The sequence below is a fragment of the Podarcis muralis genome, chromosome 4 (assembly GCF_964188315.1).
Source record: "Podarcis muralis chromosome 4, rPodMur119.hap1.1, whole genome shotgun sequence".
In the NCBI taxonomy this organism is placed as follows: Eukaryota; Metazoa; Chordata; class Lepidosauria; order Squamata; family Lacertidae; genus Podarcis; species Podarcis muralis.
Window position 1 is genome coordinate 97,407,053 of NC_135658.1, and position 144,179 is coordinate 97,551,231.

The window sequence follows — 144,179 nt, forward strand, 5'->3', positions numbered from 1 at the left end:
CTGGCCAGCTAATCCCCACCTGCCTGCTTTCAGTTGTCCTCAGACAACTCAGCACGGAGACCAAAACTAGAAATAATTGACACTGGCTCTGCGGTTCCAATGGGCACCAGCCACCACTGCGCCTCAGACGATTCATGTTCTGGCCTTGGGCGCAAGCATGACACACCAGGCAGAGCTCAATAGAAATTCTTACGCCCTGAACATGACCTGCTCCAAGATCCTCCTAAGTGGGCTTGTTTCATACGTAAGTCCCTCTGACTTCAGCATACCGGGTCATCATTCTTTCTTAGCAGCACCTCCACAGGGCCTGGGACCCCCGTCCAGAGGAAATCAGAGCAGGATTTGCCGGAAGGCGGCATACACAACCATCTCAGGGATGGATGTAAGGTTTACTCTTTAATCTCTGTGGAAAAATTCGGCAAGGCAGCGGAGGTTTAGGGTCAGGGTTTTTCTTCTCCCAGATGGGCAACCTTCCCAGGTTGACGAGCCCCATCTGCCCCTCACTTCCCTCTACACCATGTGCAGAAACCATCTTTTCCACCCTTGGACCTGCTATGGGTCTCATCTGCTCAATCCATTGAAGCTTATCTTCACATGCAGGGAAAGTCCCTAACTCAAGGGTTTGAGACCCATCGGCTACCCTCACCCACAGATCACAACTTCATTTATTTTTAATATTGAATCTTGGGTGTTTTTCTTTCACCTCAAAGCCCCTCAGGGAGTAATATCCAGCAATGCTCATTGCATTACGACAGGGCTGGGAATTATGCCCCTTGTGGCGTTATGGTGGCTTATGTCACAATAAATCCCTCAGTCCATCAGCTCCCCCCGCCCTTTGTTTCCTCTCCCTTTCGCCCCCCCCCCCGCCTAAGTAAGTTAGAGCCTTGACGCGTAAGTTGCGCTGGTTCGACGGCGGCGACTACCAAGCAAGAAGGCAGGCGCGCAACCCGGGCGCAAAAGACGCCACTGAAGCCCGCGCTTCAACTTCCAAGTTAACCCGCTCAGGATCGCGCTTGCGACGCCTCTGCCGGATCTTGCCGCTAGATCCGCCCTGCGGCAGCCAGCGGACGGCGAAGGGTGCGTGCATGAAGCCGCCGACGCCGCTCCTTCCTCCCCTTCTGCTGCTGGGCATGTGCGGCCCGACGCGCACACATGCGCGCCGGGCGCGGAGGATGCGCAGACGGCGAGAGGACTGTCGCTTCGCCTAGGCTGGCTGGAGCGCGGATCGGCTTCTGCAGCCGCGTCGAGGCGGGGACGGGGAGCCTCCGGGAGCGAGGCGCGTCTCGTTTTGTTTTGGCCGTCGGGAAACGACGCGGCGAGTCTCCTTTGCGGGCAAACTGCAGGGGAGGGCGGGCCGAGCCGTCCAGCCCGCCTCCCAGGCGCGTCGCCTTTCCGTGCGCCACCCCTCGCTCCGAGGAGGCGGGAGGAGGCAGCCCTCGCGGCCGCCTCACTGGCGCTGCCCGGCGGGGTGGGCGGGCGCAGGAGGCGGGCGCGGACGGCCGTCGCGCAGCTCCAGGCGGGTGCTGGGAGAGGGTCGCGCCCCGGAGCCCTGCAGCACCTCCGAGGGATCGCGGCACCGGGATCCATGCGCGAAGAGTCCGCCGCCCCGACGTGCTGCCTCGCTGCTTGCGGCAGGGCATGAGATGTCCCCTGGCGGCCCGTTTCCTCGCCCGGGAGCCGCGCTGAGCTGCAGGTGACCTGCTTTCCGAGGGCCGCGCAAGGCTGCGCTCCTTCTTGGGACGCCGCAAAGGAAAGCGAGGACGCCTTTGGCGGGGGCTCCTGCCGGCCTCATGGAGAAGGCGAGCTCGGACGGGGCGATCTCTCACCCCCTGGAGCCCCCCGCCGACCCGCTGCAAGGCGTCGGCAAGGCGCCGTCGGGGGAGAAGCGCTTCAGGCTGTGGTACGTGGGCTGGTCGTGCCTGGACCGGCGCACCACGCTGCCCATGCTGCCTTGGCTGGTGGCCGAGATCCGTCGGCGCAGCCAGAAGCAGGAGCCCAGCGCGGTGCCGGCCCGCGAAGTGCTGCTGCTGCTGGGCTCGCCCAACCTGCGCTGCATCCCGTCGGCCAGCAGCGCCGCCAACCCGGCCGTCTTCATCTTCGAGCACAAGGCGCAGCACATCGCGCGCTTCATCCACAACAGCCACGACCTCACCTACTTCGCCTACCTGATCAAGGCGCAGCCCGACGACCCCGAGTCCCCCATGGCTTGCCACGTCTTCAAGGCCACCGACCCCAGCCAGGCAAGTCCAGGGGCGGGGGGGGGGGAAGGGCTGGGGTCGAGCCATGGGCAGCGCCGCTTCCGCGCTTTGGCCGCGGGCGCGCAAGGGATGAAGAAGCGGCCCGCGCCATGCGGCGCAGCGGCTCCCTCGGCCCGCCTCTGCAATGTGGCGCGCGCCTCTTCCTCCTCCTCCTCCTCCGCCCTCCCCCGAAGGAAGGCCACGCGCGGGGTGTTGCCAGTCCGAGTGTGCAAACAAACCGCATTTGTATCCTTGTAATGGTCCAGGCTAGGGCCGCCGGAAAGGTCTGTAACTCAAAGTGGGATTTGAACCCAGCTCCAAGGGTTCTTGCACCAGACATGTGGGGAAAACACCCGGGTTACCCCAAAGTGGAATGAATTCACAGAATGACAGAATGTGCTTTGGTCTAGTCTCCTAAAGCAGACTAGCATTCTGGTGAAAATGATCTGAAGGCTACGGCAAGGTGCACGGTAGCTTGAGAAAAAGCATCACTGGACTCACTTGAGCTTCAGAGGAAACTTGCTTAGAATTGGGCAAATGTAATGCTCAAAGGCTGTGATGGATAGCTGTGATGCACACCTTTCTGAAGCTGTGAACACCTAGCTAGTAATCCAGGAGAGTAGCATTGTGTCCAAGGTGGTTCTTTGCAGAGTCTGCTCTGCCCTGTGGTTACATGCAGAAGGGAAAGTAACTTTCTGGTGAATCATGGTGGGTTTCTAGATTTGCAGAGGTGTATATTCCTGTTAATGTATAGCCAGGTGACATATTTCACTTACATGAGTGTGGTGCTGGGGATGGCAGTGGAACTGTGGAAAAAGCAGTGTGAGAACGGCAGCCTGTACTTCCCTTGAGTTCTGTCTCCTATACAGAACGAGTCCCACAAGTGACTGCATTCATGAAGGAGACTCTAACCAGGCTGTTCTCTGAGCCAAGAGTCAATATAGGGCAGTAGCGGGTGCAGGTCCTGATCTGTTTCTAATTAAACCCTAAAAATATGCCATCTGAATTCAAAACACACTGTGCTTTCATTGCGCCTAAATAAAAAACAAATTCTGGTGCAGCAGCAGCTGTAAGGGGGAAATAATATGATTTGATTTTCTGAGTATTGCACAATGCATGTTTACTTAGAAGAAAATCCCCGCCCCTGAGAATAAATGTATATGTAAGAGCCTCAGTACTTATGCTGGGTAACTGTCACTTAAATGCTAATAGCAGGAGTATCCATCTTTGCCACTAAACCTTCCCTTCCAAATCGTTCTATTTCAATAGGACACATTTTGGCCTTGCTGTTCTTAATCTTGGTTCATTCCTTCTGCTACCCAAATATTGTTGGGTATTTTCAGTTACCTTTCCCTAGAGCTCTCCCCATGTTACATCCCACCATGCTCTCATTGCATTAGCTTTAGACAACTCCAGCTAGGGGGATTTTTTAAAAAACAACTATGCATAGATACGGAGAATTAGTATCTTTGAAATCAGGACCCAAATCTAGCTCAGATGTTCCTTTTGAATAATGAAACCTCCGTAACCACTGCTTCAGGTGAATGGAGAGGAGGAGGGAAACACAGAGGAGATGTGAGATACCAAGTTGTGTTTGCTATGCAGAAGTATGCTAATTCTTAAGACAAATGCATTCAGATGCAATGAAGGAGATAGGTCCATGGTTTGGAGACTATGAGGTCTCCCCTGTTTATCACAGGCATCCAGCTGCCCATTGTGACAACAGGATGCTGGTCTACTGTAGATGGTTTGATCTTCCGGGGCTCTCTCTATGACCTTGTATCTTGGACATGCATTTTCCTCATTTTTAATGGAAAAAAACCCCATCATGCCCAAATCTCCAGCTATGGCGGTTGCTTCAAGGTGCAACCAGGTGGGCAGTTTCTTGGCTTGGCGCTTGCAGTTACAGGACGACGACAAAGAACAGCAACATTTGTGTTGATGGCTCATAGTGCTGCTGCTTGCCAATATGTGCTATCCCAGCAATGTGCAATCTGTCCAGATTGCTTCTGTGCCGTAATAAAACACCAGTTGCACCTTATCTGGAATACCCTGAAGGCTGAAGCTGAGCACCTGGTCTTGGCTTGCTCTGGCCTCACCGTATATACGAGATTATCTGGGAACCAGGTGTAAGATACTCTGAGCTTCTTGAAAGAAGTGCGGGTCTGGGGTATCAGATACTCAGGAGCCACTAAAAGCTTGGCTCTGGTGACTTTTACCGGGGTTGCTTTTGAGGTCACATCGGTTGCCTAGAAAACTTGGTTGGCTCTATAAAGTTCTGGAGATCTTTACAAGCTTTTATTAATGCCTCTCAGTTCATGTGGCCTGCAGCAGTTTTGCAATCGCAGCTGCCTGCAATCTGTTCTGTTTAGGGCAGGCAGGGACAGAAACATGGAATGAAATGGTAAGTTCTCTTGGTATAGATGCTCTATTTCAGTTAAGTTTTCTGCAGAATATCTTGGAGCACAAATCTATCCCAAGTTTAACACCTTTAAGCAAGTTAAAGGGCTCAGATTCTAAGATATCTGCTGTTATAATGAGCTGAGTTGTCTGAGGCACAATGTAATCAAAATGGGATGAATTTCAAACTTTTTTCTGGTTCTGATTCACTGTGACCCACAATTACCCTTACTCAGCTAAATAGTTGAAATGCCAAAACAACCCACTTCAGACAAAGCTTAAAGGGAAATAATGCAAAGGAAGCAGGATATATATATATTTTTTAAAAAATGGTTTTCTAAGAATGGCTGGGTGCTTTGTTTTGCTTCACAAGGATTGAGAGCCAACTTGTTTGAAAAGTCTTGCTGCACAGCTAGTTGACCATTCCTGTGTGGAACGCTCAAGAGAGCACAGGTAGCACAGTCTTCATCACTGTGCTAAACTATGGGATGGAAAGCTGAGGATCAAGCCGCACGTTAGTTTTGAAGTGATATACAGTGGTGCCCCGCAAGACGAATGCCTCGCAAGATGGAAAACCCGCTAGACGAAAGGGTTTTCCGTTTTGGAGGTGCTTCGCAAAACGAATTTCCTATGGGCTTGCTTCGCAAGACGAAAATGTCTTGCGAGTTCCTGCAGGGTTTTTTTCCTCCCCCCCCTTTTCCCAAGCCGCTAAGCCGCTTATCAGCTGATCCGCTAAGCCGCTTAACAGCTGAGCCGCTAAGCCGCTTATCAGCTGATCGCTAAGCCGCTTAACAGCTGAGCCGCTAAGCCACTTATCAGCTGATCCGCTAAGCCGCTTAACAGCTGATCGCTAAGCCGCTTATCAGCTGATCCGCTAAGCCGCTAATAGCGCTAAGCCGCTAATGGGCTTGCTTCGCAAGACGAAAAAACCGCAAGACAAAGAGAATCGCGGAACGGATTCTTTTCGTCTTGCGAGGCATCACTGTACGCCTCTTACAGAGCTTCTCGCTTTAGCCATATAGTAGATGCACAATGGATAGGTTTATCTAGAAGTCTGCCCTATTCATGCATGGGGTCTCTGTTTCACAGATCTGGGAAGTGAGTCTCAAGCTTGTGCTAAAGCAAGTGCATTCTACAGGTTCAGCTTCACCAGAAATGGTTTAAAGAGATCACTGTGACTGAGGATTTGCTATGAGTTAGCTCATTCATTTGGATTTATTCCATCACAGAACTACTTAAGCCGAAGCTCCTCTTTCTTCATTGTGACTTCCAGGAAGTATGAAATAAATGTCCTTGTGCAGAATATTAACTTGCCCAGCATGCAGCATCACATCTACACATTTCTCCCGTGAAGGACGTTTTGTGTCAAGCAAACATTCTTGCCACCTGCCTGACCCATTAAGATGCAGGACTGGACTATAAATAGGTAACTCATTGTAGCTACGGGCAGGTCTGTCAAAAGTTGGCTTTTTAAATAGTAAGTTAACCTGGGAGATCTTAGTGCGTAGTTTGTGATCAGTCACCAAAACAGTTCTTAGTAGAATTATTCACTGTACTGGTGTAGTAAGAGAAGATGTGTATGTGTTTGTGTGCGCACATAAAAGTGATGATAAATGTTTGCCTGCAGAAGCTATTACTTTAAAACTGCCCCTTCTATTTTCAGGAATTATATAGTGTCTTCCTGTGGCCAAAATATACATTATGGTTGCCATGTTTATTTTCCCCCCTGCTGCGCTGCCTCATGTATCAGCTGATTTGCATGTCTTTTGGTGCTTCGCTGCTGCACAAATCAGCTGATCTGCAGAGTAGCGCATTTTAGTTCATGCTTTTCAAAAAGTATAAAGTGTTGCTCAGTATATGCGTGCAACTATACACTTTGTTTTGGCACTCACAACCCAGGAGCCTTGTGGCAAATAGCTTTTCTATCGCAGTTTCTAACACTGCCCTGGCCGTCTTAAAATTAAGGGAGGTTTCCAACATTTAACGTAGCAACATATAAAAACATTAACTCAAAGTGCCATTGTGAAACAAATTTTCAGAAAAGGCAGCTAAATATTCCAGGACATTAGGAGATTTCTGAAAACGTTTTCAGAAATACATGCATAGAAATTGCCTGATATGTTAAAGGAACAAAGTACTTTATAGATGCGCCCTAGGCTTTGCTGTGTTCCAGCTCATTTCCCCATGTAGCTACCCCTAAATGACAAAAAATGCAGCATGTTCCGAAAGAACAAAACATTATGAACAACTTGTGTTTCCCTGCTGCATGACCTGAGAGTCAAAAGCACATTTAGAAAACTTCAGCCTGAGCACTTGTGATGGAGGCTAAGAGACTTCTGCAAGGTTCTGCTGGAATAAATCAGCTTGATGGCAGAAAGGCTTGGTGTAGGACTGAGATCTGCCAGACTGCGCATCACATCAGTTTCCTGGAACTCTGCCAGGAGCCTGGGAGGGAACTGTGTTCTGAATGCTTCTTTATTAGGATGTACTGGGTACGAGTTTTGACCTCTTGTTTCAGGCATGTCATAGGAGGAATGGGAGCAACAACTTTCGGTAGTTGTTCAGAATTAACTAGCAATACAGACACAGAATTTTGTGTGTGTGTGTGTGTGTGTGTGTGTGTGTGTGTGTGTGTGTAAAAGCAGATGAACTTTGCTTTTCCGGATATAGTTCCGGGTAGCTACTGGAAGCGTCACTTCCAAATCAAAGCCCAAAGTAGCAATGGACTTCCTGCGTCTCAACATTTGAGTCCATGAGTGTCGCTCTGTGCTAGAACACTACTTTATTCTGAGATGATTTTTGCAGCCCACATTTTGATGGGTAGGTGCAGAAATGCCTCGTTCCCGGCCAGGGTGGATTTGATTTAAATCAAATCGTTTAAAATCATGATTTAAATCACTAGTCAGTAAGACTTGGTTTAAATCATTTTTTTACCAAAAGACTCATTCTTGCTGCTATAATCTTAATATTTGCAACCAGATGAAGGTTTCATTTTTGAAACAATAAATTTTCAGAGTAGTTTTTACAACTCTTATCCAAAAATTCTGATTTGGTTAGACTATTAGAAATACATAGATCGATAATTATGAAATTATTGTGAGGTTTACTAAGTTAACTGTTTATATTTGGACAACTTTTGTGCTGTACTTTATTGGAAGGAGAAAAATAACCATTTCCTTACTAACAATTTAAACCATTTGTTTAAAATAACATTATAGCATGTGTATCCATGTTTGTTAACTGATGTGGTTAAACAATTTTTTTTAAAAAAAAAAAACTTAGACTGAGTTTTAGCACACATGAAAAACTTAAAACAAATCCTTCTTTCCTGATGGGCTATAATGTAACTTAAATAGAAAATTATCTTTAGAAAGATTTCCCCTCCAAAATCATTTTATTTTAAAAATCCAATTTAAATCAAAAAAATCCATTAAAAAAAATAAATCATTGATTTTTATCCACTCTGTTCTCGGCCCATGTCCCATTTTGGCACCGAAGGTCCTCAAATGCACGTCTTCAGCCAGGGAAGACACAGGTGAGGGTAGCTGTCTCTCCCCTCTCCAGAGTCTGAGATTATTTGGAAAATAGCAAGAAATGTTGCTGTTTCTGAGAGATTTGAAAGCTCAGCACGATGCCAGGCGATACCCTGAGTCAGAGGAAACACAGGGCTGGCTGATGATAACCATAGATTTGGTCTCAGCGCAAAGGGCATCCCCAAAATGTGGATCCCCACAGTAGCTCAGGGATGGGGAAGATGTAGCCCAGCCAGCATGAAGGATGATGGGAGTTGTAGTCCAAGAACATCTGGAGGGCCAGATTCCCCTCCTCTGTGTGTTCCTAAATTGTACATACACTCAGATTGAGGCATTCTGGATGTTACGGAGGGTACCTTAACAATTTTGGGTTACATTTTATTATATATCCTATCCTTGAGGCAGAGAAGAGCAATTGCCCTGTTTTTGAAGTTTCTCAAGCAACTGGACTGCTTTGGATTATATGTGATACCTAATAAATTTCCACGCGTCTGTTTGTGGGGCCTGAAACGTCTTTATATTAGCAAGCGGGAAACTTCAAAGTGAGCGTAATTTTAGCTTGGCAATGCTTGGTTTAATTTATGGCTTCAGAATAGCTTTCCTTATAGAGGTTATGATTTGTAAGTGGAAAGAGTTTCTCCTTTTAACCACACATTAAAAAGCACTCACAAAACTGTAATTTCCATTTTTTATTTTTCTGACTGAAGAAGACTGCAAAGAGAGCGAGTTAAAATTTTTGTGTAAGACTTCACAATAAAGAGACGTGTGATCTTGTATTTCACTTTTTTCCCCTTTGAGGGTGAACATTATTTCTGATTTTGTTGTGTTAGTTGTACTAGTAATTTTCTTCCTTCGGAAAAATCAGCATTAAGGGGACAAAATAGATAGTTCTGGCCCAGGGTATCTTCTTGTCTTTTCAAACAAAAATATTTGGGTAGAGTTGCATTTTCCTCATTTAGAGTTGCAGCATCCTCATTTTCTGCAGTGGGCTATGGAGAGGCTGACGGATCGCCTGTGCATGGCACTGTGACTCAGGGTGGAAACAGGGGCAGTTAATTCTCAGAAGAGTTGTACATTAAGGATTTAGCGGGTCATTCCACGTCATTTCAACGAGGTCAGGTCACCCTCCGTCTCGGATGTTGATGAAATTTGGTGTACACTTTCCCCTTATGGTTGAAAGAAACCCCCTTAAATTCCCCCCTCTATCTCAAACGGTTTTAATTTTATAGCACTTGGAAGTTTCGTTAAATCTGCGTTGTCTGTCCTTCTTGAGACCCTCAGCACAAGATACCCTTGTGTACATTTTATTTTTTTCCTCCATAACCAATGATCAGATCTCTTTGAAATTTTACACAGAGCTCAATAAAATGATGAAGATTTCAGAAAAAAAATACACCAGCACTCAAAAGATTTTATAAATGCCTAATTTTTGTTATAAATGCACTTGTAGCCTAGGTTTTTTGGTGGAAAAACTAGGCTTAGAAAACCTGAATTTACAGCGTGTGGGCATGATGTAACCAAAAGTTTTTGATGTTGAAAATTATTGCAAAGACATGCTCTTTCTCGACAAAGAATGGAATTTATGCTTTTATTATTCCTTGTAATGAAAATTTTACTTATTTTGGACATCGTGGGAGGGAAATGGCTACTGGGTAGCCATTTTGTACAATTTTCCTATAAGATGATTCCTGGAATACTGTAGGAGGAAGTTGGAATAAAAATTGGGACAAGTTCTAATACAAGCCATTGTAGGATGCTACCATAAAAAGCATAAAAAAATTCAAATGGCAAGCTATAATCTAAAATTTAAATATTAAATAACAGTTTTCTAAAGATTATTTTTCTGTCGTTCCTGATCTGCACTGAGGGAGAGAAATGTCTTTGGGCTCTGGCCACCCAAAGTGGACTGCTAGCAAGCTCCATTTATCAGGGATACCATTACTTCCACACGCCCCTCTTGTTTGTGAAATTGCAACAGAGGAGCCAGGAGGTAATCAGATTTGGCCATGGGGCCTGCAGTAGCTACCGTATTTTTCGCCCTATAGGACGCACTTTTTCCCCTCCAAAAATGAAGGGGAAATGTGTGTGCGTCATATGGGGCGAATGCAGGCTTTCGCTGAAGCCTGGAGAGCGAGAGGGGTCGGTGCGCACTGACCCCTCTCGCTCTCCAGGCTTCAGGAGAGCCGCAGCGCCAGCCCCACAAGGTCGGGGGACAGCGGGGAGGCGGAACGCCGCCATCCCGCTGTCTCCCGATGTGGTTTGGAGGCTGACGGCGGGGAGACGCGTGCTTCTCCCCGCCACCAGCCCCGCAAGCTCCGGGGACAGCTGGGAGGCGCAGCGCGTCTTCCCGCTGTCCCCGGACCTGGTCTGCAGGCAGGTGGCGGGGAGAAGAGCGCTTCTCCCCACTGCCTGCCCCACAAGCGCCTGGGGGGGAAATAATTTTTTTTTCTTTATTTCCCCCCCAAAAAACTTGGTGCGTCCTATGGGCCAGTGCGTCCTATGGGGCGAAAAATACGGTAATCCATATTTTTCTGGTTCCCGGCTTATATTTTCTGTAAGAGTCTAAAGCTGAAAGTATATGGTAAGCAGATTTAGCAATATATCTTAATTGAATGTGAATTGCAGAATCGCCTTCCTTAGGGTTGCCGATGTTTGTCAATATGTGTGTAGGGCATTGTTTATCAAAGATGATGATTTTAATTTTCAGTCTTTGTGGATCTGAATGTACAGAGTGTGTATCAAACATAGGATAGTTTGTCCAAATGAAACAAATAAATTGAGAAGGAAAAAAAACAGATTGGCTCTGAAAAATTGGGGACTCGCTCAGAAAGGAAGCAGTTCATTTTTGCGAACTAACTTTTTTTAGTACCAATCACATGTTATGGATTCTGGACATAACCAGCCAGTCTTGCAAGTAGCCTGTCTAGAAGGTTCTGAGTTCAAAAGTGCCCTCAGCACTAGGCCTCTGTTTCCTCAGGAGTATATGAAAAGAAACAACCCAAAGAATCTTAGTTGTGAAACTGTGCAGTAGCTTCTTCTATCTAGTTTTTCATCTTCCTCTTGGACGACTGCACCTTTGCATATATTTTAGGCACCTTGCGTCGGTGAGTCAGCATAACCTACTTAATACTACAAAGAAAGATAGCTGGCTGCTAACGTCATAGGATTTTAAAGGACACTGTACTTGCCTGATATGCATGCATTTTAAAAAAAATAGTAATCCTGGAATTCTATATAAAAATAGCAAACTCTGAGTGTGGATCTTTTTGTAGCCAAAAACAGTACCATCTAAGCCCATGAAAGTGGTATCCGCAAGCTTAAAGGTACCCCTGACAGTTAAGTCCAGTCGCGGACGACTCTGGAGTTATGCACTCACCTTCTTGCTCTATATGCCGAGGGAGTTGGCGTTTGTCCGCAGACAGCTTCCGGGTCATGTGGCCAGCATGACTAAGCCGCTTCTGGCGAAACCAGAACAGCACATGGAAACGCTGTTTACCTTACCTATTTATCTACTTGCACTGGTGTGCTTTCGAACTGCTAGGTTGGCAGGAGCAGGGACCGAGCAACGGGAGCTCCCCCTGTCAAGGGGATTCAAACCGCCGACCTCCTGAACGGCAAGCCCTAGGCTCTGTGGTTTAACCCACAGCGCCACCCACATCCTGCCAGACATATCAACAGTCAGCTGGGTTGAAAGGGTTGAGTTGTTTTCTATGCTTGAATATTTGTACTAAAAACTTGGGTGACCACTTACCAGCTCAGAGTCTGTCTGTTTCCAGGCGAGTTCCTAGTTCAAATGATATTGTTGGAGATCCAAGTCTTTGATAGACGCATCCCGTAAGGGGCCTTGTTGACTCATAGTTGGAGAGGAAGGTGGTTGGAATCAGAGAGAAGAGGTGCGTCCTGGGAAGTCAGTCTTGGGCAATGACTTCACTTGCATGAGCAAAGCTGCACTACAAGGATAACTTGAGTCATAGGGCAGTGGGCCTTTGCCATAAGCCATTATAGTGGTACCTTGGTTCTCAAACTTAATCCGTTCCAGAAGTCCATTCCAAAACCAAGGAGCGCTTTCCCATAGAAAGTAATGTGAAATGGATCAATCCATTCCAGACTTTTAAAAACAACCCCTAAAACAGCAATTTAACATGAATTTTACTATCTAACGAGACATTGATCCATAAAATGAAAGCAATAATCAATGTGCTGTACTGTAAAATAAATAAGACAGTTTTGTAGATGATAGAAATTAAAATTATTATTTTTTTCTTACCTGCACTGATGATAGTCATTGTTTGGATGCGGGGGGCGGCTTTTATCCATTTCCGCAGTCACACCATCAATCAATCAGTAGCTGAACTGGGTTCCACACAGTCACAAAAACAAATGAACCAAAAAAAGCCTCAAAAACAAATACGCAAAATAAATAGCGAAAACATAAGCGGCAAACTTAAATCTGTTCCGGAAGTCCGTCTGACTTCCGAAATGTTCGAAAACCAAGGTGCAGCTTCTGATTGGTGCAGGTGCCTCTGAAACAATAAACGACAGCCGCATAGGACGTTTGGCTTCTGAAAAACGTTTGGAAACCGGAACACTTACTTCTGGGTTTTCGGTGTTTGAGAACTAAGGCGTTTGAGAACCAAGGTGCCACTGTATTTGCAAGCTAAGCTATGTCCAAGGCGACCCTAAAGAGAAGACCAGTGAGGACAGACCGACTTCCTTGAACAAGGACTTGTCCGCCATTACTATCCTTCTCCCCCACTATGCTCAGCTCCCAGCAGGGTGTTGGGTGCTTGCTGGATGCAGACAACTGCATTTTCCGCACAAGTGCAACCCGCCCAAGCTGACGACTGCCTTGTGTGAGCTGAGTGGAGGCTGTGCGGATGTTGGTGGGACCAGAGAGTTCTCATCCTCTCTGGTCATGAGCCATGATGGCTGGCTCTGATGGGAATTGTGGTCCAAGCAGGTCTGGAGGGTCACATTGGGGGTCCTGCTCTACAGACCAGTCGCTGTCAAAAGGGCCGGCTCAAGGTGCGAGAGAAGAGGGAGGCCGCAGCGAAATAATTACGGGGGGGTTGGTGAAAAGAAAGGAAGAATCAGGTGATATAAAACAGTAACTTTCTTTAATAAAAAAGCAACCCACACATTTTAATCATAGATCTGTTAGAAGATCTGCGATATCTCCTCTTCCCAGGAGAAACTGGCCACTCTCCAGGCACCCGGCATGATCTCCTGGTGACCTCCCTGTCTGCATTCACCAGCAGATGCAAGCAAGGTCTCGATCGGCGATCCTCCTCAAATGTGAGAAGAACACACCACTCTTCCCTGCCCTCCCCCAGGCAGGGGAAAGAGAGAGACAGAAATGTATTTACATGCCTTTATTTCTGTCTTTGCAGCATTACAGAGAAACACGTCCTCTCTCATCAGAGTCCATCAGAAGAGAGAGAGAAACTCCTCCTCCTGTACTTCCTGTACAGGTCACTCTGAGCTATTTCCGGTGCTTTGCACTGAAATAAGACTCTCCCTCTGTTCCCACGGAACAGTTCCAACATTCCCATTATGTTTTGCTTTCAAGCCACCTGCTGCTCGCGGTCGCATTGCATCCATATCGTAACAAGATCTGCCTAAGAGACACTAAAAAAGATGAAAACTTGTGTTGTCTTCCCATTATTATTATTATTAGTAGTAGTAGTATTAGTATTAATATTAATATTAATATTAATAGGATGGGGTTGTTATTATTATTATTGGGGTGGGGGTGGTCCTACTTGTGTCTCTAGCACCTGTTAGAGAAAGCTTTTTTTGGGGGGGGGATAGTTTTATAATCTACCTTTTACCACTGTTTTTATGTTATGCTTCTCTCTACTTATTGTTGCTATTTTGCTTTGAAATTGTGATATTAACTATTGTAAGCTTTCCAGAGTAATATTTGCATGATAGAAGGGCAGGATTAAAGTTCTTGTATAAATAACCCTAGCGTAGAAAGCCTCTGGCCAGTAGTAAGTTGTCGCTTCTGCTGTAAGTAACACAGGGATAAGCCAGCTGGGTAAAAGCAGGACATTGCTTTCCAGATATCCTCATGCCCCTTTTCCCTGACTTGCATTAAAAAAACCTCTTTGAACGATCCCTTGATTGATTATCAAAGTACTTGTGCTAAGTGTTTTTCAAGCTAATTTAACATGATTTCAACGAGAACACCAGCCATATGGACCTTCTAAGCTGGCATATTGAATCACATGCTGTGTCCTGTTTTTCTGAAGTGTTAAGTTAAACTTGATTGTTGTAAAGTCAATATTATCCCAGTTAGATAAGAAAAGCCTTTTATTCCTCCAAAATGGACTCTGGTGTAACGAAGCAAAAGCTCAGCGATGATGGCTTTCTTTTTGTTGACATAGCTGAGAACGTACTGTACTTGTAAGATTTAAAATTACTCCCATTCAGCGGAATAGAACAATGGAGCAACAGGGTTGTTTTTTTGCAGGTGGTAAATATGGATGTTCTGTTAATAGTGAACTCCGTGTGCTTTGGGCTTGTTAAAGGGCTCGTTTTAAACACCCTCCTCTAGTTTTCTTCTAGTTCTGCAGTGTTGCAGACAAATTGGACTTCTTTGGAAAGTTTAATTGATTTAGCTATAATTGATTTAGCTACATAGGCTGAAGGCAACATGATTCAGCTGCCCAAATTTGACTGCCAACGAGCGCCATTTTCTGATATCCCTAATGTCAGTGTTTGAGATAAAATGCCACCAATAATAATTCTTGTCCGGTGCACTTGAAATGTGCCCTTGAAAAATGTCCTAAATCGCTCAGAAATTCTCCTTGGTGTCATTAAATAGCAATCAGTCTACAGCAGAGTGGTGATCTTTATCCTTCACAATATTATTTCTAGTGCAGCCAAGGATAGATTGCACAGCACCGTATGAAACATGAAATTTATTACGGTCAGAGACCAGCTTGAGAAACACAAATGGAACTAAAATCCCAATAGCAAAACAAACATTTAAAATAATATACAACAATAGATTTTTAAGTTTGAAAGTGCAATAGGCATAGGTAAAGGGACCCCTGACTATTAGGTCCAGTCGTGGCCGGCTCTGGGGTTGTGGCGCTCATCTCGCTTTATTGGCCGAGGGAGCCGGCGTACAGCTTCCAGGTCATGTGGCCAGCATGACTGAGCCGCTTCTGGCGAACCAGAGCAGCGCACGGAAACACCGTTTACCTTCCTGCCAGAGCGGTACCTATTTATCTACTTGCACTTGACGTGCTTTCGAACTGCTAGGTTGGCAGGAGCAGGGACCGAACAACGGGAGCTCACCCCATCACAGGGATTTGAACCGCCGACCTTCTGATCGGCAAGTCCTATGCTCTATGGTTTAACCCACAGTGCCACCTGCGTCTCTGCAATAGGCATGTAAACACATAAAAACTTTAAAGTAGACTACCTTACAGAAGTGACCCATGGGTCCGGGTTTGGGAATTTTCTTAACAAACTAGATTGAATTGGGGGATGGTCTGCGCCTACAGATCTATGCACAGAATCTGGTGACAATGCGGGTCGTCTTGTGGTCTTTGCCTAAGAGAAGATCAAATTTTTGCTTTACCGGGCGGTCAGCAAGCCTCACCAGCAGGGGGTCAATGGTTTCTCTACGTGCCTCATCGTAAAAGGGACATCTAAAAAATATGTGTTCAGGGCTTCCTATATCCCCCAATGGACAGGCGCAAATTCTCTGGTCATATGAAATATATCAGTGTTTCCCAACCGGTGTTCCGCGGCACACTAGTGTGCCGCGGAACGTTGCCTTGTGTTCCGTGGGAGGGAGGCGGGTGACTCGGGCGGCGAGAGGCGGGGCGGCGGTGGCGAGCACACGCGGGGCGGCGAGCTCCCTCCCTCCCACATCCCATCGCCGCTCGCTTCGGCTGGCCTACTGGAGGAAGGCGCGAAAACCTCGCGCATGCGCAGGCCTTCCGCCTGCGACAGCCCAGTAGGCCGGCCGAAGCGAGCGGCGATGGGATGTGGGAGGGAGCTCGCTCGCCGCCCCGCGTGTGCTCGCCGCCCGACTCGCCCGCCTCCCTCCCACGGCACACCAGCCTACCTCCGTGTGCCTTTGCCCAAAAAAGGTTGGGAAACACTGAAATATATGTTTCAAGCTGACTGTAAGAGAACTTTATTCTTCGTGGTTTCCGAAATCCATGGTGTAGCTCTACTTTCTGAGAAATGTGATTGGGAGACTCTCACAACTCTGGGTCCAATCCAACTCTTATGATTCTGTGTCCAGTTACACTGCATGGCTGTATAGTTTAGCATGGGGGAAGGAAACAAGTGGCTCATACATAGGATAGAACTAGCGCATGGGTAGGCAAACTAAGGCCCGGGGGTCAGATCCTGCCCAATTGCCTTCTCAATCTGGCCCACGGACAGTCCGGGAATCAGCGTGTTTTTACATGAGTAGAATGTGTCCTTTATTTAAAATGCATCTCTGGGTTATTTGTGGGGCATAGGAATTCGTTCAGTTTTCCCCCTTCAAAATATAGTCCGGCCCCCCACAAGGTCTGAGGGACGGTGGACCAGCCCCCTGCTGAAAAAGTTTGCTGTCCCCTGAACTAGCCCTTGCAGTCTTTCCACCAAGCCTCAACCCCTCTCAAAGGTCCTGCCCACTGCAGTTAGTCCACTCATTATGAATTATTATTATTATTATTATTATTATTATTATTATTATTATTATTATTTGAACCGCACCCATCTGTCTGGGTTGCCTCAGCCACTCTGGGCAGCTTCCGACAAACGTGAACACGTAATAAAACATCAAACATACAGGGCTGCCTTCAGATGTTGTCTAAAGGTTGTAAACCTTGGTTCTCAAACGCCTTGGTACCCAAACAACTTGGAACCCAAACACTGCAAACCTGGAAGTAAGTGTTCTGGTTTGCGAAATTTTTCGAAGTCAAATCTGCTCCGATTTGAGTGTTACATTGAGGTCTGTCTGTCTTTGCTATTTACGTATTTTGCATTTTTGGTTTTGCAGCTCTTTTTTGTTTTTGTCACTGACTGTGTGGAACCCAGTTCAGCTACTGATTAATTGATTGTGTGACTGCAGTCCATTGTTTATCGCTTTCATTTTATGGATCAATGGTCTAGTTAGATAGAAAAAATCATGTTAACTTGCTGTTTTAGGGGTTGTTTTTATAAGTCTGGAACGGATTGATCCATTTTGCATTACTTTCTATGGGAAAGCGCACCTTAGTTTTGGAATGCTTTGGTTTTGGAATGGACTTCCAGCACAGATTAAGTTTGAGAACCAAGGTACCACTGTACTTATCTCCTTGACATCTGATGGGAGGGCGTTCCACAGCGAGGGTGCCACCACCAAGAAGGCCCTCTCCCTAGTTCCCTGTAACTTAACTTCCTGCAGTGAAGGAACCACCAGAAGGCCTTCGGAGCAGAAATCATCACTTTCTATATTTTGTAGGTATGTATGTAGCGCTCTGTTTTTCAGACAGTAATCTGGGAGTCCGTGCAGTTGGGACTCCACCCTCCAAACTCCACACACACACGAGTAATTTCTTTTAATATAGTTGGCATTACCAGACAGGAAGGGCTTTTCAAAAGGATAATTTTGGACTAGAGGACAATTACGTCACTTTTGGTAGTACCAAATGCTAGGTAAAAATAAGCAGGGTGAGGTGTGGTTTTTTCCCCTTCCCCTTTGCAACTTTGCTATGCCAAAAATATCATTTGATTGAATTAAAGCATGGGCGCAATTGCAGCCTTGAAACAGCAGCTGTTCTCTGTGTGTTGCTGTTTGTCACGGGAGTTCCCGCAAGGTCAGTCAAAGACTCTTTTCTCTCAGAAATGGCAGGGATTTCTCTCAGAAATGGCCACGTGGCAAAGTGTAACCTTGCTGTTTTTGAGACTTGAAAAAGCATCATGGCCAATCCAATGCCCTTTTAAAACGTGGTTTTTTTGGGGGGGGGGATAATGGGTTACTCTTGCTTTTATTATGTATTTTGTGATTTTTATATTGTGATTTTTATGTTGCAAACGGCCCCGAGACCTGTGGTTATCGGGCTGTATAAAAATTTAATAAGTAATAATAATATTAAGGTCCGTATAGTTAAAGCCATGGTTTTCCCAGTAGTGATGTATGGAAGTGAGAGCTGGACCATAAAGAAGGCTGATCGCCGAAGAATTGGTGCTTTTGAATTCTGGTGCTGGAGAAGACTCTTGAAGGTCCCATGGACTGCAAGAAGATCAAACCTCTCCATTCTGAAGGAAATCAGCCCTGAGTGCTCACTGGAAGGACAGATCCTGAAGTTGAGGCTCCAAGACTTTGGCCACCTCATGAGAAGAGAAGACTCTCTGGAAAAGACCCTGATGTTGAGAAAGATGGAGGGCACAAGAAGAAGGGGACGGCAGAGGACGAGATGGTTGGATAGTGTTCTCGAAGCTACAAACATGAGCCTGACCAAACTGCGGGAGGCGGTGGAAGACAGGAGTGCCTGGTGTGCTCTGGTCCAGGGGGTCACGAAGAGTCGGACATGACTGAACGACTAAACAACAACAAATAATATTAATAATACTTTATGTAGTGGATATTGCTTCCCCACAGGCACTGGTTAGGGAGCCTATATTTGTGGAAAACAGAGGCCACCTTATTGCCCAACTGGACCATTAATCCAGCAGTTAGCATCACCAAGGGGTCCTGTGCTATTTTGCTTGCCTATTTCTGGTCCACACTTTACCATGGGAAGAGAGAGCTCTTTACTGCCGACAGCACAGCATTGAAAGTAAAGAGAAGCCACGGTAGTAGGATTGCCACATTTCAAAAAGTGAAAATCTGGACAAAAAAAAGTTGCTGAGCTTTTTTGGGCAAAGCTGTAGGGATTTCATTGCAAAATCTCTTTTAAAAATGTAAGTTTTTGAGCTATTTTTAAGGAAATTTGCCCAAAACCTGCACTTCTAACATGGGTTGCCCTACATCCGGATTTTCCTGGACACTTCAGCAAATTCTAGCCAGACACTGTTTGCGACGGCCGAATCCCAGCTACGTCCAGGAAATTTTAATCATAGATCTGCCTAAGAGACACTAAAACCGATGAAAACTTGTGTTGTCTTCCCATTATTAGTATTAGTATTATTAGGATGGGATTATTATTATTATTAGGGTGGCGGTGGTCCTACTTGTGTCTCGAGCACCAGTTAGAGAAAGCTTTGGGGGGAGATTTATACTCTACCTTTTACCCACTGTTTTTATGTTATGCTTGTCTCTACTTATTGTTGCGGGACAAGAAGCTACAGTTAGAACTGGATATGGAACAACTGATTGGTTCAAAATTGGGAAAGGAGTACGACAAGGCTGTATATTGTCTCCCTGCTTATTTAATTTATATGCAGAATACATCATGCGAAAGGCTGGGCTGGATGAATCCCAAGCTGGAATTAAGATTGCTGGAAGAAATATCAACAACCTCAGATATGCAGATGACACAACCTTGATGGCAGAAAGTGAGGAGGAATTAAAGAACCTTTTAATGAGGGTGAAAGAGGAGAGCGCAAAATATGGTCTGAAGCTCAACATCAAAAAAACGAAGATCATGGCCACTGGTCCCATCACCTCCTGGCAAATAGAAGGGGAAGAAATGGAGGCAGTGAGAGATTTTACTTTCTTGGGCGCCATGATCACTGCAGATGGTGACAGCAGCCACGAAATTAAAAGACGCCTGCTTCTTGGGAGAAGGGCAATGACAGGCCTAGACAGCATCTTGAGAAGTAGAGATGTCACCTTGCCAACAAAGGTCCGTATAGTTAAAGCCATGGTCTTCCCAGTAGTGATGTATGGAAGTGAGAGCTGGACCATAAAGAAGGCTGATCGCCGAAGAATTGATGCTTTTGAATTCTGGTGCTGGAGAAGACTCTTGAGAGTCCCATGGACGGCAAGAAGATCAAATGCATCCATTCTTAAGGAAATCAGACCTGAGTGCTCACTGGAAGGACAGATCGTGAAGCTGAGGCTCCAGTACTTTGGCCACCTCATGAGAAGAGAAGACTCCCTGGAGAAGACACTGATGCTGGGAAAGATGGAGGGCACAAGGAGAAGGGGGCGACAGAGGACGAGATGGTTGGATAGCGTTTTTGAGGTTACCAGCATGAGTTTGACCAAACTGCGGGAGGTAGTGGAGGACAGAGGTGCCTGGCGTGCTCTGGTCCATGGGGTCACGAAGAGTCGGACACGACTAAACGACTAAACAACAACACTTATTGTTGCTGTTTTGCTTTGAAATTGTGATCTTAACTATTGTAAGCTTCCCAGAGTAATATTTGCATGATAGAAGGGCAGGATTAAAGTTCTTGTATAAATAACCCTAGCATAGAAAGCCTCTGGCCAGTAGCAAGTTGTCACTTCTGCTGTAAGTAACACAGGGATAACACACCTGGGTAAAAGCAGGACATTGCTTTCCAGATATCCTCATGTCCCTTTTCCCTGACTTGAAGCAAACGTAACATGAGGTATGACTGTACATGCGCAGAAGCCGTTTGACTTCTGAGGTGCGTTTGAAAACGGAAGCATTTACTTCCGGGTTTTTGGCATTCAGAAACTGAAACATTCAGCTTCCAAGATGTTCAAAAACTGAGGTACCACTGTAACAAGAAGAAGAAGAAGAAGAAGAAGAAGAAGAAGAAGAAGAAGAAGAAGAAGTTGTTTAATTAGTGTTTAACATTGGAATACAGTGGTACTTCAGGTTACATACGCTTCAGATTGCATATGCTTCAGGTTACAGACTCCGCCAACCCAGAAATAGTGCTTCACGTTAAGAACTTTGCTTCAGGATGAGAACAGAAATCGTGCTCTGGCGGCGTGGCAGCAGCAGGAGGCCCCATTAGCTAAAGTGGTGCTTCAGGTTAAGAACAGTTTCAGGTTAAGAACGGACCTCTGGAATGAATTAAGTACTTAACCCGAGGTACCACTGTAGTCCATCATTTTATAGCTCTCCACCTTCAAGGAGCCATTCCCACAGTGTCTCGTCTTATGAAAAACCTCTGTGTGCTTATGAAAAACCTCCAGGACTCTGCACATTTCAGAATATTCTGGTCCATGTTTTCAGGGTGTGCTCTTTGCTCATGGAGAGCATTGCCCAAGCCTGTTTCTCAGCACTCGCCTGGGGCTTTATGTTGCAAAGTGAGATCAGGAACTGTGGCCAAGATGCCTTTCAGCATTGCTCCGCTGCCACTATTGATCTCATGGAGGAATCCCAGATTTCCTTGGCACACGGTACGAGAGCCAGAGGCAAAAAACAAACACCGTTGATAATCAAAATAGCTTTTTAATTATTCCAAATTTCTGAATGATCTCTCAAACCCTCATGTTAAATATTTTCCACTACTCGGCTTTTTATATTAGGAAATCAGTAGGGTTGCTAGCTTGTTACAGAAGAGGTGCAGCGCAATCCTATGGGTGTCTACTTGGAAGTAAACTCCATTGATTTAATTAATATTGTGCAAATTTTAGTGCATTAATTGGTCAGTTTGAATACATATAAATAGAAACAGAATTTTTGCAGCAAGAAAAAACATCTTTATTTTTATGTGCACGTTGCTATAACAGGCATTATCAGAAAAAAAATTCCTTCTGTGTGGAGGATAACCAGTTGCAATGGAGGAAAAAGCTCCTGCAGCTTTAATAATGGTGTAGAAGCAAGAATTTGGGCAGGTGAGGTTGTCAAGCAGCTATGAAAAGTGCGCATATGCTTTCTCCCTTTGCATCTGACTAACCTTTTGTGTGGAAGGAGAGAGGAAACAGTTTTTAAGATGGCACTTGCCACCTTCAGTTTATATAAGCAGAATGATTTATTTATATAGAAATCAGCAACTCAAATAATCAGGACAATTGGGTTTTTGTCAAGTAGCAGCCTTACGAATATATTTATTCCAAAATCCAAGAGGGCTTACTCCTAGATAAATGTGCATTGGATCGAAGCCTTAATTGATTAACCAGCGAATCAAGTGAATGCTACGCTCCTAAGCGTAAATGTCGGAGTGACCTGAATTTTCTTTTCCAAAACAACTCTTGCATCAACAAGTTCGCCCCAGCCTGCAAGATGACTCTGGTAAAATAATTCCATTGATGATATTTATACTGCAACTGTGGCTATATTTAGTTGCTGCTGCTGCTTAAAGTCCTATTTAGAGCCACAAGATGAGATGACACTCGACACCCCAGCTCCATCACCCTAATACTTGTTCTCTAAAAAAAAAAGTAGGCCAGAAATGAATACTTCCAAGTAGCCTATTTGCTTTAATTAGAAATGGGCATGCATGAGTTCGCTTGCTGAAAACAGAGTCCGCAGCTCAGCACTAGAAGTTATTCCATTTGTGTGTCCCTTTTACAGTGGTACCTCGGGTTACATACGCTTCAGGTTACATACGCTTCAGGTTACAGACTCTACTAACCCAGAAATAGTGCTTCAGGTTAAGAACTTTGCTTCAGGATGAGGACAGAAATTGTGCTCCGGCGGCACAGCAGCAGCAGGAGGCCCCATTAGCTAAAGTGGTGCTTCAGGTTAAGAACAGTTTCAGGTTAAGAACGGACCTCTGGAACGAATTAAGTACTTAACCTGAGGTACTACTGTATTAAGTGTCTGTATCCCTTTCCATACCACTTAAAGGTACAGTTTCCTCCATGTCTGTAGGGAGCCTAATATATAAAGGTAAAGGTACCCCTGCCCGTACGGGCCAGTCTTGACAGACTCTAGGGTTGTGCGCCCATCTCACTCAAGAGGCTGGGGGCCAGCGCTGTCCGGAGACACTTCTGGGTCACGTGGCCAGCGTGACATCGCTGCTCTGGCGAGCCAAAGCCGCACATGGAAACGCCGTTTACCTTCCCGCTAGTAAGCGGTCCCTATTTATCTACTTGCACCTGGGGGTGCTTTCGAACTGCTAGGTTGGCAGGTGCTGGGACCGAGCAATGGGAGCGCACCCCGCCGCGGGGATTTGAACCGCCGACCTTTCGGTCGGCAAGCCCTAGGCGCTGAGGCTTTTACCCACAGCGCCACCCGCGTCCTAATATATAGTGTCTGGTTAAAAGAAGGAAAACGGGCCCCTCATACCTTTGGCAGTGTGGAAAAGAGGGAATTTCAGCAAGGGTACATCTCATGACAATTGCATCTTGCCCTCTTTTCCGTGTGGCCAGCCTAGATTCCCCCTCTCCCTGTAGATCAGATGTGGGGAACCAACCCTTGGCTCTCTTGATGTTGCTGAAATACAAACTCTATCATTCCTAGCCATTGGCCATGCTTGTTGGGGCTGTTGGGAGTTGTAGTTCAGCATCTGGAGGGTCAAAGATCCCCTGACCACTGGTCCTGCCAGCTAGGGATGATGGGAGTTGTAGTCCAACAACAGCTGGAGACCCAAGTTTGGGAAACCCTGGTCTAGGTCCAGTGTTTGTAAAATCCATTGGTTGGCCTATCTGCTTCCCTGATCGCTTGACCCAGATCTTTGCTATTGGGATTCCTTCTTGGTAGTCCTTGCGAAATGTTTGAAATGGTACTCCCCTCCGCGATTGAATTATGTGCCTCTGATGACATCTCTGTACATAAATCAGCTTCCATTACACTCTTCCACCTGGTCTTTCTCAAGTGACTTACATACTAGAGTACGAATTACGTACGCCTGCTACTTCTGAGCTTTTTGAAAAGAGCCACGCCGTTGCAAAATAAAGCAGGATGTCAATAAAAATGTCCATATCATGAGACTACGTGGAAGACATGTCCACACATGGAACAATCTGAAATGCTCTTGGACAAAGTATGCACGTCTTTTGATGACATTGCCTGATGTAGCTGTTCATGTATATCTAGTGTATTGTTATTTGTTTTGTAAACAAAAATGTTCGCAATAAAAAAGCGTTTTCTAAGAGGCACGCCCTTCGCTCTGCATGCAGGTGCCCTCCTGTTTCAGAAACGGGATTTCTTCCAACCTTAACTTGAGTGAGTAAGGATTTGAACATATGTCCCTATAATTTAGTCTTTTGTTCTGAGCTAGTTTGGTGGTGGTGGTTGTTTATAGATTTAATAATAATAATCAAAATAATTTATTATTTATACTCCACCCATCTGGCTGGGTTTCCCTAGCCACTCTTGGCAGTTTCCAACAAAATATTAAAATACAATAGTCTATTAAACATTATGGAGCAGGAACCGGCAAGCCACTCCAATATCCCTGCCAAGAAAACTCCATGGACAAAGACAACAGGCATATAAAAGAGTGCCTGGCATGCTCTGGTCCATGGGGTCACGAAGAGTGGGACACGACTAAACAACAACAATTAAACATTAAAGGCTTCCCTAAACAGGGCTACCTTCAGATGTCTTCTAAATGTCATATAGTTGTTTATTTCCTTGACGTCTGATAGGAGGGCATTTCACAGGGTGGGCGCCACCACCAAGAAGGCCCTCTGCCAGGTTCTATGCAATCTCACTTCTTGCAGTGAGGGAACCACCAGAATTTCTTTCTCAGGGTCCCTATGAACGATGGGGGTGGAGATGCTCCTTCAGGTATCCTGGACCGAGGCTGTTTAGGGCTTTAAAGGTCAGCACCAACACTTTGAATTGTGCTCGGAAACGTACTGGGAGCCAATGTAGGTCTTTCAAGACCGGTGTTATGTAAAAGATACTTCTAGTGGTGAACGATACCCCACAATTCGGAGTGGCACATTTTGAACTGATAAAGCAAGTGGCTACGCAGTGGTGCAAAAACAGGGAGGAAACCTGTGATAGCTTGCAGACTGTGTAGGATCAACCTTGCTTTGAGGGACAACTGAAAGTCATGGTGATGTAATGGGATTTAATGGGCCCATTGGGATTAAGAATTAACTTTCTCTTGGCAGTACTAATTAAGTCAATGATTGGCATGTAGAAACAATAGTGTGAAGAACAGAGGGCTTCTGTATTTCAAGGATCCAGGCAGGATACTATATGCAGTGTTGTAGCCCTGGATATACTGTGTATTTTAGGGGGAAATCAATGTGGGATCTGTTTTTAAAAGGTGGAAACACGCTGTCCAACTTTATAGCAGAGCTTCTCTGCCATATATTTGAAGCCAAAAAATAAAATGGTGATTAATTGTGGAACATCTGCAAGTCAAGTTATGAATCAGTGGTTTTTGTTAGTGTTTGGTTCTGTTTAGGATGTAGTCAACTTAATTTGCTGAAAAAGAAAATGCAGTCCTCTGCATACATACTTGCGAGTAAATCCTGCTGAACTCATTTGGGGTTTCTTTTGATTCAACATGCATAAGGCTGAGCTGCCAGAGTGGGAGCGGGTTAATAGAATTAGCTGATTCTTTCCGTTATTTGTGGCTGTGCCTTCAACAACAGCTTGATGTGCAGAAATTATTTGGTGATGATGTTTCATTCCGTACAGAGAAAACGTTGACCTGCTGATTTCTGGACATCTCATTGCTTGCAGAAGCACTTGAACAGCTGGGCCTTGTTTACTGAATCATTTGGCCACCCCTGTATGTAGGGTAGCTTAATTGCTTCAGTCATATTGCTGCTTAAGAGCTGAACTAGAAAACTTCCCATATGGTTTAAATACTTTTTTTCTGTTTGTAGTCTACATCCCATAGTAGTATCCTTAAAATAGCAACTCTGAAATGTGTTCTGCCTTACTCTCCTTCGGATACAACATCCTTTGCTTTCTGGCTTTTTTTACCATGGAAGCTTGTGCTGCATTTGAGTTTGTAACCAGATACAGAATAAAACGTTTAGCTAAAGTAAGTATTCATTGCTCTGGTTCTTTTTCTGCAGCCTTGGAATGATTTATCATAAATAAATCTAAATAAGTCTAACTGAGGGCACATTTAAAGAGGCAAATGCAATTTTTCACATTTCTGGAAACTTGTAGTTAGATATCCTTGTTTGTAATAAATATAGAAAAGGGGCCTTGTACGTTTTCTTTTATGTGATTGGGAGTAATGTCAAGGTTTGGGTCTCAATTCTGGCAATATTTAACTAGTACTGGCTTTTCAGGAAGTAACATTAGTATGAACAAACCTGAAAGGGAATAAAATAAACCTAAGCTTTTCTGTTTTCCTTGAGTAAATGGGTGAAATCAAAGCAAGTTTTGCAATGACTAGTTTCTTCCTTTTTAGTGATAGAAATATAGCTGCTTCAATGGCAACTCTTTCTCACTCTGAGAGTACATAACTGCATCTTTCTTAGTTTGGAGTTTGTGTCATTGCAAGTGCCATGTTTAATGCTGTTACAGCCCCTGCCAATGGCAGGTAAAGGAAAAACATTTAAATTTAGCCATCCCTTTTATATGGTGCTCTTCTTTTGGAGTGGTGCCAGCTTCGGAAACTTTTGGGGAACCCTTCGTATATAAACTTGTCTCACGAGGAACTTGGCCCCAGTGACCAAGCTTCCACATCTTGCTTTGGATTCTAGGAAGTGTTTGAAGTCAGGTTACCAGATTTTTTCCAAAGAATCTGGGAACACTTAAAAAAAAAAAGAGGAAAAAGTTATTAAAAAAAGAAGTAGTAATATCTTCTCTTCTGTGGTTTCCTCTGTTGCGTGGCCTCCTGGCTTGCTCTCTTGGAGCACTAGCTGCCGTGGAGTAGGCTTGGGTCAGACCTGGGCTCAGCGACGTGTCCATGCCCTCCCGGTGCTCTCCTACCTCTCCTCCTCAGTGGCGGTGACACGACAAGTTCGGGGCTCCCCTCTTTTTTCTCCTTCCTCTTTCTCTCTCTTCCTTCTCCTTCTCCACCCCTCCTTCTCCCTGCGTTGGCTCCAGGGTTTTCCTGGCGCTGGAGCACCGCTGGGCAGTTGGCCGGGCGCTCTCACTCCTGGCTCGATTTGGGTCACGGGGTGTGTGTGTGTCAGCGGTTCCCCCAGTTGACGCACCAGGCACCCCCGGTTTCCCCTCAGCAGTGGTGGTGGCAGTGCCAGCAGTCTCAGCAGCCCGGAATCAGCCTGGTAGCGCAGTTGTCTCTAGCTAGCTTCAGGAGCGGCTCGCTGCCGTGGCGCCCGCCATTTTGCCTCGCTGGAAGTCCCCATATGATGTGCCTTGTGCTGTTCACACAACATTCATTCCCTACTAATAAATCTACATCTACACTTAAAATATAAATCCAGGGACATTCCAGGGATTGGTTTTGTCTGGGGACAGATTTGTAAATCTGGGGACGTCTGCTAACCATAGTTTGAAGTGCACACTCAGTTTATTCAGTGCATTGCCCTGGCTTGTTGGGGCTGTCTATCACATTGCATGACCTGTGGGAGGGACGCGTTGTAGGGGGAAGATCTGTAACAAAGCTGTGCCTTGCAGAACTTTATCTGGTCTCTTGGTCCTATCCGAGGCTTCTCAGTGAAAATCTTCCTCTGAATATGCCTTGAGCTGTTCTAAACTTCAATCTTCAAACATTTACTAATATGGTAAACAAGATTTTGCGAGCCACCAAGTCTCCAAACACCAGAGATCTAGGATTTATCAAAGCATGCAGTAGCTGTTCATCATTCTTCTCCCTGTTTAGTTACTGGGGAAGGGAAGAAATGTGAATACAGGCAGCTTAATGGGCTTCTGCTGACACTTTCATGTCAGTAGCATTACTCTAGGGTAACGTGCAAGTGTTAATGGATTTTATGCCTTATCGTTGCAGGCAGCATGTTCAAGTCTGCGGTGTAGCCCAGTGTTTGTTCTATAGCTGTAGCACTAATTGGAATCTGTATGCCACCTTGATGGGCATTCCTTCAATTACGTGTTCTGTACCCTGGCAATAACCCCTTCATGCAAAAGGTCTAAGTTTTGTAAGTAGCTAAAGCCTGCAGACCTCTTGAGTTCAATGGAATTCTGTGCGTATACTAAGTTTTATGTTGATGCTTCAGCCAAGGACCAAGCTGAAATTGATAAGGGGTGTGTAGATGGAGGAAATAAACCTAGTGTGTAGCTGCAAGTAGGTAAATCAGTGGTGAGATTGTGTATTGTGTAATTACTGTCATGGCACCCTTGGTTCCATCTGGATCTATGACCAGACATGGTTTAGCAGCCACAGTTGGAAGAGGAGGAGAAGCAGGTTTGGAAGACTTGAAGCAGATGGGAAGACTTTGGTAGAAGCGGATTGGCACCATACGCACCAACTCTGTGGGACTGAGGGCAGCTTATACCCCCCCAAAGTATGTGAGGAAGGGGCAGAGTCCCCCCCCCCCAATCTTGAGGAGGCTCGCCTTAAGAAACTTTAGTATAATCAGTCGGGTGGCTTCAGACAGAGCAGACTGGATATTTTTCCCCCTAACAAAAACAGATTTGAGGTCAAAGCTTAACAAATATACCATGGCATAAATCAGGCACTGAAAATATTTGAAAGCAGTAGGGGAGCATTTCAGTATCCCAGGCCACTTCTGTAGCAGACTTTAAAATTGCCAAAAGTTTCTAAAGTTACTAAGTCGGACTTCCTCAGCGGATAGGCCCTGTGTTTCTTGGTTTGAACAGAGACTAGAAATGGCCTCTACTGAAAGTAATCGTGACTCTTAAAGCATATTAAACCATTGACTTTGCTATACTTATTTCCCACTAGTGGATCTGGAATGGGTCACCCACGCTGACCGAATCTTGGATACATCTTGGTTTGAACCTGTTTTTGTTTGTGTTTAGTAGTAGGCATGTCACATTACGATACGATATGTTGAATTGCTTGGCCTTGCTGGTTTCTTTATTTCACAAATGTGATTTCTTTAAAATAAAAAAATCTGCAATCAATATGAATACTCTCTGTCCCATCAATGTGAGAGGACTGACCCATCTAAGCCAACGCCCCTACAGTCTTGAAGATCCATCAAAACTGTTCTAGAAATAAAGAAGCTGATGTTCTTCTTGGCACGCACCTAAGGCAGTGGATCGCAGCCCATAATACACTTGCTTAGTCTTGAGCTGCTGCAACACTTTGTTATTCCTGGCATGGGCAAATGCCAGGATCCAAGGAGTGTGCCAAGGAACTCTGCCTGCCTCGGGATGTTTTGGATGACTTCTTCTCAAGCAACCTCCTGTTCTCCACCCCTACCCCACTCCCAATCCTATGCAGCATGGACCACTTATGGGACTCGAGAGAATTAATAGAAGCACTTCCCTCTGTAAACTGGGGAACCATCTATTCAAAATGGCGGACGTTAGGTAAAGCTGAGGGGTGTCGCAAGTAGCTCTTCGATCAAGACCAAAGTACTGACAAAAAGTTTTGCTTGCTTAATTCTGTACACCAGGCTGCTGTTAAAGACCAATGATGTTCACAAATTTGAGCAAGGTGTTAACACAAGCCCTGTGTACCTGATAGAGCATCCATTCTCTGTGAGGACCAATTTTCTTGAAAATAAATAGTTCACCCCGTCTCAACTAAATAATACAGTGGTGCCCCGCAAGACGAATGCCTCGCAAGACGGAAAACCCGCTAGACGAAAGGGTTTTCCGTTTGCGATGCGCTTCGCAAGACGAATTTCCCTATGGGCTTGCTTCGCAAGACGAAAACGTCTTGCGAGTCTCACCATTTTTTTTCGCTCCCCCCCCCCTTTTCTAAGCCGCTAATAGCCTTTTAGCAGCCAAGCCGCTAAGCCTTTCATAGCCGCTAAACCGCTAATAGCGCTAAGCCGCTTAGCCGCTAATGGGCTTGCTTCGCAAGACGAAAAAACCGCTAGACGAAAAGAATCGCAGAACGGATTCTTTTCGTCTTGCGAGGCACCACTGTACTACTTTGATGCAGATGAGAATGTTCTGAAATAAACGTTGACACTTTGCTGTAGCCGCAGTCCAAAGCTGGTCAGATCGGTTTTATCCTCGTCTTCTCCTCTTCCATTTTACTGCCATATATGAAAATATACGTTCAGTTATTATGTAAACCTGAGTGTTTTATTGCTTGTGGTCCAGATGAGGAAGGAAAGTAGACCGCATAACTGCAAAACGCTGTTGGTTTATTAAGCCTCGTAACTTTACTTGGGAAGGAACCCTTTTCTTCAGGGAATGAACGGACTTCAGTGTTTACAGTGCAGTTTCTTGCAATATGTTAATTTCCAAGAATAACTCGTTTTGGCGTGTGGCAAAATAGCGGCTCCTCAGCACTGACATTGGAGTGACCTTAAGGAAAGGTACTAATAAGCTCTTAAGCTTTACTGAAAATAAGGTAAAGGTAAAGGTACCCCTGCCCGTACGGGCCAGTCTTGCCAGACTCTAGGGTTGTGCGCCCATCTCACTTAAGAGGCCGGGGGCTAGCGCTATCCGGAGACACTTCCGGGTCACGTGGCCAGCGTGACAAAGCTGCATCTGGCGAGCCAGCACAGCACACGGAAACGCCGTTTACCTTCCCGCCAGTAAGCGGTCCCTATTTATCTACTTGCACCCGGGGGTGCTTTCGAACTGCTAGGTTGGCAGGCGTTGGGACCGAGCAGCGGGAGCGCACCCCGCCGCGGGGATTCAAACTGCTGACCTTTCGATCGGCAAGCCCTAGGCGCTGAGGCTTTTACCCACAGCGCCACCCGCGTCCCGTTTACTGAAAATGGTGGGATATAATTATCAAAGCATCTCTTTTGTACAAGGGTGAGGAAGCCACAACCCGCAGGCGTAAGTTGGCCCAGCAGGCGTCCCCGTTTGACCTGTGAGTCTGTTTCTTCCCAACCGTGGCTCCATACCGCATCCTTGACATCGCATAAGACATCAGGTGGGAGGCAGGTATAGGTGCAGCCTTCACTTTGAAGAGCATTTCCTAGTGGTTTCAAGAGAAACTTCCTGGAAGTGCATTTCAAAGGCGATGTCTCTCAGCCACTGCTAGAAATTCCCCAGGCATTAGGCCTGGTCCAGTTTCAACCACATGGAGATCTCTGGATGCCAAGATTGCAATGAGATCTCTACCTGGCTGGCCCCTCCAGCTTTCTTAAGCAGAAGAGCTCATTTTTTTGCATTTAAATTCCTCCAAGAACTACATGGTTCATCCCCTCCTCAGTTTCTCCCTACAATGACCCTGTCAGGGAGGTCAAGAGGCTGTGACTGACTCCATCTGAAATATTTTCCTTGAAGCTTGAATTTGTTTTATTCTGGATTGTTTTACTTGATGTTTAAATGTGTTGTAAAACACGGAGAGATCCCCCCCCCCTAAAATATAAAGTGGTATAGGAATGAAAATAATAATAATACAGTGGTACCTTGGTTTTTGAACGTAATCCGTTCCAGAAGACCGTTTGAATTCCGAAACGTTTGAAAACCGAGGTGCAAAGGGCGGCCTGCAGAAAACTGGAAAAAATAACAGGTACATGCAGCAAAAGCCATTCGACTTCCAAGGCACATTGGAAAATGGAAGCATTTACTTCTGGGTTTTTGGTGTTTGAAAACCAAAACATCCAGCTTCCAAGATGTTCGAAAACCAAGGTACCACTGTAATAAGAATAAATTTCATGATTACAACAATGGCACCTAGACATTCCTTTGTGGCAACCGTAAGCAAAGTTTAAGGTGCCATTTGGCGATTAGCTTCTATATCTGAGTTTCTAACGCTGCTTTGAAGTGTGTTTTCAAGTAGTTTCTCTTGAAACTGCTTTGAAACACACTTCAGAATGAAGGCCAAGTTTAGTATTAGATTGTTAATGCAGGAATTACGGAGAAGACATTGTCGTTTTAAGGACTTCATGATGACAAAGTACTGTATATGACAATAGATGTGTCTTTTTATAGCTTGACGTTTTTCTGACTTACTAGATTTATCCTTTTGGTAAGTTTTTTTGGTGGCGTTAACAGCTTATTTTGCTTATGTTTAATATATTCCTTGTTAATTTCGTTGTCCCCGAGAGGGGGCAATGACAATAAAGAATTATTATTATTATTATTATTATTATTATTATTATTATTATTAATGCTGTAACGATGTGTGAAAGAAAGAAATAACTGGTGTGTGTTTTTATATTCCTTGCTAAGGAAAGGAACATTTTGATCTTCCCTTTCCCTTTCGCTCAATTGACTTCATTCGCCTCCGTGATGTAATCCATGTAAATTTAATTATACATTTGTGTGATCCCCGTTTGGCTGAAATCACTCTGTGATTAATTCAGCACTTTGTGTTGAAAACTCATGATATCATATCTACCACCAGTAGAAGCAATGGCACCAACCAGGACTGGAAAAAAGCTGTGCTTAAGGAAATAGTTCTATCAAGTGCTATTTTTCTAGAAAAAAGAGGGGCCGGAACAAACCCTTGTTCTCTTATAATGGTAATGGCGCCCACCTGAGAGGAAATGAAGATCCCCTCAGTGGAGTTAGTTATATGGAGGAGAGTTTTGATTTATTGGATATCCCTATGGCATAAACTCCCGAACCACTATCTCATTCAATGCATGTGGCGAGATGACTTCACGAATTTGTGGTCAGGAAAAATCCATGCCAAATTGCTGTCCTATGAGATCTCGCCCACGGAATTGCTCAAGCTGGATCTAAATGTGGCAAAAAGGTGTATAAATCAAAGGCTGGATGATGCGGAGCTATTCCAAAATTTCGTAGCTGGTGGTGGAGTCTGCTCGCCGCTAAATTTCGGCATAACCCCTATCTACCGCGCTCCGTCCTACTTAACATCGCTTACGGCCGCGTCTCACCAATATGCCTTCATTAGAGCTAGGTTTAATGTCTTTCCAACAAACGTGCTGAGACATAGATTCACTAAGGGCCAAGTCCCTTCAATGTGTGCATGTGAAATGAAAACATCTAAATCTCTACATCATGTTATGTTTATCTGCCCTTTGTAGAGTTCAGCCCGTGCTAGTATACTAAACCCCATAATCCAGCCTATGGCTGACAAACCAGTAGACCTACAGCTTGCCTGGGTTCTTCAAGATGTGGATCCTTATATTACCCTACAGGTTGCTAAATTCCTAACAGCCGTCCTCTCGTACAAGAGACGGAATGGAATGTTAGCTGATTATTGATAGTTATAAGAATTTTCTATAATGACATCAGATATTGATTTTAGTGTAGTGCCTAAAATTTTTAATCTTAATCTTAAACTTTTCTTATGAATGGCTAATATCTGTCCTTGTGAGTTGTGAACTGTGTTGTACTACTTGTGGTTTGTACAAGTCCGCTGTTTTATTTTATTTGTTTTGTTGTGTTGTGTTTTATGATGGGCGTAAAGCCGAATAAACATTTTGATGATGACCTGAGAGGTGCCAAAACTGAGTCCCGGTCAGAAAAAAAGCCCCGGTTCTACCCTATCAGATTGCTATTGAATAAAATTGAAACTAGATGTCATTGGTTTTTTGTAGAGCCCTGGTTGAGAGCAGGATGTTTCAAAAGCAAAATCTGGGTGATTGTTTAAGCACAGCAGCTCGTGTTGAAGTGGGGTGTGTTATTATGAAATGTTGTGCACAAGCAACAAAACTTAGATCCTGGTTTCTGTTCTGACAAAGAAAATACTTGAGGAATATTTGGCCTTCAGAGTTTAACGGTCAGTTTTCCGCTTGGTCATTCAAAAATGTCAGGATTCCATTGCCTTTTGCCCTAGAAATTGTTGTCTTTTACAGTTCTTTTCCCAGAAGTGATGTGGCTTAAAAAAAAGGGGGGGGGGAGTGATTGATGAAAGTTAAAAGGCTGTTGATGGGAAAACTAATTAACCTTATATAGTTCAGTTCTTGTTAGTAGGAGAAAATGTTAAGACTCCGAAGAGCAATAAATCAGATTAATTATCCTGCTGGATGCAGGCATTTGAGGCCAAGAACCAAATCATCTTGATGTGGGAATTGTATGAGTAACTTGGTTGAAAGTTGGCTTCATAAGTTATGAAGCTGGGTGCTTTGTATATTTGCAAGATGGATTAAATGTAATGGCTGGGATCCAAACAGTTGCATTAGGCGTGCCCAAGAGCTTTGACATGCGCGGTAGGATTTTGCATTGTTTTTCCCCAGTAACCTGCAATCCCATTTTGCAAATGCCTTCAAAACTTGCCTTGGTTCCTAAAGCAGTTTGTTCAGTGGCAAAGAGGACCAAAAAAAATGGGCCAAATTCCAGCCTTGAGTCCTATTAGGCACTCAGAATAGTTCTCTTGCTTTCAGACAGTATTAGGCAGCGGAGCAATAGTCGGAGCTGGTCGTTTTAGTCAGTTCCATCTTCCGATTTAGGTTCTTTCCTCTTCAAGCCTCACAAAGCTTGAAAACCTTAACTTATTAAATGCGCAACACGTGTTACATGGATGCAAAAAGGAGGAGGTTTCACTGTTCCATAAATGTGCAAAGGATAATTGACAAGAGAAAATGAGCAGCAGAAAAACACACACCTCTGATTCACTGCTCACTAATGCTTGAATTAGACCTTTTGGGATGTACAGTGGTCCCTTGGTTCTCAAACGCCTTGGTACTCAAACAACTTGGAACCCAAACACTGCAAACCTGGAAGTAAGTGTTCCAGTTTGCGAACTTTTTTCAGAAGCTGAACATGCTCCGTTTTGAGTCTTACGCTTCTGTTTTGAGTGCCACACTTCCGTTTTGAGTGCTACACTGAGGTCTGTCTGTCTTTGCTATTTATTTTTTGTTTTTGCGGCTCTTCTTGTTGTTTTTGTGACTGTGTGGAACCCAGTTCAGCTACTGATTGATTGATTGTGTGACTGCAGTCCATTGTTTATTGCTTTCATTTTATGGATCAATGGTCTCGTCAGATAGTAAAATTCATATTAAATTGGTGTTTTAGGGGTTGTTTTTAAAAGTCTGGAATGCATTAATCCATTTTGCATTACTTTATATGGGAAAGTGCACCTTGGTTTTGGAACGCTTTAGTTTTGGAACGGACTTCTGGAACGGATTACGTTTGAGAACCAAGGTGCCACTGTATAGCTGCATCAGAAAACAGCAGCTTTATGTCTCTCTTGTTCTGTCTTACTCTAATAATAAAAGGGACGTGGGTGGCACTGTGGGTTAAACACAGAGCCTAGGACTTGCCGATCAGAAGGTCGGTGGTTCGAATCCCCATGACGGGGTGAGCTCCCGTTGTTCGGTCCCTGCTCCTGCCAACCTAGCAGTTCGAAAGCATGAAGTGCAAGTAGATAAATAGGTACCGCTCTGGTGGGAAGGTAAACGGCGTTTCCGTGCGCTGCTCTGGTTCGCCAGAAGCGGCTTAGTCATGCTGGCCACATGACCCGGAAGCTGTATGCCGGCTCCCTCAGCCAATAAAGCGAGATGAGCGCTGCAACCCCAGAGTCGGTCACAACTGGACCTAATGGTCAGGGGTCCCTTTACCTTTACTCTAATAATATGTCTTGACTAGTTTCCTGTTCTTATAAGTGATGAGCAGTGACACCTTGCAGCATGGAGATGTCTCTCTCTCTCTCTCTCTCTCTCTCTCTCTCTCTCTCTCTCTCTCTCACACACACACACACACACACAGAGAGAGAGAGAGAGAGAGAGAGAGAGAGAGAGAGAGAGAGAGATGCTGTTCTGCTGTGGTGTTTGGTTCTGACTTAAATTGCAGCATGCAGCTGTGATAATGATTTCTTCATAATACCTTCTGTAAGTGCTACACGGGCTGTTGGTAAAATGCATTTTTTCACTTGCAGAATTATCTTTTTTATTTTCTTAAGGACCCTCCTGTTCCTTTGGGAGCACTCAGTTCACTAAAGTTCTTAGTGAGGCTTTGGATCAGGCCCAATCCTGCAAATGGAAGAGAGTACCCATCTCTGATCCAGGTAGTGCAGAGAGCAAGTACTTGGCCTAATTTTCCCCATGATAATAAACCCATGCCCAGTGTGTACCACTTCTGACTTCAAGCCCTGCTTGGAGTCCCTTTAATAATTTAATAATAATATTAAATTAATATTTTTTTTTTATTTGTACCTTGCCCATCTGACTGGGTTGCCCGAGCCACTCCCAATTTCTCAATCTTAAAATCAGTTCTAAGCATTACTACAGGAAATCTGCCTTAAAAAATTAAAAACCTGATGCAAACTCGTGCCTTTCAGTGTGAATTTCTCCTGACGAACACATTATTTGTTGTTTTTCTTAATAGAGTCATTTTTAGAATGCTGTTTTCCTAATATAATGCATTTTCTTGTGATTTTTCACATTTCACCAATATATGCAATCTTATGTACACTCATACAATGGTACCGGACGTGGTGGCTGTCGTGGACTACAACTCCTATCACCCCCAGCCAGCTTGACCACTGATTGGGGATGATGGGATTTGTAGTCCCATACATCTGGAGGGCACTGCCCAAGTATATGCCTTTTCGTACATATTACGCGACTGGAGAACTGCATTGCAAAATTCAGAGAAGTGCATATTTATAAAGATGTGACTGTGCTTCAGTTCACAATTTTTTTTTGGAAAGTGCAAATCTGCTAGGTTTGTCTTTAAATGTGAACTTACTATCCCCAGTCCCTACATGCTAGTTTCTCTGCAAAACCTTTTCTACTTTTCCTGAAAATGCATCTCTGTAGAACTGAATGGGCCTCAGTTATGCTCTGGTGGGGCTTAAATGTATGAGATCCCTGATCATTCTTCAGCTGGGAAGTGATTGTTCCATATAGTTAGTAAACCTTCTTCAATTGGTCAGTGGCCGTATCTCACAATTGAATTGCTTGAGGCGGCAGTTGGTGGAAAAATTTGGGGTTCACTGAAGGACACCAGGAGCTGCCAGGGGGTTTATGCAGGAAAAACCTTTTGGAGGCAGGAACCTCTTGGAACTGGAAACAACCTGTATTCCTGTAGTATCCATTAACTGAAGCTCCACTGCACATACCTGTATTTTTTTTTTAAATCTGGAGACGAGCCAGAACAGCCAGTCTTTCAAAGCCACAGATAAAATCACCTTGATTAAAATGTGTGCAAGACAAGTTCTTGCAGACCTAACTCTGTAGACGGCTATGCCCACATTCCTACTTTGGGTTATGCAGAGGGCAGCGTTTTAAAGTACGTCAGACACAAATTGCTAGGTAAACAGAAATGCTTTGCACAACGGTTCAAGAGCAGTTTTCATATTGCTAGGACTGGGTTCGGAAATAAAGCTGAAATAAACAGGAAACTGTACCAGGGACTGCGCTCGCCTGGAGCGCTTGTGTGTGTGTCTTAACTCTGGTCTGCTTGTTTATTGAACTTACGATGAAGAAATCTACCTTTACTTCTTTTAGGCTCAGAATTAAAATGCACCAGTTGTGTTTTGTGGAGTCCTCTTTAAAAATGAGTGAACAGTATGACAATATCAGGGGTTGGTGTGGAAGCAAAAGAAGTTATATGCCCATAAAGGAAGCAAATGTGTTGGCTATGAGAATTATGCTTTGTTCACTCAGTTATATTTTGGGCATGGAGTTCTTCTGCCTTTACTTCTTACGTCTTGTCTTCAATAATTGCTGCCAACACAAGTATAATTTTAATGGGTTTCTAGCAGGTGTTCAGGGTTGTGTGTTGTAATATAGCAGCCTCTTCGAAAGATCATTACGAGGGAGGAAGTCTGTGTTGATGTGGTAGTGGAACATGAAGTTTTCAAATATAGATGCAGAGCTCAGAAAATGAGAAGTAATATTGATTGCAAAAGCTGAAGCTGGCCTGTTTTCCTCCTAAACAGAAGCAGAAATGTTTTCAGCATAGACATTCTGGAATGTGGTTTTGTGGAGAATAACGGCTGATAGAGAATCTGTGCTAGAGGTGTGTAGTTCATTTGTTAATGATGAAGGATAAACTTGCTATTTATCAGGATAAGGCTACATGGGGACGGGACATTTGCACATTGGGCCACAAACATTCACACTTCAAGAAAGATCTGGAGGTTGGGGGTGATATCCTTATGTAATTGTATATACTTGTGCTGTTATGAGTTTGTGGGTGTTTGTGTGTTTCACATGATTCCAGATATTTATTGAAGCTTAACTGAGTAAATACAGGCATGGCAATTCTTATCTCTGACCTAGATTCCTGCTCTGGAGATATTTCACTTCCCAGTATATGTTGCTCACCTGTTCTGACATATCTTGAAAACAGCCTGCTTGCCTGGAGGTGCAGTCTGAGGCACCTGGGAGAGTTACCGTATTTTTCGCCCTATAGGACGCACTTTTTACCCTCCAAAAATGAAGGGGAAATGTGTGTGCGTCCTATGGGGCGAATGCAGGCTTTCGCTGAAGCCTGGAGAGCGAGAGGGGTCGGTGCGCACCGACCCCTCTCGCTCTCCAGGCTTCAGGAGAGCCGCACCGCCAGCCCCACAAGCTCGGGGGACAGCGGGGAGGCGCAGCGCGACTTGGTTAGAAGGCTGGCGGGGGGGAGAAGCCTGCTCCTCCCTGTCACCAGCCCCGCAAACTCGAGGGACAGCGGATGGCGCAGCGCGCCTTTCCTGCTCTCCCCCGACTTGGTTAGAAGGCTGGCAGGGGGCTTCCCCCTCCTCCAGCCCCGCAAGCTCCCAGAGCGATGCCAAAGCTGCACGCAGCTTCGGCATGGCTCTGGGTCCCGTTCTGGGGGCTGGGGGAGGGGGAAGCTCCGCTTTCCCCGCCCCCAGCCCCACAAGCTCCCAGAGCGATGCCAAAGCTGCACGCAGCTTCGGCATCGCTCTGGGTCCTGTTCTGGGGGCTGGCGTCGGGGGAATTAGCCATAATTTCCCCCCCTTTATTCCCCCCCCCCCAAAAAAGTCTAGGTGCGTCCTATGGGCCGGTGCTTCCTATAGGGCGAAAAATACGGTACATGCAAGTTAATATTATTCTTATTATCCACAATATATCCACCCCACTAAAACCACACTGCGCCCCATAAAACTACCTCTGGAGAAATTCCCTGCACGTGGTTATTAAGCATGTCAGGAGGAAGGCTAGGCTAAATCCCTTTTCCCTGACACTGAAATAGTATGCACAGGGAATTTTTTATTTTTTTTAAGTACTCAGCCGCTGTCATATGTGGTCCATCCTGGAGTGGTTTAGTACTTCATCGAGAGTTGGGGCTTTATGTTGCCGAAGTAAACTTGAAAATACTTGTCACAGGTGCAGTAAATAAATAAAAAAGCTAGGATTTGTTTTGGTGCAAGAAATACATGCGAGGATGGTTATTATGGCAGTATCGGACAGCAAGATTTAGTTGGTTGCAATGATCTCATTCCTTCAGGCTGGCATAGTATTGTGCTTCAGCATTGCAGTTGGAGTTACAAAGATGCCATATTGATAGTCATTTCCATCTGGATTCCATCCTTTGATGGGAAGAATGAAGGGTGGAAATCCATCAAAGCCGCAACAAGTCCCAGACTGGCTATAAGAGTTATATTATCTGCTTCACTTGTAATGTTGGCAGACAAGTTAGAATAAAATTGCAGGAGAGTTTTGTAATATTGCCCCCTTTCCACCTTCTCCTCCCTTTTAATGTTTGATTATATTTCTCTCCTTTTTTTCTTCCATGTTTATGTGTATCATTCCTTTCATATATATATTTTGGATGAGCACTTTAGGTCCTCTTTCACTGCTCTTTTTTATTTGGTTTTAAGGGGTATTTTGCTGTTGTTGTTCCTGGTTCTGTTACGTAAATTGCTTCGAAACACCGGTGTGAAAAGGGACTGACAGAATAAAGTTGTTGAGTGTTTTGTACACAGATCAGGACAAACCTCAGTGCTCATGTAATGGGAGAGGAAGGTTCAACACAAGATGCTGTAAGCAAGACAATTGTGATTTACTCTAGCTAAAGCTGATGAGAGATTAAGGAGAGCCAATGGAGAATAATTGTTTGCCGCCACCCCAACCCCTATAAATAGGAATGGATGTGATTGGAAATTTGGCATAAATTGATGGAACTTGCACTCTCTGCACTGAACATACAAGGTCAAGAATGTATGTGCTCTGGGTCATGAATGTATGTTCAGAACGCTTCTGCCATGTTTGAGCGTTGCTTCTGTGTTCACAGTTTGCATTTGGTCTGCATGTGTCTGTTGTACCGTATTTTTCGCCCTATAGGACGCACTTTTTCCCCTCCAAAAATGAAGGGGAAATGTGTGTGCGTCCTATGGGGTGAATGCAGGCTTTCACTGAAGCCTGGAGAGCAAGAGGGGTCGGTGCGCACCGACCCCTCTCGCTCTCCAGGCTTCAGGAGAGCCCCAGCGCCAGTCCCACAAGGTCGGGGGACAGAGGGAGGCGGAACGCCGCCATCCCGCTGTTTCCCGAAGTGGTTTGGAGGCTGACGGCGGAGAGACCCTGCCGCCAGCCCCGCAAGCTCCGGGGACAGTTGGGAGACGCAGCGCGTCTTCCTGCTGTCCCCAGACCTGATCTCAAGGCGGGCGGCGGGGAGAAGAGCGCTTCTCCCCACTGCCTGCCCCGCAAGCTCCGGGGACAGCTGGGAGGCGCAGCGCGTCTTCCCGCTGTCCCCGGACCTGGTCTGAAGGCGGACTGTGGGGAGAAGAGCGCTTCTCCCCGCTGCTGGCCCCACAAGCGCCTGGGGGGGGAAATAAATTTTTTTCCCTTTATTTCCCCCCAAAAAAACTTGATGCGTCCTATGGGCCAGTGCGTCCTATGGGGCGAAAAATACGGTAATTCCTGCATCTTGGTTCGCCTCCCTCCAGCAACCGCCCCTCTTTTTTGAGATCAGCTTGGCCAAGGAGACTGCTGGGAAGCCAGTGGAAAGATCCCCCTCATGTCTACATCATCAGTCAAGTTTGCCCTAGCAAAAGGAAGAGCCTTTATCTATGGATCTTTCTTGCTCTTTCTTCCCCAGTCTCCTAAGCAAAGCTGATGTCGTACCAAAAATCCATTTGGTCCAAACCTGATGCATCAATACCATTGATTTTTTGCTTCTCTCTCTCTCTCTCTCTCTCTCTCTCTCTCTCTCTCTCTCTCTCTCTCTCTCTCTCCAGCCTGCTATCTCCTACAGGTTGTGCTCTCAATAAATAGAGGCTGCTAAAGAAGCTCGGTGCCCCAATAGCTTTGAATTCAAAATCTTCTAAATTGCACCTGTCTCTTCATAGAGCAAAGTAATCCATCCCTTGGCAACTGCAGTCTTGAGCAATCAATAAACCTGCTCCTTTAGATACAAAGCTTGTTTATGCTTGCTCACAGAAATAAGAATATGCTTTACCTACTTTATATGCATCTTTATGATCAATATAATAACACTTAATGAGTAGATGGCAGACTTTCCACTTTGATCTTGGAAGCAGAGTCACGGTTGGATAATGCTTTTAAGCTGAAGTTGGAGTTAATGTTTATAAAATCATGTAATCCGAAGTGAGGGCTCTTTGCATCAGTTAGCACCATTCTCCAGTGTTTACTTGAGTGTAAACAAAAATAAAGTAATAACACTTGGGTTTATGTATTTCAGAGATGCTCACATGTGAACAATTTAAGGAGAATTTTAAACATCTGTGTGCATGATACAATATATTACCCATAGTTTACAATCCATCCATGTTTATACCTGCAAAATACTTAAACTTTAGACTGCTTATGTGAGTCAGACGCCTTTAGTTTAGTTTTAATTATATAGTTTTAAGAATGCAACTAAAAGGGCCTGTAGATAGTTAAATGCTTGACAGCATATGTACTTCCTGTGTTTTAAATATCAGGAAACATTCTGCTTTTGAATCTGTAATGACTGTTCCTTGAAAAACCATGCAACTGTTGCTGTGAACAGAGTGTCTAAGGAAATGCCGTGAAATAGCTGCCAATTCTGTAGCAAGAGAGACTTTTTTTCCTTGCAGAGGAAGAAAGTCTTTCTAAATAAAGTCCTCTTTCTGTTTCTGGAGTTCTGTAGAACTTTGAGAATGCCTTCACTGTTCTGCTGAAATGCCAATAACAAGGTACCACTTTGTTACATATGGAATAGGAGAAGCTTACTAAATCTTAAGCGCTTACCTAAAAAATTCATAAAGAAAATATTCATGCAGCTAGTGTGTTATGTGTATAGCATTTCATCTTTCGGGGGAAATTTACTAGCAGAATAGCTTCAGCTTTTTATATGTGAGATGTGTGGCAGAACTAATACTATTCACAGGCTTCTTCACTTGAAGTATTGTATTGCTATGCATTTCCCATTTTCCGTATCCAAAATGGATATGGTGGTGAACATAAGCTTGCATCCAGTGGTGGTTTTGTGCTACTGTAAAGCGTCTCCCATCAAATGAAAATTGGCTGCCCTCCCTTGTCCATTCCCACCACCACCTACCATGGTCGCTTGAATTCTCCAAAAATTGTATGTATTCAAACCCCAAATGGATAACTTTTATACTATGGGAGCATGCCATATTTTCCTTTGATAGGTCAACGCTCAAACTAAATAAATGAACTATTGGGTTGTATCTTTTCTAAACCTGTGAGATCAAGCTGATGTTGAAGTTCAAGTAGAAAGTCGCCTTTATAATGAACAAATTTCTTATCCATACTCGAGTCTTTGAAATTTGAAATTGTTGCACAAATTCTACTGTCGTAAGAAAGGATGCTTTTTATGCTTAATAGTCATGATGGAGAATGTGGTTTCTGAGGATTCTAGGACTTGAACACATTTGATTAGAAGTGTTGGTAGAATTGCTTAAACCAGTTAGGCATTTTTCTGCCTGTTGTAGCAATTGTAATGTGGTCTGCTAAGGTGCTGTATGGTTTTTAATTATATTTTATTACTTCTTTCATTTCTTTTACTGTAGTTTATTGTATTTCAGTTTGCATTCCATCGAATTCAAATTGCAAATCAATAAAATGTAATATAAGAACTAAAAGAAGCAGTCAAATACAACTGTAATCAATGTAAACATGCTGCAGACTACCAGAATGAAGTTTGTGGAGTTCTAGTGGTCCATGGACCACAGTTAGACAATTTGTCCTCTTCACCCTCTTCTCCAAGCTTGCAGTACTGGCAAATACTTCTCTAGTAGATGTCATTGTCCCCTGCCCAAACTGAAGTGTGTGCCTTTGTGGGGGGAGAGGTGATAACAGAGATGCACTCCCTGTCTTGGTTATGCTTAGATTTTTCAGTGTGTCCTGTTCATGAATGCATGGAGCAATTGATAATTACAGAGGCATATCTGAATTCTATTTAGAATCAATGTAGAAACAGAGAGAGCCTACAGTCCCTAATCCTCACGCTCTCCAGTCCAGGTAATCAGGTCATTTTATAGGTAATTGTTTGAATCTTCCATAAGATCTTCCTTCTGTGTAAGGACTGGGTTATCCCTTTTTCTGGACGCCCATTCAAGGCAAGCGTAAGGCAAACCTCCACTCCGGAGACAGCGCCCTTCTCCTAAAGGAAGCGCCTCTCTTTTTGTTAAAAAGTTTTCTGTTTTCATTTTGTTAATGATGTTTCTCGTTCTCCTTTTCTAAAGGTTCCAGATGTCATCAGCAGCATAAGACAGGTTTGCAAAGCAGCCCTGAAAGAGGACGCCAAGCCTAACAAAGACAGCGAAGATGCCTTCTACAACTCTCAAAAATTTGAGGTTCTGTACTGTGGCAAAGTGACGGTGGCACACAAAAAGGCGCCTTCCAGCCTGATTGACGACTGCATCGAGAAGTTCAACCTGCACGAGCGTCAGCGCCTGAAGCTCTTGAGCGAGCAGAAGAATGCGGAATCGATCACGGATCTTATGGAGTGCGATGGGGAGCTTCCCTCTTCTCCCTTGGATAGTCCGTTTGAGGAGGTGGACGGCCTAAACGGTGGTAGCCCCGGGATGTTCATAGTTGGAAGCCAGCCCAACCTGGCCAGCTTGGCCAGCTCCCGCGTCTCTTTCCCCGAGCGCATTTTGGAGGATTCAGGGTTTGATGAGCAGCAGGAGTTCCGATCCCGGTGCAGCAGTGTTACGGGTGTCATGCAAAGGAAGGTTCATGACAATAGTTTGAAAACACAATCCCGGAGACGTCACGCAAGTGCCCCTAGCCACGTCCAGCCTTCTGACTCCGAAAAGAACAGGACAATGCTGTTTCAGGTATGCCCTGTGTGTAATCCAGAATATTCGCAGCCAGGAGGGTGGAGTGAATGGGAATGGATTGAGGTAGACAAATTCACGTACTATTGTATCTTTACTTCATATCTTTAAGCTGGAGTCCTTTTGTACAAACATGCTTGGAATCTGATCACTAACAACAATAACAACAATAATAATAATTTATTATTTATACCCCGCCCATCTGGCGGGGTTTCCCCAGCCACTCTAGGCGGCTTCCAACAGAACACTAAAATACAATAACCTATTAAACATTAAAAGCTTCCCTAAACAGGGCTGCCTTCAGGTGTCCTCTAAAAGTCTGGTAGTTATTTTTCTCTTTGGCATCTGGTGGGAGGGCGTTCCACAGGGCGGGTGCCACTACCGAGAAGGCCCTCTGCCTGGTTCCCTGTAACTTGGCTTCTCGCAGCGAGGGAACCGCCAGAAAGCGCTCGACACTGGACCTCAGTGTCTGGGCAGAACTATGGGGTTGGAGATGCTCCTTCAGATATACTGGACCGAGGCCATTTAGGGCTTTAAAGGTCAGCACCAACACTTTGAATTGTGCTCAGAAACGTACTGGGAGCCAATGTAGGTCTTTCAAGACTGGTGTTATATGGTCTCGGCGGCCACTCCCAGTCACCAGTCTAGCTGCCGCATTCTGGATTAGTTGCAGTTTCCGGGTCACCTTCAAAGGTAGCCCCACATAGTGCTCATTGCAGTAGTCCAAGCGAGAGATAACTAAAGCATGTACCACTCTGGCGAGACAGTCCGCGGGCAGGTAGGGTCACAGACTGCATACCAAATGGAGCTGATAAACAGCTGCCCTGGACACAGAATTGACCTGCGCCTCCATAGACAGGTGTGAGTCCAGAATGACTCCCAGGCTGTGCACCTGGTTCTTCAGGGGCACAGTTACCCCATTCAGGACCAGGGAGTCCTCCACACCCGCCCGCATCCTGTCCCCCTAAAACAGTACTTCTCTATTGTCAGGATTCAACCTCAATCAGTTAGCCGCCATCCATCCTCCAACTGCATCCAGACACTCACACAGGACCTTCACCGTCTTCACTGGTTCTGATTTGAAAGAGAGGTAGAGCTGGGTATCATCTGCATATTGATGGACACCCAGCCCAAACCCCCTGATGATCTCTCCCAGCAGCTGCATGTAGATGTTGAAAAGCATGGGGGAGAGGACTGAACAACACAAGTTAGCAGGGGAAGATCCTTACACAGATCCCTTATTAGTCCAAACAGACTCCCAGTCAACGCATCAGAGTTGGAGAGGTACTGTTGGTCGCGAAGCACCAGCGATAGCTGCTCTAAACTTCTTGCAAGCTGCAGCGTGAACTTGCTCTCAGACAATAAGCACTCTTATCAAAATTGTGTTTGCACCTAAAGCTTCCTCAGTAAAACAAAATGAATCTTAACATCAGTGTTTAGTGGTACAACCATGGTTTTCAGTCATAAGGCGAACAGAATAAGAGGCTGAAATTGTGCAATAGGTTGAAAGACAAGGTTCCCAACTTCTGATTAGTGGTCAATGCTATGTTAAGAGTTCTTCTGCTTTCATTTTATGTTATTTGTCTCCCTGTGCACTTGTCTCCATTCTGCAGCAGAACAGTGAATATAACAATGGTTTCTCAAGTCAGACATCATGCCAAACTACGGTTTGCTAACCTACTTCAGAACGTATTTTTCTCAGTCTGATTTGCTGGCCAGTAATCAACCATAGTTTATAGCTTGGACATTGCACCAAGCCATAGTTAAGCTACTGCAATTGTGCATTTGAACAGAGCTGAAAGGTAATGCAAGATAATGTACCATGGCAATCGAATACCTATTGTGTGTGTGTGTGTGTGTGTGTGTGTGTGTATGTTGCATTCCCAAAGCAAATCCTGAACAAGCAAATGTCCTATCTGCCTTAGAATTTATGCCTAAAATAACCTAAAATAACCCAAAAATGCAGGAGCCAAGATAAGGCTGTCATGCCAGTTCTAAGCATTGCTACACTGCATTGGGGAGAGTTCAGTCACCCAACAGCTTGCCAGGCGCTCATTGTTGAACGCACAGTTAGCTATGTATAGTTTTCATTTCCTAATAATACAACATTATCTTTTACAGTCTGTGGTGATGCCACACCTCTGTATACCTTTCCTGTAGAGGCCTTAAAGGCTGTGCCATCACTACTAAGTTTAGCAGGCAGGGTAAAACTATTCTTTTTCCACAGGACTATTAAATTTTCTGCTGGCCAGGTAGATTACCCTTTAGGTTTTGATGCAGTTGTTGCCAGTATCTGGTGCAGGAACTTTGCAGAAGTTAAGCAGGTCTGGATCTGTTTAGTGCACGGATGGGAGACTGTCAGGGAACTCGAATGACACAGCTTTGAGTTCCATGATGGAAGTTAAGGCGGTACCTATAAAACAAACACAGCTTTGTTTACAGTATAGCCCTGTTCATATTTACTCAGAAACAAATTTCCAATGTGACTTCCCCCCCAGTTTATGTTTAGGGCTGTAGCCTTTCATTGTTCTTTTAATGAAACAATATTTTTACATATCTATATCTGCACGTGTACAAACACAGAGATATTAAACAGCCCTGGCAACTATTTTTGGCAGGCAGATCTGTTAAGAGATTTTAAAATTAAAAATTACACTTAACGTTGCAGACTGTAGTCTACAAAAACATGTGCCATCAGTTCACAATCTTCAGATGCAGCAAGGCTCCTTGTTTTTATTACGAAACAGTGCAGTGCCTTACAGAAGTGAGCCCGGTTGAGTTAAATGGAACTTTCCCCTAACAAGTGTGTATAGAACTATGGCCAACATGAATGCTATTCCAGAATTTGCAGGCAATAGTTTATATCAGGGGTTGGCAAAGTTTTTGTGGCTTGGGCCAGTTCACGGTGCTGCAGTGGGCCAGAGTGTATGTGCGCACACGCACGCACAAACACTATTTCTGGTGCTTCTTCCAGCGCAGAGGAGGCGTACGCAGCTTCCCATTGGCTATAGGAGCTTCCTGCAGCCAATGCGAATCCAGCCAGTGTCGCAGAAGGCGGTCCCCGCTCTGCTCCACGCCAGTTTAGCACAGGAGCCGACCAAGCTGGCAGCAGTGGTCCATGGACCAGTTAAACGACCCCCCCGGGCCGCTTGTGGCCCATGGGCCTTAGGTTGCCGACCCCTGGTTTATATGCTTACTATGAATACCCCATTGATTCTCACTCGTGAGATTGTCGGGAACTTGGGGTTTTATACCTGAAACTCAATTTTACTACAGGTAACGAGGAGACCCAGGACAGGGTTGGGCATTCACATGCATTAGAGAGCGCGGAGACTGTAGTCATCCATGCTGCTCAAAGCCATTTCAGCCCTTCCTTTACTGCTTCTGTTCTTCCCCTAGATATTTTTTCATCTTTCCTTACAAATAACTTGCTCCTTCATTTTACTCTCAGGCCTCTCCCCTCTCCCTTTTGTTACCTTATTACTAAGGATTCATCTACAGTGGTCAGTTAAAACGTTAAAAATGTGTTATAAACCTGTGACATCAGAGGGCGCTATAGCGCAGTGATCCATTGCCAATGGAAAATTGCATTGAGAGTTATATTACTTTTTTTAAAAAACGTTTTTACAGGTCACTGTAGATCTAGCCTTGGTCTGGGGTTAGCATTGCCATAGGCTTCTGCAAATCAGAGAGCTGTCTTTAACTTATGCTGTATAGGTTCCCCTGGCCCAGTATGCAGTTTATAAATGGTAAAAAAAAAGGAATAATATGTTCAGCAAATGGAGTGAGAGGAGAAAACTTCACAAAATGAAATATAAATTTTGATAGGAATATGTGATGGTTGGTGGGTTTTAACTTGTGAGGCCAGAATTGTAGTTTGGAGCACTGAGGAAGCAATGGCTCTAAATAATGGAGCAGGGTCTCTAAATTATGTTTTCGTTTGGTTGACCACCACCTTAAAAGCAGACCAAAGCTAATTATATACTGAAAAAGATACTGTACATGTGCATGTTTAGCTGATAAAACAGCCAGGAATTTGACGTACAGTACTGCTGATAAAATTCCTTGTCCTGTTCACACTTATTTTCTGCTTTTGGTGTTCGTTAAATCTGTAAACTTGTGAGATTAGCTTCTGGGTGACTGGTTAAGATGATCTTCAAGATCCCTTAAATTGAAAATATTTGCAGGCAAGGTTATTACTGTAGCATTTAGAGCAAATTCATCAGTGTCTATTCTTAAACTGCATGCTGATGCTCTTCCTGGTTCCTCTTGACTATTTTTCTGTATCTCGTAATTCCCATTATTCATCTTCTGTCACCTAGTTTTATTCTGAATATTTCCAGTTGCCTTGACTTTTTGGAACATTTGAGAGGCTTGTTGTTACTGAGACTTCAAGCCTGTGGGAGCTTGCATGACTGACTACTCATCCCTCCCTCCCTCTCTTTCTTTTTTCTTTTCCTTCTCCTCCTGTAATGAGGCTACATTTTAATATTTTAATGTTCCATTATTTTAATGTTGTATTTTATTTTTGTTTTTAAGTTGTAATCATTCATCTTGTTTTTATTATTGCTTGTAAGCCGCTCTGAGCCCGGCCTTGGCTGGGGAGGGCGGGGTATAAATAAAAAATTATTATTATTATTATTATTATCCCATAGATCAGGGGTGTCAAACTCAAATTTATCGGGGGCCGCATCAGCAGTTTGGTCACCCTCAAAGGGCCGGTTGTATCTGTAGGACTTTACATGAATGCATGTAAAGTGGAGGTTTCCTGTGTAGAACGGCTGGCGCCGCTAGAGGGCAGACGTTCTCTGGCTTGTAGGCTGCCGCGCATGCGCCGAAGAGGCGGCTTTCTTGTGTCCAAAAAAAAAAAAGTGAGAATAAAAGGTGAAGGCTGGCGGCTGGCGGCGGCTACACGGGCCACATGACGAGGTCTGGCGGGCCGGATTCGGCCCGCGGACCTTGTGTTTGACACCCGTGCCATAGATAAAGTGGAATCCTGAATAAAACAAAAGCAAATATATTATATGCCTGTTCCTCTTTCTCTATTCCGATGGCTTTCAGGTGGCTTAGCAGAACTGTCACCCTGTCCTTAATCATTACTGTTGGCACAACATCAGGTTTTGATACGCTTCCCTTTGATAAACAGGCACGAGTAAAAATTTCTGGCGCCTCAAGTCTCAAGGATACCTCTTTGTCCATGATGTCCTGATTGCCTTAACATGTTGTTGTTGTTTTCTCTCTTTTCAAGGTTGGTCGATTTGAAATTAACCTCATCAGTCCAGATACGAAATCGGTTGTGTTTGAGAAGAACTTTAAAGATATCTCCTCGTGTTCTCAGGTGGGTATCCAAGCTAGGTTAATAGTGTTTGGATAAAACAAGCTGGGCATCTTCAGAATAAAAACAGGTTTGGAAAATTAAGTGTAAGCAGAAGGACTGAGGTGGGAGGAACTATTTGTTAACATCTGCTTAGTTGTTCCTGCTTTTCACTGTAGAATTAAGGGAATGCCAGAGAATTATCCTGCAGTATCAACAACAGAGACATCTGTTAAGTTTCATGCTGTTTGCTGCTGATTTCTCATTTCCACTCCTCCTTGTGGTAATCACTTTTTCTTAGGTTATCATTTAGAACAACAATTTGAAATTAAAAACAAAATAAAATTGAATGATCAGTGGGTACTTTTAACATGCTTTGCCTACTTATTGAAAGAGAAGTTTCAGTTCATTCTCTTTATTAAGGTAATTGCAGGTGAAAATCTTAACTGTCCTTCATATCTAAAATTAAAAGTATCAAAGAGACAAATGATGAAATAGTGTGCTGGGTATTTCTTGATCATTCCCCTGCCCCCCCAAAATGGGGTCTCGTCGTGACAGCTAATCCTGTTACATGTGCAAAACAGATGGACTTGACCATTGAATGTGCTTTGCGATAGAGATAGTGAGATACATGCTTCTGTGGGCTTTGTGTGTGGAAGGCAGTTTCTGCTTGCAATTCTCTATTGCTCGGTTGCAGCCACTATTTTCTAACCAGACTTGCAGGCAAATACCTTCATCACGTCATCATCTTTCGAGGCGGTTGCTGCATTCTTAGTTTCCTCATCACCGGTTTTAGAGACTAAAATAGCAACGCCACTTCCAGCCGGCTGTTTTCTAGTGACTGACACTTTTGCAGGAAGGTTGCATGCGTTGAACTTGTACAAGCAGATCACTAATATAATAGAATCATAGAGTTGGAAGAGACCACCAGGGCCATCGACTCCAACCCCCTGCCAAGCAGGAAACACCATCAGAGCACTCCTGAGATATGGTTGTCAAGCCTCTGCTTAAAGACCTCCAAAGAAGGAGACTCCACCACACTCCTTGGCAGCAAATTCCACTGTCGAACAGCTCTTACTGTCAGGAAATTCTTCCTAATGTTTAGGCGGAATCTTCTTTCTTGTAGTTTGGATCCATTGCTCCGTGTCTGCTTCTCTGGAGCAGCAGAAAACAACCTTTCTCCCTCCTCTATGTGGCACCCTTTTATATATTTGAACATGGCTATCATATCAACCCTTAACCTCCTCTTCTCCAGGCTAAACATGCCCAGCTCCCTTAGCCGTTCCTCATAAGGCATCGTTTCCAGGCCTTTGACCATTTTGGTTGCCCTCCTCTGGACACGTTCCAGTTTGTCAGTGTCCTTCTTGAACTGTGGTGCCCAGAACTGGACACAGTACTCCAGGTGAGGTCTGACCAGAGCAGAATACAGTGGCACTATTACTTCCCTTGATCTAGATGCTATACTCCTATTGATGCAGCCCAGAATTGCATTGGCTTTTTTAGCTGCCGCGTCACACTGTTGGCTCATGTCAAGTTTGTGGTCAACCATATCAGTATGGTGTTGCGTGTCAGAAGCAGCTATGAGAGTTTCCCTACACTGAAAACAATAAAACAAACTCACCTGTTGTTCTTCGGATGTTGAAAAACCTTCCCAGGGAAGAACTAAGAGTAAATAACCTAACTGACAGGTACACCAGTTTTAAGTTTTAGGGTTTCCCCCCTTACACACAGTTGTCTCACTTACTGTGTTGTGGTAAGAAGCAGCCCTGTGGTTACTTTCGCTCCCTTAGTGCTGGTGAAGGAAAGAGAATCGTCTGCTTGCTTTTGATTCAGTACGAATTTCTGCTCCATTTCTGTTGATGTCTGAAGTCCTTGCACTTCTCTTCTGCAAGGACTTTATGATATAACCAAGGGGGATCCACGAGATGGTGTTGGACTACAACTCCCATCTGCTCTGGTCAGCATGACCCGTGATAATGTATGGGGAGAGCTATACACCAGCATCACGTGGAGGGTTGTAAACTGCTGGGAAAAACCTATGCATGTTTACTCAGCCATAACCCTCACTGAGTTCAGTAGGACTTAACTCACAGATAGGCATGTATAGGATTGCAGAATGAATCCCTTCCTCCTTTAAACTGTTTAGTGTGGTCAGTGCTGTTCTTGGCTTCTTAAAATCCCTTTATTTTTCATGTTTTCCATTTTACTACAAAACTACTTCAAACATAATCATCATTATTTTATTATTTATACCCTGCCCATCTGGCTGGGTTTCCCACAGCCACTCTGGGCAGCTTACACCATATATAAAACATAGTAAAACATCGAACATTAAAAACTTTGTGATACAGAGCTGCCTTCAGATGTCTTCTAAAAGTTATGTAGTTCTTTATCTCCTTGACATCCGATGGGAGGGCATTGCACAGGCTACCAAGAAGGCCCCTCTGCCTGGTTTCCTGTAACCTCACTTCTCGCAGTGAGGGAACCACCAGAAGACCCTCAGAGGAGGATCTCAGTGTCCGGGCTGAACGATGGGGATGGAAATGCTCCTTCAGGTATACAGGGCCAAGGCCGTTTAGAGCAGGCATCCCCAACCTTTGGCCTCCAGATGTTTTGGACTACAAATCCCATCATCCCTGACCCCTGGCCCTGTTAGCTAGGGATCACGGGAGTTGTAGGCCAAAACACCTGGAGGGCCAAAGGTTGGGGGTGCCTGGTTTAGAGCTTTAAAGGTCAGTACCAACACTGGCCCATAAAGAAGGCTGACCATTCTGAAGGAATATCAGATCTGAGTGCTCACTGGAAGGACAGATCGTGAAGCTGAGGCTCCAATACTTTGGCCACTTCATGAGAAGAGAAGACTCCCTGGAAAAGACCCTGATGTTGGGAAAGATGGAGGGCACAAGGAGAAGGGGACGACAGAGGACGAGATGGTTGGACAGTGTTCTCGAAGCTACCAGCATGAGTTTGACCAAACTGCGGGAGGCAGTGGAAGACAGGAGTGCCTGGCGTGCTCTGGTCCATGGGGTCACGAAGAGTCGGGCATGACTAAACAACAACCAACACTTTGAATTGTGCTCGGAAACGTACTGGGAGCCAATGTACCAAGACCAGTGTTATGTGGTCTCGGCGGCCGCTCCCAGTCACCAGTCTAGCTGCCACATTCTGGATTAGTTGTAGCTTCTGAGTCACCTTCAAAGGTAGCCCCGGGTAGAGCGCGTTGCAGTCTCGGCCAGCGTACCAGATGAGCATACACATTTTATACACGTACCATTGTATACAAATGTATACGTACCATTGTATACAAATACAAGGACTTGACATCTTTCCGCAGGGCCTGCAAGACAGAGCTGTTCCACCAGGCCTTTGGTCAGGGTGCAGCCTGACTCCCTCCTTTGGCAATCTTTACAAAAGTTTAGTTTATGGTTGCCATCAATTTGTATTTTAATTAATTTTTATAATGTTTTTATAATGTTGCATTGTTTTAGTGTTGTTAGCCGCCCTGAGCCTGGCTTCGGCTGGGGAGGGTGGGATATAAATAAAATTTATTATTATTATTATTATTAAATAAACACTGCATGTGACCCATTTCAACTCCGGCTGAGGCTGCCACCATTTTCATTTTGTATGCTGGGGCCTAGAAGTCAGGAGCTATGCCAAGTAGAGACTTAACCATTTCGGATCTTCTCATGCTCCCCTCAGAAAGAAAGGACACACATCATTTTGGGGTCCTTCTTGATTCACAGGGCTTTGGGGAGTGTCATAAATGTATACTGAGAGGAGGAATAGGCAGTGGAAGCAGAAACAAAAGTCAGAAAAATGATCCTGACTCTTCAGTGTAGTAATTCAAAATAGTGATCTGTTTGCTTTGTTTCTTTTTTGGAGATGTACGTTGGAGCAAGGAGCATCACATATTCAGAAATGTTTGTATATATTTATACGCTCTCTTTAAAACCACAAAAGGATCATGGTTTTTCTATCTATATGATTGGGAAGCACTATACAGGAAAAGTAGGTTTAGTTACTCCTGATTTTTTTAAAAAATGCTAGAGTCCTAATGATCAGTAGTTGATGAGCATCAATTAATTTTTTACTGTATGTTCAGCTTTTCATTTTATTTCTCTCCAGGGCATAAGGCACATAGATCACTTTGGTTTTATTTGTCGGGAATCTGCGGAACCTGGGATCAATCAGTATGTTTGCTATGTGTTCCAGTGTGCAAGCGAATCTCTGGTAAGTCACTACTGTTTACTGTATTCTTCCGTTCATCTAGTGATTTGTATCTAAACTTCAAAAATGTGGTAAGATATTTGTGTTCCCTTTTTTTTTTTTTTTTTTTTGGACAAAGGCCAAATCCATAGCGTGATCTCCTTGTGACTCTTAGTTCTGGACAATGGGGGGGGGGGCAACACACGCTTCTAGTCTTTGTTTTCCTTCCCACATCCTTGTGGCAGTAATTTCATGTGCCAGGGCACATTCGGCAGATATTTCATACCCATTTTGAGCAGGGTAATGAAGTGCGGCACATCTCCCTTTTCTCTTCACCAAGATATGGGCAGCGACATCATCACAAGGCCAGGAGGAAAAAGACCCTGGGATTCAAGAGTCTATGATGCTGCAGTAGCAGGGGAAATCCCAGGAAAAAACCCAACAGTACCCACCCAAAGCACTATAATTCTAAAAGATTATAATAGCTGCCTCCCCCCACGACCAACACCCATAGTTGCAAAAAGGGTATCGCTTGTTCTGATGCCTGATTGACATTACTTCCTACATGCTTCACAAATAACTTAATACACTAGTTTATGCATGCACAACTGCCTTTGGAGCTTCTATAACGGCAGGACAGAATTTTATTCTGTAATTTCAGGTGGTGAGAATGGCGCCAATTGTAACTAAAAGCTGTTTTGACAGAAGAGTCAAAACAGAAATCTGTGCCTAGGCTCCTGTGCCATTTAAGGCTTTGAACAGTTAGGATCTAAATGATAAAGATGATGTGATCTTTGGAAAGAGAAAATTGCACAGCCACCAAATACTCTGCTAAGCAGCAATCCATAGACGAGGGCCTCACTTTCCTTGCATGGCAAATATTCTTCACAAGAAAGCTGTGGAAGCGTGTCCAAATGCACAAAAAGAAGAAGTTCAAAGCAAACTAGAAGCTACTGTAAAAAGCGAATCTTGTTCCAGATTTTTCCAGACTCGAGGTCTGGCTTTCTTAAACGGCACAACATAAAATATAGGAAGGGAAAGGAGATACTGAAAGGCTTCTTTGCGGGGCATGAAAATGGATTTGAATCTCTATACCACTTGAGGGGAAGCCTTGTAACCTCTGACCTTTTTCCTGACAGAGAATGTAAAGTTTGCCCCCCTCTAACGTGGGAGAGTGTGGGAATTTTGCCTGCCTCTATTTGCGATTGTGTCGGGGTGGGGCGGGGGGGGGGGGGAGCACGGCCCAGACTGCCGTCTGGAAACAATAAAGGCTGGCGAGCTGTTCAGTTGGTTACTAATAAGTTGGTAGCTTGTCTTCAGCTCCTTTTAGTCCCACTACATAAAGGCCCAGTTCTCTAAATTAAATTCTATCCAGGAGTAGGATTTAATAACTTCATTATGCTTATTGGAAAAGTTAAGTTTCCGATCCCTATTATCAAACAATTCAGCTGTGTTAAAAAAAAAACCAACAACACAAGAAAAACAGCACTTGTTTTTTTAAAAAAACAACAGCAACCCAAATGTGAAACAGAGCCTGCAAAATCAGTCTAATTTTAACAACCCATTTAAATGAAAATAGGACACAGGACACTGGCAGATTCTTCCACAGATGCTGTAGTGAAATGAAAGGGTTCTTAGCCATTGTGTAACTCCCATTCATTTCTGTAGGAGCATCACCTCAATTTGCTGTGCTTTTTTATTTCTAATGGTAACTCAGTGGTTTGCTAACTAGATTGAAAATCTAGTTTCTGGTTTTAAATATGTATGTATGTATTTTTATGTAACTGGTATTAAAATGCACGCATAGGGTTCATTGGATTTTAATCCTCCCTTTTCAGGTGGATGAAGTAATGCTCACTCTCAAACAAGCGTTCAGCACGGCTGCAGCCCTCCAGAGTGCCAAGACTCAGATTAAGCTGTGCGAGGCCTGCCCAATGCACTCGCTGCACAAGCTCTGCGAAAGGATTGAAGGTAGTTGTGAGCCCTTGCTTGCTTTCTGAATCTGGAGCATTGTGCTTTGCACACAAAGGTGCCACGGGGCCTTGTTTCGCAGTAACAGTCAAGCCTGTTCGCTTAGGGTGCCATGCTAAATCTTCCAGTGTCCATAAATGCCTGGTTAAGGCTGTAATTTACGTTAGATTGCCATAACTGTGAGGGAATATAACTTAACTACCCGGACTCTGAGATCATCATCTGAGGCCCTTATTCGTGTGCCTCCTCCTCGAGAGGTCCAGAGGGTGGCAACACGAGAACGGGGCCTTCTCTGCAGTGGCTCCCCATCTGTGGAATGCTCTCCCCAGGGAAGTTCACCTGGTGCCTTCTTTACACACCTTAGGCGCTAGGCACAAACCTTCCTTTTTAACCAGGCCTTTGGATGATCTGATTTACATCCAATGCCCTTTTAAAATGTGTTTTTTTTGGGGGGGGGGGCTATTGGGTTGTTGTTTTTATTTTTATTATGTATTTTGTGGTTATAGGGTGTTATATAAATTCAATAAACAACAACAACTGCTTCTTGTGGATATTTGGTTCTGTATCAAGAAGGCCCACCCACCTATTATAGGCCCCCTTCCTGTTATAAGGTTTTAGGATTCCTGTCACAGCCATAAATAGGGTGTGTGCCAGATTGTCGCCTTTTAAAGGAAAGGAAGAGGGGCTGAATCCTATCCAAAAGAAGAGCTCTGCAAAATCAGACCAAGGTCTAGCTAGTCCGTTCAGTAATTGTGTTTCCATTGGTGGCTAGAGAGGTTCTTTTGCAAAACCCACACAACAGTTCATGAAGGCAACAGCTTGTTCCCTACAGACCACCCAGTGGTGCCTCAGAAGTCAAACGGAATCCGTTCCGGAAGTCCGTTCAACTTCCAAAACGTTTGGAAACCAAGGCATGGCTTCCGATTGGAACGTTCGCAAACCAGAACACTCCCAGGTTTGTGGCATTTGGGAGCCAAAACATTAGACTCTCAAGGCATTCGGGATCCAAGGTACAACTGTATTTGGAATTCTGAAATATAAGGAGGGGTCCATTTGGTTCCTACCCTGGCTGGTCATTCCACCTGAACAGTGCTATTTTCCTATATATTTGATGTCTATAGAGGCTCATCCATATTTCCTTTTGTGCTGTGTTTCTGGGCACAGCTCCAGTATTGTTGTGGTTTTTTGTCTTGGTGCTTTCACCAGGAAAACCCACATCTTAGCAATGAGAGAAGCAACACCCTGGTGCACCCATAGCAGCAAAACCGGACACCTTCCTCAGCCCCACCTGCAACAAAACCTGTCTCTCCCATATCGGTCTCTACAGTGCTGTAACTCTCCAATGGTTTGACTACCCCCAAAGGCGCACTTATATATGGTCTCGTGAACAGGCGGATGCCAGCATACATACCACCGAATCGGGGCAAATGGCAGCGAGTGGGAAACACAATTGCCGTTTGCTTTGATTCAGCGGCAAAACATGGGTTTTCCCAGGGGAAGCGCAACATGGACCCTGTGCCTGGAAAGTGCAGAGCAAAAGGAAGTCTAAATGAGCCTTAACTCATCCTGGGCAACAATTTCCATCAAAAGGATGACTCACGCATTTTAAGAACGCGATATGGAAACCTTATTCAAAATGGAGGCCGTTGGAAGCTAGTCACTATACTGACAGCATGACAAGGCTACCCACATGGTACTCCCCCCTCCCTCCCAGCCCAAAATAAAGCTTACTTTCTTCTATGCTGGCATGTGTTTATAGCAGAAGTGCATATTTAGTTGTCAGCTCCCTCTGGTGGGCAGAGAAGTGTGCCAAGTCTGCGCAAGTGCACCCCGTGACTTAAGCTGATGCTTTCTTCAAGAAAAGAAAGAGCTTTGTCTGGGGCGGGGGGCAGGTTGGCAGGTTCTGGAAGAGTGTGTGTAGGACCTATAATCACCTCTCTCACGAATGACTGGCCGATTGAACGCTCAAACTGAAATCCTGCGGGAGGCCTGGGTTTTGAAAGGGGTACGTCCTTCCTTGGCCTTAAGTGAGAAGAGGAGGGGAAACCCCACTGCTGAGTTACGATTCTGCCCTTGAGCAAGAAAAATGCAAGCAAAACAACAACTTTGCATTGATTTAGCTACGCCAACAGCTTAAAGAAGATTTCTGTCACTTGGTGGGTGGGTATTTATTTATTTAAAAAAAGAACTGCTATATCTTGGAAGACTGTGCTTCAGTTGATAGAGGCATTCCAGTTGAAAGTAGGTACCTGACCTGGTGGTATGCTTGTTAAATTTTGTTAAATATTGGGGACCAGTGAAGGGGAAAGCCCACTTCATAGTGCCAAGAGGCTCTCGGAGCGGCCGAGAAAACGTTTCTCAAACAAAATCTTTATTAAAATGTGGCACACAGACAGAAATCACATGGTGCTCGCATGAAGGAGGCAATTCTGGCTCTCATCCTAATATGTCCCTGGTGTCGTATCAACTTCCTCTCGAATCCTCTGAGGCAAGGCAGTGCATCTGAGAAGATGGATCTCACTTGGCACGTGGCAGAGGCCATCTTCTCTTGCATCTGAAAAGGAGGGTCCCCATAAGATCATGAAGTCTAGTGCCTAAAACCACATAATCACATCACTGATGGTAGTTCTCTTTACCCGCTTGCTTGTTTGAGACCCCCCTTTCCCCTTCCATAAATTAAGAATGTAATAAGACTGAATTTGTAAAAGTTGTGGACCAGAAACTTTTGTTTTTAGCATAAAATCTGGGTTTTCTTGACATTATCATGACTTAATATACTGCACATTATTCAGTGTTAATGTTCTACAACAAGTTTGGTGAGATGGTTTGTCAAATGAATATAACTTACCTCATCAATGTCTGCCTGCCTCTCTGTTGTTTTTTAAGGTCTTTATCCACCAAGAGCTAAACTTGTGATTCAGAAACATCTGTCCTCTCTCAGTGACAATGAGCAAGCTGACATCTTTGAGCGTGTGCAGGTAATAAACCGAAACGGTTGGCATTCATTCTCTCGAACCGGGACTACAGGATCAAGTTGTTAGCTCAGAGACATCAAGAATCAAAAGTACATTCACAAATGTATACTGTACTCCAAAGGCTTGTTAAACTGCTGTAAGCCGCCCTGAATGACTGGGAAAACCCAGTCAGATGGGCAGGGTATAAACATTATTATTATTATTATTATTATTATTATTATTATTATTATTCAGTGATGAAATGAATTTATTTTGATACTTTATTTCTAGAAGAATGAATTTTCTATTGTTTTATGAAAATCAAGTTGAACCAGAATTGCAGATATCAAATTTCCAAAAATATATTGCTTATTTCCCACTTAACAGAAAATGAAGCCCGTTACTGACCAGGAAGACAATGAGCTGGTGATCTTACACTTGCGACAACTGTGTGAAGCTAAACAAAAGGCTCACGTGCACATTGGAGAGGGCCCAACGGTAAGGCTCTTTATCCTGTTTTGTCGTTTAGTGATGGCGGAAGACATCTTAGAATATGAACCCAAGTGCTTCTTTTGGATGGTTTCCCATCACCATCTTAACACCTTCTCTGGGGCTGCAGCATACATCTGAGCATGCATTTAGCTTAGTCCCAGTGAAATCCCTCTGAGTTAATGTATGGTCAGGCTAGTCAACTATGGCACTTTGTGGCAGTGGTTTCCAAAGGGCAATTATGTGTTGTGCCAATCAGTTTCATTGGGTGACCCTAACCTCTAGCCTTGTGAGAGAGGCGGGAAACTCTAGCCTTGGGGTGGGAATTGCAAGTTGATTTCATTTGCAGAATAAGGAAGACGGTGAATGATAAGTACCACAGTGTAGAAATTATTGAGCGACCATCTTGAGCATTTACAAGAATAGCTTCCTTTAATGATAAACCGCCTCTTGATTGAAATATTGTTAAGGCAGCAGTTAAGTTAAAAACTTCACTACTATGAAACAAAACTTGATAATAAAACCCAGCAAAAGTTAACTATGCCAGAGCAGTTAAACTAGGCTTCCTCAACCTCTGCCCTCCAGATGTTTTGAGACTACAATTCCCATCATCCCTGACCACTGGTCCTGCTAGCTAGGGATCATGGGAGTTGTAGGCCAAAAACATCTGGAGGGCCGGGGTTGAGGAAGCCTGAGTTAAACTAAAGCCCTATTCAGTATTCTTTGCTCCTGTGTTGACAGAAGTTCCACCTACAGCTTCCCAAAAAAATGTTTTTAATGTGAACGCCTATAGCAAGGGAGCATGCGCCTTCATATTCATGCATGGAGACTTCCTGGAATCTGAAACCCTGGCTTTGCTTTTAGCAAATGAATGGCCAATGGGACCTTTCGATTTGCTTTGGGACTGCAGTACACAAAAAAAGGGTCACTACTCCTCTGTGGCCCAGCCACAATCCAAATTGTTTATAGCAACAACATCAAGAAGTCAGTGACAAATTTTGCACTCCTGATGTTGCATCTAGTTTGACCTGGTTTCCTTAAAGGTAAAGGGAACCCTGACCATTAGGTCCAGTCGTGGACCACTCTGGGGTTGTGGCGCTCATCTCGCTTTATTGGCCAAGGGAGCTGGCATACAGCTTCCGGGTCATGTGGCCAGCATGACTAAACCGCTTCTGGCGAAACAGAGCAGCACACGGAAACGCCGTTTACATTCCCGCCGGAGCGGTACCTATTTATCTACTTGCACTTTGACATGCTTTCGAACTGCTAGGTGGGCAGGAGCAGGGACCGAGCAACGGGAGCTCACCCTGTTGCGGGGATTCAAACCGCCGACCTTCTGATCGGCAAGCCCTAGGCTCAGTGGTTTAACCCACAGCGCCACCCGTGTCCCTACCCACGTTTCCTTACGTTGCACTAAAAGCTAAAATGTAGCATGTAGAAAAACTTAATGCAACGACACCCTGCAAATTTTAAAAGGCAACATGAGATAAGTGCATTTTTTTCAGTTTTGCACTTTGTATATCTGTGAGTCAGTTTGGTAGGGCTACATTTGCGTTGTCTTCTGTAGGCAACATTGATGACAAAGCTTGCCTTTTTGTCTCAGCAGAATGCCTCCAACACCACAGTTCCAGAGAACGCAGCTAGTGGTGGCAGATTCAAACTTGACATTCTGAAAAACAAGGCCAAGAAATCTTTGACCAGCTCTCTAGAAAACATTTTCTCAAGGGTAAGTTGCTCAGGAGTGAGGACTCCTGGGATGTAATAGTCCATAAGATCATTGTAACATTTCGGATATTTGATTAGATTCTTCCTTGACAAATTCTACCTTTTTGGGCCTATTCTTTTTCGCATCTCTTTCTTGAAAACTGAAATTTGTGTTGAATTGTACAGATCACCAGTAATTCATTAAGTTGTCTTTGCAACAACTACTACAGAAATAAGAATTTCAGTATGGCAAATGGTGGTCTGTTGGGAGTGCTGTTATTTTGCCTGTTGTGAATGTATTGTGCCCTACAGGAATATGCTTCTCTATTTATTTATATCACGAAATTTATACATTACTTGGTAGGGTGTTTTTTTAAAAAAAGTGGTTTTTTAAAAACCAGATTTTTTTTTACAATACATTAAAACTTGCAAGAAGTTTAAATGCTAAAACAGATTAAAATTCACACCAGCTTTTCTAAGCATCTGGGTAGACTTGACTAAACTTCCAAGTTATAAAAAGGTTGATAAAATAATTAGCTTCGCACAAGTTAATACCAATTAAAACTTGGTTTAAAATCATGTGATCTGCAGAGCTCCGGAGCCAACTTTCTGAGCTGACGCCATCTTAACCGGAAGTCACTAGAGATTTGACTTGACTAAACAAGAATGTTTTTAGTGGATTCAGAAAAGAGTTCAGTGAAGCTGCCTGCTTGATATCAATAGGCAGGGAGTTCAAAAGTGTAGGTGCTGCCACACTAAAGGATTGGGTTCTAACAAATGTGGAATGGGTGTTATGGGGCACTTGTAGCAGTGCTAATTCTGCACATCGAAGCGATCGAGTAGGGCACATAAGGGGTAAGGCAATCTCATAGGTACACTGGTCCAAAGTTGCTAATGGATTTAAATGCTAACTTTAAATACTAACTGGGCCTTGAACTTGGCCTGGTAGCCAATTGAACATGGGTATTCTATGCAAAGGGACGCGGGTGGCGCTGTGGTCTAAACCACAGAGCCTAGGGAAAGTCGTCAGTTCGAATCCCCGCCACGGGGTGAGTGCCCGTTGTTCAGTCCCAGCTCCTGCCCACCTAGCATTTCAAAAGCACATCAAGTACAAGTAGATAAATAGGTACCACTCCGGCAGGAAGGTAAATGGTGTTTCCGTGCGCTGCTCTGGTTTGCCAGAAGCGGCTTAGTTATGCTGGCCACATGACCCGGAAAAACTGTCTGCAGGCAAACGCCAGCTCCCTTGGCCTATAGAGCGAGATGAGCACACAACCCCAGAGTCGTCCGCGACTGGACCTAACACCTTTACCTTTACCTTTATTCTATGCAAACAAGGGCTCACTCCTGTCCGCAGTCATCACCATGCTCTAATTAATTGAATTATACAGAGGCAGCGCTCTGCTTTAACTGCATCTTCTGGATCAAGCACAAGGAAGTCCCTCATAGAGCACGTATTGAGTGTGTCATTTAACATCTGCATGTTTGATATTATTATCAAATAGGTATAAAGAATTTTTAGGAGGTTTAGTGGCATAAGTTGTATAATGCATGGCTTGAAGCTGCATATTTTAACATGAGTAGCTTGGACGGTAAATCACTTTGTATGTAGGTCGGATTTGAAAGTTAAAATTAACTCGGCACAGTGCCTTCTGGAATTCCGTTGCTGATGGGTCACATAGTCTTAGAGGCTTGCATCCAGATTCCCTCTCTTGCTTACTTAATTAGGCACCTTGGGAGAAGACAGCATGGCATCGAAAGCAACAAACATGAGGAAACCTCAAGAGTAAAAATGGGGGTGAATTTTGATTGGCGAAGGACAGTCTCACTCAAACTAGAACTTTTGATTGATTGATGGCAAGCATATATGTTGCAGTTCAGTAAATATAACATGGAATCCAAACCAAAAGGCAAGGTTGACCCTGAATTTTAGAATTTTACTCCTGAACTGGTATCTTCCCCAATATAATATTGGAAACTTTGTCTGCCCAGGACACTAGATTTGTTGTTTAATAAGCAATATATGGCCCTGGGCAGCAACTAGGTTTGCAGAAGTGCCATTTTGTGAAGAGATTAAAAGTGGTAGAAGATGAACAACAGACAAAGCTACCATGCAACGAGACACCCAAAATGTATTTAGTTTCGAAAATAAACAAAAGTTGAGGCTTCCACAGCAAGCTCATATCTCAAGTGCTGAGATATGAGAGGGAAGGGGTTGTCTGGCAAAAATTGTTTCCAGTTGACTGAATAAATACAACCTATTAAACTCCAGGTTTCGTAAGTATAGCATATTTCTCTTGTCTTCAAAGCATGCCATACTCTGTTTAGGGTAGCTTATGAACAGTCAGCACATTTTTTTGAACATTGAAAGGAAATCTTGATGCTTTCCTGAAGCAAAATCCTGAGCCTCTTGAGGAATTTCATTTATATCTCCTCCTGTTTTGCTGCCAGATAAATATTTGCTTCACTTAAAAAGAGTTCTGTTCAACAGGCCTTAGTAGGTATAGCACCAACACTCAGTTACCTTGCAAGGTTAATGACAAATGGAGGTGTCATCGTTAAGGGTCACTTCTGATACGTCTAACCATCAAACTCAACTTTGGGATGAAAGCACAATGGCATCCAAGTTCGCACACATGGCTGTGGAGGGTGGGATTTGCATGTGTCCCAGACGTTCCTACCATTCCTACCCAGATGTTTCTGATTGCCTACTGAAGTTCACGCAGCCCTCTGTACTAAGCCCCATGGCTTGGATCCTGTGCTTCACTCCCATTCACAGAAGGGCTTTTGAGGCAACAGGATCCCACCGGCAAAAAGAGAGAAGGCAGTATCATTAATTACTCTTCCTGCACCATCTATGCTGTTCTGGGTGTAGTGTTAGAAACTCAGATCTATTAACTAGGCACCTAATACAGTGGTGCCCCGCAAGACGAAATTAATTCGTTCCGCAATTTTTGTCGTCTAGCGAATTTTTCGTCTTGCGAAGCACGAAATCCCATAGGAATGCATTGAAAATCAATTAATGCGTTCCTATGGTCAAAAAAAGTCCAAACAAAGCCAAATTTGGTACAACAACAGTTTATTAACTGCTCTTTAAAGTCACACATACTGTAAAGAGCAGTTCAAAAATTGAAGGGAAAATAAATTAACTTTATAAACATGACAGAAAAACATTAAAAATCAACAAAGTGTACAGTACATTTTCTAAGACTCTGGGGGACCACTCGAAGAAGGCTCCTCTTCCACTCTTTGCTTCTTGGTCAAGAACCTGTCCATAGTCTGCTGCTTTATCCGCCTTTTCAGCAGCTCCCTGAAAGACGACATGACCCTCGTATCATAAAAGTTCCCAGCGTCATGTGCCACGTGCTTCTCATGGTGGTGTAGATCTGCAAAAGTCTGCACCTCCTTCCACTTCTGGCAAATGTCCCTCAGTCTTTCGGAGGACAGCCGTTCCTCAGTTGCTTCCTCCTCTTCCAGTGAGGCCTGCTCCTGCGCAGCCTCTGCCTGCAGTTCGACCAGCTCCACGGTGGTCAGCTCGTCGTCGTGCCCCTCCACCAGCTCGCAGACGTCCTCCTCCGTGACCTCCAGGCCCATGGTCCTCCCCAAGGCAACAATGTCCTGCACCACTGTTGACTCTGGTGCATCAGAGTCACTTGGTGCCACACAGTCCGGCCACAGGCTGCGCCAAGCGCAATTCAAATTTCTCTGGCTGATCCCTTTCCAGGCCGTGTTGACCATCTTCAAGCAGGTGACGATGTCGAAGTGGTCCTTCCAGAATTCCCGCAGGGTGATGGTGGTGCAGTCAGTCACCTCGAAGCATCGCCTGAAAAGCTCCTTGGTGTAGAGTTTTTTGAAATTGGCGATGACCTGCTGATCCATCGGCTGGAGCAGTGGCGTGGTGTTAGGCGGCAGAAACATGATGTTGATGAAGCTGAACTCCTCCAACAAGTCCACCTCAAGGCCTTTAGGATGGGCAGGAGCATTGTCCATCAGAAGCAAAGCCTTCAGCGGCAGGTCGTTGTCCAGCAGGTACTGCTTGACAGCAGGGCCAAAAGCAAGATTGACCCAGTCCACAAACAGCACACGTGTGACCCAAGCCTTGCTGTTGGATCGCCACATGACACTCAGCCGCTCCTTGTCGATCTTGTGTCTCTTGAAGGCCCGTGGGTTCTCCGAGTGGTACACCAGCAGGGGCTTGATCTTCAGGTCGCCGCTTGCGTTGGCACAGAAGAGCAGGGTCAGGCGGTCCTTCATGGGCTTGTGGCCAGGCAGCCTGGACTCCTCCTGAGTGATGAAAGTCCTTTTGGGCATCCTCTTCCAAAACAGCCCGGTCTCGTCGCAGTTGAAGACCTGCTGCGGAACGTAGCCCTCCGTCTTCACAAGCTCCAGGAACTCCGCTGCAAAGTCTTCAGCCGCAGGAACATCAGAACTGGCAGCCTCTCCATGCCTGACCACGCTGTGGATGCCAGATCTTGTCTTGAACCGGTCAAACCAACCTCTGCTAGCCTTGAAGACTTCTGGCTCGGCTGAGGTTCCTGGCTGTTCCCGGATGAGGTCAGCGTGCAAGGCCTTGGCCTTCTCACAAATGACGGCCTCAGACACTGTGTCCCCTGCACGCTGCTTCTCTTCTATCCAGATGAGCAGCAACTTCTCGACCTCCTCCAGGACAGCTGGGCGGTTCTTCACGATCCTGGTGACTCCCTTGGCTGCATCAGTCGCCAGGATCTTCTCCCTCATCTTCAGGATGGTCCCGATGGTCGATGGGTTCCTGCCGTACTCCCTGGCGATGTCCGTCACACGCATTCCGCCGTCGTGCTTCCAGATGATCTCCTTCTTCATTTCCAGCGTCACCTTCTCCTTCTTCCTATCGCCGGCCACCGCAGCAGCAGTCTTCTTGGGTCCCATGGCAGCACAGCTCCTACCTTCGTAAACTCAGAAACAGAAAAAAAAATCAGTGATGTGCTTCAAACCCAAAAAATACAAAAGCAGCCAGCCACCCACCACACAGAAATTAAAACCCAGAACCAAGGCCTTTAATCCCAAGCACCCCAACCCCAAATCCAAAATCCAAAAACCCCCAAAAAAGTTTTAAAAGTTTAGCTTACCAAATGGATGAAAGAGAAGTTCTGGAAAAGCTTCAACAATCAACCACCGAAGTCCTCAGAAACCTCAAATGGCTGCAAAATAAGTTTAGGAAAAGCTTCAAAAATCACCAATGTCTTCAAAAACCTCAACTGCTCCCACAGACACGCACCAACCCACCCACAACACAGAAATTGCAAACTCCTCCCCAACTGCTCCCCCAGCCCCTCCCCAACTGCTGCAAACCCCTCCCCAACTGCTTCCCCACCCAGACAAAAAAAAAATTTCAAAAAATAACAACATGGCCAGCACTCAGAAATTCAAACTCAGAAAAATTTTTCAAAAATAAACAACCATGCCTAGTGGTCACAGAAAATCATAAAAATTCCAAAAAAAAACCCCACATGGTCCCAGATTTCTGCAGAAACCTCCCCAACAGTTCCCCTAGCCAGCCAGCACTCAGAAATTCAAACTCAGAAAAAAAATTTTGAAAAAAACAACAACCATGCCTAGTGGTCACAGAAAATCACAAAAAATCCCAAAAAAGCCCCACAAGCTCCCAGATTTCTGCAGAAACCTCCCCAACTGTTCCCCCAGCCAGCCAGCACTAGAAATTCAAACTCAGAAAAAAATTTCAAAAAAAAACAACCTGGCCCAATGGTCACAGAAAATCACAAAAAAACCCCAAAAGCCCCACAAGCTCCCAGATTCCTGCAGAAACCTCCCCAACTGTTCCCCCAGCCAGCCAGCACTAGAAATTCAAACTCAGAAAAAAATTTCAAAAAAAAACAACCTGGCCCAATGGTCACAGAAAAGCACAAAAAATCCCAAAAAAGCCCCACAAGCTCCCAGATTCCTGCAGAAACCTCCCCAACTGTTCCCCCAGCCAGCCAGCACTCAGAAATTCAAACTCAGAAAAATTTTCAAAAAAAAAACAACCTGGCCCAATGGTCACAGAAAATCACAAAAAAACCCAAAAAGCCCCACAAGCTCCCAGATTTCTGCAGAAACCTCCCCAACTGTTCCCCCAGCCAGCCAGCACTAGAAATTCAAACTCAGAAAAAAATTTCAAAAAAAAACAACCTGGCCCAATGGTCACAGAAAATCACAAAAAATCCCAAAAAAGCCCCACAAGCCCCCAGATTCCTGCAGAAACCTCCCCAACTGTTCCCCCAGCCAACCAGCACTCAGAAATTCAAACTCAGAAAATTTTTCAAAAATAAACAACCATGCCTAGTGGTCACAGAAAATCATAAAAATTCCCCAAAAAACCCCACATGGTCCCAGATTTCTGCAGAAACCTCCCCAACTGTTCCCCCAGCCAGCCAGCACTCAGAAATTCAAACTCAGAAAAATTTTCAAAAAAAAACAACCTGGCCCAGTGGTCACAGAAAATCATAAAAATTCCCAAAACCCCCCCACAAGCTCCCAGATTATCGCAAACCCCTTCCCAACACCAAGTCCTTGAATCCCAAACACCCCAACCCAAAATCCAAAACCCCCCAAAAAAGTTTTAAAAGTTTAACTTACCAAATGGATGAAAGAGAAGTTCTGGAAAAGTTCTGGAAAAGTTTTGGAAAATCTTCAAAAGTGAGCAAAGTCTGAGAAAAGGCTACCAAACCACGTGCTAACAGTTGCTCCTCGAAGTCAAGTCGCAACTGCAGCTGCTCAAGCTAAGCACCCTTGGTTTTAACGGTTTTTACACAAAGGAAACAAAGTCGCGAGACGTTTTCGTTTTGCGAAGCAAGCCCATAGGGGAATTCGTCTTGCGAGGCAAATCGCGGACGAAAAAACCTTTCGTCTAGCGAGTTTTTTGTCTTGCGAGGCATTCGTCTTGCGGGGCACTACTGTAATAATAATAATAATAATAATAATAATAATAATAATAATAATTTATTTATACGCCGCCCATCTGGCTAGGTTTCCCCAGCCACTCTGGGCAGCTTCCAACAAATATTAAAATTCAGTGGTCTGTTAAACATTAAAAGCTTCCCTATACAGGGCTGCCTTCAGGTGTCTTCTAAAAGTCTGGTAGTTGTTTTTCTCTTTGACATCTGGTGGTAGGGCGTTCCACATGGTGGGTGCCACTACCGAGAAGGCCCTCTGCCTGGTTCCCTGTAACTTGGCTTCTTGCAGCGAGGGAACCGCCAGAAGGCCCTCGTCGCTGGACCTCAGTGCCCGGGCAGAACAACGATGGTGGAGACGCTCCTTCAGGTATACTGGGCTGAGGCCGTTTAGGGCTTTAAAGGTCAGCACCAACACTTTGAATTGTGCTCAGAAACGTACTGGGAGCCAATGTAGGTCTTTCAAGACCGGTGTTATGTGGTCCCGGCGGCTGCTCCCAGTCACCAGTCCAGCTGCCGCATTCTGGATTAGTTGTAGTTTCCGGGTCACCTTCAAAGGTAGCCCCACATAAAGCGCATTGCAGTAGTTCAAGTGAGCGATAACTAGAGCATGCACCACTCTGGGGAGACAGTCCGCAGGCAGGTAGGGTCTCAGCCTGCGTACCAGATGGAACTGATAAACAGCTGCCCTGGACACAGAATTAACCTGCGCCTCCATGGACAGCTGTGAGTCCAAAATGACTCCCAGGCTGCACACCTGGTCCTTCAGGGGCACAGTTACCCCATTCAGGACCAGGGAGTCCTCCACACCTCCTTAAGCCAGGGTTGCAGTTGCCAAAATGGAATGTCTGCTTGCCATTCGGGGGCAAAGCAGCTCTGAAGTCTTAGCTTTCGAATGATGGGCTTGATTGTGATTAATTCTCATTTAAAGATCTGGGAAGTGCAGATTACAACCTTGAGTTCTGAGAACTTAAAGAAGAAAAGTCACTTGATCCAGGGACAGTCTATATATATATTCTCCAACCTCTTTTTCTTAACATTTTGGTTCCCGAGATTCATTCCGATTGTACAGATAAAATATAACTCATGGAATTCTATAAGATTGAATATTTGTGTGTGAAAACAGTCCATATCCAATGATCCCCAAGTGTGCCTGGCGCCTAGCTAATTTCGGACACTGTCTGGATGGCTCCCTAACCCTGTGACATAGAATTTCAGGGGTTTAGTGACAGGAAAGGGGGAGTCAATGAAAATTGCCTTCCTATCTGTTCTCTAGTGGGAGAATCCCATGAACAGATTTCTGCTTATGGGATCAGAGGATTTGAGACTGTATCCTTTTTTGACACATGAATGCACTAGAGCACGTGTAAGTTGCACAGGATTTCAGTTTTCAAGTAAGTGTGCCAATTTGGGGTTGGTTCACAGCACGTTCCAACTTGGATTTCTTTATCAAGGATATTTCTTCAGCATGGAATTAAATGGCTTGCCTTTCAGCACTTGACAGCTATATTGGTACAGATAGTGCTAGAAGCACATTCAAGCACCACAGCACATTCAAGCACTCTGTCCTATCCTTGCCAGCTTCTCCAAGGGAACTACAAAATGGGAAAGTTCCCAAATTCAGAGGGGTCCACAGGCTGCTTCTGGCTTCTGCAGGCTGAGCCGTTAACGCTCCAGGCGAAATCCTTTTGTGAATTGTTTTCCTGGCTTTGCTCCCTTGTAGCCGAAAGTAAGCTGCTGTTTGTGAATCGCAGAGAGTGGGGAATGGGATCTTAACAGGTGGGATGCTTTGTTGTTATTCCGTAGGGAGCTAACCGAATGCGCGGCCGGTTGGGGAGCATGGACAGCTTTGAAAGGTGCAACAACCTCACTTCTGACAAAGTAAGTAATGGGCTTTGTGTGCGTGGGGGTGGGGAATAAAGTGCAAAATTATGCTGGATATAGGAGTTTATTTGGGTTTTCCTTAAAAAAAAAAACTTGTAAGAAGCTCACTTTCTGGTAAAATAGCTGATTATGGTTTGCTGACTATTTACTTTTACAGGCAAAACAAAACAATAAGTAGCCTAATAGTGCTTGAAAACTGCCCCTTACCTTTTAAGCTTATGGCTGGTTAGAGTCACTGCCTGGCAGCCCAGCAGGGAAGAAGGTGTAAATTGGAAGAGTTAGACATTCGATGGCTTGGGGGAAAAACAAGGAGCAGTGATGCAGGGCAGATATTTTATTTCTTGGTGGAAAAACATTCCGTTTCATAAATTCATTAGTCAAAAACAATGGGTGCCAACTGCAAATACATATTAGGAAAGGCTGAGTTTTTAAGCTTTGTTTAGTAAACACAAGTAAAACAGAAGTCTGAATCGGGTCATTCTCTAGGGCGCAGAGGTGGGGAACTGGCCCACCTTCCATGGGGCAAAAATATTTGGGCTTGAAATGCAAAGCCGGTGGAGAGAGGGCTCCATTTGGCCCCTGGGCCTCAGGTTCCACACCACTAGTGTAAGAGGATCTTTAGTTAGCTGAGTTGGTTAGAGCGTGGTGCTGATAACGCCACGGTTGTGGGTTCAAGCCCTGTATGGGCCGGCCTCATATTCCTACGTTGCTGGGCGTTAGATTAGATGACTCTCAAGATCCTTTCCGGGACGCGGGTGGCGCTGTGGGTAAAAGCCTCAGCGTCTAGGGCTTGCCGATCGAAAGGTCGGCGGTTCGAATCCCCGCGGCGGGGTGCGCTCCCGTTGCTCGGTCCCAGCGCCTGCCAACCTAGCAGTTCGAAAGCACCCCCGGGTGCAAGTAGATAAATAGGGACCGCTTACCGGCGGGAAGGTAAACGGCGTTTCCGTGTGCTGCGCTGGCTCGCCAGAGCAGCGATGTCACGCTGGCCACGTGACCCGGAAGTGTCTCCGGACAGCGCTGGCCCCCGGCCTCTTGAGTGAGATGGGCGCACAACCCCAGAGTCTGTCAAGACTGGCCCATACAGGCAGGGGTACCTTTACCTTTACCTTTAAGATCCTTTCCATCGATTCTAAAATCCTACTTGCTTTTATGAGTGTAAACAGAATAACTCATTGCCAATTGGAATGAAAACTACTTAGGGGAAGTAAGCATGTAAAGCAGAAAAAACCCAGAAAGCCCTTGTTTATCCCAGTTGATACATGTCTCTTAAACAATGACATTTTAAATCTGTCATCCTTTGCCGTTAGCCTGCCTGTGCAGCATGTGTAAACAGCTCGTCGTACACTTTCCATTTATTTCCTGTTTTACATAGCAATTCCACACACACACACATTATTATTATTTCTCCTCCGAGAGATGTGGAAACAGAGCGGTTCTTTTGACTTCTAATTTTCCTGTTGCTCTTAATGCAGCTTTTTATTAGCAGATCCCTCTTCCAGGAAAGAGCTCTGACAGGACAGGAAATCTGTACACGATAGGCCGAGAAAAGAAGCCAGTTGTGATTGGAACCCGGGCTTGAAAATGTAGTAGCAGTGCCAGTAAAGTATTCGGATTCTTTTTGCGGTATTGTTCGCGAGAGGTCATGGCAATTCCAGGGGCAAAGGATGTTTGGCATAGTTTCTAATTAGCATACAATGGGTTTGCTTTCGTGTTTTTTTCGCCCAGGAGGAGGAGGCTCAGTTTCATCTCCTCTCTTGTTAGCTTGCAGGGATTACTCTGACATCCACTGCGTAGTTATAGGGTGTAAAAGGGGCGATCTTATACTGTGGCTGACTTCTTCCAGGAATGCTCTTCTGGGGAATCTCCTTCCACGACGCCCCCCGCTTCTCCCGTATCCTCGGCTTGGCAGCCCTTCCCCGAAGAGGATTCCGATTCTCCGCAGTTCAGGAGACGAGCTCATACCTTTAGCCACCCACCGTCCAGTGCCAAAAAGAGGATTACTTTCCAAGACGGAAGGTCTCAAAGTGTCAAGTCTCCTCTCCTGAGACAGAACTCTGTGGAGCATGGCAGGTGAGTTTTGAGCCAAGCTGTTGCATAGGAATCTTGTAGGCTCATCTGGATATCTTTTATTTCCCCATTATTATTTTTTGATGGAACAAGGGTAAGAATCTTGGAATAGTTGCCTGGGTTTTTCATTCTATCTCAGGCAACCGGAGAGTAACAGTTTACAGCATATATCTTCAGTATATTTTACTCAACAGTAAGTTCCAGTGAGTTTAGTGAGACTTCTTCCTGTGTAGGGCTTTGCATCCTACAAATAGAGATTGAGTTGTTGTTGTTGTTGTTGTTGTTGTTAATAAAAACACTTGCATTCGACGGCTGTAAAATATCTGAAGCAGTTAGATGCTTGTAATGATGATGGGCGACATTTTATAAATCAGAAAGCAGCTATAGCCAGCCAATACAAATATGGGTATATAACGAGCCGCTCTTTGGACGTGGCTCACTCTTCTGCGCAAACCTCTTGAAATGAACGGAAGATGCACAAAAGCGATTGGACCCACTGATTCCTGGACTTTATTTATGTAAATCTTTAAGGCTTTAGTGCTTTGTATAAAGTAACAGTTTTGTTTAAAAGAAGATCTGCCTTGTTATTTCTAGAGTGCTTCAAGTCTTGTGCTTTGTTGCAGTACAGATCCCTTTCTCTTTCCACCATTCAGGAATTTACAATACAATGGTTTTATTTCAGACTAACATTTTTAGGGTGCTTTTCTTTCCCAAAATAATTCTCAAAGCAGCGTAGAAAAATATACTTTTAATTATCTTGGGAAAAAATATTATTATGTAAGAAGAAGCAAACATTGAACAATGAGGATTTTAAGCAATGCAAAAGCAAAATCAGCAACAGAACTGTTCTGGCACCTCTCAGCCAGGAGAGGGGAGCAGAGACATAGCTCACCTAATCTCAGAAGGACATAGACTAAGTGTAGCCTTTTGATACTGGAAGAAGAGGAATTCCCAACAACTGCGCTTCTAAAAATGGTGGAACAAAGGGAGGATAAAAGGTGGTTCTTTAACTTCATTCCCAACCTGTTTAGGGCGTTATAATTTATTACCAGCACTTTTGGATCAGGCTTCAAAAGAAGCTGGAAGTATCAAATAATTTCTGAGTGACACATTCGCAAAAAAGGCGCCCCCTTCCATTCTCTCTGGCCACTGCCTTCTTCAATGGCTGAAGCTTTTGAGCACTTGGCCAAAGCAGTCAACGCACAGTGCATTGCTGCCATTGAACATGGATGTGGCCAAGGCATGTAAGACAACAGCCAGAGCCTCAGTACACTTTGACTAGCAGGCAGTGTCGCCATCCAGATATTGAATAATTCCTATGCAACAGCTGCAATGTTTAAGATGTGGTCCAGTACTTGGAAGTAAGTCTCATTGGACATGTAAAGGATTGCACCTTAAGTGTCCTTAAATGCCTTCAAAACTAGAAACACAATAAGTTCAGTTAATTTAGGTGGTTTTGTTCGTAATCCTAAGCAGAACTTCCCCTTGAAACTGCAGAACACCTTACCTTCATAGAACAATGTGCAGAGGTGAATTGTGGTCTTCATGAACCTGCATTGCAGACAGTGGCTATGCAATTTGAAGGAATCACAATACACTATTGTTCTGACACCCACTCTGCCAGGCCTGCTGAGGAGATACATGGTGGTGCCATTTTAACTCTTAGGAGGGCAGGATGAAGGCTTGGATTCCAAATGCAGTGGTACCTCGGGTTAAGTACTTAATTTGTTCCGGAGGTCCGTTCTTAACCTGAAACTGTTCTTAACCTGAAGCATCACTTTAGCTAATGGGGCCTGCTGCTGCCACCGCACCGCCGGAGCACGATTTATGTTCTTATCCTGAAGCAAAGTTCTTAACCTGAAGCACTATTTCTGGGTTAGCAGAGTCTGTAACCTGAAGCGTATGTAACCCGAGGTACCACTGTACTCCCATAACCCCCCCTGAACCATGTAGCCTTAATACCAAGTCACTTTTTAAATTAATTGAGATGAGAAGATTCATGCAAAGAATGAGCTGGGTTCAGGACACCTCTAGCTGAGATTTCCCCCCTAACATCTAGGGTAGAGAAAGCAAGCATTTTCCAAGTGTTTAATGTACCAAGCCTTATTTTACTGTATTTCTCTCTTGAAATGACTGAGACGGTCATTTATTTCTAATTGTACAGTCAGCCCCACAGCCAGACCAGTTGTAACAGCAGCCCTTGCAGTTGAGATCCTTTCTTATAGAGATAGGTAATCCATTTTTCCCAGTTAGTGCTAATGCCTCTGGTGATCACCATTGCCAAGTTGAGCTTCCCTTCATCCAGTGTTTGTGACCGGATCCACAATGGATTGCAGTGTGATTGAAGCTACTCAAGTTGTTCCATCCCTAAAAGACTGGTGTCAATCTTGCCCTGTTAAGCAGGTTGCTGCAGCTCTGTGTAGTAACCGCTTTCCAAACTTTCCAGTGAATTGTCCCTAGTAGTAAGTCTGCTTGCCAGCAGGAGTATCTGTTGCTAATCCTCCCTTCTGTGTCCATGGTTAGTTGACACCTCTCAACACCCTCTTCTGGCAGTTTGTAGCTTGTCAGCAAAGTGACCTTGTCTTTTGCTGATAAATTTCATGTTAGGTTGCTCCCCCCACCCCCAGACACTAATCATTACGATGCTGCGGTGAAACAGGAAACTTGAACAATAATTGTGTTAGACTTGCTGACAACATTTCTTTGCCCATTGCTGCAGAGCTGTTGTCTTTGCTCGCTCAGCAGGTTTGCTAGTCAAAACAGCAACTCTTCAACAGTTTGATCATAAGTTGCTTTTGTGTACGTGTGTAGACTCAAAAACGATCACCCCAGAAATATTTGGTGGCGGAGGTTTGTAATGATTCACCTTCTAACAGCCTGAAATAATTCTGAGGATACTTAAGTTTTTCCACCAACTCTAGAACACGTTTATTTTGATCGACTCCATCATTTTGGAATCTATCACTGTAAAATAACTGCATGCTTTGTATCTCTCTCCCCTTCGCTCCCCAGTAGCATCTTTCTGCCCAATCCAAATAATATTCTGGTGAAATGTTGTTGTTTTCCTTTTGAAAGCAAGCCTGTACCTGAAAACAGGGTGGCAGTGTAGCACTTTGCAGGTACATTGCAGAAGGGGAAGTCAATATGAGTTGATAGAAGCCTGATCTTAAGTAAACTAGTAACTGTGAATCTATTACCATATTGGCCCGAATATAAGCTGAACCCGAATATAAGCCACACCTTTAAAATTGGGGGGGGGGGGAGAGAAATAAAAGACAATACCCGAATATAAGCCACTCCCTTAAAATTCTGCAGACACTCACACCCGTAAACGACAAATGTAGAAGAAAATCTGTAGCACCGTAAATGCAAATAAAAAATCAATACTGCACTGTACAATACGGGGAAAGCGACAAATGACATTAGAATTAATTGCACAACAGTCTCAAACTCACAAATCAGCAATAAAACTTTTTTTGTGTTCCGTTTTCCCATATGTCTGTTTCAGCAGCAATATGGTAAAAGCCGGTTTTTGTAAGGTTGTGAATTTTAAGCCACACTTTAACTTTTCACAGTTGGGATGGGGGAGTGTGGCTTATATTCAGGCCAATACGGTAAGTTTGAATAAGAGCAAATAAAAAACGGACAGTTGTCCTAGGAACATAGGGAGCCCCTCTATGCTGCCTTAGCCTAGAGATGCTGATTGTTAGACCTGCGACCTTTTGCATGCAAGTCAGGTGACCTCAAACTGAGCAACTTTCCCTTTCCTGTTTTGTGTTAATAGTTGAGATGCTGTAGGCTGAAGTACTGGCTAAGCAGTTGCCACCACAAATGGCAGACCTGCATCCAGCAGCTCCCATATGCCCCCTTGTAACACGTAGCAGAACTTCCTTCTTGTCCGAATTTTCTAAGGTCAGGCAATGGGTAAATTCTAGGCGACATTATAGAAGGAGAAGGATGAGTTAAGGCGTGGTGCTGGTGTTCTTTATCAGGATTCTGTCTTCAGTGCCGCCTAACCTTCCTGTTGGAATTACTGCTGCGTGGTTTTTCTTAGTTCCCAGTATATCACAAGACTTGCAACTTCTTAAGTTTTAATGAAACCTGAACCTTTATGGCCTAGTACAGAGGTAAGGTAAAGGTAAAGGGACCCCTGGCCGTTAGGCTCAGTCGCAGTTGTGGTGCTCATCTCGCTTTACTGGCCGAGGGAGCCGGCATACAGCTTCAGGGTCGTGTGGCTGCCATGACTAAGCCACTTCTGGCGAACCAGAGCAGCGCACAGAAACGCCGTTTACCTTCCCACTGGAGCAGTACCCATTTATCTACTTGCACTTTGACATGCTTTCAAACTGCTAGGTTGGCAGGAGCAGGGACCGAACAATGGGAGCTCACCCCGTCGCGGGGATTCGAACCACCGACCTTCTGATCGGCAAATCCTAGGCTCTGTGGTTTAACCCACAGCGCCACCCGCATCCCTACAGTGGTACCTTGGGTACAGTACTTAATTCGTTCCAGAGGTCCGTTCTTAACCTGAAACTGTTCTTAACCTGAAGCACCACTTTAGCTAATGGGGCCTCCTGCTGCTGCCGCACCACCGGAGCACGATTTCTGTTCTCATCCTGAAGCAAAGTTCTTAACCCGAGGTACTATTTTTGGGTTAGCGGAGTCTGTAACCTGAAGCGTCTGTAACCTGAAGTGTCTGTAACCCGAGGTACCACTGTATATCCCTGAAAGGGGGAGGAGGGGGTAGTTTACCTTGACTAGATGTGCAGGTTGAGGGAATGTGCTGCCAAGTACATGACTCAGTTTTTCGGTTTCTCTAAATGCCCCCCAACTCAACTTCAGCAAAATTTCGTGGTGCATTAAACTTAAAGCGCACCAAATTTTCACACTGTTACTGTAATAATGGCAATTACAATTCAGGTCTTGACTGAACCTCTTACATGGTGAGTATGGAGTGTGGGAACGCTTTAAAATGTTGTACTGAAACTCATTTGCAACGCTTTTTCTTATCGCCTGCTGTCAGGCTGACAATTGCCCGACGCGCTCGCAGTGAGAGTGAATCATCTGCGCCGTCGAGTCTCCCTTCTTCCTTCTCTGCCCCATCTTTCCTGAAAAGCTTTTACCAGAGCTCAGGAAAACCATCTCCTCAGTCTGAAAATGAGCTCCCCCAGAGGTGAGAACACTGGTTTCTGCCTGGCCTGCAATTTTGCACTTTCTATGCAGCCGGCTTGCGATAAGGAATTTTTGCCACTCGCTTCTAAGTGAGATACTTCACTTGTTTCGTGAAAACCTGTGAACAGAGCGTTCTTTGGAAATGCCTGCTGAGGGTTACAGCACAGAGATCTTGCATAACTAATACACTGTTTTCTAACTAATGCCAAAATAATGTAAAAAAAAAGAAGGGGAAAAAAAGATCAACATTGCCAAACCCAGTAAGTGAAAAATCATGAGGTTTCTAAATATACTGATGTTTTTCCCCAAATGGAATGTTTTTTTTTAAAAAAAACCCTGCATAAATCTGTATATGACTTTAAATTATTCCTCTGGACAATCTCTGCATGTCTCCCTAGGGTAGTCTAGTACAAGACTTGGATGTGGAAACACTTTTATTCCTCGAATAAAACGGATTTTCTGTCGTCCTCAACATCCCATAGAAATTGGAACAATCTTGTTCTACCACACAGAATGGTTGTAAAGTTCGTTTGAGGAGATGATAACGAGCTGGGCAATTTACACTACACACTTTGAAGTGTCTCAGATTTTTAAAAATAAACGACCTTTATTGCTGAGATAACAATGCAAAGAAAATAACCCAGGCACTTTAAAAAAAGGAGAGAGAAAAATGGCAATGTTGATGATATTAGTTGGTATTATACTAATTAGCTGCTTAATCGTGTGCTGTATGGCAGGGGCAATGTGAAGGCTGCCCGTGTGTGACTAACATTGGCATGCTTTTGTTGTTTTAAATGCTTTAAATGAGGAATATAATTTGCACTGGGCTGCTAGTGCCTGCTATCAGGGAGGCTTGTTACAGGCTGTGTGAACTGACCTCCCTTTGGCCAACCTGGATATTTGCATTTTGAAGGCACCCAGTCACTGGTACCATTCAACTGCTGCAGCTATGTTTAGATTCCAGTACACAATGACATACTATACAGCAAGTGTGAATTTCCCTCCACTTTCTGAGCATGGCGATGAAGGTTTTGTGAAGCCCCAGCGCATGAGGAAAGCATCAAAAAGTAACAGTGGTACATCTCTTTGGTGATGCACTTGAATGGCTTCAGAATTGTGATTTCACCACTTTTGCTGCTCGCAAAAGTGTAGGCAGTCTGCGGACCCTGATATGGAGGATATTGTGCTTCAGCCTACTTGTAATGTCTCTGTTTGGATTTTATTTTCACTGAACCAAAGCAATGTTCTACTTAACTGGAGGTCTACAGGCCCAGCAGAGTGTCTACTGGCCCCAGCCTGTGGCCTTCTGTCTCAGGTACCGTTCTTTGCCAAACTGGCTTGTGAGTATGCAAGAAACTTTGGACCTGGACCCCAAGAGTCGAGGATGCTGGTGGTGCACACTGATTCACACGGAATTAATTGGCTTAGCAGGATTTTCAGCGAAGAACAGCGATAACCGTAGTTGAGAAATATCACGGGGATGTGTCTTTCTTTCCTGCTAAACCCAAATGTCACCCTGCAGACCATCTTATTAGAGTGACAATGTTTGTCTGAGGCAACCAAAAATTATTATTTAACCATATTATAACTTAAAATGTGATTAAATCTGGAGTACATCTAGCCAGCATCTCTTTCACGCCAAGGTCATTTGCTTCCAAACTCCCATCTCAAGATTTTTCAGCTGTGGTGACTTCAATAACAAACTGTTGCTCATATCTCTTTATTTTGCAAGTTTAAAGCCGCAACGAGCTTTGAAAACAATAAGTGGGTGTTAGCATTCTGCTTGATACAGATTTTAATAGGAGCAGCAGTGCTGTTTCTGATTTTAAGCAGTTAAAGCAGTGTCAATGGCTGAAGGAGGCAGCAGAACTATTAAAACTACCTTTCTCATGGAAGTGCTTAAATGCCACAGGCAAAAGAAAAGCATTCTTTCCTGTGTGAGGAATGCCTCTTATAAGATAACACATATCGTGCATGTGTCTTTCTTTAAAATTTACTGTAGGCAACTATATGCAGATTTAATTGATCAACTGTATCTCCTAAATTAGTGGACTAAGGCTTCTTTAATCTGGCTATAGCCCTACTTTTAAAGGGTTCTCTTTTTATCTGTGTTATCTTATAACTATCAGCTAAAATCTGCCTACCTGGCGGAGGAAACCTTTTACCATTCTCATCCTGATCTTGGCCCCTTTTATTAAATATTTCTGTGGGGAGGAACATCTTGGCCTCACGAGACTCTTACTCTAGGGTCATGGGTTCGAGTGCCACGTTGAGCAAAAGATTCCTGCATTGCAGGGGGTTGGACTAGATCAGTGTTTCCCAACCGGTGTTCCGCGGCACACTAGTGTGCCGCGAGACGTTGCCTGGTGTGCCGTGGGAGGGAGGCGGGCGAGTCGGGCAGCGAGAGGCGGGGCGGCGGCGGCGAGGATCCACGTCGAGCCGGGGGCGGCTCCGCGGTGGTGGTGCCGAGGTTTCTCTCTCCATTCTCCCCTCACACACACACACAGGAAATAACACAGGATCAGCTGACAGGACCCGGCCAATGGGGCGGCGGCGGGGCAGCGCGCGCAGAAGGGAGGAGCGCGAGACGGCGGCGGCGCAGGGCGGGAGGGCGGCGCATTGCGTGTGCTCAAACCCGCCCTCCGAGGCGCAGAGGGGAGCTGGGCAAGCGCCTTCTTCAACCACGCGCTCGTTTAAAGAGGCAGCGCCCGGGCGGAACAGAACTCTGTGCCTCTCGCCTAGGGATGAAGGCGGGCACCGGCTTAAGCCAGTAGTAGCCTAATAATGCATTAACTTCCGTGGGACTTCCAAGTAAACACAGTAGCCCAGCGCCTCCCTCCCCAAAAGGAGGGGGAATTACAGCAGCGCAGGCGACTCCTGCGTCTCCCCGATATTTAAGGCTGCCATCCCTCGTGCACACTTACGCGGGAGCAAAACCCCGTGAACAAACTAGGGCTTACTCCAGAGTAAATACGGGTAGGATCTGGCTGCAGTTGTACAAGAAGAAGCAATTGATAACGTTTTCGCGCCTTTGGGATTGCCTTCACGCCTTCCTCCTCCCGGGTCCTTGAGAGCGCGGGAAGTGGCAGCGCGAGACCGGCGTTGAGCCTGGTAGGTATTGCGCTTGCCAAGGCAGTCATTTGGGAAATGAAAACTTGCAAAGCAAGCAACCAGTTCAAGCTGAAGTACGTGTATGCTTAATATCCTGTATCTGAAACCTGTTCTGCCCCCTCCCCCACACTTGGTGCCATTTTCATCTACACATGCAGCAGAGTAAGTTGACCCAGAATAGTACCAATTCAGATGGGAGAATGACAGTGCTGAATGCTTTCCCATGTAGAACAGTCCCTGCAAATAACAGTCCCTGCAAACAGTCTATGCTGTTACTATTTTTTTATTTTTTTTTACATAAGTAAAAAGTGACCTTTCCCCATCTGGCATGGTGGTGTGCCTCGAGATTTTTTTCATGAAACAAGTGTGCCTTTGCCCAAAAAAGGTTGGGAAACACTGGACTAGATAACTCTTGTGACCCCTTCCAGCTCCACATTTCTGTTATTCTATGGCCTCTTATTGCTCCTACCATGCATAACAGGTTATCACTGTTAGTGACAGACTTCAGTCATGAGCACTCCAATTCATTGACTGGCCATCTTATATAGAAGTTGTATATGTAATTGTAAAGCTGTTGAATTTCTTAATATTTCAGGCATTTCATCAGTAGCAAATCTATCATCTGTCTGTCTATCTATCATCTATCTATCTATCATCTAGGGCTTAGGTTTTTCTTCTTGCACTTCTAGGGCAACCAGGAAAATTGGATGTGTGGTCTTGTGTAATTCAGAGTAATACACAGAGAGATAAGCAACATCATAGTCAACCTAAAGGTAAAGGTAAAGGTACCCCTGCCGGTACGGGCCAGTCTTGACAGACTCTAGGGTTGTGCGCCCATCTCACTCAAGAGGCCGAGGGCCAGCGCTGTCCAGAGACACTTCCGGGTCACGTGGGCAGCGTGACATCGCTGCTCTGGCGAGCCAGAGCCGCACACGGAAACACCGTTTACCTTCCCGCTAGTAAGCAGTCCCTATCTATCTACTTGCACCCGGGGGTGCTTTCGAACTGCTAGGTTGGCAGACGCTGGGACCGAACAACGGGAGCGCACCCCACCGCGGGGATTCGAACCGCCGACCTTTCGATTGGCAAGCCCTAGGCGCTGAGGCTTTTACCCACAGCGCCACCCGCGTCCCTCTCATAGTCAACCTATCAGAGGATTAAAACTGATAGGAATCTTTCAGCCTTAGGACACATTAGTTAAAGGCGTAAGCATCTGAGCTGCTCTTTTCTATTCACCGGGTGGGTGTGTTTTCATTTTCAGCTAACATCAGTGAGTAGGGACACAGACGAAGGCGTGAATTTCCCTTTTAGTTTTCTGCTTTCCTTCAAAGGAAAAGAGAAGTTGAACTGGAAGCAAAGCTGAGAGACAATGCAGATTTTTCATATGCTGCAGCTCTAAAGATTTGCTTTTGGGTGAGTTACGGCTTGCGGGTTAAAATTCAAAAATGCTCCATTTGTGAAGAAAATAAGGGAAATTATTTTTGAAAGACGGTTGTGGAACTGTGCTACCAAGAAATCTAGAGCTTTTTGCTCTTGTCACTTAGGAAATCCCCGGCATTTATGCTGATGAAACTGGAAGAAGGAATAGAAAAGGGCTTTTGTAATTACAGTGTGGTTTTGGTACCAGATCGTTCTAAAAGAACCTTTTTTTCCTGTAAAAGTTTACAAAAGTAGAGGCAAACTTCACAGGATCTCACAGCTGGCTAAATGGAGACTGGGTTCATGGCCAACCAGGTAGTTTTAAGTGTTTTGCTAATTTCTTTCTGATGTTTCACAACTTATCAGCAGCTTAAGAGTAAAAATGCAAAGTGAGAAACTGAACTTTGGTTTTCTTTGCAGTTTTGATTTGGTTACTTTTATCCTGCTTTGTCTCTAAGAAGGTGCAATAAAACCTTGATGGGTTTAGTATGGGTTAATGGAAGTCCTTTTATTTGTTTGTGAAAGCAATCTCTAAAGTAAAAGGACTAGATCAGAACTTCAATGTAGGATGTTTTTTAATCAAAATGTAGGGAAACAGTAAACATATTTCACTTTCAGAAGGCAGTCTTACTTGCATTGGTTTCCCTCCAAAGCTGCTGTTACACTTTCCAAGCAAAAGTTGGTAGTACTACTTACCACCCAGAAACTGCTCTTGCTAAGCTCTAGGGGATTTTGCCATTTCTTGCTGAAACCATTTTTTAAAAAAAAAAAAACCTAGCGAAGACTTGCATTTGCTTCCTGCTTGGAAAACTAGGTTACTTGGGATCAGAAAAATTAAAGGTCCACGGGAAGACATATTGCATAGCATTCATTGATCTGAGCTCAGTTTTTGCACAACTAAAGTAGGGAGCATCTATGGCTATCCTGTTTAGAAATTAACATTTTAGTGATGAGTGGGGGGGCACAAAAGAGGTCGAAATAGTTCTTTCTTGGTGCATTATTTATATAAAAGCTCTCTCACGCCCACTTGCTATGTATGTAAAATATTTCAGATTGTCAAATAAGGGCATTCTACATACTTTTTGATTCGTCACAATAATGCAATGCATTTTGAGAGCGTTTAGAGGGTTTTCTCTGAAAGTCCATGTGTTTCTCCTTTTTATGACTCTAATTTCTTCCTCTTTTGTAGTTCAGTCTTTGTAATTCTGTGTTTGACTATATTCACTCTTCATTAGTCTAGAATACATCAGTCTGATTTTTAACTCTATCACAGCAGCCAAACTCTTAATTATATCTGCATTGCTTTTATGTACTGATCTTGTACTGTTAGCTTTAAATATTAAGTAGAATATTAATGTAATTTTACATTAGCGGAGGTTAAAAAAATACTTGCATATTCTGTTTAGCTTAGAAATGAGACCCATTAAATATCCTTTTTGAGGTGCTGGCAGAAAATACTCTTTGGTTCTTGGCTAGTGCTTTAGATAAGAGAGCAAAGGTCTCTAGACATCTTTCTTACTTGCGTTTAATATGATGGGACTTGCTTTTATTCAGTTTCATTCTTTGTCATGGTGTTTCACTGCTTTGTATGCTGTACAAAATCATCTCCTGAAGCTCTTTCTTGTCTGCGAATTTAAGGTTCTAGAATATTTCAGTCATGATTCTTTAAAGCACACACAAAGGCCCACGAATTAAGAATTTAACAATTGGCGGCTGTTCTGGTCAACTTCATGATGAAGAAAAAATGCTTTCTAACCCATTCACTGGACTTATAATGTATCTATTTACCCCCCCCCCCTTTTTTTTTTTGCTTCAGTTGCTAGGTCTGTATGTCCTCATAATATTAATAATAATAATAATAATAATTCATTATTTATACCCCACCCATCTGGCTGGGTTGCCCCAGCCACTCTGGGCGGCTTCCAACAGAATATTAAAATACAATAGTCTATTAAACATTAAAAGCTTCCCTGTTTCAGATGTCTTCTAAAAGTCTGTTAGTTGTTTCTCTCTTTGAGTCCAATATTCAAGTGTTGGTGATTCCTTTTCATTAAAAAAAAATCCTCAGTGTGGCTAAGCAGAATGACAGCAAAATTCAACAAAATAAAAGCCATTCATATCAGCAGTTAAAATACGTTGAAAACTCCACAGATGAAATGCCAGGGAGATGAACAGCTTGGCAAGTCAAATTCCAGTAGGAAACAGAAGGTCTTTGTGCAATAATTTGAAGGTCTTCGAGGAAAGCCTCCTTCTGCAGTGAGTTCTAAAGCCAGGATTTGGCCCCACAGAAAGCCCTGTCTCATGTTCCAACCAATTGGAACTTGGATGTTGGCAGCATGCAGAAGGAAGACCTTAAGGAGCAGGCAGGTTTGCTGGGGAGAAGATGATCCTTCAGATATCCTGGACCAAAGCCCATATAGGCAGTGCTAGAACGGTAGGTGCCAATACTCACCATGAAGTTATTACATTAAGTGCTACTCTTTTTAACAACAGCAAAAAGAGGTGCCAGTACTGCGTGCCTTTGAGTACCCCCTGAAAAAACCCCCACACTGCATATAAGGCTTTAGAAAAGGCAGTGAGCAGTCTAAATTAGGCTCAGAAACAAACTGGAAGCCTGTGAAATTGATGCACTTAGGAAATTACAAGTTCTTTTAAATTTATTATTGCTTTTAACGTGTCCAGCCCAGTTATCTTGACTTCCTTTTACCTGAAGATAGAATCTGGCATTGTCCCATATTCAAAGCAGAAGTTCTGAACTATGAGCCATAAACAATAATATGTATAAGCACATATTGATGCAATAGAGTGATGGACGTGAATATTTTTTTTCCAGTGGGTAACAAATCTAGCTTAAATTTGTCATTTTGAATAGCCAAAGGATAATAACCAAACGTCTAGAAGGGTGTGGGGCTTAATTTCCACCAGACAATAGGCAACATGATTGATCAAAGGTTGCTTGAATAAATAGGATCTTTTCTTTGCTTTAGATTGTAAGCACTTTGGGATACTGGCATATCCTTGGCATATGTCCTGAAAGGCAAAATAATAATAATAATAATAATAATAATAATAATAATAATAATAATAATATTTATACTCCGCCCTCCCTGGCCAGAGCTGGGCTCATGGCAGCTAACACCAGTAAAATTACAGTAAAAACATAATAGGGGGGGGGGGGGAACCAATTTAAAATACAGGTTAAAATACAATTTAAAATGCAGCCTCGTTTTAATAGTAGCCCATAGATCAAAACCATAAAGGGAGGGAAACATAAGGGTCAGACCGAGTCCAAAGCAAAGGCCAGGCAGAACAGCTCCATCTTGCAGGCCCTGCGGAAAGATGTCAAGTCCTGCAGGGCCCTAGTCTCTTGTGACAGAGCATTCCACCACGTCAGGGCCAGTGCTGAAAAGGCCCTGGCGCTAGTTGAAACCAATCTAACCTCCTTGAGGCTTGGGACCTCCAAAGTGTTGTTATTTATGGAACTTAAGGTCCTCCACGGGGCATACCAGGAGAGGCGGTCCCGTAGGTACGTGGGTTCTAGGCCACATAGGGCTTTAAAGGTCAAAACCAGCACCTTAAACCTGACCCTGTACTCCACCGGGAGCCAGTGCAGTTGGTAAAGCACTGGATAAATGTGATCCCGTGGCAAGGACCCCGTAAGGAGCCTCACTGTGGCATTCTGCACCCGCTGGAGTTTCTGGGTCAGCTTCAAGGGCAGCCCTGCGTAGAGCGAGTTACAATAATCAAGCCTGGAGGTGACCGTCGCATGGATCACTGTGGCCAGGTCAGGGCGAGAAAGGTAAGGGACCAACTGCTTAATACAGTGGAGATGGAAAAATGCCACCTTTGCTGTGGCTGCAGCCTCCGACTCCATGTGCATTGATGCTATAAAAATTATTTTTAAAGTTTCTCTTCAAAGGAGTTGGACAAGGAAACCATTCTTGATCACGCACCCTTGTTGTGCGTTTCCCTTTTTGTCCATTTTGTGGTGGTACAAATTTGGGTGCAAATGAAATAGAAAGAAGTTATGCCAGGGACTTCTCCACTTCTGAGAGATAACAGTGTCATCTTTACCACACATTATCTCATCTACAAAAACTTTTGACATCACAGCTGCAAACAGAACAAACTCTCATTCTTCAGAAGAAGTAAAATTTTGATACTTCATTTGCTTTCATGCACATACAAGCCTCATGGAATGTGGATGCAATTTGAAAAAGAGAGACTTAATACGCTTGTTTGGACCTTCACGTCAAGTTCCTTGTGTTGTTTAGCCTTATCTATCCAGTAAGCCTAAGGCAATTGTTAATCTTCAGGTAACCTAGAAGTTGAGATCAATAGCATTTTTATCTTAGATTACAGATTTATGGGCATGAGGGGGAAAAACACACACAGAGTCTATTCCCAATTTTGATAATGAGGGTTCTGTTAAATACAGTTTTCCTTCTTCTAATAAATATGCAACGTGCAACATAGTTTGCCGCAACTCTAAATATTCATAGATTCCAAAATTGTATGGGACTTACAAAAAACTTGTTGGAGATTTGTGGATAAACCTCCAGGTTTCTGGTTGTAGAAACAGGACAGTGTAGGACAAAAATACGGTGAGAACTTGGGCCCAGGTGAGGCCGGTGTCCTTAATGAAAAGATCTGGGAAGCCTCGCTATATGGCGATTACATTGAAATGATGTAATCCTTTGTGTGTTCAAGGCTGTTCCGCTGGCTTTGCATGGCCATGTCTAGGCTTCTGTCAGTCTTCCTTGACGCTGACTTGGGCTGTTGTCTTTTCCTCCCGATCCTGCAGTGATGGGGAAAGAAGAAAAAGGACCTCCTCTGTGTGCAGCAACGACTCTCTAAATGCTGGGGGGATTACTCTTACCCCCCGCCGAATTTCCTGGCGGCAGAGAATCTTCCTAAGGGTGGCATCGCCCATGAAGAAATCGCCCTCAGCAATGCAACTTCAAGGTCAGTTTTCATTTTGAGACATGAAACGACAATTCGATTTCATTTCTCTGTTTAAGAATGGCCGTTTCCAGTCTGCTCTTAAAAGAAGTGGGCAAGTTCTGCAAGACCCAAGTTTGAATACTTGATATGTGTGATGGCCTGGGAATCCGATTCAGAGGCTGAACCAGAGGAATCCCAGCCGGAACAGGAGTCCCCGCCTCCAGGGCCGGCTGAGCCGGGGCAGGGCCTTGATTCTGAAGCGCCTGCACCTGTGCCGGATCCTCAGGAGCAGGCACCAGGTGAATCCATTCTGGCTCCAGAGGTGGTTGAGGACTCAGTGCCTACAGGTGCGTCTCCCCCTGGGCCCAGTAACCCTTCAGCCTCTCCTGAACTGCAGAGGCTTAGGGCAGAGAGGCGAAGGGAACTGGTTTCTCCCAGGAGGAGTGCTTGCCTTAAGGCCAGGAGAGGCGGGGCTCCTGGGGGCCGGGACCACCCCTGGCCACAGAGAAGATAAAGGCCAGTCAGCCCGATCCCAGGTTGCGGGAGCAACGTCGTCGTTGAAGAGCTGTTTCGGCCAGCATCCAGTCCTGTTCCTCCAGTGTTCCTGTTCCCCGCCCGGCTCCCTGCTTCTGATCTTCGAGTGTTCCTGTCCCCGCCCGGCTCCCTGCTTCGGACCTCGCCTCGCACCTTGTGAACTATTTCCAGGCTAGTGACTCAGGACTGAACTTTGACTACGGTATCAGTAACCTTCCCCCCGGGACCAGCACAATATGCTTGTTAGGTGCATGTTTTGTTTTAAGGTTCCAAATGGATTTTCCCCCCAGGTAGTTGGCCTTTTTGTGGCAGTATGCTATCGAAGTCTGAGTCAAGTCTATGATTGACTATCCCTGTATCTTTCAACGTGTTGTTCTAAGAGTAACCACTTCAGTTGTCTCCAGAAACACATGGCCACATCTCCTCCTATCTGCTTCCGAATCATGTTTCCTTCTGACCTCCCTGGTAACATTTGGTTAACAACTATATTATGCAACGCATCTTTGTCGCCAGCACTGCCTTGACCTCAAGTTACAGCTAAGGAAGTCGTATGGGGTGGTGCAAGAGAAGATGTCTGGTGGCAACAGGCTAATGAACATAAGAAGAGTCCTGCAGGATCTGATCCAATGTTCATCTAGTCCAGGGTTTCCCAAACTTGGGTCTCCAGCTATTGTTGGACTACAGTTCCCATCACCCTGAACACTGGCCTTGCTAGCTAGGGATGATGGGAGTTGTAGTCCAAAAATAGCAGGAGGGAACTCCTGATCTAGCCCAATATCCTCCTTATGCACAGGTGCATCTGGAAAGGTGCATCTGAAGTAAATTCATTATGTCAGGCATGGCCAAACTTGGCCCTCCAGATGTTTTGGGACTACAGTTCCCAACATCCCTGACCACTGGTCCTATTTGCTAGGGATGATGGGAGCTGTAGTCCCAAAACATCTGGAGGGCCAAGTTTGGCTATGCCTGCATTATGTCATTGCTTCTCAGCTACTGGCAATTAGAGTTAATATTGTTACATGTAGCCCTGTCCTCCATGAATTTGCCAGTCCGCATTTAAGACCATCGAGGCAAGTGATCCTATCCCTTCCTTTTGCCTCTTCTGAATCTCCTGCCAGCCAGTTAAACTGGATGAAAGCTTCTCTCTTTCCTCTTTCTTCACCCCGTACTTGTCAACCACCTTGCATCATGTAGGCCTGTATCACACCGCCTTTCAGATGCTATGAATCAGATGTGATGCAGATGGTATGGGCCACCTTTCCTTGGTTTTAAAAGAATATGTTAGAGATACTTTGTGTCCTGTTTAATACAAATTCCTAGCAAAGGAAAAGGCACGTGTTGGGTGTGTGCCAGATCACCAGATCTGTCTCAGGTAATGAAGGCCAACTGGGCAAAGCTAGATCAACTCTTGGTTAAGATTGGCAAAGTTTCACCCCTGGAGGAAACTTTCTGCTAATTGCAAGTTCGCTGCAGTCCTTCTTTCAATGCCTAAGTTGGATAATATCCAGTTATCATATTGACAGGCTCTGCTGCTAGGAGAGTGCTCTAGAAACAGTTTTGGATGCTAAATCAAAAGGAACACTAATTACATCTGGCAATTAGCAGTTGGGAAGTATTTATTCAAGGGAGGCCATAGACCAGAAAGAAAGGGTTCAAGCATTTAAACTTTTGTCTTTCCCTAAAGCCAGTCTGCAGCTCATAAGGGAATATATAGCCTTGGCACTTTACTCTCGAGAACAAAACTTGATTTCCAAAATTACATGCAATAGGTGACACTTACTGTTAGAATGGCTCGTCTGTCTGTCTAGCAGGGCAAACTGTGGATGCAAAGAATCTTAAAACAAATTTGCTGACTTGTGTGTGAAGAAGCAGTATTGGATGAGATAATAAACCCAGAGTTAGGCTGTATCAGGGTGACATTATAAAAGTTCCATCTTGCTTTCTTATGAGGGTATAGTTGGGCTTGTAGCAACATGTCCTTAGGTCCATGGGCTTCAGTTAGGGTAGTATATATGTTATCGAGTGCTGGAGCACAGACTAAAAATACTACGTTCTACTGTTATTATTTATAGAGTGTCATCAATGTGCATGGCACTAATGCAGAATAAGCAAAAAAACCAAAACCCCAGTAACCCAGGTCTCTCTCCCAAAAGGAGAGACAAGGGAGATGGGTGAATGTGAGCATATGCAGTAATATAATAAATAAAACCCTAATGATGAATGTTGATGCATATTTCTGCCACCATACTAGAACTCTCAAATAGTATTGAATAAATCCATGTCTAATGCAGCGATATTTTGCAGATGGAGGTGATGTAAATGAATTGTTGCCGCTGTCTCCTCTTGCACGATCTTTTGATGAAGACCCCCTTGTTTCCTTATTGCAAAACGATGATGTTCAAGATAAGACTGGGGAGAAAAAGAACTCTGAAGAGCTGCAGAGTCTGTGGAGAAAAGCCATCCATCAGCAAATACTGCTGCTTCGAATGGAAAAGGAAAACCAGAAATTGGAAGGTTAGTGAAGGTTAAGATAAGGAATGGTTGCTCTGCCTTCCAGGCCTGGACGTCCCAGGAATTAGTTAACGAATTCCCTGCGGAACTTGAAGCAGAAGTAGCTAATGAAATGGTGTTGTGCGACTGCCTTTTTCATGGGTTTACATTTCGTCCTTCAGTATAAAGGTTTTTGGTATGCGTCACAAAATTAAGAAAAAACTTGAATGACAAGCCCATCCTGGATGGCTTTTGGGTCTGGCTGGACCTGCGATCCCTGTTGCAGTTCAGCACCTTAAAACTATGTTTATTTTCCTTAATCTGTGAGATGATAGGCAGTTCCTACTTCCAGTTTTGCCTCCAGCTTCACAGCCCTTGCTGCCGTTCTGTCCTTCTTGCCACTTTTGCTCTCCAATCGACACAAGATAATATCACCACGGCAGCTACCTGCATACAAACAGTAAACCAATAAACGTCCATGAAAATGGCGAAAGTAGTTTCTTTCCCAAATTGCTTTTAACTTAAACAATAGCAAACACAGTAAATAAATACTTCGCTTGTGATATATATCAGTGGTTCAGTGCTCATTTCTTCTCTTTCCAAAATAGATTTGATGACTTTGTTCCGGTAATCCGACGTTTCGTCGCTAAAGAGTTCAGTCATTGAACTTTGTAGCAAAGTATGTAAATGATTTAAAGCATGGGGATATCTGTCCCCATCTGCATGTTTCCATTGGGAGGAGCCTAGAAAGAGGACGCTGTCTTCCCATCATCCCTAGCTAGCAAGACCAGTGGTCAGGGATGATGGGAATTGTAGTTCAAAAACAGCTGGAGGCCCAAGGTTGGGAAACACTGGACTACAGTAGTCATTGTACCACCACCCTGTTCTTTGTTTTGTTGTTATACTTTCTCCCTCCAGCCAGACTCTCTGCTCCTTTCTGTTCTCTTGCCACCACAGTAGCTTTCAGCTGTGTTCCTCAGGAGTTGGCTGAGGAGATTAGTATTGCCTGGCTGCCTTTAGGGAAACTTGACTACCTGTTTTTGCTCTTTGCCATCAGTGCAAAAGAGTAATTTGGTGCATAAGTTAGGGCACACTGTCAGTTCATACAGGGCATTGCAATGTCCCATCGTTCCACGTGAGTCCTAACATCCTCTGTTCTATGAAAGTGTTCTGTGGCACACAAAAACAGACGTGGAAAGGTTTTCTCAAGGGTGGGAGGCTTTAAAACTAACGCCCTTTGAACATTGCCTCTGGAATGTCACTGTCTTAGCGTCCACAAAATATCCGAGCCAGCTTATAAATTCAGCAGAATCTAGTGGGGAAGCTGAAAATTAAATCTTTTGCAACTTCTCGTATGTACAGAATTAGCGTGAGGGTGATCAGTGCTGGGCCCATCCCTAACATCCTGGGGATTTTTTCTTTGTGGAGAAAGTTGGGGGTTTGTATGTGTTGTATTCTCTCTCTCTCTCTCTCTCTCTCTCTCTCTCTCTCTCTCGCGCGCGCGCACACACACACACACTCACTCACTCACTCACTCACTCACATATCTTCAGCTCTAATGAGGTGGCGGAGGGATGATAAGCAGGCCTTTAAATGGGACACTCAACTTTTCAAACAATACCACAGATTTTGGATTTTGTTTGTTTATTTATTTTTAGCTTATTTGAAATGTCTAGGAGGTGCATATGGGCACTTGCATCATACACCATTTGGCAGAGATGCTTGTGAAGAAAATGTAGACAGAAGTGCCTTGTAATCCCTTTTTCATAGTTTTGTGGGTTTAAAAAGGCATAAAGCAAACACCTCTTTCTCTTCCTTCCATAATAACGTTGAATTATGAAGCGGTGAAAATGAGAAAACAACTTGTGGCAGTGGGAATTCTGCTTGAGTGGAAGTTTCTAATCAGCGTGTCTCAGCTGGTTGATTTGCATCAGCTTCAAATTCTTTGCTATATCACATAGCATTTAACAGTGCATCGTTCGATGGCTGAGACAACGTATAAACCTGCCTCCCTTCTTCCTCACCTTCCCTTGCACAGAGAGCTAAGTTGATAAAGCAAGTTGCAGCAGAGTCCACACCTGCCTTTGTGCAATTTATTCCTGCCCGTATCCCCTCTTTGCTTATTCATCATCAGATGAAATTTGTTGACAAAATACTAATAAAAATATTTCCTATTCTTCTTAATGCTGTCGAGGAAGCTTGAATTATATTTTCTTTTATAGAAGGTAAGATGCACGTAAGGAAAATCTTTTCTTCCCCTCCTTATATGTAAACCACTATTTGAAGCACAGCAGATAGTAAAATAGCACTAAATCTTTCGCAGTTTGAGTGATGGAATTGTAGCTTTACGTCTTGCATGTGCAGCTTCCATCTATTCAACCGCCAGGTTCTTTGCGACTCCACCAAATCTAATGATTAGCTTTAGGACAGGATAATCACATTGTGAACCATACAGCGGAATTCAGATCATCTACAGAAGGAGCTTGTGTACCAGGCTGGCTCAGGGGAGACAGCTGAGTGCATGTTCTCACCTTCCCACAGGTTTTAAGAAAGTCTTCTATTTATTCTTGAGTCTTACCGAACTTTCTACAGCTTTAGTTTAAGAGCTGGTTGTACAAGGCTGTAAGTGTGCAGAGCTTTTGCACAGTAAGAGAACACTACCATGTGTAACTGCCCCCAAACATGCCTTCCTAAACCTCGGCCTGTAGGATGGTTGACGTGACATAACCTGATATGTGGCCTACATGGCATTAACTGCTGGTCTGTGGTCCATCATCTGAAATGGTCTGTGCCTTGTGTTCTCTCTTGCAGCAAGCAGAGATGAGCTCCAGTCCAGAAAGGTTAAGCTGGACTATGAGGAAGTTGGTACTTGTCAGAAAGACGCTATCAATATCTGGGATAAGAAGCTGTTGAATTGCAGAGCCAAAATCAGATGCGACATGGAAGATATCCATGCAACTCTGAAAGATGGTAATTTTGAGTGCCTTTTTTAATTTAATTTTTTTTTTTTTTGAGACCTTGCATTTTCCATCTGTTTGAACACCACCATAGGCAGGGAATGAGCCTGATGCAAAGCAATGACATTTTTCTGGTGATTTTCCCTCGCTTTTGTTGCCTTGCATTTCCAGTTGAAAACTGGGAAATTATAGTCCCTTTGAGTCCCCTTGAGTCTTAAAGATTTCTGAGCTGTACAGTAACTAGAGAAAGGGAGTGCTTCGCTTGAGTTTGGGTGGAAAAGTAAACTGTTTCCCCAAAGCTCAGAAAATAGGTCTATAAATTCTGAGGCTCCTGGGCCAGCAAAAGGATCCAATTTCTTGCCCAGTTGTGAGGCTGCAATAAATGAGATGCTGAAAGTGTTAATGTGGAACAGAGTGCATAGAAATTCAAAATAATGACCCTAATGGTTATAAATTAGAAATGGGTAATCTTTATATTTGTAGTGAATTCTATTAAACCACCCCACAATTCCCCTGAATAATGTTGTTTTATATCTTCTGTGTTCAGGTGTTCCCAAAAGTCGCCGGGGAGAAATATGGCAATTTCTTGCTGTGCAGCATCGCGTAAGGCACCGGCTACCAAATAAACAGCAACCCCCTGATATCTCATACAAAGAACTGCTGAAACAGTTGACAGCTCAGCAACATGCGATCCTTGTAGACCTAGGTAACTTTTTCCCCCATAGTCAGGACTTTAAGTCATGAACAGGTTGGAGGTGGGGGTATGTGTTGGGCAGCGGGGGGGGGGGGGGGGGGAACAGGGGACAGGACTTGTTCCAAGTTAATCCAGTTCTGCAGATTGTATAAATTGTACCAGGGTAACACCTCTTATTTTGCATAATTTTTTGTTTTGCTAGCCACTGGGTAAAGAACTACGTGAGCACTGAAGACTAACTCTTTCTCTCTTGAAGTCTTATTCAGCCACCCACTCTGGTTTCTGAAACATTAGGTGGCACTAGGTGTAAACATGCAGCTGCATATTTTAGCCACGAGGCTTAGAAATCTGACGTTCAACAAAGAAAAGAGTTTTTTGGGGGAACCTGAATTTTGTGCCTAGTGTTCAATTCTGTACTTCTTCTGTGCCACCCAAATCTTGCAGCATGCTTACATTTATTGTTTTATGGCTGCCAGTTGTTGTGCCTGGAAACTGCCCCCAATAATAAGCACCCCGTTTTTCATTTGCTTAGGATGGTTCATTTTCACACTTCTCATGGCCGCAGCCCAGGAGTAGCACAGTGTAAGGAACCAAGAGAGAGGGAGACTTCCTAGTCCTGCTGAGAGACGAAAGAGAAGTTTAACATTCTGTTGCTATTGGATAATGGGGTGGTAGTCAATGAAGGTTTACTCAGAGTAGACCCATTGAAAATAACAAACATGACTAAGTTAGGTCCATTGATTTCAGTGGGTTTGCTCGGAGTAAAACATAGTTCTACCCAGACACTGAGGTCCAGCACCGAGGGCCTTCTGGTGGTTCCCTTGCTGCAAAAAGCCAAGTTACAGGGAACCAGGCAGAGGGCCTTCTCGGTAGTGGCGCCCTCCCTGTGGAACGCCCTCCCACCAGATGTCAAAGAGAACAAAAACTACCAGACTTTTAGAAGACATCTGAAGGCAGCCCTCTTTAGGGAAGCTTTTAATGTTTGATGCATTACTGTGTTTTGATATTTTGTTGGGGGCTGCCCAGAGTGGCTGGGGAGGCCCAGCCAGATGGGCAGGGTATAAATAATAAATTGTTGTTGTTGTTGTTGTTGTTACTGGTAATAGAACTTCTGTTGATTATTATTCTGACTGAGTGTCCTGTGAGTTCTTCATTCCAGATGACAACTCTAACTCTCTCTCTCTTTTTGCACCAGGGAGGACCTTCCCAACACATCCTTACTTCTCTGCTCAGTTAGGAGCAGGGCAGCTCTCCCTCTTCAATCTTCTGAAAGCTTATTCCTTGCTGGACAAGGAGGTGGGCTACTGCCAAGGTATCAGCTTTGTAGCTGGGGTGCTGCTCCTCCACATGAGCGAAGAACAAGCCTTCGAAATGCTCAAATTCCTCATGTACGACCTCGGCTTCCGGAAGCAGTACAGGCCGGACATGATGTCGCTACAGGTAAGGCAGAAATAGGCTTCCACTTGGGAGAAAATGTTACACTGGGAGGCAGCACTGCAGAAGGCTCATGAACTAAATGTGACCTGCCGCCTGGTTCCCTTTGTTTCTGATCTATCGTTGTACTCAGAACAACCTCTCTTACCACTGTTTCCTGTATTGTCCCTTAAAAGTTCCCATTGGCTTGTTGGGCAGTTACCTTCCCTGTGTTTTTCTCAACCATCTCAGCAGTTTACACTATTCACCGCGTACTCTGCTGCCAAATATTCTGCTGCTCCATGACTTTATTAGGTACCTTCAGTGGAAGCGATGAATCAGAGGAACACGGTGTTAGAAGCTAGTTCACTTTCATGGCCAGGTTTCACCCTCGCTCAACTTGTTGCAGAGGCAAAGTGATGTGGCAAACTATTCCCTCACTCGGAAATAGCGTCTTTTTTTAAGTGTAACCCTCTGTTGGCAATGTAATAAGACATGGCAGCTGATCAATATCTCCCTGCTTTTCCTTTCTCGATTTTGAGGGAGAGCTGTGCAGATCTCTCCCTCCTCTGTGCTGTTCTGGTTGGAATTCCTAAGACAAATTCCAGAGTGCTAGTTCACAGGAGAGTACTTTAACTGTTTCAACATAGTTTATCAGTTAGAGTAAGGGACAAACGACACATTATTTGGGAGATCTGTGATCATTTTCTAGCTTAGAAAAACCAACCTGAAATACAACCTCGGGTGCTGCGAATCTGAAAAGCTGCCTGCATTAGTGACTATAACCACATCTTATGGCAGTGAATTCTAGCTATGCACATATATACATGTGGCCACACCTTCTGCCACAGGGAGAGGGGACCCAAACAGCCTCAGGGTTTCCCCTTGGGGAAACTGTGATAGCAGGTACGAATTGCACAAGAAGTCAGAGAAATTCTTAATCTGAGCCAGTGTGGTGTAGTGGTTAAGAGCGGTGGACTCGTAATCTGGGGAACCGGGTTCGTGTCTCCATTCCTCCACATGCAGCTGCTGGGTGACCTTGGGCCACACTTCTCTGAAGTCTCTCAGCCTCACTCACCTCACAGAGTGTTTGTTGTGGGGGAGGAAGGGAAAGGAGAATGTTAGCCGCTTTGAGACTCCTTCGGGTAGTGATAAAGCGGGGTATCAAATCCAAACTCTTCTTCTTCTTCACAGATCCAGATGTACCAGCTGTCGAGGCTACTGCATGATTACCACAGAGACCTCTACAACCACCTTGAAGAGAACGAGATCAGCCCCAGCCTTTATGCTGCCCCCTGGTTTCTGACTTTATTTGCTTCGCAGTTTCCATTGGGATTTGTAGCCAGAGTGTTCGGTAAGAGGCTTTTCAGTGTATTGGCTGGGCAGATCAATAATAGGCCCCTCCAAAATGGTGGTTTTGTGAGGGGGGGTCCTAGTCTGCAACATGCCTTTGACGTAGTCATAGTGCCTTTAGTGACAGATTTATACCAGACCATCCACATTTAATTCTGCTTTACTCTGGCTAACATGCATTGGCTTATTTGACATCAGCTTCTCATGTGTAAGAACTGTTCCCTAATTTGTGTGTGTATGTAACAAAACATCCTTTTGAGTAGTTTGGGCACTCCTTCTGCACTAGAACAATTGTTTAAGACTTCTTTTTTTCCTGAAACTGATCCTTCTGCAGGAATTTTTTAAAAGTCTATTTCAGGATTATCATCATCATCATCATCGTCATAAATTTTATTTATATCCCGCCCTCCCCAGCTGAAGCCGGGCTCAGGGCAGCTAACAACAATAAAATAGTACAAAATTCTAAAATCATTCATTATAAAATTAGTTCAAATCAAATTGATGGCAACCATTGGGCTAGAGATTCTGTGAAGATTGCCAAAGGAGGGAGTCAGGCTGTGCCCTGACCAAAGGCCTAGTGCAACACCTCTGTCTTGCAGGCCCTGCGGAAAGATGTCAAGTCCCGCAGGTCCCTAGTCTCTTGTGACAGAGCATTCCACCAGATCGGAGCCACAGCCGAAAAAGCCCTGGCTCTAGTTGAGGCCAGCCTAACCTACATTTCATTAGCTCTTGGGCCATGGTGACGGTACGCTATGCTAACCAAGCCATGTGTTGTGCTTGGATTTTACTTGAGAAGACACAACACGCTTTCTTGACTTGGAATATTAAAGCATGTATGACATATATGTTAATTATAAAACATGTTTTTAACAGATAAGTGTAACAACACAAAACAAGTGACTTTTTTATCCCCTTGAATCTTCAATGTAATTATGTATATAAAACAACATTTTAAATGGGAAACACAATCTAATCTGTGTTTTGTTCTCTGCCCTAGACATTATATTTCTTCAGGGAACAGAAGTCATATTTAAAGTAGCACTGAGTTTGCTAAGCAGCCAAGAGGAAGACATCATGACTTGCGAGGCTTTTGAAAGCATCGTCGAGTTTCTGAAAAACACTCTACCAGACATGACAAAGCTCCAAATGGAAAAGATTATGACGCAGGTATTAATGGTCTGTTCCAAATGCATTGATAATGTATCACTTGGCCATTTAGTTATACGATAGTGCCTAAAGAGCTGAGCTGTGAACCAAAAGCCCCTGACCTGAACCTCGCTTCTCCCATAAATTCACAAGGTGGCTTGATCTGGCCTTCCTTACAGGGGTTTTTGTAAGGATTATTGAGCTGGTGTACAGGAAGCACTCTGTAAAGTTCACTGTTGTTCTAATGACAAATATTAGGTTGTAATCCTGACGCTGTGAGTCATATTGCTCATACCCTGTCTCTTTCAGTTTCCACCTCAAGCCAGCAGACTGGGTGCTTGCTGTGAACAATTTCATGCACAAGCTGTTAGTGCCCTTGAGACCATCCTGGGAGTGCAAAGCTCTGGCGTGAAGCCATCTTTAAGGAGTTGGCTGGTTAGCTTATATCTGGGTGAATGGAGGAGATTGAAAACTCAGTTCTGTGAAGGACTACCTGAAAAGAGCGCTCTCTGTGGGTCAGTGTTATACAGTGGTACCTCGGGTTAAGAACTTAATTCGTTCTGGAGGTCCGTTCTTAACCTGGAACTGTTCTTAACCTGAGGTACCACTTTAGCTAATGGGGCCTCCTGCTGCCGCCACCACGCGATTTCTGTTCTCACCCTGAAGCAAAGTTCTCAACCTGAAGTACTATTTCTGGGTTAGCGGAGTCTGTAACCTGAAGCATATGTAACCCGAGGTACCACTGTAACTTTATCTGGCAGTTTCAAGATATTGCCATATTCGAAGGTATTTTTGAAATTAATTTTTAAAAAACATTTTAACTGAACAGGATAAAAGAAAAGGTATACTGTGTCATTATAGAAGTGAGCAATTACAATTCCATATATGCCTATCTAATGTATAGGCCTTATTATTATCATCCGAATACATACATGTATATTTTTAGCTTGCTGTTTTTTGTATAAATGTTTTACAAATGTCAAAGGTTAACAGCAAAATACATTTTAAACAAACAAATGCACACTTGCAGCATCTTCCAAATGTCATCGGAATATACCGTATTTTTCGCTCTATAGGACGCACTTTTTCCCCTCCAAAAATGAAGGGGGAATGTGTGTGCGTCCTATGGGGCGAATGCAGGCTTTCGCTGAAGCCTGGAGAGCGAGAGGGGTCGGTGCGCACTGACCCCTCTCACTCTCCAGACTTCGCGGACCTCTCCGCAAGCAGCGGGAGCGCTCCCGCTGCTTGCGGAGAGTTGCTGGCATGCCGAAGCCTGCGCGCGCTGAGATCAGCGCGTCCAGGCTTCGCGGACCTCTCCGCAAGCAGCGGGAGCCAGCGCTGGGCTCCCACGGCTTGCAGAGAGCTGCCTGTTTGGGGGCTGGGGTCGGGGGAAGCTCGGGCCTCCCCCGCCCCAGCCCCGCGCCTGGGGGGGGGGGAATAAATTGTTTCCCCTTTATTTCCCCCCAAAAAACTAGGTGCGCCTTATGGGACGGTGCGTCCTATAGGGCGAAAAATACGGTATTTCAAATGTGTGTGCGTTTTAAAAAATGTACATGTGCAATTACAAATGTGTGTGTGGTTGGTTGGTTGGTTGGTTGTTTTTTTAACTGTAAAGGTCAAGGGACCCCTGACCATTAGGTCCAGTCGCGGACGACTCTGGGGTTGTGGCACTCATCTCGCTCTATAGGCCGAGGGAGCTGGCGTTTGTCCGCAGACAGCTTCTGGATCATGTGGCCAGCATGACTAAGCCGCTTCTGGCAAACCAGAGCAGCGCACGGAAACACCGTTTACCTTCCCACCGCAGCAGTACCTATTTATCTACTCGCACTTTGACGGGCTTTCGAACTTCTAAGTTGGCAGGAGCTGGGACCGAGCAACTGGAGCTCACCCCATAACGGGGATTCGAACCGCCGACCTTCTGATCGGCAAGCCCTAAGCTCACTGGTTTAAACCACAGCACCACCCTAGTCCCTGTACTTAAGTGCTAATCCTTGAAGCTTCTTTGAGTTAGCTGGGGAATTTTCTTGACTTTTTGCTAACATGCTATCTTACTGACATTACTCTCCGCCTCTGGTAAGATTCATCTATTTATTGACCTGTCTAGAAAGTGTGTTAATGTAGCCACATCAACGCAAGTTGCACAGGTTCCACTTGGGTCCACATACTTCAGTTTGGAACATGCATGCTGCTGATTGCTCAAGATTGCATCTTTCAGGCTCATTATCTAGAAGCAGATTCTAGTCTTGAGAGTCATCCCTTCTGGGGGAGAAGTGCAAATGCCACCTTGTCTCATGTAACAAGTTGGATAAGGCATCTTCGTAGTTGTTCAGATGGTCCTATTCGCCTGAATTAAACACGGTGGGACCTCTCATAAGGAAACTGGCTTTCTTTTTTTTTTACACACATTACAAATTACACTCATATACAAAGAATTTACAATCTCATACTACAAAAAGAAAATTAAAGAAAAAAGAATTAAGAAAAAAGAAAAGACAATACAGGAAAAAGAAAGAAGAAAAAGCGGTTTTGTGTGCATAAAAAAACTTAATCTTCCTAATTAATAAACACTTAGATAAAAAAGACTTCTGACAAAACGAGTCTTTCAATCATCCTCATTGTACTGTTTATACCGTCTTTTTTCACACAGTTTTATATTCTTTAATATTGGTCCCATCTACTCCACAAACGGTATTTGTTGCGTTTACAAGTATCACTCAAGTTCTGCTAATGTGGTGTGGTTGGTACAATATGATCTTATATAATCCTTAAATATTCTCCAAATATTTTCTCTTCTGTCGGTAGGTCTTTGAGATGGATATTTCCAAACAGCTGCATGCCTATGAGGTGGAGTACCACGTTCTGCAAGACGAACTGCAAGAGAACTCAAATCTGTGCGATGATGGGGAGGCTCCCGAGAAACTCGAAAGGGCAAACAATCAGCTGAAGAGGCAGAATATGGACCTCCTGGAGAAACTACAGGTAAACTACCAAGGGCCAAGCTGCATGTTGTGACTTTATCCTGCATTGCAGAACCGGTATGGCACATGGGGTTGGCCTAGGAAACCTAATAGGCTCTCTGATTCTCTAAATCAGGGGTCCCCAAACTAAGGCCCACGGGCTGGATAAGGCCCGAGGGACTCGTTTATCTGGCCCACGGCAACCCCCGCTGCCACCACCCGCTCTAACCGGTGCTGCGCTGTGCAGCTGCCCACTTCCAGGTCGGAGGAGCACGGGAAATAGCTTGTGTGCATGCGTTATTTGCACTTGCGCAAGTGTTATTTGCTGATGCGCAAGTGTTATTTCCGGTGCACATCCGGGTCAGAGGAGGCCTGCGCACAAGCTATTTCCGGTGCTCCTCCAACCCGAAAGTGCGCCAGAAATAGCATGTACGCATGCATATGGGCACGTGCTCCCCTACCCTCCGTGCAATCGGCGCTGGAGACACCGGCCCGAGGCGTGGTAAGTTTGCTGACCCTTGCTCTAAATGTTTAGCAGAAGACCCAGGTCTGGACTAAACTAAAGGAGAAACCTCAGGAGCCGGTACTTGACGCCCTCCTGTATTTCCACATCCCAGCCTCTTTTCCTCAGAGGAAAACTCCCAGTCCTTTGTTCTGTGGCTCCAGAAGAGGATTATGGAAGAAGAGTGAGCCACTCCCGCCAACAGTTCTCCTCTTCAAATTCCATCCTCTCCCCTGTTGTTGATTTTCACACATTTGCCAAACATCTGATGATGAATGCTTCGTTTAGTCTTCAGGTTCATTGAGGTAGGATAGGAAAACACACCAGGTTGTATCCATCCATGCCAGAGTAGAAGGGCCATAGCCCAGTGGGAGAGCATTTGCTTTGCGTGCAGAAGGTCCCAGGTTCAAATCCTGTCATCCCCAGGGAGGGCTGAGAGGAACTTCTTTCTGCCTGAAACCCTGGAGAACTGCTTCCAGTCGGTGTAGACAATATGGAGCTGGGTAGACACTGTGGTAGTAGGGACGCGGGTGGCGCTGTGGGTTAAACCACAGAGCCTAGGACTTGCCAATCAGAAGGTTGGTGGTTCAAATCCCCTCAACGGGGTGAGCTCCCGTTGCTCGGTCCCTGCTCCTGCCAACCTAGCAGTTCGAAAGCACGTCAAAGTGCAAGTAGATAAATAGGTACCGCTCCAGCAGGGAAGGTAAACGGCGTTTCCGTGCGCTGCTCTGGTTCGCCAGAAGCGGCTTAGTCATGCTGGCCACATGACCCGGAAGCTGTACGCCGGCTTCCTTGGCCAATAAAGCAAGATGAGCGCCGCAACCCCAGAGTCGGCCACGACTGGACCTAACGGTCAGGGGTCCCTTTACCTTTAGACACTGTGGTACCCCAGCACACAGATTTGGAATGGCTGTTGCCAAAGTGCAGTAGACTATGACTAGAAGTTAAGATCCACAATAAAATAGCTTTGTGCAAGTAGTTCTTTTCAGTGAACTGGAAATTAGATGTGCCTGTATTGCAAGAACTACAGCGAGCAAACAGGAAATTCTTTTTCCCCAATGCACCTGAAGGGAACAGTGAGCAATTTATATAACGTATTTGCAAGCATTTTATGCAGGTAGGTGCAATGTGTTTCTGCTCTCAAGGACACTCATTTTAAAAAATCCTTTTCCTGCTTTCCAATTAGGCAGCCCATGCTAAAATCCAGAGTGTGGAATCGAACCTGGAAGACGTCTTGGAAAGGGAGAGCAAGATGAAGAGCTTAATTCAGTCTCTGGAAGAAGAGAAGGCGCTCTATAGAAAGACTATTGAGAAAATCTGTAAATACTTGCCGGAAGAGGTGCTGCCTGACTGTGAACAGCTGCTAAAGGAAGCAAACTGTAACCCAAGCAAAATTTAGAAATAAGCCATAAGTGAAGCGTTGCAGGCAACACGGTTTCGAACAATAAAGAAAAGGGAAAACGACAAACGTAGAAGGTATCTGCATAATCACACACGGGTACTGGGATTCTTCTAGCAGCGGAGAGGCCTTTTAAAATCTTGATATGCAAATCCCAGGTTAAATGTTTTTAATAATGGGTGTACATAAATAGCAATGCAAAAAAAAAAAGAAAGAAAAAGAAGATTGGATCTAAAGAAGTCAATTAGATGTATATTTAGGAATTGGTGTAAAGGGAAAGAGATGAAAGTCCACCCTTTTGGACCGCTGGTAACTTAAATGTCAACTTCAATATGTTCTCTGGATCTAGTGAAAGGAACATGTTGTTGTCTTTATATACATTGATCAATACTTGAAAAGAAAACAGGAATGTAATTGTTCCCCTCCAAAGAACAGCATGTTTTCCATTTTAGTTGGGGATTTCTTTTGTGTTTCGTGTAAGGTTTTTTTCTGTGTGTGTGTGTGTGTGTCTGGCCATTTTTGTGGAGGACATCCCTTAAGCTCTTATGTGCCTGCAGTTCATTCTGCTGACTTCCACATACGTCCAAGAATAACCCTGTCATTCTGCGGCTCAGCTGTTGAGGAGAGTTCAACGGGGCCATGTTTCTCCTGCATGTAGAGAAGTGGCCATGCCTTATTCTCCCCAAGGAAGGCAGGAAAAGCCAAGATTGGAAGCCGTTCCTCTTCCCCCGTTCACTGTGGTGTGAAATTAAGAGCCGAAACAGGCTCTTGGAAACTTCGCATGATGTATCTTGCTGGAGATACACCATGATGAATAGCCGTTGGCTGTGAAATGTGTGAACGCTCCCTCAAATAAACTACTCCCTTCATATACAGAACTAGCACGTGTTTCCAAGGTAGCTTTTCCCTCTGACGCGCTAGCTCTGTAAGTGTAGGAATCATTTTATGTGGGGAAAGAATGAAAGTTTTCGTTTCTCATGATGCACATCAACAGATACGTTACATGGAGTTCCTGCCTGTCTTCTGGCACGTAAGATAACCTTCGATTTGAATGCTGCTTCATGCAGTTTAATATGTGATGAATACATGGTTTCAATGAGCCAAGGAAACCTTGTAAGAGTCCCCAACCTCTCTCTGTGCAAAGGGCCAATGACCCGTCCAGATTTTTTCCTTTATTGGGATATGGGCACTGACAAACCTTCAGGATTCTCTGTGTAGACTATTACGATGCCTCAAAAATGCCCTTGCCTCAGAGAAGCATATAGACGTGTTTACTCTGCAGGGAAGTCGACGTCCAAATCTAGTGGTTCGTACATTTCAGCTTACGATATCTGTTCTGTAGCGTACCTTTTCTCGTTTTGTTTAGAAGCAGGATTCAATACCAATAGACACAGTTCAGTGCTTTTTCCAGGCAGCTTCCATTCTTTTATCAGTCTCTGCTTTTGCACAGCGCTGAAGATCTGTTGTTTCTGGAAGCCACTTCTGTCTTGTAGACCCGACCCTGAAGTCGATCTTTGATCTGAGGGAGCTATGAAAATAGCAGTTAATCATGCGCAGGAAATTTGCATTTGTGGGAACATGCTTGAATCGAATTATCGTAACATCCAGTGGGGATTTATTTGTTATATTTTTCCAGGTATTGTTGTTTTTTTAAAAAAATTATAAGCCAAGTGCCAAATTCAGCCAAGTGTCTTACTCATAGGTGTGGGGTGAGCTGGAGAGAGTGCCAATATTTCCTTTGTAAAATGCATAATGCAAGCGACAAGCAAATCCAAGGGACAACAAAGTTGGTTTTCTGATTTAAAACGGCAGTATCAGTCTTTTCTTGTTAGTTGATAACAATGGTGTGATCATCACGGGGCACAGTCTAGCAGGTGACATTGTAGGAAATTCCACTGTGGAAGACAGATTTCTAATAGATTGTGCCTAGCATTATTTCCTTGCAGCTGTTGCCTCTTACCCAAATGAATAAACTCACATGGAATCCGGTGAAATCATACTAATAATTGCATTTTCCCAGGTGGAAGGGGGAAAGTAATTCTTTTTTTTTTTTTTTTTTTTTTTTTGCAATTTCACTTGAAGCAATATTGTGCATACAGAACCCGTCCCATAGAACTGTTGAACTGTGTACTGCATTGATCAACTTGTTAAGGCGCACATTGCAATTTTTTTCAGAACTTTTTTTTTTTTTAGAGGCAGACACCCTAAGTTGGACTTATTCACATGTATCATTTGGAGAATTTCCAATAAATGTCATTGCTGCATTTCCTCTGGTTGTTTTCATTCGCGATACAGATCTTTTGCATGTGAAGAGAGGAATCCCTGTTCCTCTTGTGTATCAGCAAAACTCCTACTTGGGGGGGGGGTCACCCAATTAAATTAAATGGCAGTAAGCTCAGGACTGGCAAAAGAGAGCATCTATTCAAACTGCTTTTTAACGGAAAATTAATTGTGGAACAATTCCATTAATTATGGAATTAGCTGCCAAAAGAGAGTGGCTTAGATTTGACACATCCATGGAGGAAATTGGTGGCTAAATTTGTTGGCTAAATGGAGTCTCCATATTGAAAGGCAGTAGACGTCTCTGTAGCAGTGGCTATAAACAAGCCAACCTCCCGGCTGGTTTAGGACACCTGACCGCCTGGCTGCTTTGGGAAATTGAATGCTGAACTAGATTGACCCTTGACCTCAAAATCAAATACGTGCTGGAAATGTAAGGAGAAAGAACGTACTTTTTACCATATGTGGTGGTCTTGTAAGAGTGTACAGTGGTACCTTGGTTCTCAGACTTAATCCATTCTGGAAGTCCGTTCCAAAACCAAGGCGCGCTTTCCCATAGAAAGTTATGCAAAACAGATTAATCTGTTCCAAACTTTTAAAAACAACCCCTAAAACAGCAATTTAACTTGAATTTTGCTTTCTAACAAGGCCATTGATCCATAAAATGAAAGCAATAATTAATGTACTGTACTATAAAATAAATAATACAGTATTCTAGATGATAAAAAATAATAATTTTTTTTCTTACCTGCACTGATGATAGTCATTGTTTGGGTGGGGGGCTTTTATCCATTTCCGCACAATTTCACACAATCAATTGGTAGCTGAATTGTGTTCCACACAGTCAGTCACAAAAACAAATTAACCGAAAACGTCTCAAGAACAAAAACGTAAAATAAATAGCAAAAACAAAAGCGCCAAACTTAATCTGTTCCAGAAGTCCGTTTGACTTCCAAAATGTTCGAAAATCAAGACACAGCTTCTGATTGGTGCAGGCGCCCTGGAAACAATAGCCGACAGCTGCATTGTACGTTTGGCTTCTGAAAAACATTCGAAAACCAGAACACTTAGTTCTGGATTTTCGGCGTTTGGGAACCAAGTCATTTGAGTACCAAGATGTTTGAGAACCAAGGTACCACTGTAAAAGCTTTCTGCAAAATTATTTATAATGAATTGAAGAAAATGTTTAAAATAACTTTTACTAAAAAAACACCAGAAGCTTTTCTTTTAGGATAATTGGTAGAGTTACCAAAATATTTTTTAAAAAGAAACAGTTTTTTTACCTGCACTGGTAAAAAGCCAGGATGGTTTATGCTCTGGAATGGAAAGAAGATTCAGTACTAGCCAAGTAGTCGTCGCAGACTATGCCAAAATGGCAAAACTTACAGAGGAATAAGGAACCAAGAGACCGCGGGATGGGAGGAGCTTTATAAAAGACTAGGGAAAATTTGTGGATTATCTGAAATGCTACTGTACACATATAAGTTCATTAACAGGATTAACTTAAAGCAAACAGTTGTAATTAATGTTAAAAGATAACTAGGAAGCAATTAATAATTGTAGTAGTGAAGGAGATGCAGTTTTATAAATTTAAAAATATAAGAAACCCCAAAAGGAGTGGCGGGAAGTTCAAAATGCATATATTAGCTGGAAAATATTGGGTTGTATTTATGTCAAACTGTTTCTGACAAATTTGGGGGTGGTGTTAAAAAATAGATGGACTGTTGACTTAATCCAGGGGAGATGCCCTTATGTTCTTAATGTGAACCAAAAATTACTGCACTGAAAAATAAAAACTATGTCTTAGTTAGTAAACTATAATAATACAAAAGATGAAAATCTCAAACAGCAGGGAACGCTGACAGCAGGGTCTCTGGAAGGAGAAATGTACTATGAAGATACACTGGACACCAGCAAAAGTTTCAAAACATTTGTCAATTGTTTTCTCTATTAAGATAAATTATGAGCTGTTAGGAGTCTCTGGGAGTAAAATGAAGTTTAAATTTTCTAACTGAATCTTGTAGAAATAAAAACATGTCAGCCATTAAAAAGAAAGTAAGTCAATACTCAACATAAACTAGGTTAGACTAGAGACTGTTATGAAAGCTACACTTTAAAAATAAAATACAGTAAAATATTTTTAAAATAAGATAAATAATGATGGTTATTGCTTTGTGTGCTCCACAGCATGAAGAAATGATGTCCGGAAAATCAGCATTATTAAGCACACAGATATTCTTTGGAACAAGCTTTCATTGATCTCACTTATGTACATGGTTCCATTGTTTTAGACAGTTGGATGGAATTTTCTCCGAATCTAAGCATATCTGTAATTATTACTGCTATTATTTTTATTGCATTTATTCATTGCTCACGACAGGAATGTCTCAAAGCAACATACAATTATAGGTTTCAGCCTCAAATCTCTGCCAAAATTTTCTTCTTGGGAATGGTTGACTTAAATTGTTCAGTCAGGACCTCTTGGGCTTCTCTGATTCACATTTCTGAAAGGATCACCTGCTTATACACCACATAAGAAGACTGGCTGCTTGTGGGGGAAATGATAGCTGAGATGATAACTTGATTGCAAGTACCTGAAAAACTGTGCACACTGTGGACAAGAGATTGAGAGTTTTGCAAAACTGGCTTCAGTGCAAAAAATGAATATCTGCAGATATTTTTCTGAAAATCTGCCTTTGGTATGGAGCTCCTGGCAGACAGAGGGTTAAAACAATTTCTTCTTCGCTCCGTATTAGCCGCTAGATGTCCCTGTACCTTTCATATACCCTAGTGAAATTTCCTAGACATTTCCCCTCTCACTGGAAGTGTCAATACATATTCACCAGCATTGTGATTACTGAACCAATACTGAGTCAATACTAGGGCACTAAAACTTCATTGTTAAGCGTGCTGCGTTAGTCACAGAAACACTTGGTGCCCCCCCCCCCTGCAAAACAAATCTAGGTATATGTTTTAACCTTCTATTCTTTGAGGTTCTTAGTATTAAGAAAATGTGGTGCTATATTAACTAATATGTTTTACATACAGTGTTTTTTGTGACCAACGTAACACCACAGCAGTGCAACTTAACTTAGCATAGTCTTTCTCTGATAGTTTCATACTTATTAAGGGAGCTATCTATGCACAAGAAACAGGTATAAAGCAAGCTTGCGTAAGGTAAAGGGACCCCTGACCATTAGGTCCAGTCGTGGCCGACTCTGGGGTTGTGATGCTCATCTCACTTTATTGGCCAAGGGAGCCGGCGTACAGCTTCTGGGTCATGTGGCCAGCATGACTAAGCTGCTTCTGGCGAGCCAGAGCAGCGCACGGAAACTCCATTTACCTTCCCGCCGGAGCAGTACCTATTTATCTACTTGCACTTTGACGTGCTTTCGAACTGCTAGGTTGGCAGGAGCAGGGACCGAGCAACGGGAGCTCACCCCGTTGCGGGGATTCGAACCGCCGACCTTCTGATCAGCAAGTCCTAGGCTCTGTGGTTTAACCACAGCACCACCTGCATCCTTGCGTAAGTTAAGCCAGAGTAAAGTTACACCAGACCCAGCTTGTTCATTGGGGCGGAGGGGGCTGGGTGACTACTGCTGCTCCTCTGCCAGAGCCTGGCAGTAGTGGAGCATAATAAAGACCGTTAAGTCCAGTCAAAGGCGACAATGGGGTTGCGGCGCTCATCTCGCTTTCAGGCCAAGGGAGCCAACATTTGTCCACAGGCAGCTTTCCGGGTCATGTGGCCTGCATGACTTAAACCACTTCTGATGCAACAGAATACAGTGACGGAAACCAGAGCGCATGAAAACAGTATTTACCTTCCCACTGCAATGGTACCTATTTATCTATTACACTGGCATGCTTTCGAACTGCTAGGTTGGCAGGAGCTGGGACGGAGCAACGGGAGCTCACTAGTGGGGATTCGAACAGACGACCTCCTGATCAGCAAGCCCAAGAGGCTCAGTGGTTTAGACCACAGCGCCACCAGCTACTTCCTGGCAGTCGTAGAGCATACGGTAACTATGGCAACCGTGGCAATAATGATGAACTGCATGCCCATAATCTCTCTTGCTGTATACTGAAGTGTGGCTGCTGTTTTCCCCACCCCCAGAAAGAAATCGCGGCATTTTTAATCCCCTTCCTTTGTGCGTCTCCGAGTTGGAATGCAATCGTAAAAGTTAACGCAGCCCTTCATAGGGATCCTCTTTCTGCAAAGCCGGAGCTTCATAATGGAGATTTAGTGGGCTGTAAACAGGATGTTGAGCGGTGCCCTCCGTCAAAAATTAATGATGGCAACGGAGATTAAACCGTTCTTCCGTGAAGTTGGAGCGCATAATGCTGGGAGAGGTTTTCAAGCAAGCTTAAAATAGGCTGTTCTCCACCCCCACCCCACTCCACAGGGGCAGCCCCAAGAGCTCGCTGCTGTCTCCTCCATTCCCCACAGAAGCTTCACGCCACAAAAGGGAGCAATTCCTAAGCCCTGTAGAAAACCAGGACAATGTTTTTGAGTCGTTCCAAGTGGGAGCTCTTTTATGTAGCCATCCTCTCGTGTATATGAGTTACAGCAGCCTCGATGGCTTGGGACTGGCTCATCTCTATGGTCTTGCCCTAATGGAGGTTAGTGATTTCGTAAAAGGATGTGCTGGTTCGCAGTGACCGACTGGATCCCTTCCCCATTCAACAGTGCACCTGCCCAGGTGGGGTCTGGGTACATGGCGTGAGATTTAAATGGCAGGGCGAGTTAGACTTTCGAGCTGGACTTTGCTGGGAAACTGGGCCCTGAAAAGGGGTTGGGTGGGAAGATTGCACAAATTGCTTTCAGGAATCTATACCAACAACAACGACAACCATGAAGCTTTTGTTTTAGGGACGATAGGGACAGAAATCCCCCAAAAGATGATTGAGTTGTTTATGTATGTTACAACTGCAGCTAGGATTCTCTACGCACACAAAATGGAAAGCAGTAGAAATAGCCACTGAAGAAGAATCGATAAGCAAAGTGGTGGATCACGCAGAACTGGCAAAGTTAAGAGATTTTACTTTCTTGGGCTCCATGATCACTGCAGGTGGTGACAGCAGTCACAAAATTAAAAGATGCCTGCTTCTTGGGAGAAAAGCAATGACAAACCTAGACAGCACTTAAAAAGCAGAGAATCACCTTGCCAAGAAAGGTCTGTATTGTTAAAGCTATGGTTTTCCCAGTAGTGATGTATGGAAGTAAGAACTGGACCATAAAGAAGGCTGATCGCCAAAGAATTGATGCTTTTGATTATGGTGCTGGAGGAGACTCTTGAGAGTCCCATGGACTGCAAGAAGATCAGATCTACCCATTCTTAAGGAAATCTGCCCTGAGTGCTCACTGGAAGGACAGATCCTGAAGCTGAGGCTCCAATATTTTGGCCACCTCATGAGAAGAGAAGACTCCCTGGAAAAGACCCTGATGTTGGGAAAGACTAAGGGCACAAGGAGAAGGGGACAACAGAGGACGAGATGGTTGGACGGTGTTCTCGAAGCTACCAGCATGAGTTTGACCAAACTGCAGGAGGTAGTAGAAGACAGGAGTGCCTGGCGTGCTCTGGTCCATGGGGTCACGAAGAGTCAGACACGACTAAACGACTAAACAACAACAAAAAAGAATAAGAGAACCTAATGACAAATGGTTTTTTGGAAGAACGGCAACCCTTTCTGGATTATTTAAAGAAATATTATTGTATGACGAACACCCTAGCAGGATTTGAACTATGAGCAACAGAAGGGATTAAAGATTAGAGTAGCTTTGTTAAGGTTTAAGAGAGAAAAGATGGTGTCACAGAGGGAGAGAAGCAGAAGCACCATGGAAAAGGTGATGGGAAGTGTTAAAAAAGAAGATGATTTTATTATGTATTGAAATGTATGTGTGGAATTTTGGAGAACTTAATAAAAACAACTTCACACTCCAAGTCATATGAGGCTTTTCTCTAGGCCTGCCTGCCTAGAGAAGGTTGGGGTACCCTGTGCATGGAATATAAATCTTTTGCCCACTTTTGATGTCTTTTTGATGCCAAATGAAGAAAATCTGCAGGCATTCCAGCATGTTCTATAGCTGGCCTGTTCGATTTCATCACCAATATTTCATCACACTTTGTGCGGCGAAGAAACAAAGATCTGCTGGGCTCACCAAGGGCAAAAAATGGATTTCACCTTCCTGCTATATAGTACTGTCCAAGTGAACCCCTTTACATTATCCCAAATAAGTAAGAGGTAAAAATTCACTCCTATGGAGAAAAGTAAATTCACTACAAACCCTCTTTCAAAACCCCACCTCTAAAGACACTGATGTGACTTACAAGCCTTTCCTGCATACAGAATCTGGCTGTGGTTCCTTTTTCTTGCTTTTTCTTTTTCCGGCTACCTGTAGAGATTTTCTACTTGATTGTTCAGTTCTATACAACTGTACGATAACTACCCAATTCTGGAAAATCTCCCCTTAATTTTGCTCTCCATAGGCATTAGCTGTGATTTACTTGAGCACACGTAAGTGTTGCTGGATGAGAAAATAGACAGATTTGTCTACAAAACGGAAAGCAGTCATTGTCTTGTTTTATCAAGCTGGGTTTTAAAAATGCAGATGTCCTCCTGATACATTGCAAGTGCCTCAATAGATGGAAAATGTCTATGTGAAAGTGCTGGTTATGCGCCTTTTCTCTTTTTATTTATAAATTTTATTTTTCAGCTTTTTAAAAAAGGAATTTTAACAGAAATAAAAACCCAATGTTTTCCCAATAAACATACATATTTTGACCAGTGGCGGAGCTTCATGCTTTTCAATTTGTAACACTTAATTTCCTTCATTACTCCAATTATTAATTCTTTTAGCATTAATTTTAGCTGCTTGGTTTAAGTTGACCCTGCTAATGAACTTGTATGTGTGCAATAACATTTCAGGTAATCCACAAATTTTCCCCAGTCTTTGATAGCGTCTTTCCCCTCTTGGTTTCTGATTGCTTCCATAAGTTTTGCAATTTCGACATAGTCCATTAGTTTAGTCTGCCACTCCTCCTTGGTTGGTACAGATTCTTCTTTCCATCTCTGGAAAGAAAGATGTTATGCCCCTTTCCTCAAGACAATTCGGGCTCACGGCTATTCAGTGAAGCTGAATGTCAGAAAATTCAGGACAGACAAAAGCACTTCATAGACATTGATATTGCAAGATATGTTCTGCCTTCACTGTTGGAGGCAGCATGCTTCTGAATGCCAGTTCTTGGGGAAAGCAAGTGGGGAAAGCGCTCTCCCCGTTGGCACCTGGTTGGCCACTGTGTGGACAGAAACCTGGGCTAGATAATCCATATTTCAGCAAGCCCACCCTTCTAAAAAAAGCCCACCTTAATCTTGTGTTTCGCGGAGATGCCACTAGATGGCGCCCCATCCCCGAAGAAGAATTTCTAGGCGAATAATGCTCCTAGCCCGATACAGAGGATTCCCAAGGCAACTTGTTTCCCAAGCTGATTTTTCAGATTATCGCTCTGGAAAGATGTAAACATTGCACGAGCGCAGGAGAAATAATTCTTTCGAAAAGCATGTGCGCCCTGCAGGGGTGTGGTTGATTGCTGGCTTTGTTCCAGATATTACAGAATGAGGTCTTCCATGGACCATCTCCCCTGGACCTTTGAATTCTCTTACACAAAATAATTGCTGGGCGGGGGGGGGGGGGGGGGATAGCACATTGCTCTTATTATCACCTTGGTCACCTTCTCAGCTCAGGCATTCCTTCGCTAGATTCCCAAGCAGTAGCAGGCAATCAAATCAAGTGAAATTCCTCATCTATTTTATTGCATCCTCTCCTCTTGTCTTCTGGTTCTGACTCAATTCTTCTGAGCAGACCCCTACCCCACCCCGATTATAGAAAAATGCACCTTTTCAAGCTGATTTTTTTTAAAAGGCGGGTGTTCTTAAAAAAAAAAGAGGGGGAAGGGTTAACATATTAGAGAGTTCTTGAGACAGAAAGAAAGATGATTCCAGGAAAAGCTCTCTAAGACTGTGGCGATCTCTCTGTAAATGCAGGACATGTCCCTTGAGAACGGCTATTGAGTTATTATTACTGTACAAATAGTTTCATTGAGACTATTGGCTGGAGGAGTAGACTACAGGCTAATTCCTGAGGCAGGTTTGGTTTGCAGGTGATTATCCTTGAATAAAATGCCATTTAAGTGCTTTGCACAGACGACAGTCACATTTAAAGATCCTTGTATTTTTTTAAAAAAATTGCGTCTGAAGATCAAAGACGACATTATACAAGAGATCCCCTTCAGTTCAGAAGCTTCTCGTAGTTGCATTGAAACCGAAGAGAATAAAGACCTTTCCTTCCGTGCCATTTAAAGATTTCCCCAAACAACCTTGGGAACTGTAATTTGCTAGAAGTCCAGGGATGGTAGCTCATTGAGGGGCAGTTCCCATGATTCCTTGGGGGAAGCCAGGTCCTTTAAATGCACATTAATTGTACTGTGTGTACACAGCTGTTATGTACTGAGTTGAATAGGATCCAAACTGCAGCAGTCTGATTGGTCCTAGAACAATAGGATCCAAAAGGCAGCAGTCTGATTGGTCCTAGAACAATAGGATTCAGAATGCAGCAGTCTGATTGGTCCTAGAACAATGCAGCAGTATGATTGGTTGGCAGGAACTACCCAATCATGCTCCAGATAGAAGTGAATCCACAACCTGATTGGCTTACAGTAGAATTCCGGAATTAGCCAATCATGTGCAGCCCATTGTGTAAATAATGTATATAAAGCAGATACTTTGAGGGGACTCTCATTCATTCCTCCTCACCACTATGAGCTGGATAAAGAGTATGAAATCACTTTGCGACTCTGAGTATATTTCAACAGCCCAAGTCGTCCTTGTGGATGTGAGCGTTTGGTTGGACCTCTAATAATATCGCCACAGCCTCTTGCACACTCTGGGGCAACACGAATGTTAATGCATTTGCTCCAACATGGCGTCATATAAAATGTCTACCCAGATGGCTGGGCTTCCTCGTGCATTTACACCACTGTAACATAGGTAAAGGTAAAGGGACCTCTGACCATTAGGTCCAGTCATGACCGACTCTGGGGTTGCGGCACTCATCTCGTTTTATTGGCTGAGGGAGCCGGTGTACAGTTTCCGGGTCATGTGGCCAGCATGACTAAGCCGCTTCTGTCGAACCAGAGCAGCACATGGAAACGCCGTTTACCTTCCCACTGGAGTGGTATCTATTTATCTACTTGCACTTTGGTGTGCTTTCGAACTGCTAGGTTGGCAGGAAGAGGGACTGAGAAATGGAAGCTCACCCCGTCGCGGGGATTCGAACTGCCAACCTTCTGATCGGCAAGCCCTAGGCTCTGTGGTTTAACCCACAGCGCCACCTGTGTCCCTGTAACATAGCTTCTGTGTTATGTATCCGCGTGGAAGCTCAGCCATGTGGGCGGAAGTTTCCAATACATTCCCAACAGCAAATGGGAGCAGCCATGTCACCCACATGTGTAAAAGAAGCCTTGGGTTGGTTTTCCACATGAGCGCCAATGTACCGCTTCTCTCAGCGGAGAGAATGTGCGTCACTGGTAAATCTGCACAACTATTTTGCTCCCTTTGGGATGGGTGTTTGTTTGATTATCAAAGTTCTCTCCATACTTCACAACTTATTTGTTTTGCTTCAGTAAACTTGTCGTTTTCTCCTCTTTTGTTTTTGAGGAACATTTCCATGGTGAATTTATGACATTTCAATTATTAGCCTGGCAACAGGCTGTAGGCTTGTAAAAACATGATTTCAGTGACAAGCGGTTGGACTAGAGGACCTTCGGGGTCCTTCCCAACTCTACAATTCTATGATACACAGCACAATTATATAAAAGAAGAAAGTAAGTGGTTACCGTGAAAGCCACACTCTTCTCTCCCCAGTAAGAACGTATCAACATTAGGGCCAGAATAAAGACCAGCCAGGTATGGATTTAACTGCACCTTGATTTGCTGAATCAAGAAATGATGTTGCCTAGAAACAGGCACCGCCTACATACATGGGATCTAATGCACCTGGGCCAGCTGGGATGTGTGTGTGTGTGTGTGTGTGTGTTCAAAAGTTAAAATACAGCTTTGTCCACTTGCATAATCCTCAACCCCACATCACTGTCATCTTGGCTGGCCGAATATCCTCAATAAGAACCCAACTAGCAATCTGGTTAGCTTGACATTTTCAACCAATATATCCCCTCCATAGACACCTCTGTGGTGATGATGATGGCATTGAAATATCCTGTTCTTCAATAAAAGTTAAAAAGGGAGACCAGATCGTGTCAAAGGTATCTTTCTTGGAGATGCCTTTGATTAATTGCAGGAGACTTGTAGGGCAGGAGTGTCCCGTGAATTAACTTGCCCTACCTCCTCTTTACAAGCTTGGCAGGAAGGCTATGTCAACGTGTTGGGACATCTTCCTATGTAGCTTCCATTGAGTTCTGAATCTCTTGCCTTGCTCAAGTACCTTGGAACCTGAACTTATGGGCCTTGCTGCTGAGGCTGTCCTACAATTAGCCTGACTAACGTTTTTTTCCCTATTTCTGAGGAAGAATTGCTGTCATGTTTTGGAATGGGATGTGTATGTCCCACCCTAAATGCACCTGATTGTACCCCGTCTGTCAGCTTTAATGAACCAAGGGGAACACCTTACTGGCCACATTGTCACAAGCACTTTCGCCCCATTATCAAGACACATCCATTGAAACTGATCCCACAATGTTGCAGCAGACGTACTGGGCACCTCACAAGAGACAGCAGTGAACGTGGATTTAGGGTCAAGACTGCAATGGAAGCAAGCGACCTTACCCTCCAAATGCCTTCCAAATACATCTCCATGGGCTTCCAAAGGGTCTAAAACACCATTATTAACAGACTTTGGACAATACAAGAGGATGGCTACTCAAAGATATGAGGAAGGGAGAGCAGGTGGTCTTCTTTGCCACCCTCGAGGTCATGCAGCAGCCATGATGGTGAGCAGACTTTTCAGTGCCCCATTTTACCACATGTGTTCTAGCCATTCTCTGGCATGTTTCATCGCCCTTAGGTCTATGGTGCACCAAAATGCAGAATGCGTTCCACCGTGCTGGAGAGGCTGCTCAAGGGCGACCCTGTTAAGAGCTCGAAGCACCTCAGTACAGTGGTACCTTGCTTGTCAAATGCCTTGGTACTCAAACAACTTGGAACCCAAAACACTGCAAACCTGGAAGAAAGTGTTCCAGTTTGCGAACTTTTTCGGGAGCCGAACATGCTCCATTTTGAGTCTTACGCTTCTGATTTGAGTGCCACACTTCCGTTTTGAGTGTTACGCTGAGGTCAGTCTGTTTTTGCTATTTATTTTGCCTTTTTTTGCGGCTCTTTTTGTTGTTGTTTTTGTGACTGTGTGGAACCCAGTTCAGTTACTGATTGATTGAGTGTGTGACTGCAGTCCATTGTTTATTGCTTTCATTTTATGGATCAATGGTCTTGTTAGATAGTAAAATTCATGTTAAATTGCTGTTTTAGGGGTTGTTTTTTAAAAATCTTGAACAGATTAATCTGTTTTGCATTACTTTCTATGGGAAAGTGCACCTTGGTTTTGGAATGCTTTGGTTTTGGAATGGACTTCCAGAACGGATTAAGTCTGAGAACCAAGGTACCACTGTATTCCAGAGTGTGGACTTCAGTAGGGTCACCTGTTCTATCCACTGGGAAAGAAACCAAGAGCATTCAGAAATCCATTGGATTCCATTTGTTTCCTAGGGCAGGTAATTATTCCACCATCCCTGATTCCAGAATCGGAGACTTAAGTCCAAAATTCCCCAGGAAGTGGTGTGACACTGACCGTGGGTTGAGATATGTCATATGCCGTTGTAATTATTTTCTTATACACACACACACTTTAAAAAGATTATAATAAAATGTAAATGCAAAAAACAATCACTAAGATAAGGGGCATTCGACACTTTGCTTTTCATGCTTAGCTGCTGCAGGAATATTGTAATCCAGACTGCAGACTGGTTGTGTGTCTGTCTGCATGGAAAGGTAGGAATTTGTTTAGGACTGGAGGAGCAAATTCTCTGAGGTTTTGTGTCTTTACAGCAGGAAGCTCCTGGGGGGTCCATTGAGACTCAGCGATGTTGAGCATTTTACTCAATTAATTGATTGGTTAATTAACTTATATATAGAAGCCTTCCTAAATCGCTTGGCAAATTTTGTTCGCAGTAATTATTGTAGCATTTGTGAAACCCTAGGACAACATCCCCAGGAATTTTACTGCCTCTGGTGGCAGAATCTACAGGGGCAGAAGATCTAGCCTTGAGGAAACACATTGTTTGCTGCCCTTGCAGCAGCAGTGACTGCCGTGTGGTCCTTGGAGGCCAAGATGTGCCTCCTTCTCCACAGCCCCTGCCTCAAACCACTTCCAGTGTGGTGTAGTGGTTAAGAGCGGTAGACTTGTAATCTGGTGAACCGGGTTCGTGTCTCCGCTCCTCCACATGCAGCTGCTGGGTGACCTTGGGCCAGTCACACTTCTTTGAAGTCTCTCAGCCCCTCACCTCACAGAGTGTTTGTTGTGGGGGAGGAAGGGAAAGGAGATTGTTAGCCGCTTTGAGACTCCTTCGGGTAGTGATAAAGCGGGGTATCAAATCCAAACTCTTCTTCTTCCACAGCATCCTTTCAGTGAATAGGAGGTGCTGCTGGCCGACGGAGGAAATGGGGGGGACTGCCTTCTGGGAGCCCCTGGGCTCTGCACCCACCCTACATGATTCAGCGCATGCCCCTTTCCCCCCTATGACGGGTACAGTTGATTGATTTCCCCATGTAGGTCTCCAGTCCTGCCTTGTTCTTCAGGTAGATCTTCATTCCCTCCTCATTCCTGATGTAGATCTTCACTCACCCCTTCTTTCCTGGTGAGGAGGGATGTCATTTTGCAGTTCGCCTCAGGTGCCAAAATGTCTTCGGCGGATCATAGCCATGGATCCTGGGTGTCCTTGCAGAGGGATGTACAGCTGAAGAGCCTCTGAAGTCCAGTTCTCGTCTGGTCCCGGAGTGTCACATGTCTGGGGTGGTAAATGGGTGTGGGTGGCCCACTGTCCTCCAGCTGCTTTGGCCGACGACTTCTATAAGGAAGCGTCCAGATCCCATGGGGCCAAAGCAAATTCTCCTTCAGAAAACCCTCTCCAGATGTAGCTGCAGCTGTCGTGCCCCTGACAATAATTGTTTGTGTGAGGTATCTATGTGTGTGAGCAGTGTTTCAACTGGAAGGCTGAATTCGTGAAATCTTGCCGCTTCTCTTTTGTGAATAGGTACATCACAACTCTCCATTTTCCTGTTAAGGAAAGAGAAGGGAACATTTATTTCTGTGTGGCTGCCTGCTTAGTGCTCACTGACCCTCTGGGAGTGGCTTTCTCCAGAGAAACAGCCTGCAACCATATTTCTATGGCTTGTCATTCCTAAAGGGGCTACACATCAACTTAGCTTTCCTGCTCCGCTGCAAGCAGCATGGGAAATTTTGCCTTGTTTAAGCAGGTCTCTGCTTAAACTAGACTGTGTAATAAAATAAATAATAATAATAATAATAATAATAATATGAATGTGCAATGTACAGTATTTTTTATTGTTGGCACCCATCAGTCTTGAGGTGGGACGTGGGTGGCGCTGTGAGTAAAACCTCAGCGCCTAGGACTTGACGATCGCATGGTCGGCGGTTCGAATCCCCGCAGCGGGGTGAGCTCCCGTCTTTCGGTCCCAGCTCCTGCCCACCTAGCAGTTCGAAAGCACCCTTAAAGTGCAAGTAGATAAATAGGTACCGCTTTATAGCGGGAAGGTAAACGACGTTCCGTGTGCTGTGCTGGTGCAGGCTCGCCAGAGCAGCGATGTCACACTGGCCACGTGACCCGGAAGTGTCTGCGGACGGCGCCGGCTCATGGCCTCTAGAGTGAGATGAGCACACAACCCTAGAGTCTGGCAAGACTGGCCTGTACGGGCAGGGGTACCTTTACCTTTACCTTTATCAGTCTTGAGAGACAGTGGTATCAGGAGTAAAGTCAAACTGTTGGAGAGTTTCAGAGCCTGCTGTGGTCTGATATGGGAGAGACATGTTTTATTCCAGTTGGGGCAGATGAAGGCATGCAATTTCACTGTTACAGATGCAAGCCAGTGTGGTGTAGTGGCTAAGAGCGGTGCACTTGTAATCTGGTGAACCGGGTTCGCTTCCCCGCTCCTCCACATGCAGCTGCAGGGTGACCTTGGGCTAGTCACACTTCTCTGAAGTCTCTCAGCCCCACTCACCTCACAGAGTGTTTGTTGTGGGGGAGGAAGGGAAAGGAGAATGTTAGCCGCTTTGAGACTCCTTCAGGTAGTGATAAAGTGGGATATCAAATCCAAATCAAAACTACTACTACTACTACTACTACTACTACTACTCCTCTTCCTCTTCTTCCTCCTCTTCCCAGTGGTCATTTCTCCTCTGGTCACTGTTGTGGATACACAACCTGTCTCTAGACACTGTGGTTGTCTGCAAGGGATTTCTACACAGTGGGGTTAACGTTGCCAGCCTTCATGTCATGTTTGTAGACATCTTTATATCATAGAGCTGGTCTGCCAACAGGCCTGGTACCTGAAGCCAGTTCCCCATAAAGCACACATCTTTGGAGATCTTGCCATCTTCTGTGGACATGACGAAGCCAGCATAGATGTCGCTGAGACAGAAGTGCAAACATGCTGGGAAAGTTGACTTGAAGGAGCACATCTTTGTTTGAGACTATCCTGCCATCTGATGGCCAAAATCTTCCCCATGCAGCTCACATGGAAGGCATTAAGGTGTCGCTCCTGGCTGGTGTAAGTTGCTCACGTCTCACTACCATAAAGCAGTGTACTTAATATGCAAATCTGGTAGACCTTCATCTTGGTATTGGTTGTTGGCAACCATACCCTTTTGGGGAGGCGAGCCATTGCCGTAGCTGTCACACCAATACGCTTCTCAAGCTCTGTGGTGATGGAAAGGTTGCTAGTTATGGTGGAACCTAGGAAGGCAAAAGTGTCTACTACCCTCAAGCATGTGGTCACCATGACAATACATGAAGTGCTGGCAACATCCTGACCCAATATGTTGGTAGGACTGATGGCGAGGCGAAACTCCATGCCGGCTTGGGGGAAAGGTTTGATAATAATAATAATAATAATAAATTTTATTTATATCCCGCCCTCCCCAGCCGAAGCCGGGCTCAGGGCGGCTAACAACACTAAAACAGTACAACATTATAAATACATTCTAAAAATTAATTAAAATACAAATTGATGGCAACCATAGACTAAAGCTTTGTAGAGATTGCCAAAGGAGGGAGTCAGGCTGCGCCCTGACCAAAGGCCTGGTGGAACAGCTCTGTCTTACAGGCCCTGCGAAAAGATGTCAAGTCCTGCAGGGCCCTTGTCTCTTGCGACAGGGCATTCCACCAGGTTGGAGCTGCAGTCGAAAAAGCTCTGGCTCTAGTTGAGGCCAGCCTAACCTCTCTGTGGCCTGGGACCTTCAAGATGTTTTTATTTGAAGACCGTAAGTTCCTCTGTGGGGCATACCAGGAGAGGCAGTCCCGTAGGTACGAGGGTCCTAGGCCGTATAGGGCTTTAAAGGTTAAAACCAGCACCTTAAACCTGATCCTGTACTCCACCGGGAGCCAGTGCAGCTGGTATAGCACCGGATGAATGTGATCTCGCAGCGAAGACCCCATAAGGAGTCTCGCTGCGGCATTCTGCACCCGCTGGAGTTTCTGGGTCAGTCTCAAGGGCAGCCCCACGTAGAGCGAGTTACAATAATCCAGTCTGGAGGTGACCGCCGCGTGGATCACAGTGGCTAGGTCAGGGCGAGAGAGGTAAGGAGCCAACTGCTTAGCTTGGCGGAGATGAAAAAATGCCGCCTTTGTTATAGCTGCAATCTGCGCCTCCATGGAGAGGGAGGTATCGAAGATTACACCCAAACTCTTAATGGATGGTGCTGGCACTAATTGCACCCCCGCAAGAGAAGGGAGTTGATGAGTCTCTGTAGAGCTTCCTCATTTATTAATATTAGTAATAATTAGTAACAATATGAATGTGCAATGTACAGTGTTTTTTATAGTATCAGCGATTTCCAGAAGGATTCCACGAGCAGACATTCTCTATGCAAGTCCTGAGGCATGAACATGCTTTCAGGTTTGCCTAATACGAAGCATCCAAAACTACCACCCTACAGTCATTTAGGGTAACATCCACAGGTAGCTTCTAATGAACATGGGCTTATTGAATTAGCTAGGAGCATTTCCTACAGCTTGTACAACTGATGAAGCTAAGAGGGCGTGGAGGCAAATAAAAGTGTCATCATAGCCTTATGTCAGAAGCTGACATAAGAAATTAAAAAAAAACATTTTACTACCCCAAGGCAATTTCCAATGTATCCCAGGGTGGTCATATGTCCCCAGTAAAGCCATGCTTGTAGAATCAAAAGAGCGGCACTGATCAGCTTATATTGCCTAGGCTCTTTTATGTTCAGGAAGAAAACCCTATCTGGTATGGGGTTAAAATTCAGGGACGTTTGCTTACTAATCTGCAGGTGATAATCTATTCGGAAAACTGCGTGGGTGCGGGTGGTGCTGTGGTCTAAACCACTGAGCCTCTTGGGCTTGCCGATTGAAAGGTTGGGGGTTCAAATCCGTGCGACGGAGTGAGCTCCCGTTGCTCTGTCCCAGCTCCTGCCAACCTAGCAGTTTGAAACCACGCCAGTGAAAGTAGACAAATAGATACCACTGCGGTGGGAAGGTAAACGGCATTTCCGTGCACTCTGGTTTCTGTCATGGTGTTCCATTGCGCCAGAAGCGGCTTAGTCCTGCTGCTCACATGACCCAGAAAGCTGTCTGTGGACAAATGCCGGCTCCCTCGGCCTGAAAGAGATGAGCGCCGCAACTCCATAGTCGCCTTTGACTGGACTTAGCCGTCCAGGGGTCCTTTACCTTTACCTATTAGGAAAACTACATTGTGGGATGTCTTCTTGTTGTTGTTGTTTAGTCGTTTAGTCGTGTCCGACTCTTTGTGACCCCATGGACCAGAGCACGCCAGGCACCTCTGTCCTCCACTACCTCCCGCAGTTTGGTCAAACTCATGCTGGTAACCTCGAAAACACTATCCAACCATCTCGTCCTCTGTCGCCCCCTTCTCCTTGTGCCCTCCATCTTTCCCAGCATCGGTGTCTTCTCCAGGGAGTCTTCTCTTCTCATGAGGTGGCCAAAGTATTGGAGCCTCAGCTTCACGATCTGTCCTTCCAGTGAGCACTCAGGCCTGATTTCCTTAAGAATGGATGCGTTTGATCTTCTTGCAGTCCATGGGACTCTCAAGAGTCTTCTCCAGCACCATAATTCAAAAGCATCAATTCTTCGGCGATCAGCCTTCTTTATGGTCCAGCTCTCACTTCCATACATCACTACTGGGAAAACCATAGCTTTAACTATACGGACCTTTGTTGGCAAGGTGACGTCTCTACTTCTCAAGATGCTGTCTAGGCCTGTCATTGCCCTTCTCCCAAGAAGCAGGCGTCTTTTAATTTTGTGGCTGCTGTCACCATCTGCAGTGATCATGGAGCCCAAGAAAGTAAAATCTCTCACTACCTCCATTTCTTCCCCTTCTATTTGCCAGGAGGTGATGGGACCAGTGGGATGTCTATTTATGTGCAAATTCTTCATGGAAAAGTTCCCTTGTGGTTGATTTTAATCCCATGGTGGTGTCTTAAGAAGGAAAATCAGTATTTTTTAATTTTTAAAAAAGTCATCATTGCGATTCTGACCCAACAGAGCACCTGTGGCACAGGTAGGGCTGAGTGCATGTAGCCATTTTGGGCAGCTGTGGTCCTGCCAGACAGCTGCGAAAAGTGGAAATAGTGGAAGAGGAGGAATGAATCCAGCCATTGCTTCCTCTCCTGAACCAGCTGATTTATTGAAAGGGAAGGAACAAAAACTTCTTTTTAAAAAATCGCTCTGGGCACAAGTTATGCTGCTGAATCAGGTGAAGAACTGCCTCACCCAACTCCCCATCCAGCACAACTAGGGATGTGCATATCAAAACCTGTTTCCTCAGGTAGATCGGATGCTTTATGGGACTGGAAGAGAATCCTTTAATTCTACCCAATATTGGGAAGAGTGCCCTTTTCCTGAAGAGAAATCCAGAGGGGGGGAAATGCTGATGCAGTAATGTTGTCATAGATCAAAGGAGAGGAGAAATATACTGGCTAAATATAATGTCACGCCCACAGATGACCTTCCTCTTTACGGATAGCCATGAACAAAAAACTCTCGCAGACGAAACTCTGCAAAAGTCGACTGATACATCATTATAAAGTGAAAACACCCAGAAACTCCAGATGGTGTGGTGTGGGTTTTTTGTTTTTAAAAAAATAATCCTCTGTGTTCGTAGCAGATGTAAATCCAGATAGCACTGCTACTGCCTCATGTTTAGAAATTGGAAATTCAGGTTTTAAATCCCAGTCTGCTCAAATTATACAAATACTGGAGGTATGTGGTGTGTGAGGGAGGGGAGGGGGCGGAAATCCCCCCCGAACTGTCGGCGTGCATCCAATTATGTGGTAATATTAAGTGCTTTGATAATAGCCGTTTTAAGACAACAATGTTGGCAGCCTTGGAAAAGGACAGAGAGGAGAAGAGGACAAACGAGGTCTGACACGGAGATTGCTGGATGAATGTGACTTGAAATGAAATTTCAGCTTTAACGCGGTTGGAGGCCGACCCTTTGACCTCCTTTTCCCCGGTGCTGCACCACCACACCCACAGGCCTCCATTTCATCTTCCGCCCTAGACAGTCCCCAGGATACCAGGGCTTCAGAACTCCCTCCCATTAGCTGCAGGAATCCAGGATATCCATGGCAACCAGTCTCGATTCTAACCCCAGGGAGGAGACAGCGGAATTGAAAAGCCCCAGCCTGCTCTTGCCTCTCCAGCTCAGTAAATTGACAGTCTAGTTGTTGCCTCGGCTCCATTAGATTACGATGTACATTTCTATCTTTCTTTGTTCCTTTCTTTCCAGCCTCTGCAGCTCTCCCTCTTTCTCTCGCGGCCGGTGGGCGAGGCCTTTTCTTCGAGGCAACTTGCTTACAGAGCTCTCTTGGCTTTAAGGTGGGGCTTTGGGGGGGGGGGGTGAGGCAGGATGGGGTTTTTTTTTGCTCCGTATTCCCAGAGCGCACTGAACAAATTAGTGAAAAGGTGCTGCCAGGTCCCTCTGAATACGCCAAGTCTGTCATAGGGCTGATCTCATAAACCAGGCTGCTTGGATAATAAATAGGCTTTTATGATGCAGTTAAAATGAAAGATCAAATAACTGCGATCATTACAAAAGTGATTGTTTATGGCACAGATATTAAGATGAGATGCCTTCTCTCTTCTAGCTAATGCTATATGGATGCAGCTAATTTGAGAACTACAAACTTCTGGAATTCCAGTTGGGGAAAGTTAGGTGGTCCCTTAACACACCAGTCTACTAATGATATTTTAGTAGGAACTTTTCTCAAGTTTGTACTTTGCGGGCTATGTACACCTCAGAGCAATTAAGAGTGGTTGAAGCCCACATTACAATGGGTGTAGAACACAGCAACTTGCAGGCATTGCCCATAAACTATAAAAACAGTGTTAACCGTCTCTTGTCTGTCATTCAAAGTAACGTTCACATATGCAGGTAGTTGAAATTAGTGATTTAAATGGACTCCAGTTCAATACCTGGGGATCTAATCCCACAAGGATATATCTATGTAATCCTCCTAATACATTACCTTCAGAAATAAGTAGGGTTCTTTTGATCAAACTTGCAGCTATCTTGGCTTTGAAAGATAGCAGGGTGCACTCTGTAAAGAGTTTATTATCATTTTATCTACCAGTATCCCTCCGGAACATAATACAGACATGGTAGAAACTGATAGCAAAGTTCATATGGCAAAACCGGCAAGAATACCAACAATGTTTAAATGCTAGTTTGATGGAAAAGCCGACCTTTGCAATGATCACAGGCTGTGTTATTATGCATCCAGAATAGCTAAGGTTACAGCGCTGGCGGAGGAAGGGGGTACGGTGGGTTTGGTCTGCCCTGGGTGTCATCCCTGAGGGAGGGCTGACATTGCCGCCCCGCCCCCCTGGGATGCTCGCCGTTCGCCCCACCCCCAGGTACTGGAGCAGCTAGCTCCGCCTCTGGGTTACAAAGAGCTTTATTAAGATTTAAAAGGCTCTACCTCCATGCCCATGAAGGAGGGAACTTATTCCGGCAGGCAACAATGGCAGGGCCTTTTCCAGGATGGCCCCATGGTTATCCAGGATTGGTGTTATATGCTCAAATCGTCTTGTCCCAGTGAGTAACCTGGCTGCTGCATTCTGCACCAGCTGAAGTATCCAAAACATCTTCAGAGGCAGCACCATGTAGAACACATTGCAATAACCTAGTGATTACCAGAGCATAGATGACAGAAGTTAGGCTATCCCTGTCCACATAGGGGTGCAGCTGATGGAAGGCACTCCACACCACTGAGGCCACCTGAGCTTCAAGCGACAGCAAAGGATCCAGGAGTATCCCCAAGCTATGAACCTGCTCCTTCAGAGGAAGTATAACCCCATCAAGAGCTAGCAACCTCCCACCCATCTGGTCCAGGGAACCACCCACTAACAGTGCCCCAGTCTTATCTGAATTGAGCTTCAGTTTATTGGCTCTCATCTGGTCCATAACCGAGGCAAGACAATGGTCCTACACATCCACTGCCTCACCTGCAGATGTAAAGAAGCAGAGCAGTCTCTCACCAGAATATTGCTGACAACGTACTCCAAAACTGCAGATGACTCCACTCAGCGGTTTAATGTAATGTTAAACAGCATGGGGGATAACACTGAACCCTGAGGAACCCCACACTGAAGGCTTCACAAGGTCAAAGAGCACTCTCCAAGCATCACCCTCTTGAAATGACCATCTAAGTGGACCACCACCCTCAAATATTGCATCTGGGGAAGAACCTCCACATTTGCTTTCACTGAGTTCAAAACAAGCTCAGTTACCCTGGGCTTGACTTCTCATGAAATCCCCTTGCAATTTTTCACATGAGGAGAAGCCCACATGGGCATTCCAGCAGAATCTCGTCTCCCATGGCTCTTAAAAATGACCAAATGATGGTTCTCCAGAAACCCGCAGGCTATCAACTCGCATGAATAAGCAAAGGCATTGCTTCCAAACAAGACATCAGTTCATGTTTAATTTTAACCATAACTTGGTTTTCTGCCACCTGCGCAAGAAAGGTAGAGCTCTGATAAAATGAATGCTCACATGCATAATTAAGCAGCAGTACAATATGACATAGCTTACTAATTTGTTGAACAAGACTCAGCATAGTTATAAAAAAAGGGAATATCGAATGAGCAAAATCATAGCTCACTAGATGACAGAAGGAAGGCAGACCTGACACTATTCTTTGAGTATTATAACACTGTCCTGGAAGAAATTGCATACAAATTAGGCTTTTAGTAATTCCAGAGCTTGAAAACAAAAGGCAGAGACTGCTCAATTCTGCAGCAAAAATGGCCTGTTTAAATATGTATGTCGCAGAAACTGAAAACTGAGGCAAAGCTAATAAATCGGGGCATTGTTTAAGCCCTTGGAAATGGATTGCGTGTCCTCTCTTATTGCCTTGCAGCATGGGTGGGGCATCTGTTCTGGGCTGGGTCCTGCAGCTAAGAGATCTTTGGCAGCCATTTATCTCTGTGTCAGCCACCCGTGTCATTGGCTCTGGGAAGGATGGAAAAGGGACTTCTGTTACTAGGCAACATACTGGCTTTCATCGTGCAATGATGGCCAGTTGCACAAGGGAAAGAACAGAAGAAATTACTCCCACAAACCCTGCTGAGGGATTGGCCACTTCAGGACTTCGGTGAGGCTGTCATTCTGTGTGGTAAATGTCTCTCTGGCAAGGGCCTATATTGCAGGATGCAACCGGAATGCCGGGGTGACTTATGACTGGTCGTAAGGGCAAGGGTGGGAGCAACGAAAAACCACACGTTATGTAAGAGGTTAGGGAAATGGTGGAGGTCTGAACTGAATTCCCCCATCCTAAAACAGGCAAATTGCTTTTCCACGCTCACTCATTCCCTCTGGGCTCGAGGGAAAATGTTCACAAGACACAACAGCAAAGGCCCATTGCTACAACCATCTCAGCCCACAGAAGTTGTGGGGAGAAACGTCAGTCGCTTAGGTGATTGATGGCGTGCTACGAGTCACTATTAATTGGCTGGATCTTATGCATGCCAGAAGCTTTTCACAGCTACCTTGTTGTTGGCTAACGACCTAGGGCTCATTTCAGGCATGATGCAGTGTTGCTCAAAACCCCTATGCTGCAAAGGTCCTTTTGCCCTGTGTACTGCAGTGCTTGCACCGCAATCTGGATGCAGCCGAGACCCAAAGGTGCTAGCTTGCAAATGCTGCATGGGGGGGAGGAACCTTTTAAAAGAAACACTGGATTGGGGGCGAAAGATGTGGGACATAATATACAAATGACAGGTTGGGAGAGGCTATGCAAAATAGATCTGAAATTTACGGCATGATCTTTATTGAAAGAAAATTATATGAAAATGATGTACCAGCTGGTATTTGACTCCGGTAAAACTAGCAAAAATGTATGGAACAAGTACCCAATATATGCTGGAAATGTAAAGAAAAAGAAGGTACCTTTTATCATATGTGGTGAACCTGTAATATAACAAAAAAAATTCTGGGAAATGATTTATACTGAATTGAAAAAAATGTTCAAAATAACTTTTGTTAAAAAACCAGAAGCTTTTTTTATTAGGCATTATAGGCAATGCTTTCCCCCCCCTAAAAAAAATGTTTTCCTACTCATTTTGAAACTTTCCTACTCATATTGAAATACTGCCCCTCAATGAGGCCAAACATTCACAAAATATTTATGGGTATGCGTACCCCTGTGTCCCCCCAGAAAAAAGCATTGATTATAGGGACTGAGATACCAAAGGACCAGAGAAAACTGTTTATGTATGCTACAACAGCTGCCTGGATGTTCCTAACCCAGAGATGGAAAGAAGAGACAGCCCTGAGCAGAGAAGACTGGCAAACCAAGTTGATGGACTATGCCCAAACGGCAAAACTATCTGGGAAGCTCAGGAATCAAGACAACAATAAATTTAAAGAAGAATGAGAAATGTTTATAATGTATATACAAAATCATTGAAAACAGGTCAAAACATTAGCAGGATTTTAAATTCACTTGTAACGTAACAGAACATATAGAAAATTTAGGAAGATGAAAAAATGGAAAAGGATTGATATGCAGCTGAAAATACAATCAAAAGGACCCCTGGAATGGATGGGGGGAAGTCATGAGATTCAGAGTAAGCTTGGTATCTTGAATTGCTTTATGTTTATATTTTTGAAAATCGATAAAAAAGATAAAAATAAAAAAGAGACACTGAAGTGGGAGGGGCGAAGGGAAGCAAACCTTCCTAATGACTGTAATAAAAGTAAATGAGAGATTCCTGTCTCTGGGTCTTGAGTTCCCTGAGCGAGAGACAATCCAACTGAAGGGGACAAGGGGGACAAGGGGGACAAGAGAATCTTCCTCAGGACACAGCAACATTTTACACTTCTGCGTGACCATCAAGTGACAACTTTTCAACAACTCTAGTCTATGTAATCAGCACGCTCATTCCAACACCATTGTGGATACTTGAAAATTACACGACGTGTGGCTTCGTAATGGAGGTTGCAGGCGTTTCCACTCATACCTCATCCCTTGGTTTTCCTGAACTTAAGATCACTGGAGCCTGATGGAGCTTCTCTTATGTAAGGCTTTATTTACACACACATTCAGGGTTGAGCGTAAGACGGATGGTTCACAGCTTTAGCACTCTGTTCCCCCATCAGGTTTCTTGAACTGCACTGTAAGATTCTCCTAGAGAGCAATTCTGTGTGTTTCTTCGCTCAGCCTGGCAGCTTAGCTCAAACAATAATCCTCTGCCTGCCTGGCCTATTCACAATGGTAGCAGCTGAGCCAACAACCAACAGTTAACACAGAAAAATGTCCAGGTCCGGCCCTATCATTGAGAAAGTGAGGCAGCTGCATCAGGCGGCAGTGACAAAAGGATGGGGAGAAGAAGCAGGGAGCGAGTTTCGGTGTGTGTCATTTGTCAAGCCAGCCTGCAGCTCTCAGGTAAAGTGAAGGACCCTACCATGTTTCCAGCATTGAAGGAAAACTTCCGTTGCCACCCTGCTCAGCTTTCTTAGGAGCTATCTTAGGACCTAGGCCTAGGACCCTCGTACCTACGGGACCACCTCTCCTGGTATGCCCCGTGGAGGTCTCACCACAACACGTGCCCTCTTTAAGGGAGGACCCGATTTACAATACAATAAAAGCCTATCTAAAACAGTTGTTGTTTAGTCATTTAGTCGTGTCCGACTCTTCGTGACCCCATGGACCAGAGCACGCCAGGCACTCCTGTCTTTCACAGCCTCCTGCAGTTTGGTTAAACTCATGCTGGTAGCTTTGAGAACACTATCCAACCATCTCGTCCTCTGTCATCCCCTTCTCCTTGTGCCCTCAATCTTTCCCAACATCAGGGTCTTTTCCAGGGAGTCTTCTCTTCTCATGAGGTGGCCAAAGTATTGGAGCCTCAGCTTCAGGATCTGTCCTTCCAGTGAGCACTCAGGGCTGATTTCCTTCAGAATGGAGAGGTTTGATCTTCTTGCAGTCCATGGGACTCTCAAGAGTCTCCTCCAGCACCATAATTCAAAAGCATCAATTCTTCGGCGATCAGCCTTCTTTAGGGTCGAGCTCTCACTTCCATACATCACTACTGGGAAAACCATAGCTTTAACTATATGGACCTTTGTTGGCAAGGTGATGTCTCTGCTTTTTAAGATGAGATATCTAAAACAGTTAGATATCTCAAAATAGTTAATAACAATTGCCTCTATATAAACAATTACAAAAATATATAAACCATTTCTATCAACAACTGCACATACATAAAATCAATTCACTTGTTCCCCAACATGCCTTGTTTTGGAAAGGGTGGATTGGAGAGAATCACCTTTACATGTGAACTGAATCAAATTTCTTCCCTCATCCCGAGGGAGAAAAGGGTTTTCCACTCCACAGCAAAGTCAGTATCTATGTATGGAGCCTCATGCGTTGACTTTAGCACACCACACCTTAATGAAACCGGCAAACCTCTCCACATTTTCTATAGTATATGGTAAGCTGGTTGTCTAAATTCACATGGCAAATAAATAGCAATTGATTTAGCTTGGTGCAAAGATACAATTAAATCTTACTTCCTCCATATTAAAACAGTGAATGGAGAAGAATGCCCCTAAATTGTCACTATATTAGCAAGGTAGTATATCTACCAGCGCGTGTAATAAAGTCTGCAATCCTAAGTGTGCTTACTTGGGAATAAGTCCCATTAAATTTCAAGCGGTGGCTACTTCTGAGCAAAATGAACAGGGCTGGGCTGTAAGTGGCCGGGTGACCAGGTCTCTCCCCACAGAAATTGCTCTGATCTAACTAAATCAGTTCTGTAATTGATTCCTGTCTTAATTTGGTGTAAGCCACCAATGCAGGCACACTGGGTTTAGAATAATTTTGTTAAACTGACACAGGCTATACTTAATCTGATTTAGCAGTTGACTGTATCTCACTTGAAGGAATTAATTTCATTAAATTGGGACAGTTTCTATGAGTAGGCAAGTCTTAAGTAAAAGTGCAACCGTATGGTTCCGTTTGCCCAGTACTTTCTTTTTAAACTTCATTTTCTCAGCGCTTAACCCTCTTTCTTGTGAGAGTATTATTATTATTTTGTATTAGATGGGAAAAGGTTGGCCTGTTTTTCAATAGCAAAAATATAAACAAGAAGTTTAATAGTATGAAATCTTATATAGGATTTCCCTCTGTCTTTCACTTCCTTCTGATAAGACTGTGCAAAAGGCAATGTATTATGGATGAAAGTAGAACAGATTTTTTAGACAAAATTCTCAGTCTTCAAGAAACAAGTTGCAGTGTCTGTGTGTGACCTCAGGCCTTATTTTCACATCTCTTTTTTTTGGGGGGGGGTGTTACCGTCTAACCACTTTAACTTACACCCCATTCTAAAGGATTTTTCCGTGTGTCCTGTTAATGTGATATCCATTCAGTCTGGCATAATGCCACATTTGGCAAACAGCCGTTTTGCGGCAGCCCTCTTCCTAGAGCACTGGGCAGTTAGTTTTTATTAATCATCTAAAAGTATATGCTGTGTAGTAGAATCAGGCTCGCCTCATCATTTCACCTGTTGCCACCACTCAAGCTCGAATGGATGAACCTGTCTATTGCACCGTTGTATTAAAAATGATAGGTCTATAAACGCTGCAGTAAACATTGAAAAGCCGCCTCTTGATTTCCCGATCAACTTCGGTGTAGGCAAGGATTATGGGAGCTTACTGTGCTGCCAGGAGGCCCCAAGCGATAATGGAATAGACTTTGCCTGCCAGAAACACAGTTGACACCACACCAAATTATTTCATTTTCTGACGAAATCTAGATTTGGGCTCAGTTCAAGCAAGAAGAGACCAACAGTATCCCCCCAGGTATGCGTCTCTCAGAAGGCGGCCGACGCGGGACGACACATTTGCCACTACCATATTATGCTTGAGTCCCCTGTGAACATCTTTTTATAGTTTTAACCGCTATGTGAGGTGGCAGGAAGAAAACGACACGGCAGCCTTTCATTTTAAGATTCCAAAGTAGCAAAGCTCGGAGAAAATAGAGATATTACAATTCTAATGCCTGGGATTAGTTTACCTCAGCAGAAAATCTATTACAATAATAACTTTTCGATGAAATGCAATTGACTTTTTCTTTCCCTTAAAGTCCTGCAATATTTCAATGGCAAGATTTCAGTTATCTATTACACCACTCCAAGGATTTCTCTTATCAGCCGGACTCTGTGTTCCCGCTGATAACCAAGAGGTATACACATGCTTAGGGATAGCAACTAACCCGGAATTGTAAAGAGTTATTTGTAAAAGCTCCTTCTCTCCGTGTGTATGCATGCTTGTTTTTTATTTTTTTAATCTGCAGATGACAACAACAATAAGAATATTCCATCAATCCTAATTTAAATGTATGAAGCAATATAAGCACTTCATATGTCCAGACAGTTATCTAAACCAAGACTGACGATTATGTGCTAAAGTATAGAAAAGGCAGTGAGATGGTCAGACCACTGAGTCGTGGACGGTGGGTATCTGTCCTTCCAGCAAGGCTAAGAGTGAGGCCTTGTCATCTGGGCAGCCTAGGACCTCATACACAATGCCCAGGCTTGTGCCCCAGGGAGGTCGTATCAGTGCAGCAGTTTGACCTCACAGAGGCCCGCTCCATGGTCTCTCAAGACAGACAAATACCAACAACAACAAAGAAATGCAATATAGGTCTCTTTTGCCACCAAAAGGGCTAACAGAATCCACTTTTGCTGTTCATTTGTTGGTCCCCACACCACAGGACTGCAAGAGTCCATGAACATCCACAAATGGCAAGGATTTATCCGAAACACAGTCAATGCAGGCAATAATTTCCAACCAGGAGGAGGACACCACTGGGGCGGGTGCCAGGAGTAGGTCAGCAATAAATCACACTGCTTCAGTGAAGTTAACTCTTTATTCAAGGAAACAAGGTTGACTCAGGAGGCTAGTGAGCAAAGCAACTCTTCCTGGTAGAAATTCCCCTATGAGGCAGTTGTGGGGACTGAAGCTCCCACAGCTCCCTAAGCTCCTCCTCCCCAGTTCCTTCCCAAGGAATCTGAGACGACATTGTTCTGTCCTTGCTCCACCCATTTCATATCTCTTCTGGTCCTGGGAGACCAGGGGAGAGGGGAGCTGGTTGCAGAAGGAGGGGGAGACCTCCTGGCTTCTTCAGCAGCCTGCCTGATCTCTGCCTCTTGCCCGTCCTCCTCTCCAGTCTCCTTTTCTGCCTCTAGTTCTGGAATGCTCTCTGGCACAGCCTCTTTCTGCTCACTAAACCCTGTTGCCTCTTCAGCTCCTCCTCCCAGTCTGCTCTGTCTTATCCCTCAGACCACTCACCACCAATCCCCTGAATCTTTTTTTTTTTTGGGGGGGGGGTCCATTGATGCCTCCCACCAGTCAGTCCATGACACAAAGAGGCACTTTCAGCATTAAGTCACTAGCGTCTATTTGAACTAGTCAGTCCATTCGTATAAAGGTGTTGCAGAGTCCCAAGGTACCAGGAACATTTTTTGTTCAATCAACCTCAATTTTAAATCTAAAGAAACACCACATACAGATGCAAAAACAACGTTCCATGACTGAGCTGAATGGAACTCTCTGTCCTACTCATCTCCAAGATCCTGAGATCTCCAAGATCCACAACATTCCAAAAAATTTTTATAAGCAACTAATACAGGGTTAGCTTTCTGCAAATAACTAATTATGTCCTCCAGCAGAGATACTTAGGCCCTCAAAGCTGACACTAAATAGCAAACAGACCTTAAAAAGGTTCTGCAGTTGAAGATACTGCCATTCAACACTAGCAGGTAAGTGGTATTGAAGCCATGAGATTGAAAATGATGAGAGTTCTCCATCCCATTCCAATTAACTGATCTAATGTATAAATCCCACTATCAACCCGCTTCTTCCATAAAAAAGGGACTGCATCTCTATTTTCAAATCTGGATTACCTCATAAAGTTATCTTAGCATGAGCATATGGGTCAAAGTGTACCTTACAAGGCACTATATGCCACAGATCCCTCACGACTGAAATCACAAGTGAAAATTTCCCCAACGATATCCATTTGTAGAGAGGTGCCGAATACGTCACCTCAGGCAGGGTTATTTGCAAAAAATGGGAGACTTGCCAATCAATTCTGTGTGCTAAAAGGCATGCCCTATGATATAGTCAGAGATCTGTAAAATTAAACCCTCTTTCCAATACTGCATCTTTTAAAGTAAAAACACACACCAAGGTTTAGAGCAGGCATAGGCAAACTCGGCTTCCCAGATGTTTTTGAACTACAATTCCCATCATCCCTGACACTGGTCCTGTTAGCTAGGGATGATGAGAGTTGTAGTCCCAACACATCTGGAGGGCTGAGTTTGCCTATGCCTGCTTTAGAGGTTCCCCCAAAAAACTTCCAAAATGCTGCATTAAATCTTTGAAAACACACAGGGAATATATAAAGGAATAACACAAGCGCATAAATGATATGTGGCAAAATATGTGTATTGTTGGCATCCATCTATCTTGAAAAAGCATGGAGTGCATCTCCGGGAACAAAGTCAAACTGCTGCATTAGTGGCACCAAAGTAACCACCCTGAGGCGCAAGCCTGGGCAGTGTGTATGGAGGTCCTGGGCTGCTCAGATGGAAAGACCCCCCTCTCAGCTTCAATGATTTGGTCTAAAGGAAAGCAGAGCAGTATGTTTGGCTCCAGCTTGGCTGCAGGAGTTGCTAGAAGGAGGCAGACAACAGGCCATCCAACCATCTTAGGGACTCCACTATGAATTTGTGCAGGGTTTATTCCTTAGCCCAGGCATAGGCAAACTCGGCCCTCCAGATGTTTTGGGACTACAATTCCCATCATCCCTGACCACTGGTCCTGTTAGCTAGGGATGATGGGAGTTGTAGTCCCAAAACATCTGGAGAGCCGAGTTTGCCTATGCCTGCCTTAGCCTTTTGTTCTCTCAAAGATGTTCTGCAAAGCAGTGGAGGTTAAGAATCAGACTTTTCTTCTCCCGGATGGCCTATGTACTGTTCAGGTTGATGAGGGGGTTGCCCCTCACTTCCCTCTACAGCACATGCAGAAACCTTCTTGATTGCTGAACCCACGATTGGTCTTGTCCCCTCAATCTGCCATAGCCTGTCTTCTCATGCAGGGGAAGTCCCTAACTCACAGAGCGCTTGAGACCCATCAGCTACCCTCACCCGCTTTAGCAGGCCAGTTGAAGCCATTTCTTGGTGTGTGGCCACTGTCGCATGCAGACAGTTTCCAAAAGTCACAGGTGAGCATTGAGTGAAGGGTGGGGACCATAGGTGGACAAACTACCCCAGAAGGAGCACAACATGTCTCCCACAAGAGGTACTGCCATAGTCCTGTGCTGCACACCCACAAGCACAGCCCAGTGGAGTGAGAGGCCAGCCAAACAGTAGAGTTTCAGAGGGGTACTTGCCTGGAAGCAGAGTCCATAAGCAAAGCCAGGTCCAGTCCTAAGGTTGGGTATATAGTAGTTCACGTGGTCAGATGGTCCAGGGGTCAAGGGCACAGACAAGCAGGAAGGTCAGGCCAGGAGCTACAAGTGTTGTTGCCAGCATCTAACTGCTGCTGGAAGTTCTGCTTAGGAAGGCTGAAGCCAGCTGGTTCTCATCAGTGCCTTCTCCTCTGTGTAATTGAAGGCTGATCAGCTTCAGGTGGAGTCACTCTGCCTTCTCCCCCTTCAGGCTGCTGTTCAGCAGGCGAAGCTGACTCCTGGCCCATGACAGGTACTACCCTTCCCCTAACACCCCATACACCCCATGTGTCTTAACTTTGCGCCCACAACTAAGGGGTTCTGCTTGCCCCACTGCTTTCCCCTGGGAAAACCCTATCTTAACCACTGAATTGGAGGAAACATCAACTGGGTTTTCTGCAGATTGACATTTGCTCAGATTCAGCGCTAAAGAGCGGGTTTTCCTGGGGAAAGTGGCAAGGCAAACAGAGAACCACTCAGACCTGTACTTTCGAGGCACAGAACAAGTTGAAATGTGGCAGAGCCCTTTCTGTTAGGGATGCCCATCTTTCCGAATCAATAGATACCTCTGTCACCAGTCTATTTAAGTTCAATTTAATCATTTGAGAAATGTGTCTAGAAACCAAAACACCTAAATATGTTATAGCCTCTGGACTCCAACCAAACTGCCAATTAGACGACTTTACACTGCTCATTGGCATTAATTCAGGGTTTAACTTGAAATTGGACACGGGTGGCGCTGTGGGTTAAACCACAGAGCCTAGGACTTGCCGATCAAAAGGTCGATGGTTCGAATCCCTGCGATGGGGTGAGCTCCTGTTGCTTGGTCCCTGCTCCTGCCAACCTAGCAGTTCGAAAGCACGTCAAAGTGCAAGTAGATAAATAGGTACCGCTCCAGCGGGAAAGTAAATGGCATTTCCATGTGCTGCTCTGGTTCGCCAGAAGCAGCTTAGTCATGCCAGCCACATGACCCGGAAGCTGTACGCCGGCTCCCTTGGCCAATAAAGCGAGATGAGCACCACAACCCCAGAGTCTTCCGCGACTGGACTTAATGGTCAGGGGTCCCTTTACCTAACTAGAAATTGCACCAAAATTATAGCCAAAATTCAACAAAAATTTTCATCAATTTTATTAATTTTGATAGAAACGATTTGGGCCTACGAATAATAACAAATCCTCTGCATATGTGACTATTTTAAATTCCACTTGTTTATGTACGAACCCATGATTCTCTGTAATCTGTCTAATTGCACAAATCAATGGCACCAAACATAAATAATAATAAAAAACAGAGGAGAAAGAGGCCTCTCCCTCTCTCTTGTAATTGTCAAAGAGATATATGTAAAAACTGTTTCCGTGCTGATGATCCTATTTATAAATGGTAGTGTGGCATGCCTGCAAAATTTGTGGCATCCCAAGGTGAACTTAGCTCCACCAGCCACAATTTTTTGCTTACTAGGTCAGCAGTTTTCCACCTTTTCAGTCTGTTGCTTCCCACAGTTGTGGTCTGGGGAACAAACAGATTCTGTGAGGTAGCAGTGCAGTGCACACCAGATGATGCCACTAAGAAACACTTTCCCTCTTTTAAAGTGTCATTTGCACTTTAAAAGCAAGTTCTGTCCTCTCTCTTTTTAACTTCATGCCCCCCACCCAAATACTATTTGTTGTTATTTAGTCGTTTAGTCGTGTCCGACTCTTCGTGACCCCATGTACCAGAGCACGCCAGGCACTTCTGTCTTCCACTGCCTCCCGCAGTTTGGTCAGACTCATGTTTGTCACTTCAAAAACACTGTCCAACCATCTCGTCCTCTGTCATCCCCTTCTCCTTGTGCCCTCCATCTTTCCCAACATCAGGGTCTTTTCCAGGGAGTCTTCTCTTCTCATGAGGTGGCCAAAGTATTGGAGTCTCAGCTTCACGACCTGTCCTTCCAGTGAGCACCCAGGGCTAATTTCCTTAAGAATTGATGCGTTTGATCTTCTTGCAGTCCATGGGACTCTCAAGAGTCTCCTCCAGCACCATAATTCAAAAGCATCAAATCTTAGGCGATCAGCCTTCTTTATGGTCCAGCTCTCACTTCCATACATTACTACTGGGAAAACCATGGCTTTAACTATACGGACCTTTGTTGGCAAGGTGATGTCTCTGCTTTTTAATATGCTGTCTAGGTTTGCCATCGCCCTTCTCCCAAGGAGCAGGCGTCTTTTAATTTCGTGACTGCTGTCACCATCTGCAGTGATCATGGAGCCCAAGAAAGTAAAATCTCTCACTGCCTCCAATTCTTCCCCTTCTATTTGCCAGGAGATGATGGGACCAGTGGCCATGATATTCGTTTTTTTGATGTTGAGCTTCAGACCATATTTTGCGCTCTCCTCTTTCACCCTCATTAATAGGTTCCTTAATTCCTCCTCAATTTCCTCCATCAAGGTTGTGTCATCTGAGGTTGTTGATATTTCTTCCGGCAATCTTAATTCCAGCTTGGGATTCATCCAGCCCAGCCTTTCGCATGATGAATACTGCATATAAGTTAAATAAGCAGGGAGACAATATACAGCCTTGCCGTACTCCTTTCCCAATTTTGAACCAATCAGTTGTTCCATATCCAGTTCTAACTGTAGCTTCTTGTCCCACATAGAGATTTCTCAGGAGACAGTGGAGATGATCAGGCACTCCCATTTCTTTAAGAACTTGCCATAGTTTGCTGTGGTCGACACAGTCAAAGGCTTTTGCATAGTCAATGAAGCAGAAGTAGATGTCTTCTACTTCTATACTATATACCCAAATACTATAACAACAGATAAACAGAAAAATTCATGAACATTCATGTTTCACCCTTAACAATAAAAAAAGACAAGCAGCCCTCATGCAGATGCCTGAGTCAGCATTTCTTTCGCTAATATGTAGATCTGACTTTTATTGGTTTGCTTTTGTTCTCCTTCTATTATGCATTTTCTCACATTGTACTTTTATCTCGTGAGCTGCCCTGCGATCTTTGGATGAAATGTGGTATACAAAACAAACAAACAAACAAATTTAAGTTACAAAGCAGATTCAACCTGTAGCTCAGAGACACACGCTGTCCTCCTTTTTTCTATTATGTCCTCCATCCTAAATAAACCAGGCCGTCACTGGAAGCAAATTAATCTTGCGACTAAGGCTATCCCCCTTCAGCGATCTCTGGGTAGTTTTGAATAATAAAAACAGATAGGTGAAGGCAAAAACATGTTACCTTTATGTCCAGAAAGCCATCAGGCATGAAATGGAGAATCACCATTACCCAAATGACTATGTGCTGTAGTCAAAATATCCTGTGCAGAGCCACCAATTTTCCATGTAAACATCAAACGAAATTATACTACAGTTTATCAAATGATGCCCTATATGTTTTTGACATTTATTGCCGATATTTTTGCGACCCCCTTTGACCGTAATGGATTTCACTAATAATTTTTACGGAAAGCCTCGATTTGCTTGATTTGTGATGGCAAAAGACTATTATTATCAGGAACCTTAGCCCCTCAGTCGCAGCTGAAGCTCTGATCAGGTCTAATATATAGCTGTGTCTGGGAAGGCTGGGGAAATGAATGAGCTGGGAATATGAATGAGCAGAGATTCAAAAAAGATCCCAGGTCCCTGGCTACCTAGGTGCATAGACATTTCAACTTTTCCCCAGCCTAGCATTTAAATATTGTGTACTCATACCAGCAATTTGATGCTGGTTGCCCATGTCATGCATTTTCCCATAGCTGTTAAGATCTTCCATCATTATGTCTTAGATTTTTGAGACTGTACACCTGTAAACTCAGCTTCTCCTCCGAAGTCAAATCCTTTTAGTGAGTTCATTTCTTTACAATATTTCTGTAAGTACATCATAAATGGTTCCCACTCCTTTTTGAAGTCTTTATTGTATTTATCTCTTAATCTCTCAGTCAGTTTGGCCATTTTGGCGTAGTCCATAAGTTTACCTTGCCATTCTTCCTTAGTTGGTATCTCGTCACTTTCCCATTTTTGGGCTAGGAGTATCCTAGCCGCCGTTGTAGCATACATGAAGATTTTCTTCTCTTTTGGCAGATCTTGGCCTGTAAGGTAAAGGTAAAGGTACCCCTGCCCGTACGGGCCAGTCGACAGACTCTGGGGTTGTGCGCCCATCTCACTCAAGAGGCCGGGGGCCAGCGCTGTCCGCAGACACTTCCGGGTCACGTGGCCAGCGTGACAAGCTGCATCTGGTGAGCCAGAGCCGCACACGGAAACGCCGTTTACCTTCCCTCTATAAAGCGGTCCCTATTTATCTACTTGCACCCGGGAGTGCTTTCGAACTGCTAGGTTGGCAGGCGCTGGGACCGAGCAGCGGGAGCGCACCCCGCCATGGGGATTCGAACCGCCGACCTTTCGATCGGCAAGCCCTAGGCGCTGAGGCTTTTACTCACAGCGCCACCCGCGTCCCTTCCATGCCTAGTAAAAAGGCTTCTGGACTTTTGACAAAAGTTATCTTAAACATCATTTTCATTTCATTATATATCATTTCCCAATATTTCTTAATTGCTTCACAATCCCACCACATATGTAAGAACGTACCCTCTTTTTCTTTATACTTCCAACATTTTTTTAGAGCCTGTTCTATACATTTTTGCCATTTTCACAGGTGTAATATACCATCTATACATCATTGTCATATAATTCTCTTTTAACAATGTACAATCTGTAAACTTTAAATTAAATTTCCATAATTTCCCCCTATCTTCCATTTGTTTGTTGTGTCCCAGGTCTTGTGCCCACTTTATCACCACACTTTTGACTTCCTCATCTTTAGTTTCTCAATCTAATACAGTGGAACCTCGAGTTGCGGACATAATCTGTCCCGGAGGCACATCCGCAACTCTAAGTGTTCGCATCCAGAAGCGCCGTATCTGTGCCCGCGCACGGCACAATTTAGCGCTTCTGCGCATGCACGAGTGGCGAAACCTGGAAGTAACTGTTTTGGTACTTCCGGGTTGCTACAGGACGCAACTTGAAAAGACATAACCTGAAGTGGATGCAACATGAGGTATGACTGTAGTAGAATTCAGTAGGTCTTAATCCTGAGGAGCCATTCATAGGACAACACTTTTAAGTTTCAGAAACTTGTAACTAGGAATGGATTAATATGTCAGTTTTGGTTTTTTTCATCTGCTTCTGCTTCCACCACCCCCTCATGAAAATTCACTAGCATTTTAGCATGAATTTCTTCTGATGTGCACAATTTCCCCTAATAAAATGCACTATTGCATAGCAATTTCCCCTAATTTAATGCATGCATGTATGCTATTTTCAACAAAATATGCACTTATATGCATTCATTACCCCAATATATGCATTTTGTTTGACTGGAGAACTGCATTGCAAAACTCAGAGAAGTGTGAATTTCGAAGGATGAATATGTTTTTGTTTGCATTTTGTTTGGGAAAGTGAGTTATGTAAATTCACTTTTAAATGAGAACTGAGTTGACATTCTCACCCACACTTATTCTAGTCTATTTTCGGGAATTTAATCCTGGTTCATATCCAACAGATTCCATGAGACCATATTTGGCTTTTTAAAGTACTTTAATAATGTTTTTAAATACGACTGAAGGTATCTTGGCATGGTAAAATGCTCTTAGCATGAATGTACGTGGAACATTCCTACAAATGAAATGTCACAAAATATTTGTTCTTTTCTAGTTGTGTTCTAATCAGTCCTATGTGCATGCTTTTCAAACTTTAGTAGAAAAAACACACCAAATATTTTATTTGGCAATGAATCGATGCTCACGGTGATTCCCTTTGCCTCTTCATTTTAAGGAAAGATATCTTTTCCTGGTTGTTATGGAAATATTCTATTTGCAACTGCTCTGCAACAGCATGCGTATAAGTGAAACTCAGAATGCTTGCTGAGAAAACAACAATGGTTTGTTTAAAGAAATAACAATGATTTTCAAATGCTAGCCTCTTCTGACACCACATAGCATGACGGCCCAGATGTCTGTCTGGAATACCACACAGCCTAGAGGAAAGCAGCAAGAGAGAGGGAGAAATTGCAGTTGAAAAGTAGTAGGTGGAGAAACATTCCCATGCTACCATATTTTGTCTCCAGATCGCCTAAAAGGTGACCTGTCCAGTCGTGACTGACTGGGGTTGCGGTGCTCACCTCGCTTTATTGGCCAAGGGAGGCAGCGTACAGCTTCTGGGTCATGACAAAGCCGCTTCTAGCGAACCAGAGCAGCACACGGAAATGCCGTTTACCTTCCCGCTGGAGCGGTACCTATTTATCTACTTGCACTTTGATGTGCTTTCGAACTGCTAGGTTGGCAGGAGCAGGGACCGGGCAATGAGAGCTCACCCCGTCACGGGGATTCAAACTGTCGACCTTCTGATCGGCAAGTCCTAGGCTCTGTGGTTTAACCCACAGCACCACCCGCATCCCCCAGGTCGCCTACCTCCTTAGAAAAGGCAGATATTGTATATGAGATCCTTCACTTAAAAGGGACGCGGGTGGCGCTGTGGGTAAAAGCCTCAGTGCCTAGGACTTGCCGATCATCAGGTCGGCGGTTCGAATCCCCGTGGCGGGGTGCGCTCCTGCTGCTCGGTCCCAGCGCCTGCCAACCTAGCAGTTCGAAAGCACCTCCGGGTGCAAGTAGAGAAATAGGGACCACTTACCAGCGGGAAGGTAAACGGCGTTCCGTGTGCTGCGCTGGCTCGCCAGATGCAGCTTGTCACGCTGGCCACGTGACCCGGAAGTGTCTGCGGACAGCGCTGGCTCCCGGCCTATAGAGTGAGATGAGCGCACAACCCTAGAGTCTGGCAAGACTGGCCCGTACGGGCAGGGGTACCTTTACCTTTTATAGTTCAGAGGCTGCAGAGAGGAGGAGCTGGGAAATATTGGGAGAGCAGCAGGAAGAAGAAGCACCAGGGGAGAGACAGCTAACAGACTCAGTGTCTCTAGAAAGCATTCCTGACCCCGCCCCTCCAGATTAAGGCGTGCCTTGAGAGTAATAGAAAACTCAAAGGCAGAAAGCACAGATCAGCCGGCGCAGGGGTGACGTAGAATAGGAGGGACTGAGGGGGTGAGACTTGACTTGGAACAATGCCATTATCGAAGAGAGACCTCATTTCTTCGTCTCTCTCTGTGAATATTGAATAAACTACTTGGTAAGAACTCTTCTTGTTTTTTCTGCTTCTTGGTATCCCACCATGGGAAGGATAGGATTCCCTGAAGCCTTGGCAACAATCCTGCAATGTACATTGTGCCTGCAGAGAAAGTAAAACCCAACCTAACTCACTCTTGAGAGTCCCATGGACTGCAAGAAGATCAATCCTCTCCATTCTGAAGGAAATCAGCCCTGAGTGCTCACTGGAAGGACAGATCCTGAAGCTGAGGCTCCAATACTTTGGCCACCTCATGAGAAGAGAAGACTCCCTGGAAAAGACCCTGATGTTGGGAAATATTGAGGACACAAGGAGAAGGGGATGACATAGGACAAGATGGTTGGAGAGTGTTTTCAAAGCTACGAACATGAGTTTGACCAAACTGTGGGAGGTAGTAGAAGACAGGAGTGCCTGGCGTACTCTGGTCCATGGGGTCACGAAGAGTCGGACACGACTAGACAACAACAACAACTCACCTTCAGGGGTTCTACACAACTGGGACACCCCACTTTGAAATTCTCCAATATGCAATTCTTGCAGGACGTTGGCCTGATGTTGGGTTTGGGACCAAATATATGGTTCTGCTTTGGAGATGCTGTTTGGCAAGAGCCATATATATAGAGCTGTCCTTCATTTCTTTTTTCAAGTTTTATATCTGCCATATATTAAAATGGACTTCAAGACATTTTTCTTAGGGAACTGAAACAGGTTGAGGGAGAGGAGAAGATTCTTCCTGGTTGCAACAGAAGCTCCACATTGTCGTTGAGAAACCTGACATGCTTAATGATTTCCCGCCAAACGTTATTTGGGATTTCAGAACGCAACAGGTTCACAATACAGTGAAACATAAAAAGTACCATATAAAATAAACGGCACCCTGTTGCCTTATAACTGTGTGTCCTGTAACCACTATAAAACGCCACTGTGATAAATCTTTAGATGTGGGGGTCAATAAAGCAATAGTACTTTACTGTGAAAACTGATCATTGAATGTAACAACTGATTCATTACACCATTAACATGTCCTCAGCTTTGTCTTAAAGGCAGTTTACTAAGCGAGTGCTCGTTAACTTCTGTAATGAATAGTTTCTTGGAGGGGAGAAAAGATATAAAATAGTCTCTCTGAATTTATCAACAACAGTGAGGGAAGTTTTCAGAACGCTGACGGCACAATCCTCCACTTGTCTACATGAATAAGTGAATTCCTTGGGGCTTACTCTCAAGTAGGAAGGTATAGGATTGCTGCCTGAACCTTGTGACAAGAATGTGATGATCTTAAGAGATGTTTAACCATGGCAGTGTTTCAAGACTTTGGATAGAGTGATAGCAAACGGAACTGGGCACTGGAAAAAGCATTCTAGATTGTAATAAATTTTAGAGGACAGGTGCCTTTTTCATGTTCTCAAGAAAATTTATTTGCGTCTCTGTTTTATCCTGCTGTTTCTTCAAGGAGCCAGGGGGAAGTGGTTTTTTCCACCTCCTCTTTTATCCTTACAACAACCCAGTGAGGTAGGTTAGGCTGAGAAAACATGACTGCATCAAGGCCCCTAAGCAAGTTTTTCATTTTGTGGTTGGGTGGGGGCTTCATCCTTACTTGCCTTAAGGTAAAGGTAAAGGTACCCCTGCCCATACGGGCCAGTCTTGACAGACTCTAGGGTTGTGCACCCATCTCACTCAAGAGGCTGGGGGCCAGCGCTGTCCGGAGACACTTCCGGGTCACGTGGCCAGCGTGACAAAGCTGCATCTGGCGAGCCAGAGCCGCACACGGAAACGCTGTTTACCTTCCCGCTAGTAAGCGGTCCCTATTTATCTACTTGCACCCGAAGGTGCTTTCGAACTGCTAGGTTGGCAGGCGCTGGGACCGAGCAACAGGAGCACACCCCGCCGCGGGGATTCGAACCGCCAACCTTTCAATCGGCAATCCCTAGGCACTGAGGCTTTTACCCACAGCGCCACCCGCGTCCCCTTACTTGCCTTAGTCTATATTTAAAGGATGGGGAGGCAACATGCATGCTGGGAAGCATGGAGCTACTGGAAAGGCCGAAGTATAAACTAAATTCAGCGAGCCTGACTTTGTGCTGTTATTTATTTATTTAATTTTATTTATACCTCGCCCTCCCCGGCCAAGACGGGGCTCAGGGCGGCTAACATCAGGTATAAAAACAATTGATTAAAATACAACTTAAAAACAAGATTAAAATACTACTTAAAATGCAGCCTCATTTCAGTGGAAGCCCAGATAAAAAAACTGTTTGGGGGGAGAAAACGTCAAATCTTCACCAAGGCCAACTATCCAGACTGGTCCTACGTGGGCCAGAAAAGCCAGGGAAGTCCCCAGATAGGGGTTCCATCACAAAAGGATCAGGCTGGTTCCAAGCCAAAGGCCAGGTGGAACACCTCTGTCTTACACGCCCTGTGGAAAGAAATCAGATCCCGCAGGGCCCTGGTCTCATGAGGCAGAGCGTTCCACCAGGCCGGGGCCAGTGCTGAAAAGGCCCTGGCTCTGGTGATACCTTCTTCTCTCTGCATTTTCAACTCAGTGATGCTTGCATTCATAGAGGCCAGAAAGGCTAGTTTGTGTAGGCTAAACCAGGAATGTCATGTTTGGCACACTTCAGGAGAACCGCTGAAGCTGTATTTCCCCTTCAGTATCCGAAATATTGACTAAATCCTACAATTTATTAATTTATAACACTAACAGTTATGGATGCTGTTGCACCTCTAAACTCCGTTACCCCAGATCTGTAGCAATATTATTCATTCATTCATTCATGAATCGCTGTTCCTCTTTAAACAATAAACACATA

At 44.5% G+C, this 144,179-nt stretch overlaps 1 protein-coding gene across 6 annotated transcripts; it reads left to right on the top strand.

Annotated features, from left to right (window-relative positions):
• Window positions 1-1,284: 1,284 nt before the first annotated feature.
• On the top strand, window positions 1,285-103,896 carry TBC1D4 (TBC1 domain family member 4). Of its 6 annotated transcripts, XR_013392694.1 has the most exons (21): window positions 1,289-2,240; window positions 43,427-44,023; window positions 49,272-49,361; window positions 53,466-53,570; window positions 55,385-55,517; window positions 58,404-58,495; window positions 58,859-58,969; window positions 60,564-60,686; window positions 69,397-69,471; window positions 71,318-71,544; window positions 76,565-76,714; window positions 86,048-86,208; window positions 89,026-89,235; window positions 92,023-92,181; window positions 92,716-92,874; window positions 94,058-94,302; window positions 95,470-95,629; window positions 96,626-96,795; window positions 99,577-99,753; window positions 101,420-103,620; window positions 103,653-103,896. XR_013392694.1 is itself a non-coding variant. In XM_077927768.1 (20 exons), exons 1-20 carry the CDS (start codon window positions 1,791-1,793, stop codon window positions 101,630-101,632), a joined length of 3,807 nt encoding a protein of 1,268 aa, XP_077783894.1. In that variant the 5' UTR covers window positions 1,289-1,790; the 3' UTR covers window positions 101,633-103,896. The 6 variants fall into 6 exon arrangements, 5 of the variants coding, with proteins under 5 accessions (XP_077783897.1, XP_077783894.1, XP_028584201.2 ...); XM_077927768.1 differs by having other exon boundaries at window positions 101,420-103,896; XM_028728368.2 differs by having other exon boundaries at window positions 1,291-2,240; window positions 60,567-60,686; window positions 101,420-103,896.
• Window positions 103,897-144,179: the final 40,283 nt, after the last annotated feature.

Coding starts and splice junctions, on each gene's coding strand:
- TBC1D4 (XM_077927768.1), top strand. CDS start 1,791: ATGGAGAAGGCGAGCTCGGACGGGGCGATCTCTCACCCCCTGGAGCCC. Junction 53,571..55,384: donor AGTGTGCAAGCGAATCTCTG/GTAAGTCACTAC, acceptor CTCCCTTTTCAG/GTGGATGAAGTAATGCTCAC. Junction 69,472..71,317: donor ACAACCTCACTTCTGACAAA/GTAAGTAATGGG, acceptor GACTTCTTCCAG/GAATGCTCTTCTGGGGAATC.